This window comes from Lichenostomus cassidix, chromosome 1 (assembly GCF_008360975.1).
Source record: "Lichenostomus cassidix isolate B80296 chromosome 1, HeHo_3.0, whole genome shotgun sequence".
In the NCBI taxonomy this organism is placed as follows: Eukaryota; Metazoa; Chordata; class Aves; order Passeriformes; family Meliphagidae; genus Lichenostomus; species Lichenostomus cassidix.
Genome location: NC_139479.1, coordinates 38,851,567 through 38,982,816, shown reverse-complemented (window position 1 = coordinate 38,982,816; position 131,250 = coordinate 38,851,567). Strand labels below are relative to the sequence as shown.

At 39.7% G+C, this 131,250-nt stretch overlaps 4 protein-coding genes and 1 long non-coding RNA gene across 5 annotated transcripts; 1 reads left to right on the top strand and 4 right to left on the bottom strand.

Moving 5' to 3' along the window:
- Positions 1–26,142: 26,142 nt before the first annotated feature.
- On the bottom strand, positions 26,143–28,699 carry LOC146444569 (uncharacterized). The gene is made up of 3 exons (XR_014851192.1): positions 28,147–28,699; positions 27,501–27,554; positions 26,143–26,866 (listed from the first exon to the last, which is right to left on the bottom strand). It is a non-coding gene; the product is annotated as an uncharacterized LOC146444569 (long non-coding RNA).
- A 101-nt stretch (positions 28,700–28,800) lies between these two features.
- On the top strand, positions 28,801–116,623 carry UBAC2 (UBA domain containing 2). The gene is made up of 9 exons (XM_085057250.1): positions 28,801–28,955; positions 37,482–37,609; positions 40,767–40,886; positions 41,311–41,417; positions 86,096–86,219; positions 88,139–88,186; positions 99,004–99,249; positions 112,300–112,422; positions 115,748–116,623. The coding sequence occupies exons 1-9, from the start codon at positions 28,925–28,927 to the stop codon at positions 115,853–115,855; spliced, it is 1,035 nt and encodes a 344-aa protein (XP_084913376.1). The 5' UTR covers positions 28,801–28,924; the 3' UTR covers positions 115,856–116,623.
- On the bottom strand, positions 42,726–47,516 carry GPR18 (G protein-coupled receptor 18). The gene is made up of 3 exons (XM_085057261.1): positions 47,358–47,516; positions 44,946–45,075; positions 42,726–44,049 (listed from the first exon to the last, which is right to left on the bottom strand). Exon 3 carries the CDS (start codon positions 44,003–44,005, stop codon positions 43,040–43,042), a length of 966 nt encoding a protein of 321 aa, XP_084913387.1. The 5' UTR covers positions 44,006–44,049; positions 44,946–45,075; positions 47,358–47,516; the 3' UTR covers positions 42,726–43,039.
- Positions 68,027–78,377, bottom strand: LOC146444567 (G-protein coupled receptor 183-like). Its single transcript, XM_085057235.1, has 2 exons — positions 78,186–78,377; positions 68,027–70,942 (listed from the first exon to the last, which is right to left on the bottom strand). The coding sequence occupies exons 1-2, from the start codon at positions 78,224–78,226 to the stop codon at positions 69,838–69,840; spliced, it is 1,146 nt and encodes a 381-aa protein (XP_084913361.1). The 5' UTR covers positions 78,227–78,377; the 3' UTR covers positions 68,027–69,837.
- An 8,090-nt stretch (positions 116,624–124,713) lies between the features above and the next one.
- LOC146444565 (G-protein coupled receptor 183-like) lies at positions 124,714–127,725 on the bottom strand. Its single transcript, XM_085057222.1, has 2 exons — positions 127,168–127,725; positions 124,714–126,198 (listed from the first exon to the last, which is right to left on the bottom strand). Exon 2 carries the CDS (start codon positions 126,163–126,165, stop codon positions 125,107–125,109), a length of 1,059 nt encoding a protein of 352 aa, XP_084913348.1. The 5' UTR covers positions 126,166–126,198; positions 127,168–127,725; the 3' UTR covers positions 124,714–125,106.
- Between the last annotated feature and the right edge of the window lie 3,525 nt (positions 127,726–131,250).

Here is a 131,250-nt window from a genome sequence, read left to right as displayed (position 1 = left end):
CACAAACTAGGATTTTTTAGTAGGATGTCTGTCACAACTTGAGTGTTCAGATCACTTTATACCTTCTTAAAGAAAGACATAACGTGCAGAGAGGGTGGCTTACCATGCCCGATAAATATCACTTAGGGTTTCTGTTTTCACAGATCCAAGACCTCTTGTGTTTATGAGTCAGTGTTTAGGCTGATAAATCAAAAAATTGCATAATGGTGAGCCAGATTGTCTGAATACAGAACTGGATGAGCAGCTATGTAAACATTTAGCTAGAATGCACATACAATTTTACGATAATCTTTTTAATTTTTATATCTCAATCTGTAGGATATGTCTAGATCTCAAATCTCCACAAGCAAATATGCCCTAGATTTTACATAAAATCAGATTTTACATAAATAATAGATGATTGTGTTCTAAAATTATATAATTTGATTTTTTTCAGCACTTTCAGGTGCTTTAAATTCTGACCAAAATAAAAATAGTCTAATCTAGAAATTTTAATGGTTGCTTGAATGTAAAATGGCATAATTTAACTATGTTTTCATAATTAAACTATGTTTGCTATCTGTAAATATTTCCCATGTATATTATGTATTTTGCTGGAAAAGAGACAGTGTTCCAAGTCTGAAAAAAACCTCTGAATGACACCTGTATAGGTATAGATATGTAGGAAAAATAGGAAAATGATAGTTTACTTGAGAAAACCATACAGGATGCCCAAAACATGAGGTTATGACAATCATCAAAGTTTCTTTTCAGTTAACAAGTTCAGTTAAAGAAAGAAAAAGAAAGTGGCGATTTTGTGTATAAAACAAAAGGAAAAATATGGAAGCTGATAAACAGAAATGGTAAATTACAGTTGTGAAACAATGGGAATGACTAATAGTAGCTAAATATAGGAAGGAAAAGTCTTGGATCATTGCCTAAAGGACAAGGAGAATAAATTTTTTAAAACATCAAGATCAAGAAAAAAAATTTAGATAGTAGCATGGTTTCTCTGCTACATTGAAATATGCAACTTTTGGCAGCAATGTCAATGCATAAAAACATTTATTTTTTAATAGAAACCTGGATAAAGCAGTAATACTTCATGGATATAATTGCAAATGTTTGATTCAATCAGTTTCTAATAAGGATGATCAATAGCAACCTGTAAAGGTTGAAACATTTAAACTCTGAAGACCAACTAAGTCATGGCACAGAATTTTATGGGATTCTAAATCATTCATGGTAGTTGACCTGTGTTTGTTCCAGAAACAAAGAAAATAAACTAATTTGGTGTCCATTAGAAATGTAGACCAAAGGGTTTTGGAGCTAAAATAACATGACGAGAATCTTTGGCAAAATCATGAAAGTCAAAAGCAAGAATCACATGTGGGAATTAAAGCATTATTGAGTTTCTAATATCAACAGGATTTGCTGAAATTTAGGCCTGTTGTTTAATGGGATTAGTATTTCTACTGACAAGGGTCACTGTATACTTATGAGCTTCTATGAAGACATTATGGTACATTCTATTTAATGCTAATATTCTATTCAAAAATATTTTTATACAAAACTTGCAGCATATCTTTATCTGAAAAAAAAATAGATGCAGCTATAAATATTTATAGGGAGGAAAGGCATCTAAGTACAAAAAGTATTATAAAGTCAAATTATAGAGGTGTTATAGTGTGGTTATGAACAACTCAAAAAGATTCATTCCTATGGTACAAACTTTGGATTTAAAAGTGAAGGAATATTAAGAAGTAGTAATAATGATGTTAGATATGGCATTCATCAAACATTTACTGAAATAGTGGTATTGCATTTTAACACAAATAATCGACAAACTGGAAAAGCCAGGAAAATCTGCCTTGCAGTGAGAGAATGAAGAAGCATCTGTCTAGCTTATACAAAACCTTGATCATGATGTACTAGGATTTGCAAGGGAATTTCAAATATTAAAATCTTTAATCTGTCAGCTAAGATGACAGTGAGAACCAATAAATGACAGGAGAAATTATACTCTTTTAGAATAAGATCTTTCTCTTTTAGCCACAAGTAGAGTTATTTGGTATAATATCCCTAAGGACCCACTAAGCTCTATTTCCCAATTTCTAAATTAAGATTAAAAAGTCCTGTGATCTAAGTCATCCCTCAAGTTATGGACTCAAAGAAAAGCTCACATTATAAAATTTATTGGCTTTTGTTGCAATAGAGGTCATCATCATAGCCTTTCTGGCCAGCAAATCCTTTCCATTAGGGAAAGAGCTGTTGAGCTAAAGGCCACCAAAGTACCAATCTCTTCACTCTTGTGACCAATGACAGGACTCAAGGAAACAGCATGGAGCTGAGTCAGGGGAAATTTAGGTTGGATATCAGGAAAAAGGTTCTTCACCCAGAGGGTGGCTGGGCACTGGAACAGCTCCCCAGGGCAGTGGTCACAGCACCAGCCTGGCAGAGTTCAAGAAGCATTTGGACGATGCTCTCAGGTACATGGTGTGTCTTGGGGTGTCCTGTGCAGGGCCAGCTGTAATACTGGAAAATCCTTGTGGGTCCCTTCCAGCTCAGTTTATTCTATGATATGGCCAGAGTAAGTGCTAAAGGATCAGATGAAGCAAGGGAGTACTCACTAAATATTAGATAAACAGACAGGCTGGAAGTTTTACAAATAATGAACAACTTTAAAATGGGTATTAAAATCCAGAGATGTGGTTTTTGTTGGATTTTTTTTTTTCATGGTCTAAGAGGCAGAAGCATAAAAAGTTACATTTTTATAGCATTTTGTCAGTAATTAAAAATGAGTTACTAGTTCTCTACACTTGTAAAATTTAAAGTAAAACAATATTGCTGAAAGATAGCTTTTTTAGCCTCTTCAAACATACTAACCCATTCAGTGATATGCTGGAGTAGGTTCATTTGAGCTCCTTTTAAAAATTCACTCAAAGCCTGAAAGGAATAATAGAGTGTTTTTTCTGCATCTGGCTAAGACTGACTTTGTCCCAGATACAGCTAATCTACCCTTCCAAATATTATACAAGCAGTCCACACAGATATTTCTGAATAGCAGCATTTAGTTCTTCCCCACTGCCCCCAGTGGAACATAAGAGTGTGCCAAACTTTATGTACAGAAAGGTAGAAGCATTTAAAATTTACTTTGATTGTACAACACTGATCTCATCTCCCCCATGAAATCCATAATATGCCTTCTTAAGATCACACCATTTTTTATCAGATGATGTCCCCAGGTCTACAAAATTCATCCTAAATTCAAATACCTGAAAACAGCTACTTAGTGTAAGGTAGAATAAATATGTATTTCCACTGTGCAGATACACCATAAATTACTTTGAGATTGTTTCCTTTGATTATATTACTAAAAAAGAACACATATGTGTTTCTGCTGCTCATAAATGGAAATGCAAAAATTATTCTTGTTTATTCCTTACCTGGAAATCTGGCTGTATCATGAGGTGGAGGGAAGGAGCATTTAGTGGAAGTTTCTCCATAATTTCCAGCACGTTACTGTTCATAAAACTACATCCATTGCCTGCTTTGCAGAATGATGTAATTAGTTTCAGTGTAACTGTGTTTTAAGCTTAGTTCTTGTAGCCCTGCCAATAGAAACTTGAGGAAGGACCAAGTAAATATTCCATGATCTTTCTACCCATTCATGTGCAATTTTAAAAGCTCATTTTTCCACTTTTATTTCTCATGCTCAGCAAGAGTTATTATAGAATTAATGTAAGCAAACCTAATCTTTCTCTGCATTGATGCAAGGCATAAATGTAACTTCTTTTTTTCTTGAAAGGGGTGGTGATGTTACCTCCCATGACCTGGCTAAACTCCAACCAAGGTAACTATAGTCCTATGTAAATAAATTCCTATGCAAGTTCATGAGGATACAAAATAACTCACTTTCTGTCTTTTCTACTGACTCATAAGACAAGTATGACACTTCTTTCTGTTTATCAGTCAATCAGTTTCATTCAGGCTTCTGGCATAGTATTCCTTCTTAAGCACCAGTTGTAAGAATCCACCCGTGAGTATTGCTAACATCTTTGGAGAGTTAGTCATGTAATATGAACCAAGTTCCACAGAATTTTCTTCTATTTCCAATGGAGTACAACAACTGTGTGATTTTAAACCTGATGATAGAAAATTGGTGCAGGTCTTCTGAGTGGCTGCTCTGATTTTGTTCTAGTTTATTTTGGTTTGTCTAAACTCACTTTAGATAGTTTTTGTTGGACCAAGTTAATAAAGGCTACACTTAACAAAAGTAAAAATAGGTGCATAATGTTTTGTACTAATAAACTCATATGTTAAAATTATTTAGAGTTTAACTTTTATGATTGAAAATGTTTATTTACCTTCACAGCTTTCCCTGAACTGCTGTTTAGGATCACTGTGTACTTTTAAGAGATGTTTCATGTCATGCCGTGACCACCAGCAGCTGCTTAAGAGCATACCATGGGATACATCTTTCTTTTATCATCAGCGTAAGGATTGTTGAAACCTTTAGAAGAGGATTTCTCTGCTCAGTAGGGATGGAGATTTCCAGCTAAGCCAGACCATATGCTGATTCCCGGATTTCTTATCTGTAATCAGTCTTTCTTTGATGTTGTCAAAGATGTTTCCGTTAAAACTGCAGAATGATTCTGGTACTACATCAGTGTTCATGTGCAATATTTATCATTATGAGACTACATTCCTTACTACACAAATGAGTAATACATTTCTTGCAGTGTTAATATTTGTGATCCCCACCCACTTTAAACTAAGATCAGCACTGGGGAGATGGCTGATAACCTCTTAACACACAGAAGTACTGACAAGGTCTCCTGCAGACACTGTAATTCAAAGTAGTCTGTACGACTACAAATCCTCCATTATTGACTTGCCTGCTCATCCCCTTAATTCGACATAGCTCACATTTCTTCCATTCTCAGTAGGTAACTTCTTCATACTCAGAGGATTTGGATAAGTGTTCCTTGCTTCAAGGTCAGTTTAGATGAAGTTCCAAGACATGATCTGAGAAATAAATAATAGGGCATGATCTGTGTTCAGCAAAGCAATTGAGCAATGATTGTTTACACTATAGGTGAGTCCTGAAGCTCATAGCTCTTACCTCCATGGCAGAGGAACTGATGCAGCAGAGATCCTTGCTGGCACCAGGGAACAGTTTTCACCACATGCTGTTCACAAGAAAAGGGAAACAGGATTTTTTGTATATTGCATGCTTGTCCAGTATCTGTTCAAGTAGTATATTTAGGAGCTTGTTTCTCTGGTATAAATATATACTCTAAAATGCTAGGCTTTGGTTCCTGTGCTTTCTTTCTTGCCAATTCATCTGGCTGTCATTTATAATAAACATAGTCACAATAAGAAACACTGTCACAAACAAATACAGTATACTTTAATAAAATTAAAATATTACAGAATATTTTATTGTAAGTTTTTATATTTTAATACAACATACAGCTATTAAAAATAACTGCACAATTGCTAATTTATACTAAGGGTTTGGTTTGGCAGATTTTGAAACTGCTTGTTAACTGCTTGCTGTGGTTGACTTACCTGAAGTAACTCGGTGGAAGCAGTTTTAAACTTTTTAAAGCAACTTTTAAATAGCCGCAGGGCAATCTTAAAACAAAATTAAACAAAACAAAAAAAGCCAAGCAAACCCAAAAAAGAGTGTGTATCCAAAACCAAAAGAAAATATTTAAATGGTTTGAAAATTTCCTGTCCCTTTATAATTTTTGCATATTTGTAGCCTATGATGGTATACCACAACAATAAGCCTTATTCACATGGGGAACCACAATGACACTACTAGAAATAATCACATGAGGAACAGCTGCAAGAATGAATTTCTGGATGCAGCATAAATAAGAAAATTGTAAAATTGAATGCTGGAATTATCATGACTAGTACAGAACAGAAGGGGAAAAGTCAGACATCTTTCTAAGAAATAAAAATACTAAGAAAGTTAAATACTTCATAATCAATCCTGGACAATATGGCAGACTGAATTTATAACCTGGTGCAATACTAACTAGAAACAAAATCTCCTGATCAAGATACTAATTCAAATCATTATTTGAAACCTTTCAAATGTGAATTAGGATAAAACTCAGATTTCTTAGGACAGTTGAAATTTGTTAAGCTGTTTAACCCATTGGTCTTGGAGGAGGATCCCTGTGCATGAATCAATCAGATTCCACTGTCTCCTATTTTCCTGTGAAACATGATGAATGGAAGCTCATGAGCATTTGTCAGCCTTCCTTTACAAGGATAAAGGGAAAAGGTCATTTTTGGTTTGAGTTCCTAGATTTTTCAAATGTACTGTTTCATATGTGTTTATGTTGTTTCAAAGAAAGCAAACAAACAAACAGAAAAAATTTACATGCAGATGTGCTCTTGGTTGCTACAGAGGATTTACATCCCTTAGATGTTACTCCTCTGTCCCCAAAAACTACCAAACAGGCCTTGCATCTAGTCTTAATTCCATATGTGATCAAAATAATTTGTCAACAAAATGATTGGGTTATTGTCTATTTGAAAGCTACAGCTGCCTTGTTATGTGTAGTAGTATCTGTAGCAACCATAAAATCTAAGAGCCTTCCAGAAACCTATTAAGCAATGTGAGTAATACATTTTTGTTTGAGTTTGTTGTTTTGGTTTTTTTTTTCACTCATGGAAAAATGTGCGTCTGCTGGAATGTTTTGGCTGCTTTTTAATAATACATATTCCATCCATTCATCCACCAACATACTAGCTTTTTTCTTCTGTTAGACAAGAGAAATTCACAGAAGGATGCCTTCAAAGCCTGTGGTGTAGAGTGGGGAAGTAATCATAGGAGATCCCTGGAATGCTCTGCCTCCTCCATCAGAAGTCTTTTTCTTTGTAGAAAAGTCTCACGTGTCAGAAGATAGAGTTGCCAAACCCAGATTTATTTTGGAGCCATGCTGTCCTTAAGTTCTCTCCTAAACACTTCACAGCTGTCCTCTAAACTGATAAATCCTTCAGGAGCTAACATGGCTTATATTCCAAATACAAAAGCAGCTGTAAGGAGACACAGGGCCACAGATTTATTGGCACGTTCCAGGAGCTGCAGCAGTGATAAATTGTCTGTGAATCTCACATCTGTGATGCAAGCAACCATATAAACAAATGTGCTATTTTTATATTTTACATATATAACAAGTAAGCAAACATAAAGACTTGTGTTTGTCACTTCTTCTGATACAAATTTTGTTTCCAATTCTCAGCATTGTTGCTCAATCCTATAACAGCGAGTAAAATTCCACTAAATACAAATGCTCCTGCTTCCAACAAGCTTAGCATTTATTTTCAAAAAAAAAAACCCTAATATGTTGGGCAGTGTCTTCAGCCCTTATCATCTTTCAGATCTATGTTCACATAACAGACAGAGAGGATAAAACAAACTGTCCTCTGTCCCTGTGGCTCCTTTAGTCAGCATTCCAGCCCTGTCCTTTCTCACTTTCTCAGGGTCATCTCCTTGCATCTTAATTTAAAGAAAAGGGGTCATGTAAGTTTGCAGAGCACAGATCTGTTTGGGATACCATCTGTCCTGCAGCATCATCCCTAGATTCCTTGTTTGCTGAGACTTATCAAATCATGCCTCACTTTCTTTAGATTTTCTATTCTGGTCTAGTTATCTTCACTTATAACTTTTAATTGTCTAAAATACCATTTAAAGAAAAATCCTTGAGTCTTTCAACTGAATCTGTACATTGTCTTCTTTTCTTCTCTTCCTTTAGTTTGTGAAATATATTTCAGTTTCATTCCTTAGAACAAATGCTGGTTTTATTGTTCTTATCACTGACTTTCCTGCTTACATTCTTTTTTGTGTTACTGACCATGTAATTAGGAAGCCTGGAAAGGAATACAAAATACATTTTTTACCTGTTTCAAGAATTGGACATGTTCATAATAAATGTAAAAGAGAAGGTTCCATAACCTGGAAGGATTGTCAGAAAATGCTGCATTAGGTAGATAATCCGGCGTAAAGTGAAAGAACCAGACCAAAGAACAAACAGAGATTAGGATCAGGTAGAGGGAGGGGGAAAAAAGAAGGAGAGAAAAAAAATTCACAAATATACCAAAACAATGTAACAGAAAAGGAAAAGAAACAAAGTATTTAAGCCAGCCTTAGCCGTAAGCCTAAGAGGAATGGTGTAAAGGAAATTCTGACTTCCAGTTAACAATCCTGCTGCTGCAGTTTTAACTTCTTGTAATTGTAACCTAAGAGTTTCCTGGAAGCTGCTAGCACGGAAGCACATTCAGCCTACTGAAAGGCAAGTTTTGCAAGCCAAACATTTTACTTGCTGTTAAAATGAACTTGAAATCTGAATTTAGTCCATTTTTTAAAGTGCGTCACAATGAGTATTATAAAGCTGCAGTGAATCAAGGTAAATGGTTATAGTGCTACTGCCCTGTGTCACCTCTGCTTTGAAAATTAACTCTTCCCTTGTCCACAAGGCTATATTGGTTTAGACTGGAAAGAGTGAATAAGTCTGATTTAAAGAACAGAATGAGTGTCCCAGAAAACTGAGGCTGTGCCTTTCCACACAGGAGAATATTTCATTCCAGCAGCCAGAGGAGCTAAAGAAATCTGGCCAGCTCCCTGAGCACTGCTCCAGGGCAGCCCTGCAACATCATTCCCCCCAGCAATACATGGCCCCCAGCTGCCTCCACAGCATGTCATTCCCAGACATCTTTCTGGTCCCTATAGTCTTTCCTTAGGCTGAGCTTCCCTTAAGCCATACCTTGTGTCATCTCCAGGTGTGGCAATGGCAGTGTCAACTCTAGTGTGGAAAACTGATCAGGTCTGCAGCACCCCATGGAAGAGGCACTGGGTTGTGCTAGACATGGTGTATTGGTGAAAAATGTTAAGGAAAAATTACTGTGGTTGGATACTGCAAAATCTGAACTTCAGATGCTGGCTTCTACCACAGCCTAGGTCAGTTTTCTTCACACAAATGGGTAATAAAGCCTGTTAAACCCGTGATTTTTATGCTCATAAAACTATTTTTCAGGTGGCAGATAGTTGGCAGAATGCCCCCATCATGCTCCATCAGAGTACCTTGAGAGCAGCACAGTAAGAGAGCAGCTTGTTTGGGTTTATGCTGAATCCTGGAGATACATTTGCAGTCTTGAGGAAGCTGCAAATTTCCAGAACCTTGGGATCCCACCAGAGGCTCCCATGTGGCAAAGGCCTAAGCAGATTAAATAGCTCAGTTCTGTTTCCAAAACAACTTAGAATTGAAGTTGGGGTACACCTTACCGCCTAAACAGTTGCCTAAAACCCACTTTATAGATAAAGAACAGCAACAGGTATCTCCAGAGGGCAGTTCATTGAATCTACTTCAGCTGTCTACCTTAGGGTGAGAAGAACGGCTCCCTGGAGATGTCTCTTTCTGACCATCAGTGCTGAAGGAAGCACAATGCAACTGCTGTAGACATGGACACACATCTCTTAAATACCTAACTTTCCCTCCACCCTCCTGTGTGAGATTCCCTCCCAACCTGTAGCCTGAGGAGGACAAGAGGGTGAAACTGAAACTTTGACAGGGATAGTGATAGGATATACTTGAACTATACAATCAAAATTAATTTTAAAATCACAGGGTAGCTCGTTTTCTTGACACAGTCATGTAAATTAATTCAGAACAGTGCATGTGATCCATGCTCCTTACAAAACAAGCATAGGATTGTGATCTGAACTCCTCCTGACTAGTAATTTCCTTTGGCACTTCAGAAAGTACTTTTCTGTACTTTTCATTTGGAGATGCACAATGGAATAAACTTTCTTCGGTTTAATACTTAGAAATACATGTGAACAACACACCCTTGCTCTGCAGTCTTTGGGAATTGTTAGATCAGGCCTGGGTTTCATACACTTTTGAAAAGGCGGCAGAGGGGGAAAGGAAGGAAAATTACTTATGGTAGTATTTGCATTAATAGAATTCCGGGGATTTTAAACATATTTCGTGCAGTTCAATATCATTAGGCTCTAAAGCATTTTACATGTACTTCAATTATTTGATGGGTAAAATGAAACAGGACTTTATATGAGAGTGTGATAAGCTTTCAACAGATATTTGTTGATAAGCTTTCAACAGAAATGTCAAAGATTGACTTATGTCTAGTCATAACTAGTTCTGATTTTAATAAATACATAAAAGACTTGATGGGACTGCAACTTACAGTTCTTAACATAACATGTAAAAATAAGTGCCTGTATGTTATTACATAAATTAATGAATGATCATAAAATGTTCAATGAAGCCTAGCAAAATCAGTGCCCTGATTAAAGTCTATCTTAAAAGTGTTGCCAGCTTTACTTGCCATAAAAAGCATTGTGCTTCTGAAAAGCCCCCTGGAAATGAAAATATTTGTTGGAAAATATGTTAAGGATCCTTAAAAATGCAAAGTTAGAGTATTAGAATTGCTTGGAGAATCAGACTTGACTTAACATTATATCTACAAATATAAATCAGCTATTCAAATACTCTCTTACCTAGAGATGATGTGCTGTAGGCATCAGTCATCAATAAATATATAAACATATGCAAAATATATGTTCTGTTTAATTTCTCTAGATATCAAAAGTGCAATGATTTTGTTAAAAAAACAGTTTTCCATAGACAGGTTGGTTTGCATACAGTGGATGCTGACACAAAATTTCAGGAGACGTGCTGTGATAAGAACAACTAGTATTCATACTGGAAAACTGTTTAAGTGTAAGCTGGTTTAGAAGTTAAATTAAATATATGCTTAATTCTGTGAAGACAATTTCTTTCAGGCTGACCAAACCTTTGCTTATACCCTTACATCTAGCTTTAATGTAGCTTTTCTAACCTTACCCTTCTCAGTGACATTCTTCCTTTTGAAAGTCCTTGTTACCCTCAATACACTTTTCCCCTACTCATTGATTCAGCTACTCTTAGGGTTGCCATAACTGTGGCAGTTCAGTTACTTTATTTCTGCCTACCATTTCCTTTCCTCATTAAAGCTGAACATGCAGCTTTGAGAAGGAGCTGTTGCAGCACACTCTGTGTAAGATGGTACTCAGAGGTATGAATGAAATAGCTGACAATGATGATAGTCCTTGTGAAAGCTCTGCATTGATGTTAAAAGGCTGCAATGGTTTCCTATTTGTCAGTACTTGTGTATTGGCATGTTGCAATTGGATCTTTAAAGTGCCATGTAGTCTGGGTCCTGTTATTTACAATGCCACTTCCGTCCCAGTGACAGCTGAGACAATCACATCTGCTTTGGTTTGCAGCTCTGATATTAGTAGGTGACTAATATAGTAAAAATAGAAAAGAAAAAAAGCCAGAAAGGCCACCTCCAGTCGAGTGTCAGGTCCTTGACTCTGTCAGCAGTTGATACAACAGAGTTCAAGGGTATGTCAGAGAAATGAAAATATGTGTGTTTTAAAATGTTTGCTATCATACTTGCGATAGCATGAGTTTAGACAGAGCTTCATGGGACAAATAGTTTTGACAGAACCCAGGAGTTTGACAGAACACAGGACTTGTCACATCCACATCCAGATGTGGTCAGAAAAAAAAATCCAGAGGAGTTATTTTCTTTTCTTGCAATAGCTGTGAGTCTTTGAAAAGCTTTCCGCAGATTCCATTCTTGGGGTGCACATGAACTCAAAGGAGGTGTTTACTCTGCCTTGTAGGATGTATGAATTGTCTACACAGTATGAGTGAAGACTGAGCCAGGTCAGGTGGATGCAGTGGGATGGAGAGCCAGCCTGGGTGGCTGGGCAGGAACACGGAACCGTGGTGTCTGCACAGGTCAGACACAGTGCACACATGGTCGGCTGAATGCAGTATTGCAGGTATGACTTGTGCACTTTATCCACTTAGGTGCAGAAGCTGCTTACTGACAGTTCCCAAGAGTTGCCAGCTGCTATGAAATACAGGAAATGCCACATCTTGCACAGAGCAATGCCAGAAATCCTGTAAAGTCCACAGCAATCCTAGTCCTGGCTGATTAATATCACTGAGGGCTTGGGCCCCCCACTGTTTCTGTAGTCTCAAAAACCTTGACAACAGCACCTTTCTCATGGCAGGTTTTTATGCATTTCCCTCTTGCTAGAGGTAATCCTGTGGTTTTACCATTTTTGGATTCAGTCCCTGGATGCCAGCCCTCTTGCCCACCCCCAGCTTTGTAGATGCTTGCAAAGCCACCTGCAGCAAGTAGGTAAATTCCCTCCAGGAATCTGTGGTCAGTCTTACCAAGGTTTCTGAACATTTCTCTTCAGCTAGCCCAGCTCCTAATTCACCTAGAGAGAGAGAGGGAACAGCAAAAATTAATAGACATGCCACTAGTCTCCTGCTTAAAGCCTTTCAGTGTTGCAGTCCTTGTTGCAAGGAGAGGCACCTCAGATTTGCTACAGCTCTTCTATAGTCCTGGCTGAGTCTCTGCCAGGTCACTTCTCCTTAAAGTAGTGCATCCCTCTAATTGATGATCAGCCAGCCAGGGTGGGAACAGATTTTTTCCCTTGCTAGCCTTTTACTGCTGGAGATATTCCCGAGTACCAGTGGCCTTTGGCATCACACTGCCTCACACACCTGAACGCAAATATCCCATTTGTTCTCCAGACAATGCTGCCTTCTTTTCTCCCTTGCTTTGCTCACTCATTCATTCCCCTGGCACTCTGTTCAGCACAAAAGCATTCCTGTGAGCCGGCAGGGCTGCTGTCATCCCTCGGAGCTTGCTGTGAGCAACCTGCTACTGCTGGCAAGCTCTTGCAGAGTGATGTAATCCTGGGCAGATCTTACGCCACCACCCTGATGCCAGATATTGTGTTGGCTCATGTTGTTTGTTACAATGTGTATGGTTCCTCAATTTTTTTTTCCCAAAGGATTTGAAATTTGATCCATGGTTGTCTTTCTGATTCTCAGGTTATCTGTTGGAGAGCTCTGAAATCTCTGTGTCTGGCATCTGTGCAAGGCTCTTGTCCTTCCTCTTGTAAGTTCCAGCTGGGCTAGGTAACTTCCTCTCTTTTACAAATTCTAGTTGTTTTATTAACATTTAACCCAAGTCTCCCAGCTTTTTAGTCAAATGTTCCTGATCCAAATAGCCTTGCTTCATCTGAGTCAACTATTCAAAACAGCCTGAGATCAGTCAGCTGTCTCCTATCTTTTACTCTCTTTACATACCTTCTGATGAAAACAGCTTTTTAAAATGCTTAACTCTTACATTTTCATGTTCTGTAATACCCTTTCATGATTCATCCCCCTGGTTTCATGGAACAGTATCAAAGGTACAAAGTGCTTCAGCTCTTTGCCAGAAACAAAGCTAGGACCTGGCTGGTTTCCATTTTGTTGCCATTGTAGGATTGCTACAGTCATTATCTTTCAAGTCCCAGGGTGAGATAAATTTTGTAACAAGAAAAGCAAGACACCTTTCATTAGCCTGACTTTTTACTGACACCTCTCTGATTTCTCCTCTCAGATGAAGTTCAAAAACGTCCCCACTTATCCTCTACATTTCCTGGCATTTTCAACATTCAGGGACCAATATGCAGCTTCTTTGTCCTGCTCAGGCATTTTTTTTTTTTCTTCACTATAGTGTTTGTTTGCTCAGTGATGAATCAAAACAGAAAACTATGAAAGGGACCCACCTATTTGTTTCCCAGCCTTCTAAAGGTGCAGTTATCCATCCCAACAGGAAATTCAAAACTTTTTTGTGAATGGGTGTTAGAGAGGTATAGTGGCAAGAGAAGCCACAGTGCCATGGTCTGGCACATGTGCAAGATGACTTGGCCTAAATTAGATTAATTGAGTGGAAGTAAAAATCTTCCCTGAACTAAACACACTGGAAAGAGAAAGGATTTACAGAAAGTGCTAAGAACTACCTGAAAAAGTTTTTCTTCTCCTGTGCCCTGAAACCTGTGCACTTCTTCCTGGAAGGAGCTTGCACAGGAATCCTCTCACCAGACCTATACTGAACCCTACTAGGTTAGAAAGGTGATTTATTCAGACTCAAAGTGGTATTAAATGAGACAATATAAACAAGCCAGTATTATAACTTGGCAGTTGCTTTGTAACATGGGAAAACACAGATGTTCCAGCTGTGCTTGTAAGACACCTCACACACAGCAGGGTCTGAATACTGAGGAATGCTGTAGAAATGACTGGAATCTCACTCATCTGTTGAGAAGCATATGGATTGGGATCAGCAAAGCTCATTGAAGCAGATGTGTGCATCTCAGGATTTTACATGTACCCTTTGAGTGCAAGGTTACAGTGTTGACTCAACCTCCAGTTTATTTCCTCTTGGATTTCCCCATCTTCAGATTTTTTTTTCCTTTTTCTATTGTAGGAGTGAGATGTTACAAAACATGATTTGGGATCCTTTTATAAACATTGCTTTTGAGTAAAATTCTGGATTTACGTGGAATTATAAAGTGAGATTTATTGATCATGAATTGGCAATAACTGAGACTTAAAACTTTTTTTTATTTTTTGATTTCTTGTTCATCGTTGAAAGACATATAAAATCTTGATTCTGTGTTGCTGACAGCTCTTTGGCAACACTCTCTTTAGGATCATGCACCTTACCATGAATAATCATTTCTTGCAATCTGCTTCATGACCCATTACTTTAGAGTAACAAAAATCAGAATTGTCCTAACTTTCAAGGAGTAACCACTGGAGAAATTATGAGCTTCTGTCTCCTCACTGCTGGATAAGATACAGAGAATGGTGCAAAAAAACTTGGAGAAGCTCCTTTAATATGGAGCAGGCTCGAGAAGAAGGACTTGGGGGTGCTGATGGATGAGAATCTCAACATGGGGAGTGTGTGCTTGTAGCCCAGAAGGTAAAACGTATCCTGGGCTGCGTACAAAGCAGCGGAGCCAGCAGGTCCAGGGATGCGATTTTGCCCCTCTACTCTGCTCTGGTGAGATCACAGCTGGAATGCTGCATCCAGCCCTGGGGTACCCAAGATAAGAAGGATGTTGAAGAAAGTATAGAGCAGTACCACAAAAGCAATCAGATGGGTGAAGCATCTCTTCCATGAACATAGACTGAGAGAGTTGGGGCTGTTCAGCCTGGGGGACAAAAGGCTCCAGGGAAACCTTGTAGTGGCCTTCCACTACCTAAAAGGGGGTGCAAGAGAGGTGGAGAGGGGCTTTTTACAAGGGCCTGTAGTGACAGGACAAAGGTGCATGGCTTTAAACTGAAGGAGGATAGATTTAAGTCAGATTTAAGAATGAAATTCTCTCTGAGGCTGGTGAGGCACTGGAACAGGGTGCCCAGAGTTGTGGATGCCCCATCCCTGGGAGTATTCAAGGTCAGACTGGATAGGACTCTGAGCAACCTGGTGTAGCAAAAAGTGTCCCTGCTCTTGTCAGGGGCTTGGAGCTTGATGATCATTCAAATCACTTCCAACCCAAACCATTCCATGATTCTAATATTCACAAGTACCAAAATCATACGTTGAGGGTTTCAGCTGCTTTGTCTATTCTATTAATAAATCCTTACGTGACTGTCACTGAGTGACAACCTTTTAGGGAAGGAGAGGCAGGGCAACTTGCCTGTGGCAGCACAAGTCATGGGTGGAATGAGGTTTATGACACATGATTTCCTGCCTTCCAAATCTCTTCTGGTTCTTCCAGATCAGGCTGCCTCCCAAGCAGGTAATTACATGCATATCAGTCATACCTCTTATAATTTTCTTATCTTTATTTATGGGCTGTTATTCTCCTACTTAACTCAGTTATACTTCACTGCATTAATTAGCTGTGCTTAACAAAACAACTCAGAGAAGTATTTAGTTAGTGTATTCATGAAATCAGTTCCAAGAAAGGTAACTAAGCTTTTAACAAGGCTAGAAAAAAAACAACACCCAAAGCCCAATTACAATATATTTAAAAGTGCTTACTTCTCTGCCAATCAAATGTGGCAAAGTCATTTAATCACCCACAACCATGAGAGTGAATTAGTTGCAAGGAAAATTATAGCTGCAAATATTGTTTGTGTTCAGGCAAGAGATTTGCATGCTTAAACAAAATGAACTTTGACACAGTTAAAATAAACTCTCACATTTTGTAAGTGAGATTTTTTTTGTAGAGAGTGATAAGAGGAAGCTGCATCTTTTTGCAGTTTTGGAGGAGGAAGAGGGCAAATCTTCAACTGCAATAAAGTGATTTTCGTTCAAGGGAATGAATGGATAGAGCTAGATTGTTTTAATCCATCTAAGGATCTACATAAAATATATGAGATTTTCAACTCTGAAACTCATTTTGACAGGTGGGGAGAGAATAGCTGTTTTGAAAGCTACCTTGCTTACACATTGAGGAAACTGTTGGCCTATCTTATTAGATTTGTTGTATTATTAATTTTCCATGTCATTGAACAATTCTGCTCTCTGTTCCAGTCATGCAGTATTTTATCCTCTGGGGCTAGTGGGTTTGTTTTAAAAGTACCTCATCCTTTTGACATTTTATCCAAACTGAATTGCTTCACAGAATCACAGAAAGAATTGAAGAATATTCTGAGTTGGAAAGGATCCAGAAGGATCATTGAGTTCGACTCGAAAAGTGAATGGCCCCTGTGGGGATCTTCATTGTTTCTGAAGAGTTCTTGCCTCTCTGTCTCCATTTAAGAAGGGGCACATGGTAAGCAGGATGTCAGCTCTGCACATCAATTCAATGGTTAGATGATATCGCCCAGAATACTTAGAGAAGTGAACATAAAGTCTGAGCAGAGTTTCTGCATACTTTAGGCTATTTTAAATGAACAGAGCCACAATTAATTCCTTAAAATTAATCATTTTCTGATCTGCTGGTTCTGACCTCTTCTGATCTTCCGAAAGAAGAGCTGGGTCGGTTACCTGTGTTTTAACATCACCATCAGTTTGCCCAAGAATTTCAAGAAAACTAAACAGGACCATTGCTCTATCCTTTGCACAGCTGGTCTGAGTGAGAGAGTATTGCTACTTTCACAAAATAAGAGTAATAATGCTTTATAATTATTATTTTGATTCAAATGTTTGCAGAGGTGAAGTGGGATGGAGGTGACCCTACAAAATACTAATTGCATTTCCCAAAACACATAAGTAAGCCTCCACAGATAATAAAGTGCCTTTTATTAATTTTGGTGATTTCTTTCTCAATCTCTGGGGCAAACTTGCATTACATTTTTCAAATCTTTCTTTGCAATGTCAAGGCCTCAAAGCTTTTACTTTGGAAAAATAAAAGCAGGGATTCTCTGAAGATATCTGGATTTCAGTTAAAAGAAGACCACAAAAGATTCTGAATCTCATAATAAAATTACAGGATGCTGTAACACATCTGGGCAGCTTTTATATTTTGCAGCGCCCACAATACTAAGGCAGAATGGCAAAGGCAGGTAGTGAAACACACACTGCTACCAGCTTGTTCATACATGTTCTCCAGACAAATATTTCTATGCTCCAGGGCTGTCAGTTGTGATGAGCAAAATATACGCATGTGCGTATATGTGTATATGTATATATATGTATATATATATATGTATATATATATATGTATATATATATATATATATACACACACATACACATACAAAAACAAAATTTGAAATCACATTAACACGAAAGGAGACTCAAACCTTTACATCTGAGTAATTTTTGAGTACTTATCTACACAAGGGACAGCAAAAACTGAAAAAGAAATAAGTACAGTCAGCACATAACCTAGCCATGGGGTTTACAGACAAGGAGGAATTCTCATATACCCCTTCTGAGTGCTATATTCATGGGTTAGGTGGTGTAAGACAAGAAATAGCTGAGTAGGACAGCACCATAGTGTTTGACTTTTGTGTAAAGTGGTGCTTCTCCTGGAGGTAGTATTGAAGGTCATAGTGGACTGGGTGAATGAGCACTTTAGCCCCACATTTGATTACCAATTACAAACTTGCACTGGAGAGCAGCCCCCTTACCATCACTGCCTTGTTCCCAGCATCTTCTTGGTTGGTGAGTACAAGTTATAAAAAATTCCATCAAATGTATTTACATGAAGGAAAAGCCTGAAACCACAAGTGCTAGAAAGATGCTGCATACCAAGTGATGGTATTAAGTCTCTTGCTGGTGTTTTGTGTGCAAAAATTATTCTGTGTTAGGTTATGCTAAACTTCAAGACAGCTTTTCTTACAAAAATATAAGAGTGCGGGTATTAAATAATCATTAAACTCTAATTATGTCTCATAGATATTGCACAAGAGTTTCCACACAGGAAGCTTTAAAAAAAGTCACTTGACATAGGAGGAGAGTGGATGAGGCATTTGGCCCCTGGCACTTCAGTGATAGAGCATAGAATCATAGAATCACAGAGTCATAGAATCATAGAATCTTAGAATCTTAGAATCACAGAGTCATAGAATCATAGAATCATAGAATGCTTCAATTTGAAGAAAAGCTCTAAGTTCCTTGAGTCTAACCATTAACCCAGCACTGCCAAGTTCACCACTAAACCATGTCCCCAGGTGCCACGTCCACACATGCCACCATCCTCCACGGATGGTGACTCAACCATTTCCCCGGGCAGCCTGTTCCAATGCTTGACAACCCCTTCTGCGGAGAAATTTTTCCAAATAGCCAATCTACATGTTTCTTCTATCAGCTTTGCTGTGGTGCTGGCAGCCATCACCAGAGAGATTTTAACAACCTGCTGCACGGGAGCAAGGGAGAACAGTAAAATTAATTATAGCAATTATATTAATGGCCCATGATGGCACGCAGGATGATCTGTTCCATGGCCTTACCCTGCACCAAGGTCAGGCTAACAGGCCAGTAGTTCCCCAGATCCTCCTTCCAGCCCTTCTTGTAGATGGGTGTTACATTTAATAATTAGGGCATCACATTTGCAGACTTCCAGTCAACCAGGACCTCACCCCTGAGCCAGGGCTGCTGGTGAATTATGGAAATTGGCTTGGTGACAAGTTCTGCAAGATCCCTCAGTGCCCTTGGGTGGATCCCATCCGGCCCCATAAACCTGTGTGTGTCTAAGTGGTATAAGCATCTGAGGTCACACCTCCATTCTCATTCTTTTGAGCCCACACAATTTAATTAGGGTTCCCTATTGCCATAAAGCAGCACAGCTGATTGAAAGACCAGGTATTTCTGCAAAGAAACTGTGACAGAGCCATACTAACAGCCAGCTCCCTCATGCTTTGGCAATGGGAATATACCGAATCAATCAGTCAAATTATGAGCACTGTCACAGCAAGAAAGAGAAGAAATAATCCCTGTTGGGTCTGAAGACAGTCTGATTATGAAAACTGTTGGCAAATATTCCTAGGCCTAGAAGTGATTTATCAGTCAGTTTACCCCATTTTGTTATCATACTGTGAATAAAAACTAAGACATTCACTTGTACACTGTGATTTAAGGGGGCAGGGTTATTGGTCAATAAGCTTTGTAGGAGACAGGAACATCTGTTGTTTAATCATCTTCTCAAATAGGCCAAAATCTAGAGTTCCTTTCAAACATACTTACTTTTTTTTTTGCTTGGCTAAATTATTATTTGTAAATATATTCAAATCTCCTTCATTCCTCGGATCTGTGGGAAAGCCAGCCAGGGTACTGACAGAGGGATCATAATTGCTGCAGTCTAGCCAAGACAATATTAGCGCCTGGATTTTGACAATGTTGTCTGTTTTTTTCTCATGAATTCAGCTTACCTCCTAGAGGTGACAACCCAGGAAAGAGAAAATACTCCACCTTTACCTCTACCCACTGTGAAAGTCTGTATGGTTTTTTTTCCACACTCTAATTAAATCCTTGAAGTTCTTAATTCAGCAGTGACTAATCTACTACCCCTTTGGATCTCAGTTCTGTTCTCAAAGTCTAAAACATTCTTATCTTGAATCCAGGCCAATGTCTTGTTAATTATGGCTATGTCTGAGAAGATCATCTTTGTTGTTACTATATCAGCAAGACAAAATGAAGAAATCCAATATGTGATGAAAGACACACACCTTTTATAATTTTCCACGTCAATAGTGTTTCTCATGACCCACCCTACATTCTTACCTTAGCTGGTTGCACAATGTCATTTGAATTAAGCGATCCACTCACTGATTTTCTTCCTTGAGCTTCTTTCAGAGAAGGGAGAAGCCAGGTTTCATAGTCCCTGGATTTAGAAAGTATTAGGCTCTTATTTGCAAAGAACTTTGAAACTTCCTTTACAGTGCTTGGAGTAATCACCCAAACATTGGTGAGTCATCAAATTTCAGTTCAAAGTCTATGCAATTGAGTTTTGATTTATATTAGGAGTTTTTCTAACATAGCATAATTAGATCTTTTCCCATTTTCTGCTCATATCAGGGAAGGGTTCATTCTCATAGGCTGAAGCTGCTGATAGGGCTTTTTAACATGTGCCATTACTAGGAGATAGCCACTGATCAGCCCGGGTTTTCATTAAGTGCTTTCTATGACAGAAGTACCAATAATAGACAAAATTACTTTTAAACTGTAGGCTTTTTTTGCTGGAGCAATACCCTGATATCTTTAGCAGCCTCCCAGCACCTCCTTAGTTTAGCTTGCAGGTCATGGATTGTGTGTATTGTGGTTCTGTGTGCGCATGTACACGCAATATTTATTGGCAAGTACTCCCCAAGAAAAGTTACCTACCTGCACATTATTTAGAGGGTTTTGCTGTGTGTTGCCTCCACCCACATTCAGAAGGTCCTATAACATTTGCATTTTACACAGGAAAGACACTTTTTGCACTTCTTTTGTACCTTGTGTGGAACATGAATTTACACAGAATAAAGGACACCCCAGTTAGATAGTGCAGCTCATAAAACCCTTTTGTTGCATGAACTCACAGAAAAAAAGAGACTCAGACAAAGCAACTAGAATTCTTCAGGATAATTCAGCAAGGCTTCTTTTAGTATTTTCCTTTATCCCATTTTCCTTTTCATCTTTCTTTCTCTTTTTTTAAGTCATCATGCCACCCTGCCCAGACCACCTGGGCTCCATCCTATTGGTGTTACCTTTCCTGTCAATCCCCCTTACCACTTCCCCTCCTCAGAGCTTTTTATGGATTCCTCCTCCGCCTGTGTCAGGGGTTAAGACCTGCCAAATTGCATAACCCCAAGTGTGCCTCTGTTTTTTTCTCCTGTCTCTTGCTCCACCCTGTGCTAATTCCGCACATTCCACCCGGCCTTCCCCTCAGACCGCTCCCTTCCTCTCTCTTTTTGTTCTCGCCTTAATATCTCCATTCATGCCATCACGGTCCATGTAGAGCAAAGGCAGCCTCCCACTCGATGTCAGCTCTGTGTCCTCCCCGCTCCCCTCTCCAAACAAAGCCAGAGCGCGGCTGAGCCCATCTGCTCCCTGAATCATCCCGGCTGTGACGGCCACTTTCCATCTGTCCCAGCTTGCTGCTGCACTGTCTGCGGTTTGGAAGTTTAAAGTGCACCCATGTGAGCCAAAGCCTGCTGAAAACACAGCAGGCTTCTGGCTGATGAATTCAGGGCACTGTGAATCAGGCCATAAATCACCTGGGGCAGACATGCTCTTTTTTTGTTGCATTTTTTTTTCTTTCCTGTTTTACTGCATAATGTACTGACACATCTCAAATGTTGCATCAAATGCAGATACTTAAGCCCCAAATCGGTCTTTTCCTGGGCATGGTGTCTACCTACACAATGACCTTCAGATGAAAACAGTTTATCTACAAGTAAGCAAAATTTCTGGGGTTTGTATGAGGCGGCCTAGGATACAAATGCTTTGGTTTTGCCCCCAAATGTACATGTACACTAGCAAGACCACTGATGGTGAATTTAGTTTACAAGCTGGCTCTCCTGCATACACAAACATATCAGTTCTTACTCATATAGACTGAACAATAAGTTCAAATAATTTTTTATTAAGACCTCAACCATCCTATTGTGGAAGGACCAACTGCAGTGAAATCTGGAATCAAAGCCACAGGAAAATGGATGAGAAAACTTTCTTTATGATATATATTCACCTACAAAATTTATCAACAGCAGTGTCCAGTACTCATGAAGTAAACCAGTATGTGTACTCATCCTTTCTTGTCACCTGTGCAACATGACTTTTGCTGAAAATATATAGTTACTGGTATATATACTCAGAGAACAAATACATACTTAAGGAACGAATGCCACAGTGAATGCATGTCTAGTACATACAAAGGAGCATATTGACTTTGCTGGTTTATTTTTCTCCCACTTGAAAAGTCTGCTTTGTTTACTGTAGGGACAAAGCAATAAACTTGAGTTTTAGTATGAGCAGATTCAGTATTTCATAACTATTTCTTAAGGGCCAAAAATGGCCTTGACACAACCTTTAGCACAACAGCTCAATATATGAGCCAGGAGGACATCTCTGGGCTCCAACTGCCCAGCATGGCTGGGTGCCTGCGTCCCCAGAGGAGTCTGTGTGGTAAGAGCTCCAGCATGTATGTGTAAAATAGAAAAGATTAACAGTGTGTTTTACACACTTCTTCAAATCGGACCTTCCAATTCCTCTTATTGCAATGAATTCCTGATTGCTGTCTCATTTCCCCTCAGTGCAGCTGCATTTGCTCCAGAGGAGCCACCAAGCCACCCAAGTGAAGGGAGGCTTGGAGTCCTGGCTGGTCTGTCCAGGCTGAAGGTCATGTGGAAAGATCCCCTGGAAGCTTCATCACGCAGGCATCTTGGGGTTTACTTCAAAAACTGTGGTGTACGAAACGTTGGTGCTTGTTTCTCTTGTTTAACACCCCAATCAAGTCTGTCCTGGGAGCTCAGTGGCAAACTGCTCTCACTGTCATGCCAGCTGACCGGAAAGTGACACTGTCCCACCTCCTGGGTGAGGTGAGGAAGAGCCCAAAACGGCAGCTGAGTGAATCATCATGCCAGGAAAGATTTCTTTGCTACAGTTGGTGATTTCTACTACAACTTGCCCTACAAACACAGATTTTTGTAGTACCCCAATTTATAAAGTGCTCTAGGTATTTTAAAAATATATTAAGTATATTAAATTGTGTTCAGCAAGTAAAAAAATAAATACTTCCTATGTGCAGAGAAGGCAGCTAAAGGAACAGTAAGAATGCCAACTGTTGCATTTAATTAGTTTTATGTTTCAGTCTCTGACTAGATCCAATCTTCAGTTTTAGAAATCTACCTAGCATTGCAATGCCTGTAGCAGCAAACAGATAATGGCACATACGGGAAAGAGTATAGCATAGAATCAAGAATAATTGTAACAAAGCTTTTGTTTGTTTGTTTTGTTTTAATAGCCCCACTGTATTTAAACATTGTTTATCAATACACTGATTGTTTTTACAGTAGTTCCTCCTTCTAATAATGAAAAGCAGTTCAGTTTGCTGACGGCAATTTAAAGGACATAGCTGGGCAAAATTTTACACTTTTGTATGCTAAAGACTTTTGACACCTAACTTTACCATTACTAATATTTATGGAGGAAAAAATAAAACCTGGGAATGCCTATTTCCTATAAATGTACATATTTCTACTGCATATATTATGCAAGTACATTTCTGGAGTGAACATCCTTTAAATTTTTGCAAGTTCTTCTGAGAGATCATTCAATAAAATTATATGAACACAAATTTATTCTGATTTGGATAATTAGGTTTTGAAAAAAAGACAGGACTATTCCTTCATGTTCAAATTTAACTCAAATACAAATGAGATAATGAGAACTGCTTAAAGCTTTATCAGTTTTTTCAATCTCTTGGCAGTGTTATGCTACAGGCCTGATAACATCATGATATGGCTCCTCAGGTATTCCCTTAAACACAGATTTGCCTCCAAGTGTAAACACGGGAGATTAATAATCTTTGCACTGTGCAGAGATACACAGATAATATTATAATATAGCTGTGAAGCAAGAGCATGAGGATATCTGAGAAATATGGATAAGTATCAGGGAGAAGGAAGGCCTTTAAACACCACTATAAATATCTTCTAATATCTAATTTTCAGAATAGGCAATTTCAACACAGTCGTACCTGTGTGGAACAATGCAAATAATTTTCTACATATTAAAGGCTCAAGTATTTTTGCCATCACTGATAGTTATCTTGGGTAATTTAGCGTATGCTCCATATCTCAAAGGTACACTTTGACATAAATTCAGTCTGAAATAGATGACTAGTGCTTGATCTCTTGTATGCATTAGAGAACACAGATATGCAAAGTACATTGTGTTATGCAATGCTATACATAATTATTCGCCCTCCTAATGGATTCCCTAATTGGGTCTTCTGAGCACTATGCTTAAATATCATCATTTGGTTAATGCTTACTATGTTTCACAATTTACCTTACAGTAAATTAGTGCCCTTCAAATGAGTGATCTAAAATGTAGTGACAGCTGCTCATCCAAGGGCAGCTGGACGAGAGCATTTTTAATTCTCACAAGAAGTCTCACCTAAGTGAAATGAAATATGAACATAGGCAGATTAATTCTGATGCTTCTTAATTGTTGATTTTAATCTGAGTTTTTAATGCTCTATCTTAAACTTGCTTTCCCAGTGTTTTTGTATTAGGATCCAGTTCCTGGTCATGCCTACCATATGTTCTTGTTTTTCACAGGATCTCAACCTTCACTGAAATGAATTTATTGAAAATAAATGTGGCAGGGAATTTAAATAGTTTTAATGCAGTGTTTTAGAAGCAATGAGAGACCAAGCTGCTGATCAAGTGCTTGGTGCTGCACCTTAAACACAGAGATGCCAACATGTGGGTGCATGTGGTGCCAGTGCTTAGGATGGACAGTTAAAAGGGAAATGAAGGTTAAGACTTGCAGTGTAAAAGTGTATGTGGCTCAGTACCAGATGAGCCAGTACCTTAAACTGGTACTGCACTGTCATTGCCTGCCATTCAGGGGGTCCAGCTGAAAAATGAGTTAGTGGTGTGTTTGAGTCATTGAAGCAATAATTGCCCACATTGCCATGTTACTAGACATTGACATGGAGTTCAGGTTTAACAAAGCATTTTAAGTTTTGAAAAAATATCATGGCTGGAACCTTAACTAATGGAACGTGTCTGAGTATTCTGAATTTTTTACAATAGTGTGACGCGAAATCAATTACAAAAATAACTGACAAAGCCCAATACTCCTTCAGCCACCCCATTGCTCCTGTCTATTAACTGTAAGCCTACCAGCTCTACATGGAAAGAACTAAGCTGGAAAGTGTTCTGTATCTTTTAGCTACAGTAAAAAACCCCAAAACTTTGTAATAAAATGATGACACTACAGTTTAAGAGGACAGCAAGTCTGCTGCATTATGCAGTTTTGCTCACTTCTGAAGAGTGAGAGAAATTCACTAATTTTGGAAAGGTACAGGTCAAATCAGTCCAATTTCAGCCCAGTGAATCTCTGCCTTCTGTCCTTCCCCCTGCTCCCATGCAAGCTGCTATCAGCAAGCTGCACTGCTGCTGAACTCTCCTCTGCAGGGTATGCATGTTGCACAGCTATCTTCCTTAACATCTTCTGTTACTGAACACAAGGGTTAGAAATTATAGGGAGAAGTTACTGAAATCATTAAATTTAGCATTAACCTCTCCATAGGTATCTGTTAATATTCCAGGTAATGGTAATAACTGCAGGTTCTACTATGAATGCCATGGAAATCCTAGATATCAAAGAGATGAAGACCACTTGCAATTAACCTGCAGAATCATTAACCTGCTCTGAGTTTAGTCAGAAAATTCCTGAGTAAGGTGTTACATTTCCACCCTGTTTTACTGTGCTGCTATCCTTCATTCTATATGCCAGGGGACCATCTGACTGTTGGAGATTAATTAGTAATTAAGAGTTGCTTCAAAAACATCACAAGTTCACAGAAGAAAGCACCTTAATCATGTTAGAAAATTGTTAGAAATATAAATTCCAGTCTCCTGGGGTCTTCTTTTGAGCAGGAAATTTAAATAACTTCATTTTGACCATGCCAAATTGACCCCACTGACTAGATGTAATAAACAAATGGGAGATATTCAAGCTGACATTTGAGCAGTGTCAAAGCCTTCTAAGCTTGTTCTGAGTAGATTAGTAGATAAGTGCTAACCTTCCTATTCTGGGATATGTTCCAAGGCAAGCATGAGGACTGATGATTTTATTAACTCCAAAGTAGTCGACACTGTATACTTTAACATTGTAAATAATTTGCTTTATTCTTATGTCATGCTACCAGTTGACAGTGACAGTGTTGGGATAAAAAACACCTCTCTGCCTGGCACTGCATTTGAGGGCAAAAACTACATTTCCTCTACTATTCAATCAGTATGTGAAACTATAACTATTAGCAAGGGGTGTGCAGTTTTCTCAAAAACACATAGTGGATCTCATCTGATCTAATCCCAGAAATAATGACTTAAATTTTTTTTTTAACAAGGGATATCATGAGGTGTTTCACAGACTCTAATATATTTGTAGACATTAATAAGGTAGTGGCAAATAGATTCAGAGCCAGCTCCCTGTATTCCAGCAGTATTGACAAATCTGCAAGTATTTCGGTATCCTATTGGGAGAAGCTTGCCTGCTGTTGCTACTCATTCAGCTTTGCTGCATCTGTCAATGTTAATAAGCCCACAGAGCTGCCTTCAAAATGGGCCTTAAATATTTGCCCAAATGCATCCTCGTTCAGAAGGATACATGCCTAAGTCTCTGGTATGTTCAGTGATTATGACTTGAATCCAATTCCAGTGCTTGACGTTGCAGAGGAGAATCCCTCTAATATGATTACCTTGTAGGACATCAATCTAGGGAAATCTTCAAAACAGAGACTATAAAACAGAAAAACACTAGGTCTTGGCTCTTAGGACTGTAAACTTCTAAATTAATGATTGTTCTGTCACTCAGTTCTGTGAGACTGTGAAAAGAAATAAAAGTGAGCTTTATCTTCAGCACTAAAACTAAGCTTAAGCCTATTACACCAGCAATACTGGAAAAGTTTTCAGTTTTATCCTCACCTATAGTAAAGCCAGAGCCACAAAAAGGCTTAGTTACTTTAAGCGGGGGTTAATCAAAAAAGTTCAAAATGGGAATTAATTAAAACATGAGTACCTCATTAGATCCCTAAGGTTTCAGGAGGCACCCAAGCTTTTCCCAAAGAGGTTTCATGCTGGAACTATTACCAGCTTTGCACCTCCTTATTTACCTTCCCTTTCCTTAGAAATGAGGGTTGCCTGTCACTTATGTGAGGTTGCAGGCATTCAGCAGCACACTAGCAAGACAGACTTTGCATATGTAAAATACAGCAGCCAGAGCCATTTGCATTTGAAAGAAAGAAGGGAAATTTCTGCAGCAAATAATTTCTTCCAGCTGTGCTTTAACAGCAGAGAGTACGCTGGTTGTGTGTAGCCAAAGACACAAAATACACGATGGGTTTCATGCTGTGAATCCAAATTAGATTCTTTTCAGAGGAAAGAACCTCAGTTTGGGATAAGTCAGGATTTCCAATGTGCTATCCCTTTGTCTCTTCCTCCTGGCTGGTTTAGACATACCTCCTGCTCTGTGAGCGGATTGTGAATCCCAATCCTACCTGCCTAAAGCAGGCCCTGTACAGAGAGGACAAATGAGCAACAGAAATCCGAAGTTAGTGCTGGAAATTGGCCATTTTAAAATACATGCTGATATACTGAATTCAGCTGAAGTCATTCTGGACCCAAGCATAAGGTCTTTTTATGTCCCCGTGGCAGTGTTTAAGAGATTATGTTTATAAAGATTCAGGAAATCAACATTTCTGAGTGCTAGTTAATAGCTGCACTTGAATGCAAATATTGAAATGCTTTGTTTATGGTCTATAAGAATTTATGGAATATAAGAAATATATTACTTACCTAAAAAGTTGTTACTATTGGTTGCCTACTTTAAAATTGCTACCTAGCTGACAAGTCACATGTTCCAGAGTGACATTTGTTGTCAGTCTTGTACTGCAGTAATATAAATGTGACTTGGAGGCCCACAGTTCCATCACAAAGTGCACACACCTTCTGCTGCAGAGTATTGTCATCTTTTTAAATGCCTAGCATGACTTATTTTAGTAAAGTCTGATTTCTACAAGGACTCGAAAATGTCAGTGAAATTTGGTGCCCGAATAATTTCAGCCTCATCATACCACATCTCCTGTGAAATTGGAATTTGGCTCACCTCGTTCTGGGTGCTGGTAGAGAGCTGATGCGAGATGTGCCATTAGAGCTCATGGTGATCTGTTCAATGCTGTCCCTAGGTGGAGCCTAAGGAGCAATTAATTTAATCCTAAAGCAGGCACCTTCATTTGACCAGCTGAAAAGCTCTCCAGACTGTCTGTGTTGACTCTGTTTCCATTAGCTGTAATGACATCTTGCCCACGGCTCCTAATGAGACATTCACCTGCTGGACTCCCCAGATTAGGATGAGCCTCCAGGGGCAGAGTTTGCCAAAGTGTGAGGAGCCACGCTTCCTCAAGACACCTACAAATTAAAAATTTAAATCGTGTTGGATCACGGAATCACAGAACAGTTCGGGCTGAAAGAGGATTCTGGAGACCATTTGGCCCAAATGCCAAGGCAAGGTCACCTGGAGCAGGTGAAACAGGAACGTGTGCAGGTGGGTTTCGAATGTGTGCAGAGAGGGAGACCCCACGCCCTCCCTGAGCAGCCTGTTCCAGTGCTCTGGCACCCTCAGGGGAAAGGAGTTCTTCCCGTTAATGAAGGCAGGAGTAATTACCGATAACACACGCAGACTGACGCGCCCCCACCCGCCCGGCGGGCCCCGCAGGCCCGGCAGGGGGCGCCGCCCGGTCGCCTGACGGCGACGTTTGGCCCATCGCGGCCGCCTTAGCCCTCCCCAGCCCCGGCCCCGGCCCCGGCCCGCCGCGGCTCCGCAGGGGCTGCCCGACCTCGGGGGCTCCGCCGGCCGCGCCCGCCGCCCGGGCCGGGCCGCTGCCATGTTCACCAGCACCGGCTCCAACGGGTTCTGTGAGTACCGGCCCCGCGCGGTCCGGGGAGGGCGGCGGCCAGGGGTGGGAGCGCGGGCGGCGCTGCTGCCGCCGGCCCCGGGGGAGCCGCTGGCTTCGGTCCCCTCTGGCTGGACTTTTAAACTACGTGACGGCGGGAGGAGCCGCGGGTGTGTCTGTGTATGTGTCTGTCTGTCTGTCTGTCTGTGTGTGTCTGTCTGTGAGTATGTCTGTCTGTGTATGTGTCTGTATGTCCCTGTGTGTCTCTGTGGGTATTTATGCATCTGCAGACATCGATATAGACTTCCATGCCAAGATACGTCTCAGAAAAAGCAAAAAACCCTCTTTTCTTAATGGGAAATGAAACTTATTTTTTAAAACTGGGTTATTGATAAGGCAAACGTAAGGACTAATGTACCCCCAGCTCTGCTTGGCTTTATTTTTACACACAGCGCATGTAAATAGTTTCATGTTCCGCTGCTACCTGAACTGACTTCCCAGGTACCGGGGCTTGGCTCTGAGCTTGTTTACAGGACAGAATCTGCAGCGTCTGGAAGGAGCAGTGAGGAACTGACCTGCCTGCGGTGTGGACTTGGGCACTACAGTCCTAAGAGCAGGCAAGGACAAGTGACAAGTCAAAGCTTTGCTGACTAACTGCGTGCTTCCTACAAAATGGGTGGGAGAGTGCATCTGCTGGAGGGCAGGCAGGCTCTGCAGAGGTGTCTGAACAGGCTGTATCAGTGGGCCAAGACGCAACAGCATGAGGTTCAAAAAGGTCAAGTGCCAGGTCCTGCACTTGGGTCACAACCACCCCAGGCAGCACTACAGAACTGGAGAAGAGTGTTTGGAAAACTGCCCGGAGGAAAATGACCTGGTGCTGGTTGACAGTCAGCTGAACATGAGTCAACAGTGTGGCCAGGTGGCCGAGAAGGCCAATGGCATCCTGGCCTGTATCAGAAATAGCGTGACCAGCAGGACCAGGGCAGCGATTGTCCCTCGGTACTTGGCACTGATGAGGCCACACCTTGGATACTGTGTACAGTTCTGGGCCAGTCAGTTTGGGAAGGGCATTGGGGTGCTATAGCATGTCCAGAGAAGGGCAGTGGAGCTGATGGAGTATCTGGAATGCACGTCCTATGAGGAGCAGCTGAGGGAGCTGGGGTTGTTTAGCCTGGAGAAAAGGAGGTTGAGGGGTGATCTTCTCACTCTTTAAAAGGACCTGAAAGGAAGCAAAGTGGGGATTGGCCTCTTCTCCCAGGTAACTAGCAACAGGATGAGGGGACTTACCTGGAGCTGTGCCAGGGGAGGTTCAGGTTGGACATTCAGGAGGAATTCACAGAAAAGGTGATTAGATATTGGAAGGGGCTGCCCAGGGAGGTGGTGGAGTCACTATCCCTGGAGGTGTTTAAAGAAAGAGTGGATGTGGCTCTCAGTGCCATGGTCTACTTGACAACATGGTGTTTGGTCACAGGTTAGACTTGATGATCTCAGAGGTCTTTTCCAACTTAATTGATTCTGTGATTCTGTGAAATCCAAGTTCAGGTGCAAAAGCACCCTCTGACTAGGGGGAAATAATTCTGGCATTTAAGAAGGGGTGTTAGTTGTAGCTGTGTTTTGTGTGAGGAATCCAAAGAAGGAAGAGTGTTTTTTCAGATGGATCTGATAATACTGTACCCTGATTTGTGGTTCCTGATTTTTTATCTGTCCCCACACCCCCCAGTAGATACTGTACAGGGACTTTTCAATGTGTCTGTGTATAATTCTATGACAAAGATTGTAGGGGGAAAAGCATCCATGTTTGACTGAACAGGTGGAAACTCACAGTCAGTATTTACAAGTTTTTCCAGTTTAGGTCCATCAGAAGGATGAGTGGGAAATGGTTATCATAAGAAACATATGGTGCTGTGACCACTTTTCTGGGGAAGCCTGTTCCAGTGCCTGATCACTCTCTGGGTAAAGAACTTTTCTAACATAAACCTTCCCTGATACAGCTTCGTACTGCATGTTGTATGTCTTTTTTTTTTTCCTTCTCAAAAACAGGTACAACATAACATTCTTACTGAACTCACCTATTGACCTAAAGTGGGTTTTTACTATAACACTTGGCTGGTACAGGTGCAGTGACAAACTCCAGGAGAGGCATGGAATTAGGTGGCAGTGGCATATGCTTGCCTGGGGCACAACTGTGGCAGTTTAAGATGTCCCAGCCCCTCAGACTTCTGTTTCTGTTTGTGTAGCAGAAGTTTCTGCAGCAGCAGCAGGTGTGTAGGATTCCATCACTGATGTGCAGAATCTGATGGTTTAGGTAGTTAATGAATTGGTGCCTGATGTTGCACCAGGGAGCTGTACATGTGTGTTCTGGCCCTGGGTCTTGGGAGCTGTGACCTCTGGCAGAAGGCAGTGTCGGTGGATAATGGCACCTGTATCAGTGACCCTGGATAAAATAAGTGGACACCTGGTCCAGCAGCAATAAGAATGATCATGCCAGGTCACACTGAAGGCTCCTGCAGCCTACTGTGTCATCTCTGGCAGAGTGATTAACATCTAAAATGTTTGGACGAGGAGATGTAAATATAAAAATAAACATACCTGATACATGGTACAACTATGAGATAGGGAAGCCAGGAAACAAGAAACACCACCTTTTAAGAGGACAAAGACAGTTTGCCCTTGCTGTGGAAACTGTTTCTGTTATCTGGAATATTGGAAGAGCTGGTATGCCCTGGAAAAAAGAGCCAGTGACTCTGGTTACTAATAGGAGCCACAGCACAGACACATGCAAAAATGGCTTATCAGAACACTAACCCGGTTGATCTGACGTGTCAAAGAGCATTGCAGTGTGTTCACAGAGCATCCTGCCAGCACCTGGCTTTAGGGGTGCGTGAGAGGTGAGCTGTGGTGTCAGACCCAGTCTGGTTGCTTGTGTTGCAATCTGCCAATGGCTTCAGTCCCGAGAACAATGCTGCTGAAACACTTCAGCAGTTCTGCAAAGGCTTGCATGAGTGTGGGAATGGCCTGGCTGTTTGCTTTACTGTACTGCTGCTTAGTTTGCCAAGAGGCTGTGTCCCCGGAGCAAAGTATGCTACTCAGGAAGGCCTTACCAAGAGTTTAAACCAGTTAGACAAGCACCAAACCTTTCTGCAGACATTGTAATATATCCTCCCAGTATTCTCCATGCTTTATATGTACTGCACAGGAGTATAGTAGGAAAGCCTGTTAAGAGTTAGTCTTTATTAAGGTAAAATCTGAGTCCATGTTTTAGAGCATATACACTTGTTAGATCTGGAAAATATTTGACTACTTTGACTACTGCACACAAGCTACTTCTTGTAGTAGTAGGGAGTAGAATCCTTTGAACTTGCTAGTGCAACTTAGACTTTTACCTCTCTGTGAACCTTGTAGTGCAGTGCTAGCAATTTGTTAAAAATCCCCAAGGCAAGAAGGGATCTCTGTGTTCCTCTGCTTGCATAACTGGCAGGACTGAGCTATGTTGTGCAGAGGCGTCAGGAAAATAATAAATCTATGTAAATTGATGCTTTGTGGTATGACTGAAGGAAAAATGAAGCATGTATTGAATACATAAGGCTTTTGTGCGTAGCAATATTATGCAGTACAGTATTATATGGGAAAGCAAATTAGCTTGTAACATCAGCATGCTACAGTGCAGCCTGGTTACCTTGAGTCCTGGGAACAGCATAGCATTGAAGGCCTCAAAACTGTGGCTATCCTGCCTCTGCAGAGCTAGCTCGCTTCATTTCAAGCTCGTGTGGGGATCTCCACATGGTCTTGTGGTGTAACCATACCTGATATTTCTGACAGTGTTTACCAAAAGCAGTATGGTAACATGGCTCTCTGGTTGGAAGGAAGAAAAGTCTGCTCAATAGGGTGACTATTTTTGTTACTGTCAACCTGATCCAGTTTGTATTTCAAGTGTTGCTTTTAGAAACAAAGGGGTTTTTTTCCTTTTTCTTTTTGTATTTCCTCCTCTTTTTTTCTTTTTTTTTTTATAGTTTGTTATCTAGGCTGTACCTAGCAGCTTTATAAACAGTAAATGTATAGGTAAGTGGGTACAGTCTTACCTGTGCCTTTAAAAAATAGGTTAAAAGTGTGATCACAGATTTCTTTGTTGACCTTCTTAATAGTAATATGTTATTCACCTCTCAGATTCTGTATTAAATTTAGAAGCATTTGGTAGAAAACTGTTCCTACAGTGATACTGTTTTCACTTTTAATCAAACGTCACTGCTGGTTGGTGAGCCCACTGCAGGTTCTTGGACAGGTCATGGAACACAGTAGATTAATATCTGCATGATGGTTTAATGCAGGAAAAACAATCACCCAAAATGCAGATTCTGTAAGTGCATTTGGGAAGTACTGTGCATTCAGATGTGTATCAGTTATGGTTTAAAAGACTCACAACTCTTGTGTATCGGCATGTAAAAAAATGGTTTGTGGGTATTTCATGCCATTTTAGTAGCCCACAGCAGTTAATTCTCTGTTTGAAAGTGACGTGCCTGCGTTATAGCAGCTGGGTTTGGGAAAGTTGCAGATCATAGTGGAAAAAAAGAGCTGTTACACAGCATGTTTTGTCTGTAGCTGTGGTGTAAGCTCAGTAGGGATCCCCACAGAAATTGCCCTGAGCTAATTTGAGTTTCTGCAGCTGCTGCTCATCAGCTGGCTCATCACTTCACAACAGCTGGCAATGAGGTCCTCCCTCAAGTCAACACTCGAGTTTTGAGCCTGGAAAATCAGTCCAGGGGGTGAAGTTGTTGCCTCAAGAGCTCTTCTGCAGCAGTAGATTGGGTTTGGCTGTCTGTTTTGGTGTGCCCATCTGCTGTCACTTCACCTGCGAGTAGTGAACAGGCAGGGACAGTAAATAATTTCAAAAACTATAGCTGTTGCTGTAGCTTTCTCATTCTTGTCAATAGTGCAACGGTGGCTTCTGTAGCTGCTACTCCAGCAGTTGTGCCATAAGCCTCCCGCTCTGCTCATAACAGATGGACACTTGTATCCTCCACTCTCTGTATTTTAAAAGTGGTACTGGCAGCCAGAAGAGTAGTAGGTTGTGGAAGGATTTGTGGGCTTTGTAATAAAGTGCAGGGGTGGAATGTGGAGACTCAGAGATGGATTTCTCATTTGTGTCACATTTTGGGATCAGCTTCCCATTCCTGCAGTTGGTAGCATGAAGGTTGGGGCACTTGCCCATGAGATTGTGAGGGCAGTTTTGGGGGCGAACTTCTCCTTTGCACCAGGAAGAAGCAAAGATCTGTAGTGGAAGCTAATTCCTTGCTCTTCATCATAGTGTGGGCATATTCTGCTGGTTATTAACAAAATTTCTTTGTGTAGTTAGGTACACTCAGTAGATGTGGTGTAGCACCAGTGCTATTACTGCCTGTTGTTTGAAAGAAATGCCACTTAAGGAATACTTTGAGATTGCAAATTTATTCCAAGGCCTTTGAAGGCAGTATTTGATATATTTTAACTTTCCTGGTCAAAATGAGTGTTTATCCTTTAATGCTACTTTCTGTATGTGGTATAAAGATACTGTGTTTTCTGCTTGTGCACATTTGCATGAGTGCTTGCATGCACCGAGACTCCGGTGCCATGGTAGGTTGGTGGTACATGTTTCCATCTCACACATGGTTGCATACCCACTGGACTGGAATTTTGCTTTCTAAATTTTACCTTTGCATTGTAAGTAAGGAACTGATTGTGCAAAATCTGGGATTGTTAGTAATTTTTGGTCTGACATGGTTGAGGCATCCCACAGCAGTGGGAGAGTTGCTCCTTCCCTGTGACCTCACAGCAGTCCTTGATAAGGATCTATATGCTTTTGAGGGATAAAGCAAACTGCTGCACTGTGCAGTGAAATACTTGGAAAACGAATTTCAGAAGATGTATTATTACATTTTTCAAGTTCACCAGACAGGAATTAACTTCTCAACCATGATGACGTTGTGAGAAACTGGAGAGTAGAAGTTTCCGTTACTCATGTGATGTTCCCTCTGGGTGACTGTCACATTCATGGCTTAGTTGCTTCTGTGGTTTTTCACTTGATCACACGTCTAATAATAAGTACTTTTCCTCTATTAAGGTTTAAGGTGTCTAAGCTGAAAGCTAAAAGGAGACTTTTAATAAAAATGCATAATAAAAATAAAAACTTTTGGAGAAAACAGATGAAGTTCTGTTGGTTGATTATTTTTGAATGCATTCAAATTAGGAATTTACTGAACAGGATACATATATTTCAAGTATGTATTACCTATAATGTAAAAATTAAAAAAATTTTATAAAAAAATTTCAGTAAAACGTACATATTAAACCTGGGTGGAAAAACACAGTCACAGTGGGATATCTAGAGACTTTGTTGTCATGTTTTTCTCTGGTTATGTGATCCTTATGTAAAAGGTTTTATAAGATTAATGATTTATTGTGAAAATTTCTTAAAATTCATGAAATAACATAAATACATTTGAGAGTAAACCAACAATTTTTATCAAACAATTCAGCAATTTTTACTGTTGTGACTAATGCAATTCTTCTGAACTGGGCTGTACTTTCAAGTATAAAAAATCTGTATCCTGATTATAAAATTGACCTTTTCATGTTAAGAAACGTTAATTTAACTAAGTTATCTGGGGGAGTATTGCTTGAGCTTTCAAATGAATATGTGTGTGCATTGTGTGCATAGTGGCTTTCAGGAAGCTCCAGCTTCTTTTTTCCCTCCACAGTGTTCTACAGTACTCTGGCTTCAGATGGTTTTGAAAAGCCCAACTGAATCAGAATAATGAATAATTTAAAAAATGGATGGCTAAAGAATACAGACTTTATTTTAGGAGGGCAAAAATCCCCAAAGAAAGATATTAGATTGAAAGGTGGACAGTTTCCTTGCATTAAAAAAGAGAAGCAGCCAGACTTTCTTCACGAGTGTCTCATGCAATGATAAAAGTAGAGCATACATTTAGTAGAGTAACATCAACCTGTGTCAATCCAAGCCACTGCCCAATTTCTGTAAAAGGATAGTTCTTCAAGGCCTTACTTACTTAGATGGAAACTGCATGTTTAAATAATGAACTCAAAAGGTGTGAGTGTGGACTGAATTAAGAGTTTTAAGTACAAGTTTTCATTATGACACACATAGAGATGTTTTCTTCACATGGTGAACATCAGAACACTGCAGACTTCAAGGTGGTGAACAGCTAACAGTGCCCATCAAAGTTGTTCTTGCCGTCATCAGTTAATACTTGGATGAGGATCATGCCGAAACTATGTAGCAAGAAACATGTTTTCGATAGCAGTGGGATTGTGCCATAATTAAAATCTGGTCTTTAGTGCCTATTACTGTCTTCCTTTTCTAGCACACTGTTCTAGTGTGTAGCAGATGTTGAAAAAAATCATTCATGGTAGTCACTTTAGTCTGGACAGGCAATAAATATTTATTGTATTACGCTGTTTCATGCAGATTTGTTCCTCCTGTGCACCTGCTCTTTACTTCCCATTAATACTTCTAAAGTAATCTCATTGCTACTTTTATTATATTAAGAAGAATGACAACAGAGCTGTGGATTTTGTAATAGCCTGCAAAAACAGTTGTCTGAAAATGAATGGATTCTGTGCCATAGCTGAGGAGTTTGGAAAGGAAGTAAATGTGATTCAGGTTGCATGTGTGAAAAGGAGAAAAGTCATAGAATAAATAATATTTCAGAGTCTCTGTATTGGCTTGAATTATTGGGCAAGAGTTTGTGTTTTATTGTGTCAACTGCACCAACAGGTTAGGGGGAATTGCTGGGTATACTCCTGCTGGATATTCCACTTGGCAATTTTTAGTAAATGTGAAATGTGTATTGCAGATTTCTGTGTTCTTTGCTTGCTTTCTTTTGAGTGTCCTTTCTGAAAGTCATGCTCCTAAAGGGAAAGAAGTTCTGATTTCACAAACATCCTGATTCTAGCAATTTCTTTATGAATAATTGTAATGATTCAATAGAAGGAAGATGAATCTCATGTAAATTGACTTAGATGTGTTTCCTTGAATGCTGGATCTATGGGCAATAGAGAGAAAGTCAGTTTATTCAGGATATTTATTCACGTGGTTCCTGCTTCATAGCCTCTAAGAAAAAAGCTAATCTTAATCCTTAACACAGAGGAAACAGAAGTATTTAACTAGATGTGCCTGTATATTTTACTAGAAGAAAGAGTCATTATTTTATTTCCTGAAGTGTGATTGAGCCTTAGAAAGGCAGCACTGGAGGACATGACCTCTATAGGTGCAGAGAACTTAGATTTATTTATAGCCAAACAATTTCATGAGACAATGTTGAAAACAAAGTGTCTGGTAAGTTTTTAACTGTCATTAATATCTGTAAAGATTTCCTTTGGTTAGTGTGTTCTTCCTATCTATTTGCAAGTTTTTGAGAACTTGGGAAGTTGTTGAGCTAAAAAGTCAAGGTGGTGTCACTGCCATTATGTCTTCCAGTCATCTGTTAAAATATGTCACTTTTTGGATGTGAAAGACTTTTCTGTAAAATGGTTTGTTTGTTTTGTCTTCAAGATAAAGCGCCTTTGTCAAAGAGTTTGTTACTAGTCCCAAGTGCCATCTCGATTCTATTGACTCTGCTCTTCCAACATTATCAGAAGTTCTTTGCATATAACCTACAAGCTGTAAAAGAGGATTTTCAGGTAAGAGCCTGTTCATTTGGTGTGAAAAGAGACTGCAAACTCGGGTCTTCTGTGCAGTTTTTCCCCACAGTCTGTTTGTCCTCTGGTTCTTTGCCTTTGTTCACTGCTGTAGACCAACTTGTTCTTACCGTTTTTTATATCACCCCAGTATGCTACTTTTTGGAAAACATGAGAAAAACTGATCTGAAACAATCAACATGACTTTTCACTTCTTTGTCTTGTCTGGGAAATCATTTGGTTTGTGTAATTTTTCCTTTCAGGCACTGGCATTTGGAAACTTGCTGTGAATGAAGTGTGATTTAACCCATTTAACAATAAAAGTATTTTGATATGAATGTCAGTATCTTATTGTGCTTAATTTTTGAGGCTGAAGAGGGCTATTTTGATTAGGCACTCTGATTATAAATTTTTTTTTTAACAACAGAGGCCATCGCTTTCGTTCTGTAGCTTCTTTGTAGTTAGTTGTGGAAAACTAAACTTTGCCTGTTGAATAGAACTGCTGCTTCTAATCTGAAGATTCCAGGCGACGGGGGAGTTTGTCGTGCTCCTGAGTAATCAGCTGAATTAGTTCATTTCTTACTCATTCCTGTTTCAAACTAAGATATCCTATCTTTTCGTTGTTGTATCTTTTAAGGTTTTATTTTAAGCTTAATTAAGGATCCTGTAGTATCAGCTCTAAATGTTGAAATAATGTACTTAAAAGTGATAATTCCTGTGGGTATTTGGTTTGAGATGTTTTTAATTTTTGGAAGTGGCAAACTAGAGCCACTCTTGTGCTCAATAGAGAAGGGTCAGCAAATGCCTCTGTGTTTATCTTACTCCACAGATTTTGCAGTTGCATCAAAGATAAGGTATGTAGTCAAATTAATGCCTTAGAGGATGCCAGATGTAGCCTGTAAGCTTTAAAAGATTATTAGACCTAGCTAGTGATACTCTGTGCTATTGCACTCTCTGTAATCTTTCTTGTCAAGAACAAGAGCTTTATTGTAATAATAAATTACGAGTCTGCAAGAGCGCTACTCATTTTTTGCCAAGTGTCTTGCTGATGCTGTCCAGTGAAAATGTATAAATGATGTCTGCCTTTTAACAATGTTACAGCTAGGTGTTTGGGGAGGGGAATGAAAAAGTCTGAGAAACTATTCAAGTTTTAAATGGAAATTGTGTGGGTTTGGGATTTGTTTATTTGTTTGTTTTGCAATTTGTCTTTTGAGGAGTCTTCTCTTTCCATATGTTTGATCTGCTGAAAAACAGTAGCAGCTGTGTTTTATTCAAAGAAACCGTCTCTACTGTATCTTAACCATAAACATTTGCAAGTATCTGTAAAAGCTATGACACTTTTATTGTGGTTTTTTGGGGAATTTTTGAGTTTGGATTTTTTGTTTCATGAGATTGTTTCACTTATTGCCATAGCCTTTGGAGTAAGCTGTGTGCTATATCACTGAGCACCTCTGAGATCAGGGAGAACAGATTGTTTAACTCCTGTCTGGTGCTAATATTCAAATGAGGACTCTTAAAATTTGTTTAGAATAAATTCACCTGTAAGGATGTGTTTAATGGAAAAGATTTTTTTCAGGGGCTGAACAAACATTTCGGATGTTAGATTTTAACACTTCTTAAAGCTGGTAGAGAGCACAGGAATTAAAGTGAACTGTTGAAGAAGAGTGCATTTGATTTGGAAGGCAAAATATGTGCTGTCCAAAACTGAAAGGTCTCCATACAGAGGACTCCTGAGAGCAGTGAAGATGCTGTGTGTAAAAGATCTTCATTACATCATATCTATGTATTTTTTAAGCTAGCTAAAGCAAAGAGCAGTTTGTCTAGAAGCATTTCATAGTCTGTGTGAGGGCTGTTCATTTAGTGTGTGTCAGGAAATATTCAGCTGCAAGGTCATAACCCTGCCAGTCTTGACTTCAGGGGGGATGGGATTTAAAATCGGGCATGTTGACATGGGATAGTGAGAATAGTGAGTGAAGTGGATTGGAGCCAATACTGTTTGGTGTCTTCATTCATAACTTGGACAGCAGGACATAGCATTCTCTCAACAAGCCTGTAGGTGATGTAAAACTTGGATTTGTAGTTGTTACACCTGTTGGTTCTGCAGCCATTTAGAGGGGGAGAAAAGGGTCGGTAGGAATCTTATTTCAGCAAAGGCAAATGCAAACTCCTGCATCAGAGAGGAGTAACACCATGCACCAGTACAAGCTGTGGGCTGAGCAGCTGAAAATCACTTTACAGAAGAGGCCCTGATGGTCTTGGTGGAGACTTAAGTTGAACATGAAGCAGCAATGTAGCATTTTGGGCTCAGAAGCCCAACAGCATCCTGGGCTGCATTAGGAAGAGCTTCAAAAGGAGGCCTGGGTGGTGATGATCTCTACTGCGTCTCAGTGAGGCCACATCTGAAGTGTTGTCCATTGTGCTGTGCTCCTGAGTACAAAATTCACCTTGACATGTTGCAGAGAGTCCAGTGAAAAGCCGCCAGGCTGGTCAGGGGCTAGAGCATTTGGTGGATGAGAGGCTGAGAGAGCTGTGATTGTTTAGTATGGAGAAGAGAAGGTTTAGAGGAGAGATCATACCAGTGTGTGTAAATACCTAATATGAGGGAGGAAAAAAGAGGGAGCCTGGTCCGGTGAAAGAACAAGAGGCAATGGGATTGAATTGAAATACAATAAATACACTTAAAGAAAAAGGTTGGTACTGTATGACTGATGGAACACAGGAACAGTTTCCATCCTTAGATGGAAGTTCAAGACTAACTTGACATGGCCCTGGGTAAGCTGATCTGATTAGACCTTCTTACAACTGTTACACTGGACTAGTTTATATCTAGAGGTTGCTTCAAAAATACTTTTTTTAAAAATCTAAATTCACGAGGGTTGTGATTTAAATTTTTATTTGTAAATGTAAGCTGGGAACATAAAAGTTTGAGTTAATTTCAATTGTTTATTTATTTTAACAGTTAGACATCTGCCTTGAAAATATTTTATTTTTAAAGAGACTTCTTGAATTCTCCATAACATTTTACTCTCTGTATTTCTCTCTTTTACTGTGCTGCATTTCTGTTACCTGACTCCAGTACTGTATTCCCTCTAAACACAAATTCTGTAAAGAATTTCCTTGAAGGAAGAAAGACTTAACATGATGATCATTAACCTTCCAGATTTGGAGACTTGTGTGTGGAAGAGCAATATGTCTTGATTTGAAAGACACATTCTGCAGCAGTCTGCTCATTTACAACTTTAGAATATTTGAAAGAAGATATGGCAGCAGAAAATTTTCAGTAAGTTCCAGTTTTGAGGGTTTTTTTAAATAGAAACTTCTTTATACTGTTTAGTCTTACACTCTTGGAGAAATACTGCAGTTTTATTTCTAGCTTGTTGTATAGAAATATATTTAAAGGGTTTAAAGATTGTTTGGTTTTCATAAATTTAAATTTATTTTGATAGTATCTTGCACTCAGCAGATTATTTTAATGACTATTTGCAGCTATATCAGTCCAATAGAATTTAATTTTGGAAACAATCTTACCCTTCATTCTTCAGTATGTAGACAAGTAGACCTGGAATTACATTGTGTTAAAGATTGAATTTGTTGTAATTGAACTAGTATAGAGGTTTTCTTATTTCTTTCTTACATTTAGAGGAGTATTAAAACCTTATTTTTTAAACTGTTGAATTGATTCAAATTAACCTTTTTCTTTCCAGTCTTTTCTACTGGGCGCTTGGATGCTCTCAGCTTTGTTTGATCTTCTCCTTGTAGAAATCACTCAGTATATATTTGGCATCACCATCAACAGCTTGCCTTCTGGGTTGTAAGTAGCTTCTAATGAATTGGTTATTTTAGATAAAGTTTCAAGGGATTGTTTTCTGAAGATTTTAATTTCAAAAAATCTTTCTCCATGTTGCATTTTAAATTAAATTCAATCCTCTTTTGAACTGAAGTGTAAAGGTTCTTGGCACAATTATTATAATTTCAAACATTTATTTCTTAGCTATGATTTGTGTTTAGTTTTTGATTTATCCGTATAATGAATAATTTCCAATCTGTTAATCCTATTTCCTCTGTTAACATGATTGCAACATGGCTTGCAGTGCACAAATTGTTGCTGTATTTGTTCAGTCTAAATTGTTTGGATCCGTTCAATTTGTAAAAACTAAAATCAGGTTGTGCCGAGTTCTTTCTTTAATCAGAAAGGCAACAGAACTGTAAGTCATGTGCTATGTTATGTTCACTTCTAAATGCATATGCATTTCATACTGGTATCTTGTATGTGTTTCAAAAATTGAGTGCTAGAGCTTGTTATTCCATTTAGTGCTTGCAGCTGAAGTTCTTACAGCTTTGTGATGTTAAGGAATTCGGATTTGCATAATCTATATTTGAGATTTCTGCACTTAATAAAAGATGCATGTGTTACAGTAGAACCATAGACCTTGCAATCCTTTGTGGTTAAGCTTCTGACAGGTGAGATCATAAAGATTTGGGTTTCCATGTGTTGCACACTCTGTGAGGTAATAATAAAAGCTCATGGAGTAAGTTTTTTAATGTTAAACACCATATTAGACTTTTTTTATTTCTGCTTTTCCAGAGTGTCTGTTGAAAGTGTCTAAAGACTGATTTATAAGGGACAAAAAGCATGTGTTTGATATTATAAAAATACATTTTTTTATAGTGTGTGAAGATTGAAAAGGAGTTGAAAGCTTGAGTAGCTACTGCAGTTACTCATCATATTTGTTACCAGGAGTTTGTTGCTAGGACATAGGCTGCTAATGTGTCTGGAGAAATTAATATTCTCATACGTGTAAAAAGATACTTTATGCAAAAGTGAAGTGTAATAAATGTGCACATCATACTCACAGGTAGGTAATGAACAGTTTGATCATCATACCCTTTGATGGTATTTTTTGTGACTGTAAAATGTAGTCTTTTACAAAGAAATCTGCATCAAAAAAGTTTTTAATTAAGTGAAATATAAGTTTTACTCACATGTGCCTTCTCTTTAAGTCATGGTGATATTGATCTTGAGAGAATGAAGTTAATTTCAGAAGTGTGGGATATACAGTAGTTTCAGTAGCATTTGATTATTCAGATATAAAAAATTAATGTATACATTGCATCATAATTCTTCAGTGTTGTCTACTTTATTATATTAATAGTCACTTTCACATCTGACAATATTCAGAGTCTTTTGAGGTGACAAAAGCATTGGAGAGTTTAACACCGATGCTAGGTTTTAGTTCATTTCAGGTGAAACAACAGAAGATGTTGAGCAAATAAAAAGTGCAATTATTATTCTGCTTCTGTCATATTTACAGTGCAACAAACATACCTGTTACTTTTGGTTATAGAACATACTTCTGTGTAGTCAAGTGCTAGAATTTGTAAAAAGAATCACTTGTTTGCATTGTGGAAGTCCCCCAACATTTTTTTCTGTCTTTATATCATTTCACTGTTCATATTATTGAGCGATCTTACACTTCCAGTTCGAAAACTTTTCCTGCGCACACTTCGAAGGTAATTGCGATAAAGGATTACACTGATGACTCTTGCCTGGAATTGTTTGGAAACAATGTAGTACAGTATAACATCCAAGCATGTACTGAGATTCATGAGAAAGGTTGTAAAGGCTGCCCAGGGATTGTAAATTGTGTTTTCATCTTGCAGCATCAGGAAGGCGAAGCAGATGTGAAAGGGCACAAAGCAGATGAGTACTTGAGCAATCAGAGTAACTATAATTCTTATGGATCTCTCCTTGGCCTTGGGCTTCAGTTTGGAAGTCTTGCCATGAATAAAATTGTGAATAATGACTAGGTAACACCCCATCATGATAAACAAGGGGATCAAAAAGAAAAAAATCAAGCGACAAAAGTTCAGTGTATTTACTTCCTTTAAATGAATGATATCAAGCATTTTCATGCAGGTGGTGAAATTTGAGGCTTGGTCTGGATCAGATCGTAAAAACAGCAGTGGGGACGTTGTTGAGAGGGTCATTATCCAGATTCCAGTGCAAGCCAGCACAGCTTTTTTTGTATTTTTTAGTTCTTTGACATGTTTGGGCTGGACAATGGCCATAAATCTGTCTACACTGATAAAAGCAAGCAGCCACAGAGCAATGGCTGGATAAAACACAGTGAAAGCACCAATGATCCGACAGAATGTATCTCCCAAAGGCCATGTTTCTGTCCCGTGGTAGATTATCCGAAAAGGCAAGGAAAATATAAAAATGAGGTCAAGTAAAGCGACATTCATCATATATACAGTTATAGTTGTTCTCTTCTTGGTAGTGCAGCTGAACACCCATAGTGCAATGGCATTCACCAACAAACCCACTGTGAACACAAAACTGTAGAAGACGAGTGATGCAATCCTGTATTCTTCTGGGTGGAGATTTTCAGGCATCATAGTTTAAGTGAACTTAGGAATAGTTTTTGCCCTCCATTAATACCCTAAAATTAGATAAAATATGGGAAGTTATTCTCAGTCAAGTCTATCTTTAAAAACAAACAGGAATATTGTTTTAGGATGGTGTTTAGTGATGAGATTGTATTGTTTAGCTCTTAAAATGTGCTAAGTTTGTTGCTTTTTCTGACTGCAAATACGTTATCATCCTTTGAGGGAAATATATGTATTGTCAGGCTTGTGAAATATAGTATTTATAAGCATGTTTTAGTAAAATATTTTAATCACTTAAGGGATTTTTTATATAAGGAATAAAAAAGTTGCGATTGACACTACAAGTGTGCATCAGTAGCTGATAATTAGATTGAAACAGTTGTATTTGAGCTATGAGAGCTATTTTCTATAGAAAATATTTCTTGAAGTAGTTGAAAAATTCTTAACTAAACTAATTATGGAAAGAAACAAGTGAGCATGGAATGTAGTGACATTTGGATATCCAAAGAGAAGTACTGACTTTGCTTTTTATCTGTGTATGAGCTAGTAAACTCCCAAAATAACAGGTGCTTGCTGTTGTTCATAAAAGACACTAAAAAGCTATTTTAGTAGCTACATAGCTTCTGATACTTATTTAATCCCAGGGCATCAGAAACACCCACCCAACACATGAATGAGATGAATAGATCAATAGACTTCCTATTTAAAAAAAGTAAAAAGATGGGAAGCAGCACTGTCTCTGACCAAGCCATATGGGAACAGTATGTTTTTGGAGGGACAGAAGTTGCTGGCCGGTAGCCAGCTGCCCCAGAGCACAGTGTTCCTTCTTCCAGCTTCTTGGTCATAGGAGTTGGACATCTGAGATGTCATTGTGCATGCCCAGGTCATGAGAGCTGAAGGAGAGGATGCCTGGTTTACTCTGAAGCCCCATGAGGATGGCAGACCTTACCTGGCGTTTGCATGAGTGCTTTCTTTAACCCTCACCCCCAGCACCTTCCTGGCTCTTGCTGTGGTCACAGTTTCATGACTTCGTGTGGGAAGGTTCCTCTTGTCTGGCCTTTTACCCAGTCCTGTGGCAGCTTTGTGAAGAGGAGGAGGAGGAAAGAGTTAGTTGTTTATCTGATCTTCCCACTGGTGACAAACAGCCAAAGAAGTTCCACAGTGCCGGCTAGGCACCAGAACTGTTCTCAAAAGCAGAAAAGAGCACAGTTCCTCTCTGTTTTATCTCCAGAAGTGAAGAATGCATTAAAAAGTTTTATTGTTACTGTTCATCTGGTTAATGTTACCAAATACTTCATCAGTGCTACAGGCATGCATAAGGAATTGAACCAGTGTTTATTAATCTAGCACCTGGTTTGATACTGGCAAATACCAGCTGCTTTTGAGAAGTGTACCCATGGAGTAGCTAACTTAAATATGACCTGTTAAATCTTTATATAGGTTCGTTTTCTTGAAATACGAAGTTTGGGCTACTAATTTTCTTACAGTTCTCTCTTTTACAGATACATTAAAAAGTTATGCATAGAAATATTTAATCATCAAAGTCTTTTTTTCAGCTATACAAAACAAAGGTATGTTTTTTGCTCAGATGAGGTCATTAGAACATACAACAGAATTTGTTTTGTTTAGGAAAAGCTATGCATGTAATGGAAAAAAGAGGTTTGGAGGCCATCTGTATGAAGGCCTCTAAAGTTCCTCATTTTGTGAAGAACTCTAAAAATAAGAAAAAGAATTAAAGAATGATAGCAGACCTTATTGAAAGGTAGATGGCATATGCTTAAAAATTTTGTGCACATTTAAAGCATAGTTAAAATATTATCTGGCACACTGTTCCCGTTTCATTACTGTTGCATAAAATTGTCCAAATGTTGCTTAATACACGCCTCCCCCCTACCCTTGCACATTGTGAGTTTTTTCTCTTTAGTTCTGACTTTTTTTTCTCTCTTGCTAGTGATTGTGCGTGACATAGTGCATGACTACCAAGCTCAATATCCTGACTGATTTAGGAGGTGAATTGAGTAGTAATGTATAGGATAGGTAGAAGAATTCATTTGAATATTAATAAACATCATGGATTTTAGTTTTGATTTCACTCTTCTCTCCTTTGGACTTGCAGTGACTGTAATTGTTTCTGGTCAGGTCATGTTTCTGAAATAACCAGTAGGCTGATGTTGATGGGAAGAGAGGAAGCTTAATCTGGTGTTACCTTCTGTCAGGAAAACCAGGAGTTCCATGCCTTGTTTGCTGGTTATTTCAAGTTTGTGACAGTTTTGAGATATATGAAAGAAAGGACCCACTGTAACTAAAATGGTTTGTTGGGTTTTTGGTTTTTTGGTTAGTTGTTGGAGACACTGTTTCCAAACTTTGTGAGTTTAAGTGGATGCCAGTTAATTTTTAAGAGTCTAAAATGTAACATTTATGTAGGTAGGAAATATTGAGATTTTTTAAAAGCATGAGTTACCTGTCTGCATTTGTACGCAAATTGAGATATTCTGCTTTTTTCATCAGTACTTGTTTGCATGGAGTTCAGGTTGAAATCTCCCAGGTCAGCCCAAGAATGTCTTTGGGAGCCTCTGGGTGGATGGTTTTGCCCTAGTTGCCATTTTTCATAAGGGGAACATTTACTTACTGGTATTGATCAAAGTGCTTGCTGAAGAGCCCCTGGAGTCACTGGTTTCTGGAAGTCCTGTCTGTTTTAATTCTGAACAATTCCTCTGTTGTTTGTCTGTATGTTTTATCAATCTTTGAAATTTTTTAATGATAACTGACATTCTGAATGTCTAACATGAATTGTGACACATCTGGGTGCCATGTACAAGAACAAAGACTTTCACAGCAAAATCACAATTAATTCTTTTTCTTCAGGCTCTTACTACAAGTTAGGTAAAAGCAGTTCCATTTAAAGCACCATGCGTGTACCTCTCTTCCCAATATCCCTTTTTTTCCCTTGTTGGCTCCTCATATTTGCTTCTGTTTCCCTGAGGAGGCCATGACTTGCAGTGAAGCACAGAGAGACCAAGCAACACGATCTTCTCCCGGTTTTAGTTTCATGAAAACAAACATTTTTCCTTTAGTGATAAGTATACTTACTAATGTTTTAATTTATTGCATATTTTAAAAATGTCTATTAAAATCCTAAATGACAATATGGCACTATGCTTTTACAAATGTAACCATTTTTCTTTAAAAGTTATTTATAGAATGCTGCTGTTATTTTGAAAGTGCACTAAAAATTAAATATCTTTTCATTAGTTCTGGAAGTAATGCCCATGTTTGGCTTCTGCACAAAGAAGTCTATCTTAACAAGAAGCATAAACATCCAAGTTACTTTGTTAGCACAGCATATGGGATTGTTACTCACCTTTTGTGTGCTACAAAGTTTCTTCAGAGATGCTTCTTTCTTGGCCCCAAATCTGTAAAAGGATTAGACTTCCTCCTCTTTGCTCAATTTCACTTAGCTAAAATAGCTCCTCTTCACAGGCAGGAAACAATGACGTAATCTCGCTAGTTCTGAGCTCTGTTGTTGGTCATACTTAAAAGTTGCTATTTCACATATGTGTGGTATCTGTGAACTGATATTTCTATTACCTTTCAACAGTCAAACTTTTATAATATTTCCAGTATGGCTAGATTGGGCTATTGTACTACATTTCTTTTCAAAACACACTTTTAAATGTTAGTGGTATAGTGAAAGCAAATTTTAGGCTAAGATTTACGTGAGAGGGTATCTGCAAAAATACACATATTGGTTATGCAGAAGTTTCTAATAATCACAATGTAAATGTATTTTCAGTAGAGCATGGTGTCATGGATTTTTTGTGGAAATCCCCATTTTATTTATATTGCCTTGGATAGTAGTCAGTCTGAAAGTGACAGAAACTCACTGCATTTGAAATGAGAAGTTTGATTCACTTGAATACACAATTTTATTTATGCCTGTACTTACAACATTGTGTTAACAAAAGAGCAATGTTTCTACATTTTATTTGCTGTCTATAACAATAAAATGCCTATTCCAGAGCTTTGTCGAAAAATGTTCTATGGCAAGAGCTTTTAACCTTTGTAAAGATGGAGTAAAATCTCTCAGCTCTGTCACTGTAAAAGACATCTTTGTAAAAATGGAGTAAAATCTCTCAGCTGTGTCACTGCAAAAGACATCTTTGGTTGGATGGGAGCATTCATAAAGGATTGTAGGTAAAGGAGACTAAATACCTATGTTTCCTCTTTGTCACCTTGAAAAAACATCCACCCATTAGAAAAGCCATTCAGAGAAAGAGCTCATTCCATGTTCTCTGTAGAGTGCTTGCTGCTTCACATCTCTGCCTGGCAGTCCTTGGGACATGGTAGCAGAGAGCTCTGTAATGAGCAGGAGAGCAGTAACATTAGAGTCTCCACCTGACATGACATCAAGAATTTGCCAGGATGTGCACTTGGTGCCAGAAGCAACAAAGTCCTGCAGTTTATAAATAGGCAGAATCAGGTTTATTTGTGAGAACATCTTTCTTCACTGACTGTAAAACTAACATAGGTAGATGATCCTCACTCAGTGCTCAAGATAACTTCTGTGAAAAAAAGCCTCTACTGCTTTGCAGGAGTCATGTTATTTATCTCAGCTGAATGGGTTTGTGTTAGCGTGTAGGTGTCTGCATAGGTCAGTATGATGGTTAAAGTAATCATGGGGAGGGACCTACACATTTTTGGTGTGTAGATTACCTTTAAATATTTGAGGTTTTCCTGTTTAGGTGAACTAATGCAAAACTTGGGTTTCTGTGATCATTTCAATGGTGTCTTAAATGCATCAGTCTGCAAATCCTATCCAGACTACCCCATAGAAATATAAATCTATTTAAAAGTGCTTAATATTTTAGAATTAAGGAGTATCTTAGAAGGACTAACAAGTGTTGAAAACTCTTCAGTGGCTTCATCATTAGTAAAGCAACTCCAGAGCATGCTTCTGCAGGACAAGGCACTGTTTTCAACTGTCCAGTGATAGCTCAGAGAAATTCAGTGACATATATGTCTCCTGGAAGAGAGGGACTGGTCTTTTGAACTCTCCAAGGCAGGAGTATTTTATTTGGGGAAAAAACACAGAAGTGTGCAGGCACCTTCCAAGCTGAACTGCACTGTGAATGTACCAAAACAAGCAAGTGGACAGTCAGTGCCTCCTTTAGCTAAAGAGGAAGTACAAAAGCGATTCTGGGTTTGAATGGAGAGCAGGCAGATGTTGCATTTGGAATCAGAGAAGCCATATGCTGTGAGTTGCCTCTTGGCTTGCTGTCTTCTTGGGGGAGGGTCGAAAGTGTGACCTTTTATAGCTGTGTCTCATTTTGTCTGGAGGGTGGCTGATGTTCTGACCCTGCAGTGGAGGTCATGCCTTGTGCAGGCATCTGGAATCAAGTCCTACAGTTTACACAGCTGGATAGCAGCAGCCCGGTTGCGTTTGCTGTGAGGTTAGCCATCCCTCTGGTTTGCTGCAGCATAGACATGTCACTCTGTTCTGCTTTCACTTGGGCTTTTCACAGCCTTCCTGGTGGAGAAGAGGCAGCCAAACCTCTCTGCTTGTAGGCTGGCAGGCCTTCTCCCAAAGCGTGGAGGGGTAGCTCTGTCTGGCAACAGTAGGCTGAGAATAGGTGTTTGCAATACCAGCAAGTGCATATTCCTTGTCTGGGTGCTCAGGCTGGCTGCAGCTGCAGGGTTATAAGCATTTGGAGGTAAACACCCAAGTAAAAAGTTGCACTGCCTGTGGTTTGCAAGAGGCAGTGGGCTGCTCTGCTGTGCCACATTCCCCTATTGCTTTGGTTTCTGCTGTAGGAAGCACCTGGCTTTGTTTTTGTCTCCTTTGCTATTTTATCAGCTAGAAATTAGTGCCTTGCATTGGTTTCCTTTAGATGGGTGAGTACTTTCTCTGCTCCAGCTTTTACTTAATTAAATACTCAGTTCTATCTGGAGTCTTCTTTTGCTATTCTGAAGTTGTAGCAGTAGAAAAAGTAATTTTAGTTGCATTATGTTGTGTTAAAGCTGGTTTTAAGTAGTTAAAAGCTAAGGCAGTGTACTTCCTGTCTGAGGGTAAGGCAGGGTGCATGTGGTCTATTATGGTGCCTTCACTAACTGGCAGTAAGGCTCAGAAGAAATGAGTTTGATCACTTGTTCAAAGTGCAGCACTGAAGAGATCGCCTTCATGCTGTTGCTTTTGTAGAATTAATGTACTGCTGGGTCTTTCAGTGGTTTAGTCATGGTGCAGTAAAGTATGCTTTGCCTGTTCACTTACTGTGTAATGTAAGCTTTGTCCAGCTGATACAGAGAATTTCTGCACACAGAGGGACAGAAGGATTACCCTCTGTATCAGTTTGGTAAGGAGCAGGCTTGAGCTCATGTTCTCCTTCTTTCAAACTTTCCACCTTTTGATCTATTGAAAAGAAAGAACTGAAGCTTCTTGCATGGTTCACTGCACCAGTGGTGCAGGAAGCAACTCTCCCATGTCAGTTTGTTAGCATACTGGCTTGCTGTTGTGGGTGAGTTCACTTGAAATTTTGGGTTACTGTTCTCAACTTTGATAGAAACTGGATTAATTTTTTATTCCCATACTGTGTTCACTGTAGTGAATGTTTAAGAATAAACTACTGGTTAAAAGTTGTCATGACACTGAATGCATAAAGTTATTGCAGTTGTTCCCAGTTTTGCCATGTGTGTGTTACTCAGAGTCTGTGTCATGGCACAGCTGTTCCTCCTCTACCACTCCTCTGTCTGAGTGAGTATAAATGCAGCGAGCAGCAGAACTGAAGGGATGGGAAAGGGAGCAGCTTAAAGAGAGCTGCAGCTTAGTTAGCTGCACCTGACATGTTATTTACTGTCACATTTTGCTTTCTCTTCCCTGTTTTACTAGAACATGGTATGGTTTGAGAAAGGAGCTCCTGGTTTTCCCCTTTAAAAAAATTCAACATTCCATGTTTCTCCTGGGTTTGTTTGTTTGGTTTTTTGCCACCCCTCCTCCCTTCCCCCCACTGCCACACCTTCTCTTGTACAGCCAGGACACACCCTGTGCCACTAAATACCCTAAAAATATACAGTGCATCTGGCCTGTGGTTCATGTGTTTATCACTGTCAGTCAGCCTTTGAAAGAAACAATACTTCAGGAATTAATTAAAATTAAAATTGCATTTGTGAGATGTCTGTGATAGTGGGGTAGTGGACTAGAGACAGTGGTCTTTTACTCATCAGCAATCTCAGAGTGTCCACAGTATTATTAGCTCATGGCAAATACCAACACAGCTCCATGCTTGCTGATAAACCCACAGTACCTTTGGCAGGTTTCGTAAACTCTTGGGTTTGTCCTGCTTTTCTGTGTTCCATTTTGTTGGGAAGCAGCTCTTTTAATTCAGAAAGTACATGTTTTTCATGACAGATATTTCATAGTTTTTTAAAAACCTGCATGAATACTCAACTTTTTTCTTTTATTTATTTATTTTTAATCTTCGTGGTCAGGAACTATGAAATGAGTTATTTGTTCCAGTTTGGAAGTGTCTAGGAGAGCTTTCTCTGCTCTTTGCTTACTAAGTATGTGGTATGTGATCTTTTTAGTATTAAACTGCTCTTAAAGGTTTCAGGTGCAGAGACATATTGTTCTGAAACTTGATATGCCTCCCAGGAATAGAGTTAGTGTTTCAAAAGAAATGTCTTTATTTGGAGCTGCATATACTCAGATTCTTTTGATGAAGTCAAGTGCAGGAGTAGGGAGAGTTGTTTTGACTCCTCCAGAGATCAGGAGTTTGGACAAGCTCTCTCAGTTACTAGCCCAAGTATATGTTATCAGAAATTAAACAATTAAAAATTACTACATAAGCTTTAGCAGACCAGTGAAGTGTTTAATCAAAAGTACCTGAAGTGAGAGTGGGCTGTGTGGAATAGAAAAAGCACTTCAAATTCAAGGATGCCTTACTGCGTGTTGCCCAGCCCTGGCAGGTAGCTTGCTTTGTGGAAGTGGCAATCTTCTAATGCTGTTCTGCCTGTGCCACCTGTCCCTGGCACAGATGAACAAGCAGCAGTGTGCTGGGGTTGTGAAGCTTGCTGTGCTGTGCTGGAGTTGAGCTGACAAAAGAAGGAGCATCAAGATGAGAAAGGGGCTGGCATAATCCAGACCGGGACAAAGCTGCCCAGTGCTGCCACACAGCAGTGAATCTGGTTGTTTTCCTCTGCTGGGCAGCTTTGCTTGGTGTGGAGGCTCAGTGCTTTCCTTGGAGGGAGGTGAAAGAGCAGCTGAGTGTGAGTATGCTCAGCGCACTGGAGCACTGGGACAAGGCCAGCTGGTGCTCTGAGCTCGCTGAGATGGACAGCAGAGCTGGCTGCAGGCAGGTGGTTTCAGAGTCACTGTTTTCTCAGGTATGGAGCCAGGTCAAGGCAGAGGACTCTGTATTTCCCAGCTAACTGTTCACCTACAAAAATTATATCTATTTTATACACACACATGCACTTTAAAGGGAAGGAGCTGAAAATCGTGATCTTTATCATTATAAGAGGCCTAAGAAAGTGAGGCAGGGCATAAATCTGAAGTTCAGTAATTTAAGCAGCTGTTTTCCTTGTGTTGACATTGTATTGGTAAAGGTGGCTTTAAGATAGGATGGACTAGTGAAACTGAACCGGGACTTGTGTATTTGGTATTCTCTGCTACTTTCATCCTTTGCCTCCAGATCATGGGGCCTGTAAATTATTTTTTATTTTTGTCCTAGAACATCTGGGACATTGCCTTTGTTTGTAAGTGAGCCCTGTGATGTGTGATGATCTGGGCTGCCAAATTCATATCACTTACCCAAACAGCAGAAATGAGAGGGAGTGCAAAGCTTGTTTTGAGCAAGGAGCAGTAAGAGAATAAAGGGCAGTAAAGGTGGCAGGATGTTGGACATCTCTCTATTCCTCCTTCTTTCAAATTTGTCAGTATATGGAGGTAACCGTAAGAACTGTAGCAGCAGCCCATGGCTCAGTGCTCATTACTGTCTAGATGATGTAGTTTATTTCCAAGGTGGTGTGGCCTAACCTGTCACAGTTATTGGGCAAGTGATTGGCGCAGTGTCTTTTAGCAGTGATCCCGGATCTGACTTCTCTTTGCTGCTAGGTAGTTCCTGGCCCAGTGCTTGTACTGCCTGGTGCAAAGATCTCTGACAGTGGAAAATGGGGCTTAGCCTCCAATAAGAATCAGTTTGGTGAAATGGATTTGACCTCTGCTGTGGTGAGGTTTAATTACTGTGTCAATGCTGCCATCTGCGGATCTTTAGAAAGCATAGCAACAGATCTTTAGAACAGCAGAAAACAGGTGGGACGGGTTCATTCCTTTATGCACCTGCACTACTTAGCCAGTTGTTCAGGAAAGCTGATTATAAAGAGTGAAAACCACTTTGTCTTTCCTGTGGAAGGGACATACCACATGGCATGGAAGCTGTGATTGTTCCTGTAGCTATGCAACTGCAAATTTTGTTATTGCTCTAATAGATGCATTTCTTACAGGTCTCCTCTTTGCATTTCTGTTTGTACATTAAAATACAATTCTGAGAATGAGTTGTAAGCAAAGACTTTTGTACTGTTCATAGTCTGAATTTACCCTGAAAAATTGAAGAATTGGAAGACACCTAGTGGAGGAAGAGAAGAAAGACTAGAAACAGCATTTACCATTCTTCTTTTGGCTTTATTACGTAGCTTGAGGATAAAAACTAATATTAGAAACTAAGCAACTCTGTGTTTTTTAAGTCATCCACTTTCTGATTTTGTTGTTTTACTTTTCTGATATGTCTTTATCAAAATAAGACACGAAAGCAACAACTTTCTTTGCATAACATTCTGTTCTTCAGAAGGAGTGTTCTAAAAGTTTTACGATTAAATTATTTCATGAGAATAAACAATGCCTTCTTTCCTATGTGGGAATAGGGGCCTCCTTTTTAGCTTAGTAGTTGATCCTTGAAGGTTATTTTCAGTCCACATGGGCATGATCAAGTTTTCTTTCTGTCTTTACTGGCAGCTTGGGGTTTCTTTTTCACCCCCCTTTTCTCTTCTCTTCCTCTTTCCGGAGTTAGGAACACCTTGTTTGTTCCTCATGTTCAACCGTACTACAGAAAGACAGGGATGTGGAAGTCCCTTTGGAATTTGAAAGGAAATCCTGCATCTAATTGTAGATGTCTGTGCCAAACAATTCTGTACAAGTTATCATTTCAGCTATTGTTTGCAAATTGGCTTACGGCAGTGCCCTATGTCATTTGATCTGAAGGGAAACAAGCTTAAAGGAGTCATTGCATCCTAGAAACAGCAGTTGTCTTGTATCTGTAGAAGTTCTGCTATGAGCACAGATTGCTACATTTTTGTATTAAGGATCTGATATCCTTTCATACAAGTGATATAATAAGGGATAAAATATCCCAGTCTGTCACAGAATGAACTGCTTTCATTCCAATGATGTTCTATGTATCTCTTCCCTCTCCCTAAATTTGTAGGGCAATTAATTACTTGATTGCAGTGGAGGAAGAAGGAAGAAAAATGAATGAATAATTCTTCAGAGCAGCTGGAGACATCATTAGTATGAGGAGATACTCTACCTGTCGTAGCCTTTTGCAAAATAGAGTGGTGGTATGATTGCTCTCTTAGGACAGACAAGGAGGGTAATGAAATAACTTCACAAAGGGAGTCTTGCAGTGACTGATGTTTTAAAGGAACCCCTCTTGATTTGCCAAAGTAATGAACAGAAATTTATAAGGTTCAGTGGTATCTGCGAAGGTACAGTTATATGACTGAGACTTGAAAAAACAAATGTGCATGAAACAGAAGATAGTGTGTTCAGCTAGTAAAAAAGTAATGTAGTTGTTACACTAAAGAATTAAGAAATTAAAATGTCTATTTTTCAGAGTTAAATGACCTTGAAGACTTTCTGTATAAGTAACACAAGACCTTTTAAATTTTCCTCTCTGCATTTATTTTATGCTTACTGAATACTCTCCTTTTGTTTAGTCATCACTTTGCTTCATATACTTTGGTCTGTAGTTGAGAAAAAGTCTTATATGGAGGTCTTAATGGGGAAGTATGTTTTGCATTGCTACAGCTTTTTTATTTTGTTTCTGTTTTATCATGCACAAGCTAAAGAGTTTCCTGCTGGCAATTTGTGCCTTACAATACTTACTCATTGGAAAAGCTGAACTACAGCCATGAATCACAAGGAGGTGTGAATGGCATCTTGAACAAAAAGCACCAGAATGATGGGAAGTGTTTCAATGTTCAAGTATTTTGTTGTAAACCAAACTGTGTGAATAAGATGAACATTAAACTGGTCTTTTTACTAGTCTTTTTACTACCCTTTACTAGTCTTCAGCCTTTGAAGATATGTTATGATGTCTGTTACAATATCCTCCTCATAATGTGGTTAGAAGAAATTTGATTTTTTTGCCAAGAATACAAAAGTAGTTAAAAACATGTCTCAGCCAAAAAATAAGACAATATTTACTAATAATATTTACTGTAGAAGAGGACTGAGGAGTAGCCAATAACTGTTCTACAGAATTACGCTCGAAATCTTGAACAGGGGATATATGTATGAGTCACACTGGTATTACGTAGCTCCAACTCATTGTTTCTACCATGAAAATAGGTATAATAAATGAGGCAAAAATAGCTTGTGTGCTTTGCCACGTACATGAACATTAATGGCCGTCCTTTGGCTGCACTCTACCCAAGCATTATGCTAAATACAGACCCTGATAAGATCAATTAATGCTTGTATCAACTGGGAGCTGGGAGTGAAGATGCTCTTTGGCCCATCACATATTGAGGTGTGCCCTTGAATTGCTGAAGTGTGGACTGGGTGATGTGGGCCATTTGTGGGATCAGTAAGGTGGAGAGAAGCAGGGTTTCTGTGCTGAAATGTTGGAGCTTGTAGTGCAGTGGAGGATCAGATATCAGGAGCTGGTAGGAAAGGCTGAAGCTCTCATTCACATGTGACGCCCACCTTTCCCTCCCCAGCACAGGCAACTGTCATGTAGCCAGACTTGTAGTCATGTAGCCAGACATGCAAACGATTCTGGGAGACTCTCTGCACTTCCTTTACTGCAGAAACATTAAACAGGCGAATGTATGGGAGCCATAAGTTCAGGTAGGATCTGCATGTTTTGAAAATATTTCTCAGATGGAGTAAGAATGGCCATGAAACTAATAATATTGAAAAGCAAATCAGTGAAATCGTAACACTTGGAATTCAGGTGTGTAGCATGCCAGGGTCTTGGATTGCTACTTATCAAATGTATTTTCTCTAAAGCGAGAAGTTTGCAGAATAAAAAAATATATATTAGATCCAGAGTTAAAAGTTAATCTCCACTACAAGTTGAACCATTCCCGGTGTGAGGTTCCACTTTTGAGGTTATATGTGTCTTGAAGTGGGTGCTTACGTGAAATGAAGTTGCACACTCTTCATGATTCAGTGGAGTGCCTCACAAATGGCAGCTTACCAGAGTAAGCGTCAAGATCTTTAAGATCTGCTGAACAGCTCTCTTTCGATTCAGAAAGATTGTAAAAGACTCAGCTGTCCCTTGTGGAAGTATGAGTTGGCTTCCAAGCTATGCCTGTCCAGGCCTGGAGGGCAGGCATTTCACTCAGGCTGGGTGTGTATCCTCACATCTCTCTGTATATGAATACCTTCAGTGAGCGCCTTGGCAGCATTTCCATATGTGATGCTTTGTTCATTGCCTGCCTTGCACATGGGCATAGTTTGAGAGAGTGGTGGTAAAACCAGTGCCTGTGGGATTATAGCCTGTTGTCATCATTACCACGGATGTAGTCACAGATTTCTATTGTCTGAATCAGGAACCTCCTCCGACATTGTTTGAGGGACAGAGACCTTTCCTCTTTAGTTTCCTTATCTGTATATCAGGTAGGCAGCAGCTTTGGGCTAAGTGGTCCTTTTGTCCATCCAGGTTCAGCCTACTCAAAGCTGACAGTACCATGGTGTATTCCACAGACTGTGAAGGGTTACACATCACCCTCCTGCTTTAGTTAGGGATGTTGATCGTTTGGTGGAACTGACTTTATGTATTGACAAGTTATTGAGTGAGATTTTGAGTGCTTAAGTCGGGTGTGTCAAGACCAGGAAATCTGAGATGATTTCTTGGAGCTATTTTTAAAAGTGTTTTCCTCTGTTCTGGAGCCAGAAATGTGGACACCTTTTCCAGTTTTCTGACAATACAGAGAGATTGGTCCGGATGTAGATGAGTTAATTGTGATGACAGCATTCCATCTGAGAGGGAGCTTTTGTTCAGAACTATCTCAGCTAACAATGCAGTCTCACCACATCTACTTATTCGATTTTAGTCATTTATTTCTGGCCTGGGGATAGCTTTTGAGCTTGGTAAAGCATGCCCACTAAAACTTTAAGTGTGAAATAGTCACTCAAGAAGAAGCACTTACTCTCTTGCAGTTCTTAGATGAGCTGATTTTCCCATTGGTATGAGAAAAAATACCCTTTTCAGTTTTAAAACTTCTGTTCATTTTTTTAAACTTTTACTTGTGTGTCATGTACACTTAAGAAACTAAAATCAGTTCCATAAAAGGATATTCAGCAATCTCTGTGCTTTTCTGTCTCTTGTCACCATGAGTTTTAGCAAGGGCTTAATGAGAGGTTTGTTTTTGTTTTTTTTTTATTTTGCCTTCACTTAATGATCCTTTTCCATAATGGGATGTTTGTTTGATACAGTCTTTCCTCATGCTACAGCACTTTGAGCCTGTGGTCACCACCTTTTGATGAAGATAGTGTTTTGGTAGCTGTGTGCTCTGCCACAAAGGTGAAAGACTGAAACCTGAAAAAGTAGAACATCCTGTGCTTTTCCTTTAAAAAGAAAAATCTTTTCTTTTTAAGATTGTCCTCAGAATTCATCCCACATTCTTGTATCACTTGTCAGAAAATCAACCTGCTGGTGTTTGATTTAAACCCATCTGTTTTTAGAACTGGGGCATTTCTTTACCTCCTGGCCATCAAGCACTTTTTTCTTTTTGTATTTCTAAAGGTTTTTCATGAGTGTTTCTTGCTTCTTTAATGCAGTAACTGTCTCCATGCAGACTGTCGTAGTGAACAGCAGACTGTGAGACAACAAGGGAGCTCAGGGCAAACACAAGGCAGGGGCCCCACAGTGGAATCACTGCATTCCTTCTTCAAGAAACTCTTTTGGGCTGTGGTTAAGAGAAGTGAGTGTTTGCAACAGTCCTGGTGAATGTTCCTGCAAATATTCATTCAAAGGAAAAAAAAGGACTTTTGCTTAAAACTGGAGATTGGGATGTACTATCTATATGCATATCTCCATCTTCACATCTACTTCTGAATCCCTTCTTTGTGTAATAAGTTTGAGATAAGCAAATGGGAAAGATAGGGTGTGTCGCTCCTTCCACGATATGTTGAACCAACAAGGGGAGTAGACACTCAGGAGTCCACCTTTCTGGCATTAAGCTAAAATGTCTTTGCCCTTAAGTGCTTAAGTAATGTATTTCCAGACTGTGACTAATTTACCTCATAAAAAAAAAAAATCTTGCACCAAATATGTGTAGTAGGGACTCATTTACAGTAATTTCTGCTTAATTGTGAAAAGAGGTGACAAAGTAAGGGGACAGGATCAGAAAATGAGATCTAGGATATTAGGCTCTTGAGGGGTATATGAAGATCTCAATATGTAAGGCAGAAGAGACAGAGTAACGGTAGACAAAAATTACCCATATCAAATGCAAAGTGACTCTTTATCAGTGTAAGGGAATGTGAGGCACATGAACTGAGGAGGGCTCTAGCTCACATTCAGCTAACGGAAAGAGTACTCGTTCAAAGCATAAACAGGGTTCCCAGCTGTGTTCTCCACTCCTCTGCCAATGCCTTGCACAGGAGGCAGCAGGAGCAAGCATGTGCGGCTTGGTTTCACCTGCTGAAGGTGCAGTTTTGTAGTGGGGCTGAGCTGGTTGAAGTGTAGGCTGCTGCTTAAAAGCAACCAGTTGGCTTTTGCCTGTACTTTCCTATCTACCACTTGCAGCACGAGTCATCTGACTTCTTACAGGTAGTGGAGATAAAATAATGTTTAAAAATAAAACATATATACATCTATATTTTTTCAGGGATCATTTCTCACCAGCTCAAGTTTTTGAATCTGCTCACTTCTGGGTGGATGAATACCAGCAACAGGGCAAGGAAAGTGATGGAAATGTGTAGCTGGAAGGTAGAATGGGACTTTCTCTTTCCACTGTTCTGTACCACAAGATTCACTGTTGATTACATCAGCCCAGCTTCAGGTGCCTGAGGTTAAGGCTGGCATTGCTGTAGAGTCAGTAACCCCTGACAGAGGATGAGGGTAGATGGGCAGGAGACCATAACCTCTGAACTGAGGCTCTCTGTGGTGTATCACACCAAGCCCTGTTTTTAATAATAAGAGGAGTCATTATCACCCAAAAGCTCTGCCCTATACAAAGTTGTACCATTCAAGATATCAAATCTAATAACAAATGGATAATCAGGTGGTTTTTAAGTGGTGCCAAGATTTGCTGGGGATTTTGAGGGTGTTCTTGAAATGTGGCAATGCTCCATTTTCACATTAATTAGGATACTTATCTCTGCCTTGCAACTGGGATGTGAAGTCTATCTGCCTCTGTGCTTCTCAGGCACACACATGTTCAGTAACAGTATTTGGAGGATGAAAGCAGTAGGAGGCAATTTGACAAAAAGACAAGAAATTTTATCAATGATTGAATGTGGCTGGAAGCTAGATGGTATATCGTTGAAAGGCTTCCGTGAAATGAGCTGTGCTTTTCAAATTCAGAGTACTGAATGACATTTGTAATTGCAGGCAGTCACCACTTTCACACTTGCCATTTAGTTGCTTTTGTTAGGTGGAAAGTACCAAGCATGGTTAGAGATCTGTGAACTAAGTGTAATATTCCGATTAGAAACTGGTCTGCTCTGCAGCAGGATTAATCTCTGTAGTCAGTAAGCAGTTTATGGAGGTAAGCATTACATGTGTCTCTGCCAACCTGGCTAAATAATGCCAGCTGTCTTAACTCTTTTTGAAGATAAATGGGCTGTAATTGGATTTCTGCACTGGATAATTTTAAAGAAGGGCTATTAGAAGCAGTAGTTGTTATGAAGAAACTCCACCTTAGGCATATTATGAAGAGACATTGTATCTCTCTGAGTGATTTAGTGTTTGTCTATCAAAATGAGGTTAGCAGATTAGAGAGAAACATGCTTTGGTGAGGCAGTTTCCATTTTTTCTCATTATGTGTGAGCAAACAGAAATGGTAATGAAGTTAGAGTTGAGTTGGCCAGAGGGGGGAAGTGATGGTACTGAGAGTTGCACAATGTCCCGACATTGTGAACTTATTAAAAAGAAATTGAAAAAGGGAAAAGATAGAAATTTATCTTTTGTATTTCAACAAAACTAAAAAAAAAATAAAAGCAGGCATTGTTTTTTTCTGCAATAATATACTTAAAAGAGAAACCTGAAATATTAGTCAGAAATTGTTTCTCCATACAGCCAGTTTTTGTAAGAGGGAAGTAGATATTAAGAGTGGAGAACATTAATTTCAATAAAATTTGACCCACTCTGCTGGTAATCTTTGCTTATTGAAAAGTGTTAAAAAGTTAAAATTGAAACCAAATGGGGAGAGCAAATTGTGATGTTGCCCACAGTATTTCATTTGCCTGGTGTTGTTACCAAAGACCAACAAGTGGAGTTTTTTTGGGAAGCACAGTTAAGAGTTCTCCAGTAGTAAAATCAAATTTTTTTTAATTTAGGGGGATTTTTTGTTTCACCAGTTTGTTTTGAACAAATAAAACGCAAGTTTATTTAGCTTCTGAGGTGTTTGTGAATTTTTGACACAAGTATTTAAGCTTTTATGTATGAAGCGCAGGAATCACTAAAAATTTTAGCCATTTTTTCCCATGTTCATGTAGCATTAATTGGTGGTTTCATTTTTGTGTGTTTTTTACCATCCTTACACCATAAAAGGTGGGAGGTTTTTCAAATTCGTATTATACTTCCTTGTTTTCTTGCAACCACTGCTTGAATACAGTTTTTCTCAGAGGGAGCACTGTTTAATTCTCTTTCACAGATTTTAGGATAGCTCACTGTTTGGTTTTCCATGACTAGTAATTTGCTTGTGGTTTTATTCCTTTTTTATTCTCCACAAAGCCTTATCATTAGTTTTTTTCATTTTTCTCCTAACAAAAATTCATTTATTTAAGTTTTAGCTTAGTCGCTCTGGTCTTTTTGATTTGATACAATACTTCTTGGAGAAAAAGAATTACAACTCATCCCTTATCCTACTGGTATTCACAGTTGAAAAAGTGATAAATAAAATACCAAGGAGGCATTTTGCACCAAGGAGAGGACTGGATCCCAGTAAGAAAGGCACAAACACTTGCAAGGCAGATAACTGTTCATTAACAGCCTAGAAAAGCCCATCACATGTTACGAAATATGACATCTTTTCCGATGCTGGGAACAATGCGATGTTGCAGCATTAGCTGGACCTTGGGTCAGGGGCAGCACATGGTGCAGATCCCATCTGTGGTGAGGTTCACCAGCTCTGACATCACTACTATTCCTCCAGGGTCTTCTCACAGTACAGATTGATCAGTCACTGACAGAATCCAGCTGGGAGTGATGACAGAGCTTTCAAGACCCCCTTGAGCAATATACACTCATTTCATTAATGAAGCTGTAGTCCCAAAACTCTTGCATACGAACAAGACATCACATTATATAGATGTAGTTAAAATTAAATGTGCATTGATTACACATTGGGTAATTATGTATTGACTTTGCATGGAGTGATTAATTATACTATTGATTAGGTGCATCTTGATTAAGTAGTGGTCTTCTAGTATGCATGATACGGGAGGTCTGCACCTCAACTAGTTATGTGGGTCACTGCCTCATCACAGAATTCATGGTGTGTCTTACTGGTGCACCCTGACATTCTTCCCAGGCCACTGCTGTCATCATCCTGCGTATGGAGAAATCCTGCTGTGAGCAGCTGTGTTGTATCACCAGATGAGATGGAGTGAATCATGGTTCTTACTTGCTTAGACCGTTTTTAGAGATGTTTACAAAGTTGAGTAACACTGTGAAAAGAGAGTAGCAAAACCTTTTTCTACTCGTGGGTCTGCGGCCACTGAGGCACACTTGTTTCCTGTTTTTGTTTGGGACTAGAAAGTGACACCTTGTGAAAGAGCATTAGAATCAGATTTCTGAGAATTTTTTTTTCCCTGTGTTGTGAAGACCTTATCGGGACCATATAAAAATGAGACTTCATCTGTAGTTAAAATGTTATGGTATTAACTCATTATTGATCTCTGTTCTAAAAATCCTTTTTGTGGGCATTTTCAAATTACAAATCTGATCATTAATCACTTAATTTCAGCAGGAATTTATAAATTGCAGCGCAAGAAGGGGATTGTGATGGCAGTGGTGCTCAACTGCTGGAAAAGAGGTGGTGAGCTGTGTAGTAAGTGCCTCCACACCACCAGCAGTCACACTATTAGGAAGGCAGGGTGTAGCCAGAGGAATTAATTTTTCCAAGCTCAGCTTCCTCATGCAGTGGAAGAAATGTAGAGACACCTTTTATGGAAGCAGTAAAAACAAGTTCAGACATGAGGGGGTATTTCCCTGACCCTGGGCTCTCCATCTGCAGTGTTACTCAGCTCGTTGCTCTCAGCCATGAGCTTGGCCTTTGTGAGTTAGCCTGCTGTGGGCAGCTCTCCCTGTGCTCTTGGGTATGGCCAAGGGCCTGGGATCTGGGAGCCACCTGAACAGCTGAAAGGATGCAGGAAAACAGCAAGGAGGGGCAGACATGGCCTGGCTGTACCTGGAATTGTAAGCTGCTCATCTCACAGTCATCCCTGGTGTTGGTAGTCATTAGTTCTGGTGCTGGCATCTGAGTATGCTAGTTTTACAGCTTCTCTTCTAGATTGTGGGTTAAAAGGAGTTAAAGTGCAAAATCCCTTTGTTTTATGAAATTAATACAGTGTAATCTGTATATCAGTAATCTCAGATGACGTGATTATCCTAGTAGCTACCCCTGGCACATTTAAAATAGTTGGTTTGCTCCCTTCTGAATGAATGAAGAAGTAAGGTTCTTCTTCTGTTTGGACTGTTTTGAATAGCTGACATTGGAAATAACACTGTGTTTATTTTTTAAAAGACAAAGTAATTGACCCAGAGTTGTCCTTATAGTCTGATAACTTATCAGGAATCTTCAGGTGTCCCTTTTTGTCAGAAATGCCTCATACATGCAGCTGGCCAGGGAGCTTCATCTCTTCCGGGGATGAAGAGGCTAGGGAGCTTCATCTCAGCTGGAGACAATGATCTGTCACTGTTACTTCTAGACAGAATTGCTGTAACTTTCCATACTTCAGAACTGTGATACTAAGCCATCAAGTCGTTAGTCCCTTAGTATCAGTAGCTGCTAATAAAACACTATCTGGCTGCTCTTCAGACTGGTAAGTTGAAAATAATCGGTCTTCAGCATCTCTATATTTAAAGTAGGCTGCCTTAGAGTTAAACTAACCACAACTTCCCTCGAAAGTTACATGCCACAGGAAGGATGAAACTGCTAAGCTTAGCTGATTAGAGGGAGGAACATAGCTCTCCTTTTGCATGGTATAAGACAATGTATACTTTTCTGGACGGGATAGGATAACCACAACTGTTGCTGCATTCCAACAGGTGCAAAACTTGCTTTTTTTAGTTTGGCCCTTTGCACAACATCTGTCACAACTGAGGAAAAAAAAGAGGAAGAGGAGAAACTCCTACTTTTGCAGTGAGGAAAAATGAATGCAGTTTTGTGGAAAGAAATCTATGCCATATCTTGACCTTTCTTTTATTTTAGGGGGATGCTAATGACAGCATTTTGATGAGGGCTTAAGTAGAGGACAAGAGTAGAATATTTTAAAGTTATGTAATTTTCTAGTTTTACTGCAAGGCCATTGAGTTTCATGTTGCTTTCTTGCCTAACTTGGACCAATTTGCTAGCCGTAAAAGAATGCAGGTTGAAAGAAACCACTGGGGATTATGTTGCCAAGCCCTGGAAGTGCCAGTTTCATCAGGGCTGTGTCAAATCAAGTTTGGAGTGTCTCTAAGGACAGATATTTCAAAGTCTCTCTGTGCAACCTTTCTGAATGTCTGACTAACCTCATGATGAAAAAATGTTTCTTAATGTTGAATTGTTCCTTGATGCAACTTGTGCCTGTTACTGGGTGTTGTCATCTTTTGGTATCCCTCCCCATTCCACATTAGGCAGTCGAAGACAGCAGTAACATCTTAGTCTTCCCTCTCCAGGCTGAACCATCTCAGTTCCCTCAGCCTCTCCTCTTGTAACATGTTCTTCAAGCCCCTTCAGTATTTTTGGTGGCGTTCTGCTGAGCTTCTTCCAGTATGCCAAGTATCTTTCTTGTACTGGGAAGTCCAAAACTCAATTCCAGGCATGTTCTCACAAATACTGAATGGAAGGGAAAGATTGCTTCTGTTTAAACACAGTCCCATACGTGTTTGGCTATGGGTCACACTGTTAACTCCCCTCTAACTTGTCCACCAGGAGCCCAGACTTTTTTGCCACTCTGCCTTCTAACTAGGTCATGCCCAGCCTGCACTACTGTGTGGGGTTATTCTAGCTCAGATAAAGGGTACTGCATTTGGCTTGCTGTACTTCATGAGGTTCATGTGAGACCATTTTTCCAGCCCATTGAGGTCCAGTTCTTCCTTATTTAGTGCATCGGAGCAAGGTTATCCAAATTTGTCAGTCATGTGGCAAGATCCTAGTTTAGAGAACCGTTATGCTAATGTGGTAGAAAAAGTAGATCAGTATGATGTTGATCTCATGTGTATGGAGATATCCCATTCTCTTCTGTCACACAGGTTGAGCACAGTTATATTCCCATTCTTTATTTACAATTGCCTTCTATCTTTCCTTTAGAATGAAGTGGTGAATAGCTTTTATCTGACTGTTCACAGAAGAGACAAGATGTCTTAAAGGAAGGGGATTTGATGCATGTCTGTAAAATCACGAGTAATGTCGTCAGGGCTAATAAGGAGTCGCTGTGTTTACTTGTTTCTGGTACAAGAGGCAAGGGACTTCAGATGAAACTAGCAGGTGTCACAAGTGAACGAAAATGGCTCCAGACACCATGGGTAGTTATTCTACCATTCTTATTTGCTACTAGTTATTCTACTATTCTTATTTGCAACTTCTTGCTGCAAAACGCTGTCGTCACAGACATTTTATTTGAGTTCAAAACGGGACCAGACAGGCTGATGGAAGAAAACATTGATTGAGGGCTGTCATGTGCAAAGATGAGACATCTGCCTCAGGAAGTCCAAAGTTAGACATTGCAGGAAGCCAAGGAAGTATTCTGAGGGGAAAAAAATTTGAGGAAATATGTCTTAGCATTAACTACACGAACAGTAATTCCCATTTTTCTTCGGAGAAGAGTTGTAGCTTGGCAAAATTTTTTGTATTTATTTTGCGCTGCAGTCTTAGTTTACAGGCTGCAGATTAGCCAAGATTGTATTAGGAAATATTGCACTCAGATGAATTTGTTGTTTTTCAAGTAGTTCTTGTGTCTGTTGACACACTGTGTCTGTATTGAGCCAGCACAGTGGGATACTGCTGAATACAAACCTTAGTTTATCTTCAGTTGTTCCCCTGCTCTGCCCCGCAGATGTGGTGATAGAAGAGAACAGAGTATGTCACTGCTTTTCAGTTCCTCCAAAACTGGTCATATAAGGCAAAGCTTTTCTTCTCTTTCTCTTTGGCTACATGCTATTTATTTTTCCAATGCTGCAAGCTGTCTCCTTGTTTACTTAGAGTCTCCTCATTCCTTGCTTACCTAAAAGCTTCTAAGTTTCAGAACAATGATAGTCTTAAATGGAATATCTATTTAAAAGAACCAAAACCTTTCTTTTTTTTTATTTTTTTAAACTAATGAGTGTGCTGATTTCAGAGGCGTCACTAACCACTTTCAAGAACCATGTTATTTGTGGTAGGACGTTTACCACTTCAGACAGTTGCTGTTACTGTCTTTTGCTAGATGACCATGTTGCTGACAGGTTCCTCATCTACATAGCTTTCAGAGCCACAGACAAGAGTCAGGCAGCAATGCCCTGGGGAATACCTGTCCTCTTCTGCTGGGACTGTAAGCCACAGGAGTCTGCCTTCTTTATCTCTGCAGTTTCAGTTAGTCTTCGATACCTTTGAGCCCAAGGAAGCTGAAGGTACTTGCAATATTACTCTTTAGTTTTGTGCTCTCAATGGAAGAAAAGATGGAGGTAGTAGACGCTCTTCGGCTGGAAGTGTGTGTGTCTTGGGATTTTTCACATGGTGCACCTTTACTTCATGTTTGACAGTAGGTGTCTATCCAGCTTTCTTCTCTGGACTTGGGCAGAGACAGGGAAAATGTACCATTTGGCCTCCATCATAATTTTTACTTCCTGTATGCTCTGTCACATTCCCTACCAGATAAAATTTGAGAGAGATGTCAGCAGAGGACATGCAGTGTTAGTACATGTAGTTGGAGTCCTCCCAGCAACTGCCTAGCCTGACACTACAAAGCAGAGAGATAAAAGATATTTTGTTGTTTTCTCATGAACATGGGTTCCAAGATCCTGACTAGACTTCACCGTCCAAAGAAAGACCCAGTTTTTCTGAAAAGCTCCAGTCAGATCCTCACAGTGACCAAGCCGTTTGAACCTAGTGCTACTTGTCAGCTGCTTTATTTGTATGTGAAAAGCATGAAAGGGCCCCAGGTTTGTGTGACATTTACCAGCCTATCACACAGAGAGGAGCATTGCTTAGAATGTATGAAAAGCTTTTCCCAGAGAAAAAGCTTCTTTTGCAAAGCTTGTACTGCTTCAAGCCACAAGTTGTATGGCATGGCATCCTTGTACCTTTTAAGACAAACACATCCATTGCATACTCAGTGCTGGAGAGGGAAAGAGATACCAGGTATGGATTTTCCCCTTTCATTCATGTCTCTGTGGTATTTGGGAGAGACCTGAGGGTGTGCCACTATATATAAACAGTACTGGGGGAAGAGCACCAGCAGGGTAAATAGATAAGGGCACTGCGAAGGAAACCAGTTGTTTGAGAACAGCTGTAATTTGCATTACTACTGTTCTCCTTTGGTCCCGTGCAGCAGGTTGTTACCATCATTCTGGTTATGGCTGCCAGCCCCGTGGCACAGCTAGTACAAGGAACAGGACAGATGCTCTCTAAACATTTTACTTCAGTGCTGTGTCCCAGGTCAAGTGAATCCCCCACTGCTACTTTTGGCATATGACAGAAAAGAGTCTCCTCATTGACACAAATGTCCTTGAGCTGTGAGTACATCCTGACAAGTAGTGAGGAGCAGAAGTGGCATCAGCTGCCACAGATAAGAATTGTCACTGTCTATATGTCTATGCTTGTAGGACTTTTGTCAGGAAACTGAGCTTATCTTAGCTTTTAAAGATTCTTATTTTATTGGTTTCATTGGCATTTGAGAAGTATTAAAATCAGAAGAAAAAAATAGCCTTTCGCAAACCCATATCTAACTGGACCCATGCAAGAGCAAAAGCTCTTCGATGTAAAGTTAACTGTGTGTGAATGTTGATGTGATTTAGAAATAAAGTATAATATTGAAAATAACAGAATTGCTAATGTGACAAAATGGGGATAGTAAAAGATTTTCAATAGAGAGCTTCACTTTGTTTCCACTTTGAAGGGTGTAGTTATCTGCAGTATGTGGTGTTTTAACAGACGTTTAAGTTACATTTTACAGACAAATATAAAAAGGACTTCTGGTCTTGAAGGTTTTATAATTGCGGTTAAATGAAATGCATACTAAAAACACAAGAAGGCTTAGACATTAGTGGACTAAAATAAGCTTGTATTACTGTGATGTTAATAATACATATATTTTATTTCTACAACTTCTAGGTACTCTTGCGTGGTCTGTGATTTTATCCGGGTACGAGTTGCTTATTCCAATAGGAACACATTCTTAAATAATATTTTAAAATAGTTTATTAAAAAAGCTGACAAGAACAGAACCACTAGAACACACAGAATTAAGTAGAACTTCTCCTGATAAAAATTATTCCTCTTACACTGTTTTTCTGAAGCTGCATAGTGTCTTTTAGAATTAGAAAATACAGAATTAGAATTTTAGAATTAGAAACTCAATTTTGGCAGTCTAAGTGGTGTGAAGTACAGGTGGGTTTGTGGGTTTTTTCCATAAAAAAGTAATTTTTAATTTTATGTTTCCGTACTGCTCTTCAGATATGACCCTTCCATGTTTGCAGGTAGGCAGAAGTCAACACGTGAGAAAGGAAGGATTGCAAAGATGACAAATCTAACTATATTTGTTTGACTTCCAGTACAACCTCAATTTCAGAGATATACAGCTGCAATAAATAACATTTTTTCTGACATCTGGCACAGCTTTTACTAATAATTATCAGGCACTCTTCAATTTTCCATCACAACCTCCTGGTCGAGTTACCAAGTTGTGTTGGCAAGTGAAGGCATATTAATAAGATAGAACACTAAAGAAAAGACAGAGGGGCCAGAAATAAAGTAGGGAAGGAAACTGAAATGTGACGGAAGGGCACATCAGCAGGAACTCAGGGCTTACATCCTGGATTCTCAGTTGGTATTGAGCTGATTCCAGCAGGATGTGTTTAAGTCATTTGGTCTCTTTCCTGAGCCAATTTCAGTGTGCCTAAAGGGATCCCAGATATGCTGTATGAAGGTATGATGGGAAAGTTTGTTCTTTCCCAGCCAATTCTGCTGTTCTCATTTATTGATCTTTCAGGTATATATATACACTATAAACAGTACTTAAAGAGAGGTAGCCATCTCACACCAACAGAATTAACCTATTAATTTACTTTTTGGTGGTCTCAACTATGAACTTTTATTCAGGTATCAAAAACATTTGTCTTGTGTTCATGTCTGACTTCATCAGAAGTTCTGAAGAACCCTGTATCACTGTTCTTTTAACTGCAATGGTGCAGTTTTCATGTTACAGTCTCTTGCTTCAATTTGTGTTTATAAATAATCTATATACAACAGGAGTAGAGAGAGACTTTTTACAATAAACACTAGAAAAGGAAGTTTTCCTTTAGGAAAAGGAGTAAAGCGGTAATATACCTTGTGAAGATGAGTGATTTAACATACAGGAGATGTTCAGTGTTGAGGAGAACAAAACAGTTCGTTAGCTTTTCATGTGTTATATTTGACAATATTTTCTATGTGAATTGTCCAGTAAGGCATTTGTGCTCCAAATACTGTAAAATGCAGTTTCACCTCCAAGGGGCTATAAACTAAGTATTCGCCATAGTCAAATGAGCACAGAAGTTGTCCATTTTATCTCAAAATTTGATTTCCTTTGTTTTTGTGACTGGGCCAACAAAACGGTTGCTGTAATTGGAGCTCAGCTAAGAGGTCTTCAAATTTTCAGATGTTCTGGTTGTAGTTGGTCTGAAGTGTGAGCTTTATTTGTGTTCAGTTCAAACTGTGAATTGACTCTGCTTGAGTTAGTAACATGCAGGCATGTGTATATGCAGCTTGGAATCTGAACATTCACAATGGTGCATATTTCCTGGAAAAAACAAGTGGTCAGTCAAAAGGATTCAACAAGATTGTAATGGTGAGTTTTCCTGCTGTCCTGTGACAATTATTTTTCAGTCCATCACTCCTTGATTCCCTGACATCCTGAGAAACAGAATTTTACTTAATCTGCTGTACAGGGAGCACTGAGTTTTTGCTATGGACCCTGATTTTTAGTCTTGGTCCACCATGGTGTACTACAGACTTTATTTTTCAGGTAGTTTTCCATTGGAAGATTTAGCAAGTACCGTCATTTGCGTTTCTCCCACATCACGTGAACTTTCTTCATGGTGTGATCTGGCAGCACTTGAAATTGATACACTCACTTGTCGTCTCAGTATTTTCAGTACAGTTCTCTTGTATCCTTTGCATGCAAAGAAATAGATGAAAGGATCTAAGCAGCAGTTAAAATTCATCAGAAATACAGTATAATGGAGAGACTTCTGGAAAATTTTCTTTTCAGTGCACAAGGGTTCTTGCTGAAGTTTCTTTATCATGTGTTGTATGATTGCAACATGATAAGGGGTAAAGCAGATGATGAACACTATAATTACAAATATGATTGTATTGATGGCTTTTTTGTTTATCCCTGATTTTTCAGTCAGTGGATTTTCCTTGGCTGTTTGAAAAAGTTTGCAGCTGATTTGAGAGTAGCAAAATAGTATAATCCCCAAGGGAATGAGGTACCCTATTAAACAGGCAGCAAGAAGTATAAATGGTAGATGTTCTATTTTTTCAAAGTTTGGATATTCCATACATGTAGTCCTTTCTTCTTCTTCCTGTGACATGGATTGTATAAGTAATGGGAAAGTTTGACTGAATACAAGAAACCAGACGAAGACACAAATGCCTTTGGCATATTTAATCCTTCTGATCTTGTATCGGAAGGGGTGGACAACAGCGAAAAACCTGTCAATGCTCAAGCACGTCATGAAGTTCACTCCTGCATAGGTATTGATGTAAAACAAGAGCGCGGTTATTCGACATAAAGCCTCTCCAAATGGCCAGTGAAATCCCAGTGCATAGTAGGCTATCCTGGTTGGCAAGGCAATGCAGAACAGCAGATCAGAGAAGACGAGGTTTGTTGAATAGAGGGTAGTGGAGTTGATCTTCTTTCTGTTTTTAAAAATGACGGTGAGGGCAATGGTGTTTCCAAGCACCCCAAGAATCAAGATGGAGCCGTAGAAGACAGACAGTAATATCCGTGCCGTGTCTTTGTGCTCATATAAGTCACAGGTAGAACTGTTGGTCTCAGAGGCTGTGAAAGTGTCCATTTCTGCAACCACTGTTGTTGCAGGAAGCTCAGTAGACCTAACATGAAAACCAAAAACAACAAAAGGGAACATTTTGTAATGAATGTAGATAAACTTATTTTGCATAATGATGGACAGCCTCTGTTGCAAAATAAGGCTAAAAAACTGAAATGAAACTTCACTGCTGTGAAATACTTCTCAAGACTCAATCTGAAAACAAGCAAATAAACAGGTGCCTCTTTTTGACTTTTCTGTTTTGATCCCAATTCCTTCTCTAATGAATAAAATCAGACAGGGGCAATGTAATAAACCAGGTTCAAAATATATTTGGAACATGAAGTCTATAGTTGTTCAGGAGGTGGGAGACTGTTTAGAGCAATCTGAGGGGAAAAAGTCTGAAGAAAACACATGATAAAGGATCATATGAAATCCCCAAGGGTCAGACAAGCAGACAAAATATTTTAAATGTCTTTCAGTTATTTTTTAGGGAGTTTTTTTGTTTCTAAAAATTCACATTGTGATGCTTTAACTTGTTTATAGGAATTTTTTTCCTTAACATTCTTGTCATATTGACATTATAATAGAATTATAGATTCATTTTGGTTGGAAACTACCTTTATGACCACATATTTCAACCATAATAACTCAACTAGTTTCATTCTAGTTTTAAGAATTGGCTTTTGGAATCTTAGTCAAATATTGTTACATATATAAATTCTTTAGACTACTACTTTAATCACACTTTAGTGACACTGCTAAAGAGAGAGAATGCAGGTGAAATATTTTACACTTTGTCAATTTAATAGATTTTTGAAATTGTTTCATCTGGACAGTCACAAGTAGCAGAGAGTTACAAAGTGGCAGTGATTTGGTGGACTTAGAAAATATTAAACAGTGATCCAGCAGAATTTCAGAAATGGAAAAAACCCCATCCTGTTGATACAGCTCTCAGTGCAAACATTTCTCAGGTCTGCTGTTACCTGATAGTTGTATAGTGTAAGCATAAATGTTAGAAAGGATGGGGCATCTCATGTTACTCCTTGAGCAGCTGTTATGCAAAAGGGTGGGTCTTAGAGGCATCATTTATGGATTTAAACAGCAGTCAAAACAAGATTGTTCTGCTTTAATGCAGAATACTATCTGAAGATAAAAGCTGTTGCAACTGGAATTTTAAGTCTGTCTTGTTCCTTTTGTTAACATGTCTGTGTTATTTCTGAGGATCTGTCTTTCAATACACAATATTTACAAGCAACTGTAGCCTGTTGCCCTTCAAAAAAGTCTTTTTGGGAAATACCTCTCAGTTTTAAGGGGTTTAAACTACACATTTTAGAATGCATTCATTATCCTTTTATTAACTTGTGAAAGCATTAAAAGGTTAGTATCTTCTTTCATGATTTGAGGAGATTATCCTTATGTCAGGCTGTTCACATCTGATGTACCTGCATCACATACTGTATTATAAACTTGTCTGAACAGACTTCTGGCCGGGTTAGCAGAGGAACATAAGGTATTCTGTAAACAATAAATCTGCAGATTGTGGATGATGTGTATTAAAATATGTAAATTAGTTCTATTACATGTTTAAGGAAGAAATTTAACTTCCAGGTAGTACATTAAGTCTGTGTTTGCTGTGTTCCATAGACAGGAGGGAAGACAGGTGAGTGATTTCTGACTGATTGATGTACAGTGTTCTTAGATATTTGTGAATACTGTCTGTCAAGAGGGAGGTATACTGCATTCAGGGCTGTATGTCAAATCCGAAGTGGGAGTTCTTTGGCTTGAATAAAGGAACTAATCTGGTAAATAACAACTCCAGCTGTAGTGCAGATTTAAGAATGTCAGTAATTTTGTATTAGTTAATTCTGCATTGTTCACACTGTCTTGGTGTTAGCGTGCTTGGTGATTGATTAATCCAGTAGTTATTACCCTAAGGATAGTTCTGGTATGATTTGCTTCTGTCTTTTCCCTTGTAGAAGTGTTTAGGATGGCTTTTGTTTTACCTAAGTGTAATAGGCTGCTTTTTGCCTAAAATGGTGTGGGTTTGTGTAGGCACCTGGATGTGACTCAGTGAGGTATTTTGTTCTGCTTCTCATACTTAAATGCTTCTGATCCTTGTTCACGCTTCCAGCATCACATCTATCTTCTATTAATCACTTTCTTGAAATTTAGGTAAAATCATTTTGTCTACATATTTGGGGAAGAATAATCTAAGATCTTTGTTAAACAGTTCAATTGCAGGAACTAGATACAACATATTAAGTACATAATTTTATTTTTGCTTTAAAGTTGTAATAGTTTTGGTTCAAATATAATGCACATAACTGTCACATCCATTTATTTCTTTCTACAAACATTTGTAAAACGTAGAATATCTATTATACAAACACATTGAACTATGGTTTAGGAAAAAACCTGTAATTTCAGTGAAATACTTTTTTTTTTTTTTTTTTTACATCAGGAGCAGAATTTCATAAATTGCATGTTACCTAATTTTGTGCTATGAAGTTGGATCTTCAGTGTAATAAATTAGAACTTGTTGTTCAAAATAGGATATTCATCCTCATGTATAACAGTGGCTATATTGAGAAGGAGTCCTAGCTGTGATAGTATTTGTGTCTATTCATGGTGCTAGCATGGATATCCATTGGGAGCAGTTCCATGGCAGGATAAAATGACCACAAACAGATGAGGAGAAAGCTGGAGGAACAGAGCTCGTGGACCTTCCAGGGCAGTGTGCACATCAGCTAAGCTGTACTCCTTTGCTGTCTCTTCTACCTGCTGTGGGAGTCAGCCCTGGGGGCAGAGAGTATTCTTTTTGATCCTCTGTTATCCCCAAAATATTTTGACTGTTAATGCAGGGAACACATTTTACAATGCTCTAGATGAGTATTACTGTTTTTTCTATCTGTAGGTATGTATGGGCATTTTTGAGAGTGTTTAGGTGCTGCATTACCTGAATAGATTTATTTTTAAAAATTGCATCTGGTTTGTGGCCTAAACAGATGATGAAGTTGATACCATCCACCATAATGTGCATCACCTGAGCTGTGGTAATGTCTTTGTACATCTAAACTCCATTCACCTCAGCAGGTATTTCACCTTTTCTTGCCAATCTTGGAGAAGGCTGCATTAAAAAAAGTATTTTCTTCCTGAAAGGTGTCTAGACTATTAAGTAAGAAAAGATTTTTTTTTTTAAATTCTATCCCTTGTGATAGGTTGCTGTTTATTTCTTTGCAGCAATCCTGAGTGATCCACTTATACGTACAGCATATGACAGCCTCCGTAGAATGCATCTAAGAAAAGAACATTTTGAATACTTTCTGTGAGTTTTGTGTTATTGGAGAAAAAATGTGGAATGGTACATCCTTACTGCTGCAAACCTCAGACTAGCTGGACTTGACTCTGTTTTAATGAGCTGTGTGCCTGAATAACTTATGAGAACATGGCCATTAGTGTCCCAAATCCAGATGCACCGTTGAACTTACCCTCTAGAATCACTGCTAAAACCTTTGCTCTTCTAGACTGTTGGATTCAATACCCCTCCAGTGGTTTTCCAGGTTTACTAATGATACTACTCTGAAGTATATATTTGAAAAAAGATCATATTAATTTCCCTTTCAATGTAATAATTGTAGAAAACAATATGAGAGGTTTTTGGCTTAGAGTTACATGCAGAATTTTAAGTTACAAAGTGTTGAAAATTCCTGTATGTATATCTTTATTGTAAAGAAGGTTGTTCAGGTTTTCACATTTTCTGAGTCTGTAAACACTTGGTGACACAGACCACTTACGTACTGTAATGGCCATTGCTCTCTGCTTCTACCTGGGAGGACCTTATGCCTGAGAGAGTTTAAAAGTAGTTTTACTGTTAAATACTATGCCCAGGCTTGCAACCAGTTCAGGTTGTTCCTTATTGTTCTTTCACTTGCCATTTTCAAGTCATAACACTGTGTTTGCTTTCTGACCACCAAATTTCTTTAGCCAATTACCTTATGAGATTTGTTAGACAGGCAGCTGCTCCTGTATTCTCTGTGTTTCTTGATATTTCTCAGCAATAGCATCCATCTGGGGAAAAAATTGCAGCCCATGGCAAGCTCTTACAAAATCTAGCATGTCTGAAATCTGTGCAGGTGCCTTTCTAAACCAGTATTGTGATCTCATCAAAGAAAAAAAATAACTGGTGTAGGAGATCTGTGTTGTGTGAAAACATTTGATTGGCATTAGTCATTTGTTTTATGTGTATATGTTTGTTTTGTGTTTAATCCCCACAGCAAAAGGTGTTTGATGAGCAGGCTGGTGGCTCCAATCTGGAAGTACTACATAGTCCAAAGCTCTGGTTCATAGACATGTTCATGTCTGATGAGCTTTATATGGGGTATCATAATATTACAGACATTTAACTGTTAACAAGCATAGACTTAAGCTGTGAGTTAGCAATTGCATGGGTTACATGGGTTACCTTAGATTACATGGGTTGGAATTGTGTGCAAGCAGTGGTACAAACCTCTCTCTGTATGATAAATGAAATTTCTTGTTTTCATCTCTTGCTTTTGCTGAGGAGCACCATCCATCTTTTCAGCAGAACAGGGAACATGTAGAAGGCTTTCACTGGGTGTTGTAATCTAATGTGTGATTTCTCTGTGTCTCTTTGTAATTTTCATTCTTTGAAGATGAATCCCTGGTGCATCTGTCCAGTAGCTAATGTAAGAGGGATACTAATTCAATTCTTGGAAAGGCATAGCAGGTCATTACAAAGATCTCTCCTGGCTCTATACACAGTAGGGTTTAGTCACTCTGAGGCAGACAATATTTCTTTAACGAATAGTATTGTGGGATAATGGTGTCTATCTATGCATAAAGAGTATAAATTATTTTAAAGGAATGATCAGGAAAGAGACTTCTCTTCCCGCCAAGATTCATTGATCGTACAGTCCTCTATAGGTGTAACCTGTGTAGGTCTTACAGAGTTCTAAAACAGTAGAAGGTGGGAAATATGCAGTGCTGTGTTTGTGTTGGTTTAATTTTTTCTTTAATCTCAATTTTTTTTTTTTTGTTGACCAGTCATATTTACTGTTTGGGTTTCTATTTTAGCATGCAGGTGATCTTTATTGTAGAGTCTTTCCTCTGTTTGAGAAAAGGCTTGATTCAACTAAGTCATGTATGTTAAAAAAGTGTTCATGCTAAGTTGCCAAGTGGAACACTTCGTTAATATAGAAAGAACATATACCTAAGGCACATAATATCTTGGTGTACAGACTGGCAGCTGGGAACTGCACATGGTTTAATAAAAGCTGAGGTGAGAGACAGGCATGTCTTAAAGTTTCCTCTTTCTTTCTAACACTTTAACACTCATATGCTTCTAGTGCATTATGTTAATTCACCTGTTTTTCAAAAGCCAGTGAATTTTGTGTTCTAAGGGCCAGTGAATAGGCCTAATGACCTGAAGATTGAGTCCTCTGGTCACAACCCACAGCTAATTTTGATGAGTTTCAGGCTGGTGCTTTTATCACTCTTTGATATAGACCCAATTTGCTGGAATAGTAAACCCAAATTTGAAGTGCACACATCAGAGAATCCCAAGTACATATTTCATTAATTAAATTGTCTTAATAATGGCTATAAAGAATTACAATGTTCTTTCAAGTTCTAAACAGAATATGCAAGTGCACAACACTGTGGGATCTTCATGGTCCTGGCTTTCGTCTATTACTGTAGATTTTGTATAACAGTTGTTGTATGACAGTTACATTTGGTGCTCAAAAATAATAGGAACTTCAGTAAGTGAGATGGAAATAAAAGGAGTTGAGTTGAAATGCTGCATAACTAGTTAAAGAAAAAGTGGAAGTCATTTGAAGTGTACATGTCTTGCTCTTATCTGTTGGACTTCTTTCCAAGTGTTATCTGTTCTACAAAAAGTGTGAGAATTATCTAACATAAATAATCTCTGCCAAAAACACATACTAATGTGAAGAGCTGTGCTGATGCTGAAATGATTAACTTCCCTTCAGTTTATACTTGCTTAAGTATACTACATGTGAAAAGGAGAGAGCCTAAAAATAGAGCAAATAAGCAAAATAGAAGTGTGAGCCACTAACAATTACATTCTTGCAAGCAGAAGAAAAATGGGGTCAAATGATAATTTGTATTTTAGTACTAGAAAGCATGAACATCTTTAAGAGTTTTGGAGTTTCTTCTGAGTTACATGAAACCTGTAGAGGTATAGTCTTTAATTCTAGTGATTATGGCTTCAGTTTGCATCTTCTATATCAAGTTTACTATTCTTTACATGTATACATACTTCTGAGTCTGTTGACCAGAAAGGAAAGAGATTTGAGTTCTTAAAGACTAATTGCCAGGTAAATTTTCAATCCCCTTGTCTTTTCAGGAGCAGTCATGAAAATGTTAGATGAATCTCTTGTATTTTGTGCTCAAAGGCGTGTACTCTGTCTTATTTTTTAAGATAAATGATAGTTGATTTATTGTCTGTTGAACAGTCTGTCTTGTTTTGCTAGTATAATAGGAAAACTTGATCCTTTTCAATTGGGGAGGTATATAAAAATCATATCACTGGTAATATTTCTTCAGCTTTGTGACACAAAGATCAGTAAAAGGAGAAAGATGTTAGGTCATGACAATGAAGAAGAAGAATGCCTTCTAAAAACGTTGAAAGAAATGTATGCTAGAAGTTAAAAGAGGAATCAGCTCATAAAACTTCAAATTCCTGAAATGCTCTGTCACAATATTTAGACATGAGAAGAGTGACTGAGGATTTTTCAAGCTGGTAATAAAGGCTGTTTTCACAGACAAGGAGCACATGCGATAAGAGCAAGCTATGCATTCACAACCACAGTATGGATTTGTTTTAAGGCTCTCTCCTACTATTAAAGTATTCTATGAGGTTCAGTGAATGACTTAAGCACTGCACTGCTTCCCTTACTATTTCTACAGTACTTATTTCTGCATTAGTATACTTGAAATCAGTGTTGCAAAAAAACTGTCTGAGTTAAGGCAGTATGAAATATTTCCCTGTGATTGTCAGAAGGCTGTATTATAAGAAAGGACTTGAAATAACTTGCTGATGCTGTGGATCAGCATATCCTTTAAATGGAAACTAACTGGCAGCATATTAATACGGGAACATAAAATATCAAAGAATTTCTTCCATGGACCTTTTCCATACAAAAATAATTTATCCTTACCACCACTTGAAAATATCCAGTATAATGCAAAAAAGGAAATAATATTTCTGTTGCTCAGTGCCAAAGAAAAAATATAAAAAGTTAGTTCTTTTCTGTACTTACATCTCTGTAGCTTCTTGGATCCTCTGAGCAGTTAAGGGCATTAACAGGATGGCTTGACTGCGAAGGTTTACCCTTGCACATTGTTCTCTAGAGTGATTACGTGAGTCTTTTGTGGGAGGGGTAGGGTTTTTTTCAAGTGCTTAAGAAAACCCAACCCTGTTTGTGTGCTGGTCTTGATTTGCTGCCTACTGTTATATGGGATGTGAAAGCATCTATTTTTGATCCTTTTACAATTAGTCTGCTCTAAGAGAGTAATTAGAAACACTTCCGCCTCCCCCCTGAAGTTATGCATTACTGACTTTCACAGAAGGGACTTTACCCAGAGGTTTACTTGACTAATTGTTGACCAACTAAAATCCTTGTCATATGTGAAAAACTTCGCTTGTAAATCATCTGCATTTTAAAAAACTTAATTTACAGCAAAGAGCTGTGTGATCATTACATACTTTAAAACTTCTTCTTACTGATGAGATCTCAGGCAGCATGAGGAAACCTCAAAACTGAGACATACCGAGATGTTAAAGCAGATGTCTCAAATGCCTCTGGACATTCCCAGCACAGTTTTAGTATTGTAATGATGAAGATTTACAGAAATGTCTTTGAAAATATATGCGGGAGTTGAACTCTGGGGGTTTGAGAGATGAATGAGGATGTCTGCCTTTGTAAGCTATTTCATTCTAAGCAGTGATAATAATAATAATAATAATAATAATAATTATAATAAACATAAGGAAAATACATGAAAGATAAAAAGCTTTTAAAACACAAATCTGATTCCCCTAACATAATATTGATAAGAATGAGTGGCTAGGGAGTAGGAAAGGAATGGGATGTCAAATTGTGTTAGCCCATTTTTACCTGAAATATCCTTGTTTCTGTGTGAAGAACTTTGATGTAAGAGTTAAATTGTGTGTTTGTTAAGAGGATTTTGGAGATCAGAGATAGGTGGAAAATCCTTTCGTTTGCTGTTAGAGGCTGTGGTTGAGAGTTACCTGGGATTTTCCCCAAAACTGATACTGATCATTCATAACTGCAAAGGACTATTTATCTTTAAAATGACCTCATTTAGTGGCCTGATTTTAAAGAACTAATAAGTAGGCATGATGAGGCTATTTTTAACAGGTCCAACCCATGCAGAGTGTAGGATGCCTCTTTGGAAATGTTAGGGCTATGTTCACAGCACACATTTTGGCTGCCATTGTAGTGTTGAAGGCATGTAGAGACAGGATCTCTACTAACACGTCCATCTCATCAGAAAGCCTAAAGTAAATGCAGATCTAATGACAAAGTTGGGCTTTATTAAATGTACTTTGTATTATGGGAAATATTTTGCTATAGCAGAATGTAGAACCTTGCGAGCCACTTTTGTACCCACTTGGAGCATTTGGTTGACACTGTACACTGATTTTTCTGGTGTTGAATTCCCAGAGTACACGTGGCTTGATTATGCTTAGCTGCCTGGAAGATGAAGGGCTCTCTCTAGGGCTTTCAGCTCCTCAGTCTTTATGGAGCATTCATCTTCTAACAACATATCCAGAAAGTGTTTGGCAGAACTTACCAGTCTTATTCAGGATTTTTTCCTTTCTCCTTTTTGAATAATTTTTTAATTATTCAGCTTCATTAGAGAGTAAAATCTCTTTAAATGAAGTAATGAGAATTAAGGACTGTTTAAAGGGAAATTGCACAGGGAACTTGCTTCATATATACGCAAAGTAATACCACAGTGTGGTTCCCTGTTCAGCCTCTAAAGTATGCTGTAGAAATGGGAAATTTTCAGATACGCAGACACGTCTTTGCTCAAGGGCTGACATTAGTACCAGAGCTTCTTATTATAGGAAATGTTTGCTTCAAAATAGCGTTACCATTATAAAATAATACCAGTATGTGTTTCCTGCTCTGATCTGATAAAATATTGCCTTCCTTTGATCAAGATACAATCTAAGTACTAGATTGTACCCTTTGAGTCACACTGGTGCAGTAGCTACCAATCCAGCCTAGCATGATGTGATGTTAATTGCTTGAACTAAATGGTACAGGTTGCATTCTTTCACTCACTGTTTATCCTTCTTGCTGTTTGTTTTCTGTTCTTATGCAGCTGCCGTTGCTCCAATATCCATTTGACTGTTCCAGGATTTGAATATTTAAATGAAAAAATGTTGTGTGTCAGAAAGCGTGGTACACATTTGGGTTTGCCATGTATTTGCAAACATTTACTGTTTTGCTTTTGGCAGGCAAGGCAAGTAACATGGAACCGAGCTGTTTACAGAATATATTGTCGGGTAGTTTTGGCATTAAAAACTAAAGCTTGTTTTAGAATAGGTGTCTGACATATGCCTTCATGAGGGGATTGTAAAGTGCTGGTTTGTTTGTGGTCTCATATTTTAATGAACTCCAAGTTGCAATGATTCTGTGGAGATATCCATGGACAGGAGGGACCTTTCTTTTCACCTTCAGATGCACAACCTCAAGTTTTATCTTGGGTTTTTACTTTTTCTCTGTATTCTTGCTGCTTTCCTGTGAAATACTGGCAGTTAGATAGTGAGTATTGGGTAACAAAGCCTAATGCTTTTGCTGCTATTGAGAGACCTCAGGCAGTGGGGTGTCCTGCTCAAGTGTAGTGAAAGTGTTGGGTGCAATAGGTGGGTCCTTTAAGTCCTGGGCTTCAGCAGGGAGAGGAACACAACCATCAAGGGTGGTCACATTCCACAGAGTTACTTAATTTTAAGGAATGTTATTGTGAATATTTAGCATGTTCAAAATAAAGGCTGGCACCTTAAATCTAATATGGCAGTGTTTGGACAGACTGTAGGAATGCAGATCACTGAAGTAATATCGTAACTTGAATTGCAAGCTCACTGTTTACATGTCTGTATTATCTGCAGCTGTTTTTATAACCGATATTTTTAATCCCAAAAAAAAACCGTGGTTGTGAATTTGTCAGTTTAATAGTTTTTTGAAGAACTTGAATGCAGAAAAACACAGCACCGCAGTTACTAAGTACAGTGAGTCACTCTGTATAAAATAGCAAGTTATTTCTGCAAACTTAATCCCACAGAACTTCTATTGACAACAGCAAATATTTTTGCAGAAGCTACTTTTATTTAGCTTTTTAACCCTTTGTTCATGCATTTTAGAACCATTTTTTACTCTTTTTTGTGCATATATTTGCTAGTGCTAATGTTTTATTTTAATTTACATTTAATAGTTACCATTTTAGACTTTAAGTAGTGCATTTCTCTTATAAGAAGTACTTGCCTCTGATTTTTTCTTCTCTGGCAGTAATTTTTACATCTCTGATTTATTTTTTTCAAGGATATTGTTCTACATATCATGAGCTCTTTTCTCTATACAAAACCAATCTCATCAGTTCATGTAATGTGGAATCTCCCCATCTAGTCCCTGTGTTTCTGTGTCACTACAAATGTTGAAATTTAACATGCTCTTCAAAATGAGGATATAATTATTTTGGAGACTGCTACTACAGTACATCTTTGGGATGGCCATGGTATCCATGTAGAGTATTCAAATTCTAGAATTCAGTTTTCAGGTTTTAAAGTTTCTGGTTTGTTTGAAAGTTTTATTTTCTAACCCACATGACTGAATTTAACTTCCTAAATATGAAGTGGGCAAAAACTCAGTTTAGAGTCAGCATGTGCTTGTGTCTATAGCCCTTCTTCTGCACACAGACATCTCAGATTTCTAGTAAAAGTTAATCATGGTGCTTGAAAGGATGTTCCTGATATTCTCATAGTAAAATGAACAAAGGGCTGGGGCAAAGGTCTCTGCAAAAAAGAGAGAAAGTAGATTACGGGAAAGGAGATTAAAAGAGATAAGAGGGAAAGCAAAAACAAGAGGCTAAGAGAGAAGTGAAGGAAAATATTTAAGTAGTGCTTCAATAAGAAGGTTTTCCACTTGTAGGTGTTGAATCTGATACATACTACAAAACACCTGATTAGCATCACTAAAAGAGTTAAGAACCAGTCCCTTAATTTACAGTATGTGGATGTACCTCTCTAGTGAAATACAGGAGCAGAAATTCCTCCAGTGTTTATGACCTGCAGGAACAAGGCTTTAATTACAGTAGAGTAGCTTAGGTTTGACAGGACCTCTGGCAGTCATCTAGTTCAACCCTGGGTTCAAAATGTATCTAACAAGAATGGGCTATTTTGGGCTGTGTGTCCAGCCTTGTGTCTCTGAGGATGAAGATTGTAGCTCTGGGCAGCCTGGTACAATAGCTAGACCATCATTACCCCCATCTGGACTTTCTCCAGTGTATTAATACCTTTCTTGAAGCATGAAGCCCAAAAGTGGACACAATGATTCAGGTTTAGGCTCAGAAGTGCTGAGCAATCACTTCTCTTGGCCTGATGATAACACATTGATAATACTGCCCTGTTTGGATTGGCATTTCCTGCAAGGATAAACTGCTGACTAACATTCAAAGGATTCTCCAGCTCCATGTTTGTAGAACTGTTTTCTAGCCAGTCTGTGCCATTGCATGAGGTTATTCCAACCCAGATGGAACGCTCCATCTCCAGTTACTTCTGTTGAACCTCTTAAGGTTCCTGTCAGCCCATTTCTCCAGCCCATCAAGGAATAACTCAATGCAGTCCTGCTCTTCAAAGTATTGACTGCTCCCTCCAGTTTGATTTCACACTCTAGCTTGTTAGGAGTGCACTGTCCCATCATCCAGGTTGTTACATAAAGACAATAAATAGCATTCATGCCAGTGTGGAACCCTGAGGGAGGCTGCCAGTTACTGGTTGCCAGTAAAGATGGTGCTGCTGATCAGAACCCTTAGAGTCCAGCAGTGCAGCCAGATTCCCTCAAGTCTACTTTTGCAGTACATAAGTACTGTTTTTCTTTAAGGGCTGAAGAGGAAACCAAGTCAAAGGCCATCCTAAAGTCAGAGTGTAAAACATTTGCCATCTTCCCCTTCCTTATTCACAACACCAGAGTCACTCTTAGTAAATCCATATGGGATATTAGAAGCTGCCTTGTCCATCATGTAGCTGGCAATGGCTTCTAGGAGATTTGCTCTGTAACTTTCCCAGGGATAGAGATGAAGCTTGTAGCTACCTGAATCCTCTTCTTGCCCTCCTTGAAGATGGGTGTGACATTTGCATTTATCCAGTAATCAGGAACCTGCCCTAATCCCCATGATGTTTCAGTGATGTAGCATTGGCAACCTCCCTCAGAGCCCTGAAGTACATCCTGTCTGGTCCTTTTGGCTCCTCTATGATCAGTTGGGCTCAAGAGCCTCAGAAATATCTTCCTTTACATCGGGTGTTGCTCCAGTCCCACAGGAAGCTGCAAGGCCTGAGGACAACACTAACCAGTGAAAACTGATCCAAAAAAAGACATTGAGTGCCCTGGCTTTTTTCTTGTCCATTGTCACTGGGTCCCTTTTTTCATTAATGGGTCCACATTTTCCTTAACCATCCTTTAATGTTGTCCTTTAATATGTCAGCTACATTCTAGTATTATTATGTGGATAACTTCTCTGACAGACCTGCTGTAGATAAGCAGCATTCCAATATAGATATTCTAACATAAGGCTTAAGTAAACTACTGAAAATTCTGAAGGCAACAGAAAATATTAAGGAAAATTTTCAAAGTACAAAATTATATGAAGTTGAGGATCAACGTTTAAAATTAATCACAATAAATTTTCACTCAGTGGAGTTGCCTATTTCACACAGTATTTTGAAGGGCACTAGTTTTCACGTACTAAATAAAGATACCTGAACGGTATCTAATATTTATATTATGTGTGAACTTAGTCTAAAAAACTAACACAGATGCCTTTAGAGGCATATCTCCTTGGTGCCTATGAACTTAGTGTTTTAGGAGAAAAGGCCCATCACTAGGTTTCCTCTACCTCCTCAAGGTTGTTGGGTACTGAGCAGTGTCAGACACTGGACTTGAATTACATTGATTACTTCTCTGGACTGGGATGATGCTTTTTGTGGTCTCTGTTGACATAAATGATGAATACTAACATTTAGGGAACCTTTCAGCATTCTCTCTTTTTTAATGCACTTGTAGTCTTGGGAAATTCCTTTTTGTACTTTCCCATCTTACGATTGAGTGCACTCTTCCATATTAAATCTCTGTGTCTGAGTCACTGTTTATCACAGGATCAGTAAAACCTGAAAAGCATGGCATAGCTGTAGTGTTCTCTCAGTTAATTTTGTCAGAGTAGACAGAAATAATTTAAAAATACTTCTCTTAGAAGAGAAAAGATATTTTTTCTTTTTCTTCTCTCTTCACTTCTAAAACCTGATTTATTCAGTGAATGTTGTCTACAATGGAATAACTTCAGATGAAGAATGATTTTTATATGTTGCTTTCTTACAGCCTTTTGACTCTTACAATTTAAATAATTTCAATTTATTTCAAGAACATGTTGTCTGTGTTTCTACAGGTGTGTTTTGTTTGTGCAAGAAGGACTATATGCAAAATCAAAAAATTTTCATTAGTTTCTGAGTTAGCATTCTGTGTGCATTCAGGTGCAACTGACTATGTGTCAAATGGATGGCACTAAAAATGTTTCTGTAATTAAACTGTATTTAAGTCTTTGGAAGCTTTTCAGTAAGCTGAACTTCAAATATAACAAACAAAATGATAGCAAAATGCTCTTTAGCTCATTAAATAAATAAAAATAATATTTTGAAGGCTTTTTTTTTTTCTTTCATGGCTGTGGGTGTTGCATTTGGCAGTTATTCAGGAAATGTAAGTTTTAATATTCAGTCCATCATTCACATAGATTACTGCTATCAGTAGTTTCTTGAGAAGGGAAGTGTATTTTTGTGTGAACAGTTCAAGTTATTTAGGTCCTGGTCTGGGCTGTTTGCAGAATTCCCACTGGCTACAGAAAGATCCCTTTCATGTAAAGGCCTGTGGTAACTGCAACTCTTGAAAGTTTTGATAATCAGTGAAAAATCACCCCGTGCAGCATCCCATGCTGCTGTTGGCTTCCTCTGCCTGCAGCCTCCACAGCTCCTCCAGTGCAGCAAATTGTGTCTATCTGAAGTGACCTTTTTAAATTCACCTTCTCCATCCTAGGAAGTATTTTTCTCCTAGAATCTCCCATATCCATGCCTTTAGCCTTGGCTCTTCTATGGCCTCTCCCATGTTCTTTAAGACATGGTTTAGTTTTCTGGATGTTTTATGGTGAGCAAAATGGGCTTTGTTTCTGGGTGTCTGAATGAAATGCACTAGCTTATGTTCACAAGATCAGTCTAGTGATCTGGTTATTGTAAAAAGTGCTTGAAGTATTAAATTCTGTGAAACTCCTCCCAATGGTGGTTTAAAAATTTAATAGACATCTTGTGTTGTGATTAAGATAAGGACCCTAAAGGAAGTTTTATTTGTAGGGCCATGGAAGTCACTGGCAAAGGGAAGTTAAATCAAACTCTGAGTATACCCATCTTAGATATTGCACTCTATTGGCAATCGTCTAACACCTTAAGTCTGGGTAAATAACAAGATCTTAGCTTCATAAGTGAAGTGGTTCCCTTAACCTTTTTGGAAAGGGAAAATACTTACCATTTGTCCATTTGAATCAAAGAAGTTTTGTTCTGATGCAGGAGATTACTGCTGTTCATGTTGTGTGCTGTATTTTGTAGAAAGAGTCTGCTCTTAGATGAAGTATGCTGCCTTCTCTTCTGTCTGCAGTCCTAAACATTTAGAAATAAAATACTTTTTGTCACTTGTTCTTATTTGCTGATGATTCTATTACCTTGAATGCCACAAGTTATCTAGTTGTTTCTTCCCAAGGAAGACCTTTATTTGCAAGGTGGTGTAACATTTTGTTTATTATGTACTTAGAATTAACTTCTTTTGATAGTTTGACACTACTCTTGCTTGTATCATTCTTACAACCATCTATATCTTTCTTTTTGCAGCTTGGCTCCTGTGTTTGCGCTGTTTGTTCCATTTTATTCCTCCATTCCAAGAGTGCAGGTGACACAAGTGTTGGGCCACTTTTCTATCACAAACAAGTCTCTGGTCTACATACTGGGTTTACAGGTATGGTATGTACTTGCTTGTTCATCTTTTAATAAACTAATAATGTAGTAGTTAGTGTTTCTGTATGTTTGTCTAGGAATTTTGGTGCTTTCACATGCATGATTCAACGTACATTTTGCTAATAACTATCCCATTAGCTAAAACATAGAGAAACATGTGTTTCTAATATGCTGAAGTGGTGAGCAAGTGATCTGTTCTTAACGTTGTCTTACATGGGAAAATATAATAGACAATTCTTCAGGGTTTTTTTGGTCAGTAAAATGAATTAGATGAAAAGAGATTAAAATGGAACCTGATGTAAGGCATATAGGTCTTTCAACTCTCTAGTTTACTTATTTTCCTGAATTTGTTTATTATTCCCTTGTCTATTAGAGTTCAAGCAAAGCTGTAGAATACAGTATTTTTTTTTTATGGTAAGACTGTTAGTAAATAAACAAGGTTTTAGCTGAATTTCACTTTTATATAAATTAATCTTACTTGTATATCATGCATTACCATGTGACAGGTAATTTAAAATAGTGTAACATAGAACACAGCAATATCATGTAGTGTTCTGTGAAATATGACAGGAAAAATGTAGCTACTTGGTATGGAAAGCCAGTAATTGTTAAAAAAAAAAATTAACCCCCCCCCCCCGCCAAACCTAGCAACCTAGAAATGAATGGGCACTTGTGTCACAACCTGAATTATGAAATAGGAGACATGCAAAATTATGAGAAATTAGGCTCACTTTTATACATTCCAGGGAATCAACAGTAGCTCCGGCACTAGCAATGGGGAAAACACCATAGTTATGTGAATGAAATGTGATAGAGAGTATTTTAGAATAAATGATCAGTTTCAGAATATTGACTTGTGCTCCACATGAACATTTCATCCATCCCCTTTCCTGTTCACCCTTTGGTTTCCTTCACTTTCTGCTCCAACACCTTATTTTCTTGATCTTTCAGAAATCTTGTTTCCTCTATTCTGAACCCATCAATTCCACTTACAGTTACTACAGTCTTTGGGAAAGCCATGATTTTTTGTGGCCTCTTTTCCATTGTGTCTTTCACCTTTTGCTTTCATACACACAGCACCTCCAGTGCAGATCAGTGCTGTCACTAACCCCGTATCTCTGTGGGATCTCTCCCTGCTGTGCACAGAATGGCTGCTGCCATCACTTAGGCTGTGGGAAGACTCATTTGCCTCCTCCTCATTTGTAAACTCTGCCCTTATCTCAAGTCATTCTTTCCATAATCAGGGCTCTGGAGGGAAGGTGTTCTCATGATTCAGTCAGCATCATGCAGAAACATTTCAGTAAACAGTATCATCTAATTTTCAGTCCATTTTTCCAGTTGGTAATAACCTTCTCCAGGTGATTAGTCACATACTTTGCTAGAAACAATGGGCTGCCATGTTGGCTTATCAGGATTTTTTTAAAAGTTCACTCCGGTTTATTTCTGTGATTTCATGTCAGCAAATATGTCACTGGGTGAGAACTTTATTTCTTTAATTTTGATGCTTGTGCTTAATCTGTCTGTGGCTGTGTGTCTGAGAGCTTCACTTGCAGTGCCTGCCTGCTTGGAACTCTTCTCCTGCTGCTGCTGAGTCATTTCCTTTGCTTCAGTCTGTCTTTCAGACTTGTTTTTCTGTGCAGCCTATAACTGACATCCTGTTATACTTAGTAAGCTATATGAAAATAAAATGTATTGTTCTGCAGAAGGAGAACAATTGTTGGATCCCTGTGTTTTTTCCACTTTGTTGCTTCTGGAATACGTTTTTTGGTTTTTATGTTAAACTGAATTTTAACAGAGGTAAATGTCTGACGTCTCCCATTGTCATGATGAATTCATAGCCTATATCAAATTGCAGCTTAGTAGTTCATATGGCAACAGCTTTGTAAAATAAAAAATTAAATCCCTGCTCTTGTCTTCTAGCTCTTAACCTCTGGTTCCTACATCTGGATTTTAGCCTTAAGTGGATTGGTAAGTCTTACTCTTATAAAAATCATGTGTTGCTTAAAACACTCCATTATATTGTGATCAGTACAGTATAATTGGACTCAAAAGGAATAAAAATTACTAAGTAGCATTTTGTGTTGGTAAGTAGAAAGTATTCCTCTTCAACTTTTAAATGTCTAAAGCACTTACTAGCTGGTGATAAACAGACAGATGACAAAATTGGTGGTTAATATTTTCAGGGTGCCACTGCTCTCTGCTTGAAGTTAATTTTGTTGCCATGGTTATAGCTGTACACCCACAACTATAAATGAGATTATTAAAGAAATGGTAGAAATGTGTACCATGGGTTGGTTTGGGGTTTTTTTTTACATTTTCAGCAAGCCTCAAGCTTTGATTCCAAAACTCAGGTTTTAATAACTTTGCTGTGAGGATTTTTCATGTTTTGCTGTTCTCCTAGGAGATCTGTAGTATAGCTGTTTCTCACAATGACAACGGCAGCAAGGGTACAAAACCATGTTTCTCACATCAGTTAGATAAAGGAGGTGTGATCAGTCCTCTTCCTTTCTGATTCTCTTCTGAGTACTACGGCACTTAGTGCTGAAACAGATTGTGCTAAATCTTTCAGATCTGTATCTTTTAGATACTGGTAAGCTTCTTTTAAAATTTTACAGACTTAAAAATTAGAAGCTCAGACTGTGATTTCTTGGCCCAAAAGGCTGTAACCCTTTCAAACATTGAAAGTTCCACCACTTCCAAGGGAGCTCATTATTAAATTGATGGAGTCTTAGGAACTCAAATTATGCCATTGCTGTATAGAACCTACTAATTTGAATTTGAGTGGAGCTCAGAGTGAAATGCTGCTACAACTCAATTCTTTGGTCTCTTACCATTTGCATTGGCTGCTGCAAAATACTCTGTGAGTTTGCAGGGTAATTGCAACTGCTATTAGCAGGAGTGCCAGACCAGCAAATAGTGACGTCTGTTCATTATTTGATCTTGCTGTAAATACTAATGAGAGCAGTGCAACTGACAAACCAGAATCTATCTCTCCTGGAAATCAGCCCAAGCCTCTGTGCCCACCTAAGGATCTGTGACTTCCTCCAAACGCACTACCCTTCCTGTTACTCCGCTGGCTCTTTTAATAGCCCTTCCTTTCAAACAGGTGTTCATTAGAGAGGGAAGGAAAGGAAAGAAATGGAAAGGCATTTTAACTCCCTCTTCCCTGATGACAGAAGCTCTGTGTATACTTGATTATACAGACAGCTCATTTTTTTGTAATATATTATGCAGTTCTTATTTTAATTCCCTTTTAATGTAAAGTTTTATTCTTCTATATAATGAAACTTTCTCAACTTTCATAGTAATATTTTTTATAAATTAGTGGGGTTTTTTAATTTCAGGTTGACAGTATGTTTTGCTTAGGTGTAAATCTATAGAATTAAATTGAGCTAGCTCTGTATCACAGGAAGGCTAAAAAAATAATTTCAAGTTTTCATATTGCTTCAGTCAGCATAAATTAAGTCATCATCAATGATGGTGTGTTTTCAGTCTCAATTTTTTTCTGCAGCAAGCAGAGAGCTGCACTCCACTGCTTTGTAATAAGCGCTGCAATTTGAAAAGAAATTCATGTTAGGAATTTCAGCTATTTTTTGCCATAGCATATCTGCCGCACTTCTGTGATTAAGAACTCTCTTTTTCTCCTCTGTTAGAAATGATAATCTGGCACCTTTTGAGAAAACTTGATAAAGGAATAAAGTTTCACAGTATATGAAATAATCTGAAGAAGGATATGGAACACTATAAAGGTGCCTTTTAGCACTGCAAGAGTAGTTGGTTGATAACATATGTATATGTACAATTACACATACATGGATAGATTGAAATAAATAGGCTGTCAAATTAATGTTGAGTCATTCTGGCAACCTATGTTATGTAATTCGTACTACTCTTGACATTTTTCTAGCTTACTAGCTTAGTCTTTGTGGACTCAAATTTTCATGTGTTTATACATAAAGGATGAATAAATTCGCTTAACACCAAGTCAGATAGGTGTGATATTTAGTCACTAGTTCATTGCCTGTTAGACACTTCACTGTATTTTTAGCACTGGAGATCACTTAGGCACTCCTATGAGTGTATTATAATGCTGCTCTGCAATTTAGCTTTTGTTGCAGTTCTGCTTATGTGGAACATTAAAATGGATGGTGCCAGCACAATTTCTGAATTGTTGTTAGTTTCCACTTTGTCTTCACTGTGTTCCTGGTTTAGGTTTATTTAAATTCTCAGAATATTTGAACATGACCAAATGGGATCTGACTTTCCAGTGACACCCTTGCAAATATCAGTTGACTTTCTTGTGAATTCCAGGCAGGGTGTAGAGCTACTTGGAATTTTACTGCCTTGAGTTCTTGTTTTCAGTGGTTTTGAGTGATGCCATCATTGCAGAAATGCCTGTATGAGTCTATGTGTGCAGATAGGCATTGATATAATGTGCCTGGTGATAGGGAGTTTTAGATTATTTGTAGTTTTGGAGGTGAATTGTACTCAGTTGAAGAAATTGTGGCTTGTGTTTTATTATTGGAATACAAAAGGTCTGCTGTGCCTGTCTTTGTGATAAGGTATATCTTGCTAGATCTAAGTTTGATCACAGCACAGCAATACCCTAATAAAAGCAGTTTCTTTACTCTCCACATGAAACTGGACAATGTTATTGTTCTTTTTTTATGTTACTTGCTGGTATGTTGTGTAAAACATGCTGTTTAAATAAGTTATTCTTATTTATAAGGAAGACAGAATTTAAGAAGTAATTCTGTGAAGAAATTCACAAATCTAATGCAATCAGTAGTCTGTAATGTTATTCTTATGATTGATAAGGCTAATCTAGTTTCTTGTGATTTCTTTTGCCAGGAATATATGATGCCTGGTGCATACAGATCAGATAAGTTTCTTAGGATAAAAGTTTTTGGGGCTTATGTCATAAAATTAGGAAACATATTAGAGATGCCCAAAATTCTTTCAGTAGCTGATTACAGAAGTTCTTCCATGTAGTGCATATCACTCAGTTTAGTGAAGGCCTGAAACAGTTTCTTCACTTCTTTTTTCCTTTAAAATAATTAAAACACCTTAGGAACTGGTATTCATATTTCATTGGACATGTGCATCTTCTCTCCCTTTTTGTTCAGCCTTTAAAATTTCTTGGATTCCCACTTTTCATTTATCCTTGCTATACTCTCCTGTAGGATTGAAATTTGAGAGGCATGTCAAGGCTCACTCAGTCATAGCTACAGCAGACCTGCCTAAAGAAGTAAGCTCAGGTTGGTAACCAGCAGAAGACATGTCCCACTGAGACTTTCTAAAATAATGTTGTCATCAGACAGATCACATGCCATGGGTTTTGCTAACTGGGTAGATTAGAGCTGTATTTTATAGGGGGAAGGTATCTTTCAGGCTCTTTCTGTGGTTTTAGTGTTGTAGCTTTTCTTCTTATCTAGTGTTGTTTCTTTTATTTGTTTGCAAGATGACCTGCACTGCATGAAGTTTGAAATTTGGAACACACCAAGTGACCTGTGAATTGCCTTGGATTTGTGTAGAGTTCAGTTCAAACCTTAAGAAATTGAAATTGAAAAGTTTCTAAAACCCTGCTTGACTTGCAGATTTTGCTAAGCTGAATGCAACAATTTTCTGCATTGCTATTGTGCTACACTGGAATTTACTTTTCTCAGATTGTATGAAAAGTTGTGCTTTTTATACATAGATATTGGAAAATACAGAGAATTTGTAATTTAGGACTTGTACTTTAACAGCTTAAGGTTAAGAAAGAAGGTTCAGACAGTGTTGAGTATGTGGTTTTCATTTCAGTTCTGCTTTTTTGAGTGCATTAGTTATTATTCATAATTTTGAAGTGGCTAACTTATTTTTACATAAACAACAGATGTCTGTTATTGAATGCTCCCGAGTGTACTTGCATTGCACTTTTGAGTTTTATGTGTTAAGAACTTTATCCATTCTTTCTGTTTGTTATTCACTCAGGTGAGGTGTTTTTGTGTAGTGAATTCATGTCCTTTAGGATTGGTATTTATAGTATAAAATGGGATTCAGCTGGGGAGCAAAATAATTTAGCCGGCCTTTCATTGTTTTAGTTCTTGTCTTAAAAATAGCATTATGTAGTCAATACGTGATCAGACCTAGGAATCATTGATTTTCTTCTTTTTGCTCTTCCTCTTTCACATCTTTCTTAAGGGATTTTGAATAATTCATGCTGAATTCTTTGTTGTTTTAAAAAATGTTTTGAAGGGAATGCAGAAACAATTATTTTGCCCCAGAGTATTCACATTTGAAATATCATCCCTTCTACATGCTTAAAATTAGTATTAAATATATGCTTTCTCAAAGAGAATCTTTGGTCAGAGCCTGTTAATGTATGTAGTTACTTCCACATTCATGTCCTGCTGTGCATGATATCCATGAAGGACATCATGTCCTTCAGTCATCCATCTTTAGTCTCATGTAGGTCTTTAGACAAAGTATGATACTTCTTGAACTCTTTAACTGTGATTATAAGTGGATTCAGGTAAATGTTAGTTAAATGTTGGATCTAGTTAATTTCTGAATATCTGACATTGGTGCTACAGTACAAATATCTGTAGGAGTGCTAATATCAGTGAGACTACTCACTTATTAAAAATTCTGCCTGTGCTGAAGTACTTACCTAAGTAAAGCCATGTATTTTGTATGTAACTGGTGTGATTCCCCTTTCCTGATAGGATTACCTACCAAAGAGCAAGTATTCAGAAAGAATCACTGAGGGTAGCAGCTGGTCCAGCCTCCCTGCTCAGGCAGGGCCACTCAGAGCAGCTTGCCCCAGGATCATGTTCTGGTGACTTTTGAGTATTTCCAAGGACAGAGACTCTACCACACCCTGGACAACCTGTGCTAGTGTTCAATGAGCCTTGCAGTGAAAAAGTGTTTCCTGATCTTCAGAGGGAGCTTCCCAGTTTTGGTTGGTGCCCATTGCCTCTGCACCTTTCACTGGGCACCCCTGAGAAAAGCCTGGTTTTGTCCTCTTCGTTTCCGTTCAGGTATTTCTTTACTTTGATAAAATCCTTCTGGGCCTTCTCTTCTCCAGGCTAAACAGTCCCATTTTTTTCAGCCTCTTCTCATGTGAAAGATGCTCCAGTCCTTTGATCATCTTTGTGGCCCTGCCCTGAACTTGCTCCAGCAAATCCCTGGCGCCTCTGCCAGGGTGTGCCAAACTGAGTTCAGTAATTCAGATGCAACCTCAGCAATGCATAGCTTGTGAAATGCATAGCCTGAAATAAGAGATGGAAAAGCAATAGAAGAACAAAGGTTAGAAAATGAAAAAGAAACATTATCTGTCTGTCTGCTAACTTCAGGACAGATGCAGATATCCACATGTACATTAACACACCTTGAATCCTGCCCAAAACTAACGTGAAATATGGGCGTGTGGACAATGCTCAGTGTTCAGCTGAGTGACTGACTTAGTCTGAGATGGTGTCACTACAGTCTACTGATTTTTTTGACTTTATGCCCCCTGTGGCAGGAGCACCTTGTATACATCAAGATCTAAACACATGACAACTGACTAAGCTACCAGTACTTATTCCTACATCAGTTAAAACATCTGAGAAAACAGTGGCTGATTCGTCTGGAATGCAGGGGATGTTGGTGTGTAAGCGGGGTTGTAATTGTCTGGGGAGGAGGGAGATGCAGGTATTGCCAGCTCTGGAAGAAGGAGAAAGTAGTGAGAAAGGATGGGAAAAGGTAATAACATGTCATAAGATAGTTTCTCTTTCATATCTATGTTTTCTAAGATCCTGTAGAAAAACAGATATTAGTTTTCAGTTTGCATTTCACTTCTAAATTTCTCTTGTAGATCTGAGGAGGAGTTTCCGTGTCCAAAATATAGTCTATTTGGTTAACTATACCAACTGGTTCATTAGGAATTAGATTGTTCTATCAACGTTTGCTTTTTTGGCAGCAATGTTCTCATTTTTCAGAGAGGGAATCCATGAGAGTAGTTCAGCTGTGTGAGTACTTTGCTGACATCTGCCATAGGATAAGTTACATCCTAAGAGTGCCCATTGCTCTCTGTTTACTATGAAACCAGCTTTAAACTATCAGCTCATAAGTAGGCTTTTAAATTACACATATCTATGCTGCGTCAGATTAATCAAATCCTGGTATTTTAATTAAAGAGATTTAGTTAACAATATGATAATGATCATCTACAGAATGCAGGCAGAGACCAAGGGAACCTATGCTTAGGACACAAGTACAAGTTAAGAATAGCTATGCTGTGCTGAAATGGCAGTACAGTCATGCTTGCACATACACAATGTTTTTTAGCTGATAAGATTCCATCTGACCAATTGAAGCATTGATGAGCTCTGAAGAAAAACGTTTCAAGGTGTCTGGAAAATTTATGAGACCAATCAACTGGAAACAAAATTGAAGATAAATATTTCAGTATCATTATAATCTTATTTTTCTCTCAAGGTATCTATTGCAAAGGGCTGCTTATAGTATTTGTAACAATTTCCAAAAAGGAAACTCAAACAGAACAATCTGTTACAAATGTAACAGAAGTTGAAAATACTTCTGTTGGGTAGGTTTCACACAATCCTTCTTGGTTTGATAAATGCTTTCTCTAATGAAGATAAATACAGAATCTTGACACAAACATCAGCCCATGGTTTGACTCTAGTTCTACCGAATTCACAACATACTAAGGATTAAGCAGGTAAAATAGGTTAAAATAATGTCATTTCACCTTATGAAAACTGTTTGCTTTTCATTTGTTGGTATATGAAAATAGCCAGGTCTTGAGTACAATTGATGAATATATTTAAATTTTTTAGAACAAAATAATTTAATATTTGCTATCAAGTCCTGTTAGGCAAAGTAATTTTTAACATCATTTTCTATGCCAATCTGCCTACTTTTTTCTGTTTGAATTCCTTTTTTGGTGTTAATCAAGTACAGTGAATTTAAATAGTTAAATTTTCTATACTACTCCAGCTAGTAGTGGAGCATATGTGTCTTGGCCACATAAAGCTGAAGAGTTTCCATGTTTGGTTTACCTAATGTAACAGAGAAACTACAGCTACTTCCTTTTTCTTAAAAATGTACAACTTTGGAAAGACATGAGGGAAGGGGAGGGGAAGTTGGGCTTTTTACACGGGCAGGAGGAGGTTAGGGAGCTTCATGCGAAGAACTGGTAGTAAGCCAAGGTGTTAAGAAACTGAAAATATATAAGCACACTTCTCTTCTGCAGTGTTCCAGAGAGCTTCCAGCATGCTCCATTTCTTCTGGAGGAAGGAAGCTCCTTAGCACTGTGCCACATACAATATGGTGGATGATGCTGTGACTAACAGAAAACATCTATGATGCACCTTATGTTGCCAGCCAAAAACTGCATTCTAACGGTGCGAACATAACCACAACGTCTTTTTGTGGTGACTTTTGGAGGCTAAAATACAGTGGAGGCTCCTCTGTTTGGGGGAAGTAGCCCTTTTATCTGAGGTACAGTGCTCAGGTTGGGATATAATAAGATCATCTTCTGTTCATTGAATAAGCAGTGTTGCTTTGCTTTCTTAAACACTAGAAATTTACTCAATGTCAGTAACAAAAATGGTGTAAAAAGTTGCTTTATACTTTCTCAAAGCTTGTGTATTTTAAAATGATATCTATCAAGTTCTGCATATGAACCAGCTAAAGAGGAAGCTCTTTGGAAATACTTGACATTAAGATGAGAGTATGACACTGAGCCAGACTGAATCACAAGACCTATTTTAACTGCAAAAGTCTCCATTCTGGCTCTATTTGAAATACGCAAATAGCTATTTTGTCCATACTAGGTGAAACTTATTGAAAATTTGTTATAACTGACCACAGCATTTTAAAGTTTCTTATACTTCCATATAATAGCTCTTCATTTTAGCAGTGTCCATAAACTTTAAGCCTTATAAAGCCTTTTATTCTGATTAAATGCTCTGGAATGACTTGCTCTCTACAACTACCTAAAAGGAGGTTGTAATGAGGTGAGGAGGTCAATCTTTTTTTCCGAGTAAGACAAATGGAAATGTCCTTTAAGTTGTGCCAGGAAGGGTTTAGATTGAATATTAGGAAAAATTACTCACCAAAAGGTTTGTCAAGCACTGGAACAGGCTGCCCAGGGCAGAAAGGGGTTGAGTCACCATCCCTATAGGTGTTTATAAGATATGTAGATGTGGGACTTAAGGACATGGTGGACTTGGCAGTACTGGATTAACGATTGGTCTCGATGCTCTTAAAGGTCTTTTCCAACCTAAATGATTCTATGACTAGCCATCTCTACTAAGAAAAATACAAGAATGCTTTTACTGATGCAGCTACTAGTTGGTGCTTGCAGTATGCCTTCCCTTCTGAGACAAACAAGTTTCAAAGTACTGATACCAAAGACATGCTGCTGTTATCTCATTGCTCTGTTTTCTATCTTGAGTTAATAAAAGAATGATTCTGTTTGTGGTTAATATGTTCAGACACGTGTCAAGGTTTGTCATACATTCAGGGAACTGTAGATTTTCCTATCACCACTTGCTTTGTTTAGTTCTTGTGACTTTTTGAACTCGTTCAAGAATTTTTAAAACATTAGACATTTTCAAAAGTGGTAAGAGAGAGCAGAGATCAATATCTAGGAGGGACATCTGAAAGAAGTGAGGGAGTGCTGGTGTGATATTGGACAAAGGATTTTGAGTGGAACTTCGTTTCCTGCCTAGTTAACACCTGTACAATAACGTGTGCAGAATCCCTGGAACAAAAGAGGGGGCCTGGGCTCCATAGCCTAATGATACCTACACCTACACCTAACAAGGTGAAAAAAAGATAATTTGTAGGTTCTGATTCTGCTTGTGAATTTTGCATGAAAGAAATCATCAGATTTCTATGTATTTCTATTTCTAATCATCAAATGTATATGTAATATTTGCAACCTGGTTCAGTAATGCTCGCTCCCCAAAAAACTGCTTTCTCGGTTACTGTACAATCTAGTACTGTTTTCTTGAGTGAGGAGCCTATCTACATAACTCCCTCAGGACCATTAGCTTATGAGTGACCTTCAGGGCATTACAGGGCTTCTGAGTGACCTACAGGGCATTAGCCTCTGAGCGACCTTCTTGCTAGGCAAATACCTCATGTACTGCATACCAAAAGCAGGGGAATTGCAGAAGTGGTATGAATTTTCCTCCTCTTATTCTTTGGCAATTATAGCTATATCTTAGTTTCCAGTTGATGTGTGCAGGTTTTACTCATGAGTTTACAGTCATCTGGAACAGTTTCACTAGAGCTGAGGACAGACTATATGAGGTCATGAAGAAGCTTCTGTTTCCATGGCCTGTCCAGTTAGGACCTTCCTTTGAATACAGAAATTTTTTGTTAAAGGCAGCCTTCACTCTGATGTGATTATGGCCTTTGTACCATTTATCTCTTTACTCGTAGCACGATTGAAAGACTGAAGAGGTTAAGAGTCGTTTAGAACTGTTCTTTCTTATTTTGGAATGGCAGCCTGTGTGTGGTGTTAGATCCAACTCTGAGAGCAGTCATAAGAGAAAAGTAGAATAAAACAAAAATCAGTGTTCCCCAAAGCAGAATGTGTTTTTGCTAAAAGTCTCACTACCTCACTGGATATTTAACAATAACCTTATTAATAATCTGAAAAATATTCCTCCTCCCAAAGAATGTTGCTTTTTCCTATACTGTCTCCCTTTGTATACTCAGCAGTACATTTAGTTTGTTTCTACAAATGTCAGTGAGACACAACAAATAGCTCCAAATAAATAAATGCAGATGCAGAGTTCCTACATTGCTTCTAGCATAATTGAATTTTTGGGGTATGTTTACAGATTTTTTGAGATTCAGATCTCTTCCTGTTCATTTCACTGTGCTGTCACAGCATAATTCTTGTGGCATAACAGACAATAAAGTCACGAATGCTGAAATGTGGCATAAAGCACAATGCAGAAAGGACCGCTTTGGGGTCAAGTGCTGCAGCTTCACAATGGCATTCAAAATAATGGCTGAGTGATGACTGTAAATCCATTTATGGGGCACATGGATTTCTGTTTCTCCTGCTGAATCTGAAATGAAATCAAGCCCTAAGGCAAACACAGGGAATGTTTTTTTTTACTAATAGATGGGGGAAAAGACCTCACAAAAACTGGCTTTTTCAGTATCACAGTTTTTAATAAATTGTTTTTTAAATTTTTTTTCCTCCTCTAAGGCAGATGGGCTTCTTTTGGAATAAGTCTGTGCATAGTCTAAGCTTTAACTTCAATTCCACTGGTTTCCTTTTATTTTTACTTAAGGAGAGACTTGGGTGGTGGGGACAAAAGCCGTAAGTGGGTTTGGGTTTTTTTGAAGGAGTGTTTACAGTGCTTCAGCATCCTCAAGAGCAGTCTTAATCTTCTCAGGTCAGCATGCAGCATACCCTGACCAGCTCTTTTACTAGAAATTAAAATTTTATTTGAATTTTGACCAGTTTTGGAAAAGGTCACTTGGCTTGGGCTCAAATTCTGAAATAAGTAAAAAACCCCAAGCAACTTTATGAGTCACAGGCAATGCACTACACAGATTTAAAAAAGCAATAGTTTGTAGTTGTGGGGAAGTAAAGAAATCCCCTGTTCATTCTCTGGTTCTTGACTGAGAACTGTGAGTAAATACAGTAAAAGTGCTTTAAAACCCAGTAAGACCAACTGTTACCTGCAGCCAAATTCAAAGTAAATTTGGTGTATTTGAGTTTTTTGATTTTGAGGGGTTTTTACCATTTCATTTTTTTATTTTAGATTTCTGGGATTTGCTACAATAGCAGTATCTTAAAAGTTCATAGAATTCTTTGTGTACCCAGATGGGTAGCAAAGCTATTTTCTTGGACTCTTGAACCAGTCTTCTCATCTGCGGAACCAACGAATGAAGTTCGAGTGGGAATGGGAGCAACAGTTGACATCCAGAGGCAGCAGAGAATGGAGTTACTGGACCGTCAAATCATGATGTCTCAGGTTGCCCAACTGAGGCGGCAAAGACAGCAACAGGTATTGCTCTACATTCTTTAAGAATTGTATTGTTATAAGAAATATGCATTTTTGATTCATAGATCTTGTATGGTTCCTGTTTCTTAAAAATAATGTATTTTTAAAAATTTTTCTCCATAAATCTTTTATACACTGTTGTACTGCTGATAGCCATTTAAGTGGTTTACATAGCTTTGTGTGTAAGCTGTGTAAACCACTTCACAAGATGTAAGCAGAATGTGAGGCAATCCTGTGGGGATATCAGTACTCCTGGCATTCTGTCACCAAAAATGAGGCTGAAAAGTAACGTGATTGCCACTTGGTGGTCCTTAATGAAGGCCATTGTGTAAAGTTAGGAAGTCAAAATGCTCCTGATTCTTCCAAGTATTGGTATGGTTAGCATCCTTGTCAGAGAGGTTGAAAATTGTCTGTGGAATTCCTTTGTTCGTAGGTGTATTGGTTGTTTCTTAAGGGCAGAAATTAAATTCTCTAACTTCCATATGTAAACCACAAGGGACTTTCTGTTGTCAGGTTTATTGCTCTTAGTTTATTTCCGTATTGAACAGATGAGTCTTTTTATTTTCTCTGTTTTGTACAAACCAACAAATGCAGATATTCTCAGACTTCATGTTGTAGGGCAGTAAAACAAGGCAGGTGGTGTCTCAATTTCTGTATCTTAGATGTGCTACTTAGGTGTATGTTTCACTAGTGGACAACATCAGCCTTGCATTACTCTCTGAGAGCCTGTATTGCACATAATTTACTTACAGCCTAGCAATTTCAAGTCTTTGCTGAGTTTTCTTTGCCCGAAACACAGCTCTGTCCTGATACATGAGTTCTTGTGTTTGGGATAGTGTAGTGCAAACAGGTATAGTTGTGTTACCCTTAATGCATTCCCAGAATTAGAGGTGTGGTGGCATAAAGCTTTGGCCTGCAACTGGAGTATATAACATCATTCTGTTTTTCTTGTTTCTTAAACATTTCAGTATGATAAAATTGTTCCTCAATCAGAAACTTCTTATCTACTTTTCTCTATTCCCATTAAAACGCTGATCAGTTTTAACATAAGAACTGAACTAGAAATTACTCAATTCCTGAATGTTGCCGTTGTGAGAGAAAAGGAATTGAAAGGGTATGTTGGGCTACAAGCAGCTGGAAGAGTGCAGTGAGGTTTGTTCAGATGTCAGAAATAAGCCATTTCCAGTTATGACGGACAGTCTTTCTAATATATCTTTAATTGCAAAAAGTGGTAAATAAGTTCAGAACTGTAAATGATAAAAGACCAGATGATAACATTTTCTTCTGATCTTGTCCTTTCCTCAGGCTATGAACAATGAAAGTGGAAAAATGTCTTTTCATGTTTGACTTCAAATAGAATTCTTTAAAAAGGTGGAGGGGTTTGACTAAAATGCAGGAACACTGTTTGAACATCAGTAAGATGCTTCCCTTTACAAGTTGCTGAAACACTTTCAAGTTACCTTCATGTTTAGCCTTTAACTCAAGCACAGCATTTAGCTAACTGGTAGTGCTAATCTGTGAAACCAACGATCAGAAGGCAATGGGATCAATGTGTGAATGTTATATAGAGAGGCTGTTCACAAAAGGTGTGTCATAAAAGCTTTTGACCCACATGGTGTTTTTTAGTGACTCACTCACAGAATTTACTGGTAATCAACTAAATTACGAAAAACATCACTCACAAATGTTGCTGTGTCGTGGTAAAAATGAAAAACAGAGTAATTTCAACCTCAAAACAATATTTGAAAAGTTGAATACCATTTTCTGGATTGCTGTACTTGGGCAATTCTTTTGCCTTTAGAGATTTGGCAAGGTGTAATTTGAAGACGGTGGAGTGGAACAGATCATACTACAGATGAAAGGAATTTAAGATCATACTACAGATCAAAGGAATTTAGAGATAATTTCACCTGTGGGAGTGAAGCTGATAAAGAATGCAAATCAGATTCTTAGACCTTTTTTTTGTTAAATGGAAAATAATAAAAGCTATGAAGTACATATCAGTCATAAGATAGGGCTTTGCATTCTATTCTGGGTGAATGTTGTGTGGATTTCTGAAGTCCCAGTATGCTGTCTGTAGGTAGTGTGCCGTAGGTGAGATAAATTAGCATTTTCTCTCATGCTTTCCACTTTACTTGGTGGGGAAAGTGAACTTTACTTTCCTCTGTATGCCATAGTGCAACAATTTTGTTCAGCTGCCCCTTGAGAAGGTGCTCTGCTCATTCCTCCCACTTCTTTACTCTTCAGTTCGTCTGTTTGGGAAATGAGACAATGCAGTTTCCCTGCATGTAAGTAGTGTTACGGAAGGAGAAGATTGGTGCTTTTAATGAGGCTCCATTTTCTGTGCAATGGTGGCAAACTCTCATAAGGGAGGCCCCTCTCTTAAATAGATGCTTTTTGTAGTAATTTTATTCTTCTAGTCTTCACAAGAAATTCTGAAGAATGTGAGCTTGACAAGTTATGCAAGTAAACACAAAAAAGTTAAAGTTAAAAAAAATATATATTGAAAAAGGGTAAAGAAACTGGGGGAAAAGCCTTTCTCAAACATTGTTAATGGTGTACCTCTATGATAATGAGGTGCAAATAATTTTTTTGGGTTTTTTTCCCTGCTGTTCACTGAGCCCTTTTATCCAAAGCAGAATTCAGTTTGGATGCTTTCTACAATAAAGAAAAAGCAAAGAACAATCACCCCAGAATTTCTTTGCTGGCAATTTTTTGAGCTTTACCTTTCTTTGAGTCTTTCTCTAGCTGAAGTGTTCTGGTCTGGAGGAGCCTGAAGTATGGAACTGTGCATGAGTGCTGGGTTGTCAAACACCTATGACTTCAATAAGTAGATTGAATGTGTGGTAGAATTTCAAAATAAACCCACCAAGTTCATTGCTTGATGTACCTCATTTGAGCTCTTAAGCATTAAGTGGCACTGTGTCTGAATATGTTGCTAGAAACTGTTATGTTGATAGTTTCTCAGGGGAGTGTGGTTAAATAGTGGCTGATTTTTGCGTTGGTTTCTAGTTGCTATGGATACAACCCTTAAACATGTGGTGGTAGTGTTCATCTAGAAAACTTTCTAGACCTTACTGATGTTCTTTATTTCCTCCTGTGGATATTGATGAGAAATGATGATCTTGTCCCAGATGAATTACTTAGCATCACCAGCAGGCACCTTTAAAGGCAATAGAATAAAATGTATGCCATACGTATTCGTTCCCTAAAAAAATACCAGCTTGCTATTTGTTACTGCTTTTAAAACTTCACTTTCTTAGTTCTTTTCTTTCACACTCTTTTGTCTATCCTATTTTGTAAATAGTTTGCCTTGTTTTTCTTTTTTTCCCATTATTTCCATGATCTCCAGTTCCCCTTCATATCACTGTCACATTTTCATTCCCCACTGTGCCGTTTTCCTCCCACATTTTCATTACGTCTTTAGCTTTATCTGTTTTGTTTCTCATACTTTGTATTTGCTCCCATACAAAATGTTTCTTGACTTTGGGGGATTTCTGTCCCATCATGCCTCACCACCAGTAATCATTTGCTATTTTATCCTTTTCATAATGTAATATTGATAAAATATTTGGTCTTCCTCTCCTGATCTATTTCTAGATCTCTTTCATTTCCCAGCATTTTTCTAAAGTTTATCTTTCTGTAACCCAAATAAAACTGCGATGGGAAAAGGGAAGCAACTGCTGCATCTGTGCACCAGTGTGGGTATCAGGGAGTCAACTTGACTTTCACTTCCCATTGAGAATCTTGGAGGGAAGCTGGCAGATAACCAGATTGTGAATAGATAGGAGAAGATTCCGTGCCGAGGGTGGTATTGGCTACACTGATGTCACTACAGATGGTTATGTGGAAGGTGGTGGAAGGTTGCATAAAGTGGGCAGTGCCTTTTGTTGGCACTAGATACAACTTCTTTGAGCACTCATCCCTGTGACCTTTAGGGAGGGACAGTGTATCAACCTCAGTCCCTTCATCTTGAAAAAATGGGGTTTGTATCCTCAAAGCATTTATTCCTTCCTTCCTACTGAGCGTGTTAAAGACACCATTATTGCCTTCTTCTTGGCATCTCTTAGGTGTCTTGGATCAGGGAAGAGCTTCACCAGGTTGCTCCAGACTGCAGCAAGCCTATAGACATATATGAAAATCTTCATTTCACTAGCTCTCTTTCTACCCTGTTGTCCATTTTAAGTTTATGCTGTCTTTTCCCTCCTTTTTCTCCTCTTCCAGCTGCCATTAATTTTCACTGAGGCCAGACTCTCCTTAGATTCATACCACATGGTAGTATCTCATGTGTATATCTCATCTTCATTATATATGAGATTCTACTGCTTGCAAAGACCAGACTTCTTCTTCTGTAACAAAGGCACTTCCTCTAATTGTTCATTCATTAGATGTCTTTCTCCTGGGACACTGGAGAGATGTTCTGTGGGTAGGCACACTGAGTATCTTTATTGTTATGGGGAGCCTCATATCCTGAGCAATTTGCAAGTTTCATGTTTTCAGTCAGCTAAGGACTGAGATTAGATTGGTAATTTACCTGTTGGTTATATCTAAGCAATAAATTCCTGACCTTGAGAAAAAAATAGATTAGTGGAGCAAAGGTTTTCCTGGCTCAAGAATTCTTCCTCAGGAATGTTATCCTCATTCATGCTGGTAGAAAAAAAAAAAAAAAATCCCCCGGTGAATATACTCCCAGACAGTCCAATTCTGCTTTCTCAAATTGTAAGAACTATACATGAGCATATTCTTTAGCTTTCCTACTGCCACTGAGGTGGGACTTCATTGAAGTCTTCTTGAATAACTTCACAAGTTTGAGTACCAACAAGATACCAACACTATCTTCAGACAGATATTGTGAACCATGAAGACCTTCTGCAACCTTTATACATTGATAAGTCCACAAAAACCCTTGCTCTCACAGCCAGGACTTTGAATGGAAGCAGCTTTTCCATTTTGTTCCACAAATGTATGTATCATTGTCAGGAAGGAAACTACCAGACTGCTTTACCTGAATAAATGTGTGAGATTTCCAGCCAAGTGTCACACAAGGTTTTTTTTTTTCCCTAATTAGGTTTCCATTCCAATCAGTCTGTGTTACCTAAGGCTTCTTTGGGGTTTTGTGACATATTTGAATAGAAAGTGCCTTTAGCAACCCTTCCATAAACTTCAAAGACAATGATATATAGGGTATCAATAGCATAAAAAAGCTTTTGTTCCCAGACTCCTGGGATGTGTGTGCACAGGATTTGACATCATATTTTTAAAGAATTGTGTTAACCAGTGAGTGATTTACAAATTCATTTCAGCCTATGAATGAAGCTTGTATGCTGCAGCAATAATCACTCTGGCTAAATTTAGACTCAGTATTCCATCACTCTTCCCTTCCTCTGCATGCCAATGTACATATGTGGATATACCCCACCCCTTTTTTTGAAATAACAGACAGCTTCCATTTTTGTAGAGAAAACAGGATCTTTTCCTTCAGACCTGTGTGCCTTGAAATCATCCTTTGGTTTTTTTGCGCTCTACTGGCATTTTCAAGCCTTGGTTATTCTCTGTAATTGTTTATTAATAATTTTCTTTGTGTTGAGAATAAACTTGGATTTATTTCAAGATTGAGTGTAAAAACTGCATATGTTACTGATGTTGGCATACCTAAACTCTGATTTTTAACTCTTTCATTTCAATAATGTATTTGCAGCAACTGCTAACCCACTGCTATTTAGACATTGCTGGATTATTTTGCTGCATAACGTCTTTCATGGATCCTAGGTGTGAAATTAAAAATGTTTTATTGCCAGAGTCCTGATCCAGTTAATTAACAACTTATGACTATTTCCTCTACAGACTACCAGAGAAACTTCAGGTTTCTGTCTTTTTTATGGAAGTTGGCAATTCCACAGGCTGACAGACACTAGGGCCAGCAGACACTAGTACAACGAGAATAAGCTGAGTCTGTCTCATTAAGAGCCAGCTGTCACAATCACAAGATTGACTTTCTCTAACTCCTACTCATTGGTAGCACCCTGCTCACACATTGAACAATCCAGTTTCTCTTGGACTGGATTTATTAAAGTGTCTTTCTGTCTGACTTAGCTTCTGCCTTTGGATTTCATTTAATATTTGTAATCAGCTTCCCTAGAGAAGCAACGGTTGGACAACTTTCTAAAGCAAAATACTGTTTTATTTCAAAGCAAATAAATAGTTTGAGAAATAGAAGATGTTTATTCTCCTGTGTGATTGGTCTATATTCCCCTTCCTCTGGCAGTTTAACTTGAGGTAATTTCTTATAAAAAAGCTTATGGCATATAAATCTCCCCAGGCATTTCCAGAGAATTTAATTCACTGTTGTCTAATCAAGTCCTGTTTACAAAAGGCAGGATTTTTTTAGCTATACCTGTCCCTTCATTTCTTGTGAATGTGGGGCAAACAAGGCATCCATTTGGGGGGCAGTTGGTTATTGGATTCTAAGGCTGCTTCTTTTGTCCTTCCAATCTGCACTGAGAGAGTCTTCATGAATCATTTTTTCCTTTTGAGTGCCATTTTCTGTAGTATGTAGTAAAAAAGAAGCCTGTGGTTCAGATAGTAAGTGGTCCTCCTTAATATTCACGTTTTCTGGTTTGAACTCTGATACTCGCACGTAAGGACTGTGAGTTGGTTCCCCCTCTTGTTCCTTACCGTGCTGCTGTGGTTGCGTAAGCACCACACAGCCACTGTCACCTCCCCCTGCCGCCCTGCTGGAGTGGCAAGGAGAATCAAAACTAGATTGAGATAAGGACATACTGGGCATGTTGTTCTCTGGTATACAATGTCCTTTTGTCCAGTTCAGGTAGGTCACCTGTGCCAGCTATGCAACCTCCCAGCTTTTTTTTTTTTTTTTTTTTTTTTTTTTTTTTTTTTTTTTTTTTTTTTTGTACTTCCTCGCTGGCAGAGTGTGAGACACACACAAAACATAGTCCTTGACTTAAAATAAATACAGCTTAGCAAACCCCAAAATATCAATATGTTACCAACATTACATTGAATCCAAACCACAGCACTGTACCAGCTACTGAGAAGAAATGAGCTCTATCCCAGCTGAAATCAGGACAGATACCTTAAGTGCTCTAGCTGCAGAAGTTTCACCAGTGTTGCGTATTACACCTTGTATATTGACTTTCAGATATCAACAAATGGAAGCTACTCATATTTGCAGCCTAAGACAGAACTTGAACCTTCACATCCCAGAATGGGATGCTGATCTGTTTTTCTCCCTGCGTCATCACAGAATAGCCTTTTATATACTATATATGTGTTTATGTAGTATTTTGGAGAATTTGGGTTTGAGTTTCCTTTGTGCCCAGAGTTTGTTAGCTTGTCAAATCAAAACAATTTTAGAACTCTGATGTCTCACTTTGGTTCCAGTCTCTACTTATTTCTTATTACTGTTTGAAAAGGTTTTTGCATAAGAGGTGAGTGAAGAATTACCTGTCTAATCATCGTGCTTTAACACCCATTCAGTATCACCAGTCCACATCCAAAGAGCCATATGGTAAGGATTAGAACTGACCCTGTTTTGTGCAAAATGTCTTAAACAGAGCTAAAGTTATTTCCTCAAGCACAGACTCAGTGTTCATGCTGGTGGACCTGCCTTCAGCATTTGGAGCACTGGACACCCCCAGTGTCATGCCAGTGCTGAAATCTCTTCCATTGTCTCTCAGGCAGCTTCAGAAGCCAGATTAAGATGTTCCTTCTAGATTTCAAAGGAAATAGCTGATCAGGCTTCAGAAAAGGCCACATGTGGATTTCTGAACTTCTGTGACACATGAGCTCCTCAGGGACAACGCAGGCATCAAAGTTCAGGATACAGAAACTAAGAGCTGGAGACAGAGCCTTTTGGCTGAATAGACTTGTCTGTAGGGTAAGTTTCCAGAGAAATTAGAATATAATTAGAAATTGCTGGAATGCTTTACTTGGTGAAAAATTCTTTCCATTGTTAAGAACATTGCTTAGAACACTAATACTGTTACATTTCTAACCACTTTCAAAAGAGGGAAGTTATTAAAGTAAGATGAAAACAAAACAAAAAAAAATTCTCTCCAAACAACCAAAAAAACAGAAGATATTTTTCATCACAAGAAGAAGCAGGCTAGACATTTGAGTAAGAGTACTGGAAATTTCACCATTTTTGTCTCTTATGTAATGTTTAGGGCAGCAGATACCATGTCATCCAAGGTTATGCTTTTTTTTTTTTTAATGTCATCAGTATGTGGACTTTGGAGTCAATACATTGTTGAAAAATCTATGTCAGAAAAGCAAGTCAATGTTTCTTGCTTTCAATATATTTTTAATGAAGCTTTACATTAAAAAAGTAAGACAATATTTATGTCTTTATCAAGTAAAGGCTCCAATACAGAGTGGAATATTTTACAAATGTTACTTTAAAAGGTGAAATGCAAAGCAATTTCCTTTTTCTTTTCTTTCATTGTGGTTGTTTTGTTAAGAAAAGGTGAACAGGACAGATATCAGATATCAGGAGGTGCTTCCTGTTTGTGCAAACAGATGACAAGTTGGCATTAACCATCTACAGGAGATAACACTGTCAAAATATCTTAACGACATACATTGCTTTCAAGAGGATTTTTTCAAAGCCTTTTCTTTCATTTCTTTTGAAATTAATATAATTAAAATATATACATATCTGAAAGCTACACAACTGGATATTTGTTAATTGTCCATAGTACGACACTTTTGTTTGTCAATCTTTGGATAAGAAGTGCTTTTACAAAATATGTCACAGCAGGTATGTACATGGGAAACAGGTTGATCTGCTTTTCAAAACCAAAAGAAAGAAGATTATCTAAAAAGAAATGGCATAACTAGGGTTTAGCAGGCTGTACAGAGATAGTTGCTAGTTCTAGCTATTTCTTCCTTGTTCTGTAGGAAAGGAGGATACTTCTTTCTTGTAAACAGAATTGTCCCATGCACCATTAAAAGAAAAAAAACAACCCAAATAAAAAAAAAAATCAAGGATGTGACCTCAGAAGGCACAGCTTCTGTACGTAAAGCCTTGGCAGCTATCCAAGAGTAGATCATCAATATGGCATTTCCTTACAACCTTTTCTGCGATGAAGAGCTGCTATTTTCCCATTCCCTTAGTCTAGTCCGTTCTTAAATCTCATTCTTTGGTCATCTCAACTTGTGACGAGTTTGTTGTCTTCCTGTAACGGAAATTCCAACATCACCAGCATTCTAATCCACTTCCAATAGTGATTTATTAGAGACCAGTAAAATTATTTCCTTGGTATGTTTGTCTCCTATCAGGCAGTAACAAAGAACTTACAATCAACTGATTCACTCAGTCTGTGCTGCTAAACCAAAGGAAACTTCCAAATTTTTTTATAGTTAAAATATTACAGCATAGGTTTAAAGTAGGGAGAAAGGTTTATAGGCCTTTCTTAGGTGTGCCTTGTCACCCTTCTAGTCAAATAATTAATGAAGCAGTGCTTTTATATTTTTCCTAATGACATGTTGAAGACTAAGTCGTGAACAGAAATAGGAGCCCAGGCACCAAATTGTGCACAGTATTTTTGTGAATTGTAGTGTGTAGAATTTTTCAGTGCTTCTCATTCTCTAGCAGTACACCTGCACTAGCTGCTCCCTGACACCAAAGATCAGGACCGAGAAAAATGTTGCCTGAGATAATCTCAGTGCTAGATATCCCAAGTCTGTCAGTTGTGGAATCTGGCTCTTGATGTAAGAGGTTTAATGCATCCTCCTTACCTATTCCCAGGTCATGTTAAGTCCCCAATCTATGTAGTGTTAAATTTCATTCTTTTTATAACAAACTGCAAACCAGAATCACAGAAGAGCTGCCTGGATTTCACTAAATGGATTAGACTGACACACTCTTGTCACTGAAAGTGCTGCATGGGGTAAGGAGCTTACATACCGGATCCTCAAGCATTCCCAGTGCTTGATTGTTTCAGACCACTCCAGAGAGCTCTGCTAGCTGAGACAAGGCTCCTGTGGAGTCAGGAGATTGGTGTGAGCTCCTCTGTGATGTTGGGTGCTGGTGCTGAGGGTCAAGTATACTGTGAAATGATTAAATATGGTTTGCTAATTCCCCAGTTGGGACGCTCGGATGGTTTAGAAGCATCACTTACATAAATTAATCAGACTGGGTATCTTCATGAAATCGTCCTGACTTCTCACAAATAAGTCTGTTAGCACAGTGTAAAAGCACTGCTGTACAGAAATGTTCATAAAATTACAAAGGGAAGGTCTGCAAAATAATTTCTCGGAGGCAAGAAGGAACGTCAGTCTGGAAATCTCCTTCTGTGCATTTTTTAACTGGAATTTGCGATATTTACTTAACGTAAGACATTATTTGGTGTTTGATTTGGCTGAATTTAAAACAGATCTTCATGTATTTCTGCTGTGATAGTTAAGGTTGTCTGAAGGTCTTTGCTGTAAATCCATAGCATTGATCTCCCTCTTCTGTGCATTTAAGACATTAGCTACACTTCCCAGTTTATGCTTACCTTTATGAGATTTGCCACATTACCAGTCCCATAATTCCTGCTGCAGTTCCTTGAATCCCTGCTCTTTTGAGCCTCACCTTGTGTATGTGTGTCTAATCTTAACCATCAGTGTTCACATGCCATTAAACATTAGATATTTTTCCCTCATTAATATAGTTAAGAACTGGTAGATTATCACAGTTTCCAAAGGTAATTGAAATACTCTATTTTGATCTAATTTGTCTTTTTCTGGGAAGGGGTTAGTGGTCTTCATGTGAAACTCTTCTGAATGCTTCAGTCAACATCTGTAGTTTATCAAGGTATCTGCTGTAAACCTTCAAAACTACATAGTTAGATTTGTAAGGAAACTGCAGTTCTTACTGAAAGCAATCCATTCTGTATATGTTAATGCAAACTGTATTGTAAGCTTAAGGTAAGGAAGTGGACAAGTCTCTCTGTAGTGTCAGGTGACAGAGCACAGGATAGGGAGGATACAGAATCAGACTGGAATAGGCAGCTCAGTATTGAAGCTCAGGGTGCTGCTGGAAAGGTGCATTTATTTTGGTTTTCAGATACACTGGAATAAAAGTAAATTAATGTTTATTGGAGATTTTATACTTGATATACATTTTTCTGTATTACTTACGGCATTTCAAAGGAATATGTCACAGTCCTTTTAGTATTTTTACCAGTTCAGTATGAGTGACTAATATGGCAGCATTTCTTTCTTCTCTTCAAGTCATCTCTAAATAATAAAAACAGATAAAGCAGCATTGGTGTAGTGTTCTTGCTGAATTGTAGAGCTTAGTAGACTGTGAGAAATTCAGTTCATGAATTAAAACTCAACGTAATTCTGAATTATGGGAAATTATAAGTGGGGAAGTACAGGACGTGATTTCCCAAGACCACAAGGTAGTGCAGAGAAGATCTGAGATCCCTCTTTCTCCTTAGGCTTACACTCCAAACCAGTTCTCCTTTTTACTGTGCTATGCTGTTTGACCAACACAGGATGTACACAGAATCTTTTGGTGAAAACATCATGAATGTTAAGCAAATGTTATATGGAAATGTAGACACATGATGTTTTCTATTCAAATCCACCAACAGTGGAAGCTATGTCTTGAGAACGGGTGATGGCTTCTGGCTGTTTCACGTCTTCACAGGGGAAAATGTGTAGTATAGAAGGGACTAAGAACATTTCTCAAGCTGATGTTTCAAATCTCATGACTCTTCAAATGCCTTTTTAAGTGTGCAATTGTACTGCCCCCTGTGGTGTCTGGGCTAATTGGGTCTCCTCAGGAGAGCAAGGAAGGAAACAAAAGAAAAGGCAGGAATGCTAAATAATTTTTTTTCTGTGGTCTAGGAGCACGTTTAGCTGTTGCTGATCTGATTGAGCAGAAGGGATTTAATGCTCTAAGGGTACATAAAGGCAGGAAGAGCACTCTGTGAGAGAAGAAAAGAAAAAACTCTCGTAAGAGGAAGGCCTTCTGAGAAACAATGTTGTAGAACTAAAATAGAGCAACTAGAGGAAGGAAGGTCATGTCCTATATTTACAGAAATGGAAGGGGATCTTCTCCATTACTTCTCCATAGTAACAGAGACAGCAGGGGAGGAGGAAAAGGACAACATAAACTGCAAAAGATGTTTCAACAAACTGTATAGAAAAAGGAGATTTGGAGGTTGCTCTTACCTGCTCAATGGATCTTTGGTTTTTGTATTATACAAAATCCCTTAAAAAATGTTTGTTTAAGCTAATGAAATGAGGATTCATTATATTTGACAGTTACAAATCCTGTACTTTAGTATTTCTGCTTTATATTCCAAATGTCTTAATATTACAAGAGTTGAAGCTTGGTTGTTAAGAGAAAGTTTCAGTTCTGTGATTTGCACCGTATCTGTGTCACTGGTGTGTATTTGCATTATTACTATGTAGTTCCAAGATGTTTTGGCGCTGGAACATGGCCAGGTTTTGCAACAATATTTAATACATGGAAGTTAGGTAGATGTGGTGGGTCTGGAGGTCACACTGGTGTCACAGAAGTAGTCACTTGCATGGCTGTCACAGGTGTCCTGAAGGCTGGGTTTGTTCTGAATTTCCTGATGTGATTTTGCTGATGCACTGAGAAGCCACTTATGGTTTTTTCCCTCACTTATTTCTTGCACTCTTTTTCCCTGGTTAACTCCAGCAGTGGTCTTGCAAAGCACTTGCAGGACCTGCTGTTGCACCTCTGGCCAGGCAAATGCCTGTTAATAAAGACAGCTGCCTTCCAACCCCAGAAACCTAGCACTGTACTAAACCAGATCTATCCCAATGGATGTGAAACATCCTTTCCTCCTTCTGTTAGCACTTTTCCTTAGTTTGCAGAGATTACTTCAATTACCTGGTAAAGCACTAACCAGTCAAATTTTTGCTTCATAAGAGACTACAGCAGTTTTAGTTGTCTAAAATGAAGTACTTAAACATTTGCTTTCATATGATGTGATATGGATGATCTTTTTGTTTATATCATTTGTCGTTCTTTTTGCAAAGACTGACAGCAGTGTCTGCTTTCAGGGTGGGATGATTAACTGGAACAGACTGTTTCCTCCTTTACGTCACAGACATAATGCGAATTATCAAGATCATCGCCCATCTGAGCAAGGCATACCTCCACCTACTGAGGTTTCTGAAGAGCAGGTAAACATTCTCTATTTTAAAATGTCATTAGAAATGGCTAGGAATTAACTCTACTAATTTTTTTATCATCTATTTACACAGTTTCTCTAGCGTTCTCTATAGCAGCACAAATTAGAATATAAGGTAATGATCACAATAAAGAGACAGCATATTGTCATTATCATCCAAACCAGAGTTACAGAGCTACTCAGGAGTTTCTGCTTTTATGTGTTACTGCTTGTATTTTGTATTTAAAGATGTGATGGTTTCAGTAGTGGAAACTATTCAAATCTGATAAAAATAAATATTTCAAAGAAGGAAAAATGATAAATAGATTTCATTATTTGTCTTGTAGACATCATCTTCGCTGAAGTCCCCAGCTTAAGTTTCCAATTCAGTCATTAGGGTTTTTTGAAATAAGAATGTTAGGCCAGCTGTGGACTGCAAAACACACTTGGGCTAAAACATGGATGTTTCCCTTAATAATGTGGTCAACTGATTCCTTATAATGATGCCACAGAGAAGTTTATGTCCTTTCTATCAAGTATAGATTCAGACTTCTAGACTTTTGTTGATAGTTTTATTCTCAAAAGGGATGATTATTTACTCAGAAGTTTAAGAATTTAAGATTAGTCTTATTCCTGCATTCAGAATTTATTGATTGCAATCAAGTTGTCCAGGTTATAGCCTACCTGCAGTTAGCTGTATTGGCCTTTTTATGGTTTAAAGTTTCTGATACCCTTGAACAAGAGTAGGTTTCTTTCCCTTTTTCCATTTTTATAAGGCAGTAAGTCAATACTTGGTAGCACCACTGTCATTTTTAGTGCAAACTGAGCTTGTCCCAAACAGAAATCTTTTCTATGGTGTGATTTCTAGCTTTGACTCAATGTTAGATTATGTCCAAAATGTTCAAAACTTTAAACTGCGCTTTTGACTGCAAACCTGCTGGGCTACATCCAGAAAGAAAAGAAAAACAACAAACCAAAAAACAGCAAACCCCCAACTAACAAACAAAAAGGAAATAAAAATAAAAACCTCACACTAAAAGGCGCCTTCTGAGACAAAACCCAGAAACTTTATTTTGGCTGGCCTGAAAGCCTACTTAGTGCCAGTGTGGGATGGACCAAGAGGTTTCCCTGCTGAGCTGACTTACTTAATTGTTTTATTGACAAATTCTGCTTATGGGGACTTTTATTTTTGGGCTGAAACTAATGAAATACTTACTAGCCTTGACTTATGCTGGATTCTTATGCAAGGCCTTTAGGCCCAGATTTATGAAAGCAATATACACTTATATTTTCTAATGCATTGAGGATGTAGGGCTCACCTGATTGTTGTCATTTGCAATGCTTTCTGGTTACCCTGCAAAGAAAAACTCATTGAAGCACCTTTGATTTTTCAGGACTGTACTAATAACAGTACAACTCATCTTAAAATGCAAGGCAAAAATGCAAGGGTTTCATCTGTTCTTCACATTAAAGTTTGTGAGCATTTTCAATGCTTTTGGTACAAAATCTCTGCATTTCTTGTAGAGTATTAGCACTTTAAGTTACTGTTGCCTGTTACACATCTTTGTTTCCGGGAGCTGGATTCAGTTCCTGTGGTTAAGATACACTCAGGTGAAAAGAGATATTTGTTGTTACTATTCCCTGTGATGCTCGATGGATATTTCTGTAAATAGGAACGTTGCAATTCCATCCATCTAACTTGTTAAGGTTAGAATTCATGGCAACGGCAGTAAAAACCTTACTTCTGAAATGTGTTTCTGTGGTTAGCTTTTATTCCACTGCCTGGCCTTTTTCTCATAAAAAACACAATCTTAGATGAAAAATAAGAGTTACAGGTTACGAAATCGCATTTGGAGTTAAACTATTGGTGCAGAAGTGTTGAAAGTAACAATTCATTTCTCTCCCTACAAGAAGGTGAGAAAGTGGCACTGGCTTGTAAGCTTGATGTTTTGACAACCAAGGTAGCTGCTCTCAAACGTGTTGTGATGTTGTATTTATATTAAGAAAAGGAGGACCTGTGCCTCTGGGCAAACTTGGCAGTTGTATACTTCCCAGTAAGTCACCAAAGCAGAGATGATTAAAATACTGAAAGTTCTGGAGGTGTCTTAGGGGAAAGAAAAACTGCCTTTGGTGGCAATTTTCTTTTAAAAATACTTTCAGTGCTAATACTGCACATTGGTCTTGCATCCTGGGAAGATTCCTCTCAAGAGATAAACAGCCTCTGCTGGGTTCTTGCTCAACTTCACTCTGCAGCTGCAGGCTCACTACAGGCAGAGGAGGTGCAGCAGTAGGTCTCTGACAGCTCCTGTAGTCCAGGACTTCCAGGCTCAGGAGCTGTGGTGTTTGGTCACAAGGTCCTTTGAAGCAGGATGAGGAATGCTTTACGCTGCCAGTACCCACAGTTAATTTTATAGGCCGTTCCCTGCATCCCTCCTCCCTTGCTTTTCCACTTCTGGAAAATTAATTATACAAGTGAATGAGTTATATTGTGACTTTCTGTCATGCCAAAGTGAGACTTGTAAATTTTAAACATCCTTTAAATTGGTATTTAACCATAAATTAAATTTAGTTATGCATGCTTTGCCTTTTTACATGTAGTGCTTTGAATATCTGTTAACACAGAGCACAAAGGTTAGGTGTCAATGTGTGATATTATAAAGAGGACTGGTCAAGTGGTTATTGATTTAACAAAATCACTGTCTTAATGTGCCCTTTTCTATGTAATTCTTTCATCAGATGTCATTGACTTTTGCTTTGCAGAAGTTTTTTGCAAAAAAGTGCTTTTTTGAGTATATGTAGAAGCTGTCCAAGGATTTTATTAAAACACTGTTAAGTATTATACTGCCTCTATTTTAGGACTAACTTTAAAGTTTATTAGAAAACCCCCAACACCTAGAATTAATAGTTTTGAGGTTTTTAAATGCCCTCTGGAGAAGCAGGTCTTTTCAAGGAAAAGAACTGAAGATGTCTAGATAGGTTCTCACATCTGCTCTGTAATTCCCTATTTTGTTTAATGTGGTTTGTTTCTTGAGATCCTGTTCTTGTCAAGGGCAGCAAGCTCCCAGGACAGACTGTAGTTGTCATGTGTGGTACCACATTTTGGATTTTACTCTTCTTTCAAAACTGTACCAGCCATGAAAATACAGGTGTGGGGTTTTCTGCAATCAGCTTTGAATTAATAGTGGAAAATGGTCATCTCTGTGGCAATGTTTTGAAGCATCCTGTCCCAGAGAGGTCTTTGATCTGTGGAAAAGTGATTTCTGACACTATTGATTAATATGCACACAGTGTGAATAAAACTCTGGCTTTAAAGTGGTGTTACTTTATTTCTTTTCCAGGTCGCACGACTTATGGAAATGGGATTTTCCAGAGGAGATGCTCTAGAAGCTCTGAGGGCTTCAAATAATGACTTAAATGTAGCCACTAATTTTCTACTGCAGCACTGATGGTTTTCTGTGTGAAGGAACTTCACTCGATGGGTTTGTACATGCCTGGGAGAGGATCAAAGCCACCTGCTGGGCAGACTCACCAAGGTCAGCCCCGCAAGAGCGTCGGAAGAGAGAAATGGCTCCGTGTGACTGGTGACTCAAAGTGATGTTAAGAAATGACGTGAACTGTTCCCAAGCCTTCGGATCACATGGTGGTTTCTAGTCTGGCTATCCTTTTCAAAGTAACTTTAGTTTCTACTTGTTACTGGATATCACCTAAATTTATTTTTAAAATAAAATAGGTGGGTTTTTTCTTGTAAATCCTTGTTAGACATGTTATCAGACTTAACAACTAGGAAAAGAAGCTCCAACAAATACAACAACTAGATTTACCTGTCAAGAAAAATCGTATTTTCTTCATTTATAAGTCTAATTTCTCTAGCTTACATGTTATTTTACAGTACTTGATTTTTTATTACAGTAATAAGAGGTTTGAAGATCATTTTATTTTCAACTCAGTAAACGGTTATGGGACTATTATGTCATTCTTTGCAAAGTTTTATTAATGCCTGTAATATTTTATTTCTCAAATTTCTTTTTGAATAAAAGTTGTCATTCAGCACATAATAGACAGATAGGATGAGAGAAAATTCATGTGTGTATGGCAAGCTATGGCAAGTGACCACTGTAAATTTGAATTTTTACAAACTGCGTGAATTGCTGTTCAAATACGGGTCATGAAGATACTCACTGGAAGCAATAAAGGTGAATCGAATGATGCAATAAGATCAGAATTTGGTATGACTTGAATGACTTCCATGGCTGATTCAGAGAGGACTTCTGTAACAGTGGGTGTATGCAGTGTTTTATGTGCTGCTTTCATTTTTTTTCAGCTGGCTGCATACTGTCTTAAAGGGAATTATAAAAAAAGCTAACTTTTCTATATATATTTCTAGTTTTCTAGTGTCAGAGATGACGATGACCCTGCATTTGCTGAATCCTCAGTGTCTGAAGAAACTTAGTGTTGACCACAGATTAGAACATTAACAGAAGTGATTCAGGCTGGCGCAGGAGGCAACAGGATGGAAGTGCCAAACTTGTGCAATGCTGGCTTTGAAGCTGAGATTGATTCCTAAATCAGCTTGCTTGGCTTGACTCTCAGAAGTGCTCAGTATTAGCACCTTAAAGTTGCAGGGGATGGGGTGGAAAGAGGGGAACATCTCTATAAAATCAACCTGAAGGAATACAAGATTCCAAAGGGCAACTCTGTGAAACCAATCTACACATGTATCTTACACATTTCATGTATGTTTCTGGGTGTACTTGTGTTTGTACAGCGTGTGCATATGTGTCTATTTATACACATGCAGGCATATTTAATACATACATACATACATTTAGAGTAGAATATAGGTCATAAGCATAACAAAGGTAGTAACAGGTGCATAGGGGAGGAGGTGAAAGAATACAGGAGACAGAAGGATGTTTTGGAAATCCAGATGAACTCTGTGTACCACAGTACAGATCTTTGCAGTCTCACTTGGCCTGGAAAACATACCAGGAAATTACACGACAAGATTTAGGGAGAGAGAAAGAGATACCTTTCTTTTCCTTTTTTAATTGACTGATAAAACGGAATAATGTCCTTCAGGCATACAAGTCCTTATCTACCAATTGCATCAAATTTGTGCAGCTTTCAGCACATTACATAATTTTTAATTAAATCGGTGTTCTGTATTTATTTGTTTGGTATTTTCTAGTGGGTGAAGTAAGGGGTTTTTGGAACAGCAGTGTGTTTTCTTGGGCTTTGATCAATCTCCTTCAGGGTTTGGCTTGTTTCTATGATTATATTACTTAGGCAGGGCCTGCTTTTTAATTGAAAGGTTTTGCTTGTGTGAAGCTGAGGCTCTGTGTGTATGTAGGCCACAGACTTCTGTACCCAGGGAACCCTGGACACCTGTCTTAGAAAGCAAAGAATACATGTGGGAAAAATAAGTTGTACCATAATTTGTATATGCAGATTAGTTAAATGTTTTGAAACAAGTACGGCTTTTAATTTTTAAACATACTGATTCTCCCTTCACAAATATTTTATCCGAAAGTATCAATAAAGACTGGTGAGTTACTTCAAAAATCAAATTTTGTCTGTAGGAAATTAAAGTCCACCTATCCCAGGGTAAATAAACATGTGCCCTTTTCAGACATTGCCCTGCTCTAGGGACAAGCACAAAGAGCATTTATTCCTTGGAATTTTAAAACATATTGAGTGGTATATGGGGTTTGTAAGTGGATATTCTCCAAGTCTAAATCCTCACTGTTGCCTGTACAGAGGGTATTCAAATGTCACAGTTGTGTGGAAAATCCCATTTTGCTGGGCATTCTGCAAAACTTGGTCAAACATAAGGGGTAAAATTCAGGTCTGGGTGATGTCAGTTGAAAACTCCCATTGACAACTGTGAGAAAAGTTTGTGCTCAAAATGTTTCCAGGGTTGTGATTTCCAAGTTTAAAAAAAAAAAAAAGAAAAAAAGAAAAAAAAGTGGTCAAAGAAGGGGTCTCAGATGCTGTTGCAAGAACCATAGAAGAAAGATTCACACGGTAGAGCTGGAAAACAACTCAGTTTCCACTTAATGGTGAAATTTTCATGAACTGTTTCTGGGAATGTGAGGAGCATGTTCTTCACAGCCTACACAGGGTTTGTCTGATACAGTTCTGAATGTCTCATCACACAGTTTCTAATCTGTGTGACACAAGCTGTATTTTTGGGCAGCATGAGAAGGCCAAATCCTTTTCTGTGTATTGAATTTTAAGTCCCTAGAAAATTCACTCTAGTTCTAGTAAAGCCAAGATTTGATATTTTGAAATAAAAGTAGCTGCTGCTGTTAAAATTTCCCTACTAGGCTGGGAATGTCATCTCATGAGACTGCACTGGAGTAACCTACTGGGGACTTTCCTAGACGGTTATGTGACACTTTGAAATACACCCACAGTGAGGTTGATATTGTGGAAATCTACCTGATAAGGCACCAGGTTCAGGTTCTCGAGCCTTAGCTTTTTGCCAACATGGAAACTGATGGTGCTCAGTACCTACCAAAACCATTTTCCTCCCTCAAAACAAGCATTAAAGGCTGCCTGTTACTGAGCAAGCACAGGGACTGTCACAGCTGGTTCATGCACCAGCCTGTACTGTCTAGCACTTGGCAGTGCCTTTTGGAACATGTGATGGAGAACAGGTCTTGTTATTTTTGTCTGGAACTGAAGAATGAGCCAGAAAAACTTATTGCAAGGTACTGGGCAAAGGGCAATGTTTCTGGCTCTCCAGTTTATATGTATATGTATATGTATATATATTATTATATATATGCATATATGCGTGTATGCATATGTATATATACAGAGAGTGAATGACAATATTTATGTATTGATTTGATGAATTTAAGTGGAGCTAAGACTTTGTTAAAGAAAATTAAAAGTATTCAAAGACCCCTCCTCTCTCTAATGTGTGTATTTGGAGTATCTGTGCAGTTGCGAAGGCACCCAGCTTTGGAAACACTCCAAACAGCTCCCATACTGTGGGGGAAACTGCATCTGTTTGAGGATCAGTAAATGCACAGTAAATTCATTTGAACTCATAGAGGGATTTGATACAAAAGTGCAATTTCTTGTGTGTTCTTCCACAAGAAAAACGTAAATGAGATCAGCTCTCTTTAACTGGGTGGCCAAAGTAATCAGTATTTTATGTAAATGAGTGTAAGTACTATTTTACTAGCAGAGTCACATGAACACAGAAACTCTATATGTGTTTATATTATATGAATGCATATATATATGTCTGTAAGGGGGGATGCTTACTTAAAAATAGAGGTTTAATTTTTAATGGGATTATGTTCCTCCTGTTTCCATGTATAAAGGGATTCTTTGACCACAGAAAATCCACTCTGAAGTTCAAGGAGGGTGTGTGCTTCCAACAGTGTTCAGTGCAAATATGAAGTGAGACAGTGATTGTGATTGGGAGCAGAGGAATGGTACGACCAGACAAATGGGTGTGACTGGTGAGAATCTCAACACATTGGTAGTTCAGCTGTTGTCATTTGTTTTCCAGAGAAGTTTTAAGAGGAAGGAGAAGATAGTCTGACTCACACATGTTTGTAGGGGACTGCTTCTAAACCTGAATGGTTGCAATGGAGAATGCAGGAATATCCATACTTTAAAATCTCCAGATGAAAAATTCCAAGATCGTGGCTGAACTCAAAGCAGGATCTGGCCTTTTGATTGAGGATGGGTAGGGACCGTAGGTGTTACGTAAGATTAACAAAGGAAAGTACTCAGGGAGATGAGGCAGGTGGAACTGAGCAGAAACAGAGAGTTTAGCAAAGAGGAGCAAAGTAGAACTGAGGACAGAAAGAAAAGACCAGCTGAGAAAAAGGGGAAAGAGTGCCGCATTGCACTCAGTTCAGTTTTAAAAGAATACACAGGATTCCATGTGGAAAATGAAAATATGCAAGGTTGTGGCTAATCTTGTTCTGAAAATCCACCTCTTTTTGCTTTTTTTCAGGGGTGTCTGCTAGGGGAATCCTCACATTTTATTTGGTCAGTTTTACAAGAGGTGGTGCATACAGCAAGAGAGAAAGCAGTGTAATCCTAGCAACTGGGCAGTGAAGCAAACCCTTGGGCCACTTGTATGTGAGAATGCAGATGCTTCTGGCTTTCAAAGCACAGTTAGTCCTGCCAACCTGACTTTTCCTGGCACCCCATCCCAGCTGTGGGGAGACCTCCTCCAGAAAGGACATAGTTCCTCCCAGGTCCTGCTGCTTTTCCCACCAAATTTGATTTATAACTCCCCGTTCCATGAGAGCACACCACCTGTGTAGGGGAAGTGGATTGGGAACTTGTGCTTGCCTCTCACTGCTTCTGGTCATCTGCTTGTGGGGGGCAGAGGCACACATGCACCTCTGAGGAGAAAACACTTGCCCACATTGCTTGGCCTGATCAGTCACTCCAGGGCTTGTTACTTGGCCATGAGAAGCTTTTATTTGTAGTAAATATGTGTGTTTTTACATTACAGTATTTTACTGCCTTACAAAGATGGCTTACAAATATTACGTATGACATGCAATAGTTTCATTTCAGGACAATTTAAAGCACAACTCAAAGAGGTGTGTTGCACAGCACAGGGAGTTTGCTAACAGGTAATGTGTGGCTGCAACCAGGAGCTGTTGTCCTCCAGTGCTCTCCTGGAAATTTTTGCTTTCAGCTGAAAGCATAAGTTGGGAGCAACCACTAAGGAAAAAACAAGCAATGCTGTCTGGGCTCTGTCCAGCCCCCTTGCCGTGGGCAGGGACACCTTCCACTGGACCAGGTTGCTCAAAGCTCCATCCAGTCTGGCCTTGAACACTTCCAGGGATGGGTCATCCACAGCTTCTCTGGGCCATCTGTTTGAGTGTCTCACCATCTTCACGGTAAAGAACTTTGTCCTAATACCTCTTAATCTGCCCTCTTTTAATTTGAAGCCATTCCCTCTTGTCCTGTCACTACAGGCTCCTGTCAAAACAGGCCCTTATCAAAATTCCCTTTCCAGCTACCTTGTAGGCTTTAGGTACTTAGCTTTCCAGTGCTCTAAGGTCTCCCTGGATCCTTCTCCAGGCTGAACAACCCCAAGTCTCTCATCCTGTCTTCAAAGGAGAGATGCTCCAGAACCTGGATCATCTTGGTGGCCCTCTTCTGGACTTTCCAACAGGTCCTGTTGTTCCTGTGTTGGGGACCTCAGATGCAATATTCCAGGTGGGATCTCACCAAAGTTGAATAGAAGGACAAAATCATCTCCCTTTACCTGCTGGTCATGCTGCTTTTGATGCAGCCCAAGGTATTCTTTTGATGCAGCCAGATATATCAGATATCTATGCTTACATTATCTATTGCTCTGTGTCCACAAAGTGCACTCTCTGCCCTTAGATAAAAGTGCAATCTTCTCTTCTTATAAGACAGTACAGCAGCAGAAGGCTGCAGAAAAGCGAGAAATACCTGAGTACTGTGCAGTAATGACTCGGCATGGAATGCCTCCAGATCCCAGTGTGCTGTGGTGTGCCTCCCGTACACGCCACAGCCAGATGGCTTACAAAAGGCTCCACGTTCCGACAGAGCAGCAGACGCGTGGGGGAAGCACCAGCCGCACCAGTCATTGTCTTCTCAGATTCGTGGGCGTGTTTTTAACATCGAGCAAAGGTTTCGACTCCCTCTTTCGGCGGGAACCAGCGTTGTCCCTCTCACCTGGAGGCACCATCGGGGCAGGGACTGCACACTGCGGGCTCCCTCCGTCACGGGAATCCCCAGCCAGGGTCCCTAGGGGGTCTGCACCCCGGGAGAGCCGGGGAAAAGGCAGGAGCAGCAGCCGAGCAGAGCCAGAGGAGAGGTTTTTGAAAGACATGCAGCTGCTGCACCTGGGGACATGGTTTAGTGGTGGCTTTGGCAGTGCTGGATTAGTGGTTGGTCTCGATGATGTCAGAGGTCTTTTCCAACCTAAACGATTCTGTGCTTCTATGATTCCAAGGTGTGGCCGGCCGGTCAAAGCGTGGCAGCAGCAGTAGCTGTTGGACCAGCAGTGCCCAGCGAGCATCATGCGAGGAGCTTGGACCAAGCAGGTGAATGGTGAAGTGTAGGCAGATGTTACTGTGCCTCTAGACAAAATGCTGTGTGTGGTTTCTCTTCAATTTTAGTGCAATGCTGCATTTTCAAGCAGCCAGGGGGCACCTGCAGGTGGGCTAGCTAGTCTGGGCAATACAGGATTCCTTAGAGTTCTCCTTTGCTCAGACTCCTCTTGGCCCATTCTGCTCAAATCGCTTCCCTCTCCATCCCATGGATGATCCCTCAGCTCCAGATAATTGCCTGCTGTCTCCAGAAGGGTATTTTCAAAAGTAAAGGAGCCCAGGCTGGCATTCATCCAGAGGAGGAACGCCAGATCCCTCCCATGTTTTGCAGCACTGCATCCAACTCTTCAGCCTATTTCCTACTCCAAAGGTTCCTACTGGTGGCAAGAGATGGAGGTACCTTTCTTAATAAAGAACTTCCAGGAAAAACAGAGTCCAACAAGGAGCAAACTAGATTATATTTATACTCCACCTTTTCCTGAGAAGGCCTGGTCATAGATTGGCTTTTTCTCAGCTGTGGGCTGCAGCCTGGCAAAACATCTCTATGCCTTGGTCTTGAGAAGGAGGGTTGGCCACTGCTGCAGACCTGTGCTCTGGTGTTCGCAGGGACAATGACAGCTACAAACCACTTCTCCTGGCAGCCCCTAACACACTCCTGTGGGAATCTGAGTTACAAAGACAGCAGAGCAAAGCTCTTCATAGCACGAGTAGGTGATGTTAGGGGCAACAGTCACCAGCTGTGGATGGGGAGGTTCAGACACAGAAGTGGGAAAAATGTTTTTATCCAGAGGGCAATGCAGCATGGAAACTGCCACCTCAGCAAGGGCTTTTCCTCCTTGCCTGGCATTTCCAAGCCTTGTCTGGATGAAGCTATGTCCAGCCTGACACTGTGCCAACCACAGTCCTGTTTTGGGTAGGTTATTGGATGAGGTGATGCAGAGATTCCCTTCCAGCCATCACTTCCTGGACATGTTAATAGGGCAACGTAACTGTACAGCAACTACCAGCCTAGCCAGACTCCTTCAAGGGTGTTCAGACCACTGAGATCCTTATATTATTGCATCCCAGGTCTTTCTTGTCAATTGTAATATGCTTTTCAGGACAAAGGCTCTCTGCAGGTAAGCGCTGAGATTAGACCTGCTTTGAGGAGGGCTCAGATAGCCTCCAGAAAGGACCTACTGGAGTCCCTTTCCCCCCTGAGTGATTTTAGGCATCCCTCTTGGTCAGCCTCCAGGCTGCTCCAGTGACCCATACCATAAGTGAAACCATGGCCATCCCAGAGCTCATTCATGTGCATTTAAAACAATAAAGGGCTGCACGTGACTATTATTAACTTTCTAGGCATAAAAAAAGGTTATTACCTTAAAGAATGATTTGTATTAATCAAAAGCATCTGTTCACGAGTTTCAGGTATACTTTTCAGCAAAATAAGCAGCTTTTTTTTCCTTTTCATATCTCTGTGCATGTCTGTCCCAGCTTCAAACAAAAGGCCAGACATGCCAGGAACTGTGAAGTCCTATGTGTGGGTTTTTTAGCATAGTCTAGTGATTTCAGAAGAGAGCTAGAGAGGCTCCTGCCAACTCATTCTTTGTCTGAGAGGCCCAAACCTCACCAGGAAACTGATGCTCCAGGGCTCCTCCTCTCGCTCTGGCAATAGTCACAATTAACCTCCCTTAGCAAGGCTCTCAGACTCCTCAGGGCATCAGCTTCAAGGTCAGTCAAGGTCACACAAGGGCACCCTCTCAGCCTTTGTCCCTATTCCCCCACTGCCTTCAAATTAAGGACTAATGGGAAGGTTTTCCCCATGAGTACATCCAGAGCAGGTTTGCAGCCTTAGAGCTGGGCTGGGATGCAGGCCATGCTCCCCAGTGGGTCCCAGGGTGACTGCAGTGCCATCAGCTGTGAGAAAGGGCACCCTGGGGAAAGAAGAGTCACCCGAGTGGTGAATGTAGGCAGCAGCACACCCAGGAACTCTACAAATTCACATCTTCACCCCTCTCCTTTGCAGGAGGGCTTTTCCAGCATCTCCCACATGCCCCACACTTACTGCTTGCCCCATGCAGAGCCCAGGTGCAGGAGTGGGATGCTGGCTGGGGAGAGAGTGGAGCTGCTTGTTTTTGGTATGGGGAAGGAACAGTAGGCCATCTTCTGCATGGAAATAACATCCCAGCCTTCTCTTGAAATGCCCTGAGTTTGTCTGCTCCTTGCTGTCTGCCCTGAGGCCTGCCGGGCAGCACAGGGGAATGGGGCAGAGGGACATCCATGGTGGTTACCAGCGTGCCCCAGCCCCACAAGGGATGTGGACAGGCACGAAAGAGAGGAGCAGTGCAGTGCTGGGAAACCTCCAGCTGGATTTGCCAGCCAGAGCAGCTGCACAAGCATCCTCTGGGGTGGGGATGAAAAGGTGCCTCTCTGTGCTCTAGGCTGGCAGGTGCAGCAGCGCTGAGCACAGAGCCAGGCATGCAGAGCCAGCCAGAGCTGTTCCCAGCCCGGCTGGCTTTGCAAGAGCCCCGGGCAGGGGAGCGATGGAGCCTGTTGGAGGTGCTGGTCCTGCAGCTCAACTCCACCTCCTGCTGTCAGGGATGGTCCATAGTCACAGGCCAGGGCAAAAGGGAGGGGTTGTGCTGCTAGACAGAGACAGAGCCGGGCGGCTGGCTGTTGCTGTTGCTCTCCGAGGGGGTCTTGGCAGTGGAGGAGGTGGCCAGTGAGCCGCTGTTCCTGAAGATGCGCAGCAGCCTCCGCTTGTAGCCCCGGAAGGCAAAGAAGTAGATGATGGGGTCGATGCAGCAGTTGAGGTTCATGAATGCCACAGTGACCTGCAGGGACATCTTGAAAGCTTGCTGCTCACGGCAGGATGGCTGGTAGAGGATCTTCCTGACCATGAACTGGACGATGTTGAGATGGTAGGGACTGAAGCAGAGCAGGACAGCCAGCAGCACCACGAGGATGACAGTGAAGGCCCGGTGGTGGTGCCCATTCTTCACTGTCAGCGGGTTCTCCTTGGCTGTCTGGCAGAGCTTGAGGTTGATCCTCACATAGCACACCAAGATGATGCCCACAGGTAGGAAGAAGCCAAGCATGCAGGCCACCAGGAGCAGGTAGGGCAGATTGGGAATCTCCTCGAAGTTGAAGTACTCCATGCACGTCAGCTTGTCTCCCATCCTTCGTGTCATGGGCCGCAGGAGCAGCGGGGCTGTCTGCAGGAACACCAAGGACCAGATGAGGACACAGATGCCCCTGGCACGGCTCATCTTCCGAATCCTGCCGGGGTGCCTGGTGCGCACCACGGCGATGTAGCGGTCCACGCTCACACAGGTCATGAAGTAGATGCTCACATAGGTGTTCATGTAGAAAATGAAAGCTGTGACCCGGCAGAACCAGTCCCCAAAGGGCCAGTCAGACTCCAGGATGTAGTAGGCGATCCTGCCCGGCAGTGCCAGGGTGAAGAGGGCATCGGAGAGGGCCAGGTTCACCAGGTAGAGGTCGGTGGAGTTAAGTTTCTTCTTCCTGCGCTGGAAGGTGATACAGAGGGCCAGGACATTCCCACAGGCACCCAACAGCAGCAGGGTGATGTAGAAAAGGGAGAAGGTGACTTTGGTGGAGAAGTGGTGGTTGTGCACATTGCAGCTACTCTGGTTGCTGGAGGTGAGGTTGGTGAGCAGGAACACGTCCTCCACAAGAGCCATTTCTGCGGTGCCTCACAAGCTCTTGCTCCCTCCCTTGGAATCAGAACAGACATGAAACTTGCAGCTTACTGATAACAGGAGTGGCACCCTTAGAGCTAACCTCTATCACAAAGCAAAAGCCCTATCCCCTGCTCCAGCTATCCCCCTGGCAGCACATAGTTCGAGTCATTTGGAAAAATGCTTCTCTTGTGATTTTGGTGAGAGCATTTCAACAGTGGCTGTGACTCATTCTCATTTTCTTATCACCAGCTCCTCTTAATTTTGTTTATTCGCAAGTCCGATCAATATGAGAAAGGACTGAGGTGCTGGGAAGGGGAATTGCCTGTCATACAAGGAAGGTCCCAAATTTATCTGGTGGCAATGATGTCATTAACTCATTACTGTGAGGGGAATGGGGAGTTTCATTGAGAAAATGCCCAAAACCTGGAGGGGCCAGGGGCCGGGAGGGCTGGGGGACGGCAGGCAGAAATGCTGAGGAGCACCTTCGCAACCCTTGAGCGGCACCAAAGCAAGAACAAAACTAAAGAATTTCAGAGAGGAAAAAACCTAGCCTTCCCCAAGAAAAAACCCCAACCTTCCCCAAAAATCCCGTGCCTCGTGCTCGTCCGATCAGGGAGCTGGGAATACCCCGGCACCAAACCGCAGTTCTCCGCACGCCCTGCCGCCGCTCGCCCCGCTTTGGGCCCGGGGACAGCGGTGTCCCCTCCGCCGCGGGGCTGCAGCAGCGCCCGGGACGCGACCCCCGCCCGCCACTCACCGCCCGCTGCCGCCGCCCGCCGCCGCGCTCCGCTCCGAGCACTGCCGCACCGCGAGGGACGGGACCCGCCGGGGAGGGACGGAGAGGGATGGGGAGGGATGGGGAGAGATGAGGAGAGATGGGGAGGGACGGAGAGGGATGGGAAGGGAAGGGCGCGGCGCTGCCTCTCCCCTCAGGCGGCGCGGACCCCGAGGGGCTGAGATGCTCAAACCCGCACGCACGAAAGGGAAATCGGGGACTCCAACCTGAGAGCTGCGGTGCTGCCGCCTTCTCCTCCTCGTCGTCGTCCTTCTCCCCCTCCTCCCGCCCGATTTTTGGGGGGCGGCGGGAGCGGAGCGTCCTGCCCTCTCCGGGCACTCGGGCTCCCCGGCCGTGTGAGAGCCTCCCGGGATTCGCTCACACTATAAAAGCACCGTGAGGTTTGGGGTTTTTTGGTTTTGTTTTGGTTTGGTTTTTTCTTTTCTTAGGGTTTGTAAAGCCGTGTGTTTTTTCTGGGTGGGGTTTTTTTCCTTTCGGTGTGAGAGAGGCATGCTGCTGCCGCGGGGGATATTCTCAGCAGTAGCTGCGCTGGAGAGGATAAATGACTATACCTGCGCGGCAATCGCTCCCGACATCTGAGCCGACTTCGGGTTTTACTCTGAAAACTTCTGCAAGGATGCAAAATGCAACTGAACGATGAAAACGACTTCAGCTCAGGTTCACGTGCGGTCCAGAGTGCTCACCCCGGGCACACACACACACACGGCCACGGCAGCACCATCGCACCAAAGCAGCTTTTCCAATAAAGTTTTGGCAATCCTTCAAAGGAGCTTAGTCGTGCCTGTGGCCAGAGCAAGCCACGCTTGTGCCTGTGGTGAAACCCAGACCTGCCTTTCATTCACACATGGAGACATCACCAGGCGCGTCTCGTTAGGACACAGATTGAGTAGAACGAAGCAATTTGCCCTTAGTGGAAAAGTATTTTTGTTGTTAAGACGATATATTGTGTGGTGAAAGGAGGGCAAAGCCCCTTGTCCCAGCTGGAACTCTCACGGCAGGCTGTGTTCCCACAGGGTGCCGAGCAGCGGAGAGCTGTGATTTATCCCACAGCCCTATATGTATGTGTCTTACAGCACAGAGAGGGTAGTTTCCTTCCCAGCACTTCCCAAAACGTTTGCAGAAGCACAGCCTGCCCTGTGATGACCAGCAGGATGGCCTCGCCCATGGTGGCTTTTTTACTGGACACCACTGGGGTTTCCAAATCCCAAGAGGAATTTTTATGCTCTTTTTAGTGGCTCTAGGGTTTGGGGGGTTTTTTGTGCTGGTGCTGATGATCTTGCTAGTTTCTGGTTTTATCTCTCAAAAAAATTCCTAATAAACCAGGAAATTCCCATCACGGGGCATTCGGGATGCTACTGCAAAATACTGAAGCCAAGAAATACCAAAGTTAAGATTACAGTTAAACTAAACTTAAATATTTCCCTCTGAGTCAGTAAAGTTCAACTAATTACTTAATTGCATATAACTAGTGTTTCAAAACAGCGGCATTAAACTCAGTACTAATCTGTGTACTCATGTACTGTGAGTCATCTGTATAGAAATTACATATTATTGTCATGAATTTACTAGAAGTTGAAGGTACTTAGCAAGAGTAATAGTGAAAATTGGCTAACAAGCATCTGTTAATGGAGATACTTTTGTTGCTCGAGGGTTTATATTATATGGAGTGAAAGGTCTGCTAATAATAGGAAAACTGCTGAGTAAATTATTAAAAATATTCCTTAGTAAAATGGGGATTTTCTACTTGCACATCTGTCAAGAGTTAAGCTAATCAGACTTGTGTGGGGCTCAAATGTTCTCGAGCTGTTTCATCATGATGGTGAAAACAGCCAGTGGATTTAACATTAGAGAAGTGTTACCTCTACAGAAATCCTGAGCCCACACCGGCGAGTGGATCCAGGGCTGTCCTTTTATCCACCTAAAGCACTGCACGGCAAACATCTGCAGCTGAAATAAATACTGGTCACACCAGTTCAGGGCTCACTGTGGCACTGATGGTGCAAAGCTCCTGTCCACCCTTTCTTAAGTCTCTCACAAGACTTTTGTCTCCACAGATTAACACTGTTGAAGAAATAAATCTGGATAAAGCTCAGCAAAATGCCATTGGCTTTCAGCCAGGTGCCCACAATGCCCCGGACCAGTCGGAACCACCAGTGTTTGGCAGGGATGGACGGGGAGGTTTGTGATGCAAATTTATGCCCGGGGCTTTTCCGAGCAGTCATACAGCCCCTTTATACAGCCTCTTCCATCCCCTGGGCTTACACAGGCACTGAAAAGAGCCAACAGATCCTAGAAGGGCAATCACATGCTGATGACCCAGCACCTGCCACCTGCCTGGGAATGCAAGACTTCTCATGAGAGCCCAAAATCCCAGAAAGGGAATCACATACTCAGCACCTACCACCTGCCTGGGAACAGAGGACTTCTCGTGGGAGCCCATGGGACTGGGAAGTGCCTTCGCTGTGTCAAAGGGGGACCTGGATAAAGGAGGGTTGGAAGGGTCTCTCAGCCCCAGCACAGAGGAGGAAGATAACCCAAGAGGCATCACCAGCCTCGAAAACAGATGGAGGAGACCAAAGTTCTGGGTGACAGCCATGTCCAGGGCCACAGCTGTGCCCAGGGCCTTGGGAATAAGACAGAGGGAAAGCAGTGCTCTCTGCCTGATTTTATTTTTCTTTTGGCAATGCAGAAGAAAGGAAGTGGGTTCTTCTTTTGTGCAAAACACGCTCCTGCCCTGCGTGCAGCAGGTGCTGTGCTACAGGAGTGCAGCCCAGCTCCACCCGTTTGCACGGCTGCAGCAAGCCCAGCGGGGCTGCACTGCTCTGTGCTGCACAGCAGGCAAGGCCCCTTTCAGGTGGGGAAGGGACTGAGAGGATCCCCTTCCCAGCTGTGGGGACACACGCCCTGCCTCTGCGACACTGTATGAGCTGAAAAGGATCCCCCTCAGACAGGGTAGAGAAGCCCTGTCCACCCCAGTGTGCAGCCATCTCATTTAAGAGATACTGCCCTTTCCTGAACCCAGAGGAATGTAGAGTGGGATTTGAGGAGTGAGGTTCAGCTCCAAAGCTGAGTCTAGGCTTTCTTCTGTTGTCCATGTTTGTATGAAGACACTTCCTTGGGCCTGGCAGGGAGCACCAGAGTCCCACAGCCCAGGTATCCATCCCAGGGTGAGCAGGACCTGCTGTCCTGGGGTGTCACTGCTGCCAGGGACCCAGCACTTCTGGGGAAGTGCTGTGAAACACTGAACATGGAGGGCCTCTCTCCTGACATGTGCATCATGGTCATGAACCATGACATAACTCCAGGTCCCTGCCAGGCAGCCACCCCATGCTATTTCCCAGAGCCAGATGTTGGGTATTTCAGGATAGATGTACACGTCAGTCACTGTGGTTCTTCTCACATCCTCCTCAGACAGCACATTGCTCTCTGCCATCCCATGAAGGCCCGCTGCAGCCTCCTGTCCCTGCTGGAGACCTTGCCATGGATGTTGCTTCTCAGCCCAGCAGAAAAGCCAGGCCACAGATCCTTTGGGATCAAGTCCTTGAGGCCATCAACTGAGCCCAGCCATGGCAGTGGCTGTGGCTGGCAAGGAAAGCTCACAAATTGCTGTAACCACAGACACATGCCTGAGCACATGCTGGGAGATCCATCACTGAGCTTCCTCCAGGGCTTCTTCCAGTGCAAAGCCACCCTCAGGTAGTTGTTTACATCTGGTGGGATTTCCCAAAGTTGAGAGATGATTTGGAGCTGGACTTTCTGAGGGCAGCATAACAAGTGAGGTAATAGCCCCTTCACAGAGAGACAGCAGGAAGTTTGCGCCTCCTCTTTCCATTGTATCATCACCTCTCCCTTTTTGCTTTCCCCATCGACTTTGGTTACCTTTTCTCTCTTCTAGTGCAAAACATTCTCAGGAAGCTTTGGGTGTAGACACAAAAATCTCCAGGTGCTTTCAGTTTCGATGAAAGAGGCAGGGATTTTTGACAGCTCAGTGCCTGTATCCCAGGTCACCATTACTCAGCTGGTGGTAGAGCAGAAATTAGGAGAATCCCTGATTTTGACATTCATCTGTCCATTCAATAACAGCAGCTATATGGGGAGGACAATGTTTAAGAGGCTTTAACTTGATATGATGGGAACTGTAGAGGAAGAAAAATCTGAAGATTCCTACCAATTTGTGATAAAAATCTGAAGAAAACAATTACTGGAGTTTTGATACATTTGAAACCTAATCTGGCCCTAAATCTAAATGGGAAATACCAAATAACAAAGTAGCTGAAATCTGCTTCTGC

Bases quoted from the DNA above. Each gene is read 5' to 3' on its own strand.
- UBAC2 (XM_085057250.1), top strand. From the start codon at position 28,925: ATGTTCACCAGCACCGGCTCCAACGGGTTCT. The intron at 28,956-37,481 runs GTGAGTACCGGC...TTTGTCTTCAAG, and splicing joins CACCGGCTCCAACGGGTTCT to ATAAAGCGCCTTTGTCAAAG. The intron at 99,250-112,299 runs GTATTGCTCTAC...GTCTGCTTTCAG, and splicing joins GGCGGCAAAGACAGCAACAG to GGTGGGATGATTAACTGGAA.
- GPR18 (XM_085057261.1), bottom strand. From the start codon at position 44,005: ATGATGCCTGAAAATCTCCACCCAGAAGAATACAGGATTGCATCACTC.
- LOC146444567 (XM_085057235.1), bottom strand. From the start codon at position 78,226: ATGCCCTTAACTGCTCAGAGGATCCAAGAAGCTACAGAGAT. The intron at 70,943-78,185 runs GTAAGTACAGAA...TTTTCATGTTAG, and splicing joins ATCCAAGAAGCTACAGAGAT to GTCTACTGAGCTTCCTGCAA.
- LOC146444565 (XM_085057222.1), bottom strand. From the start codon at position 126,165: ATGGCTCTTGTGGAGGACGTGTTCCTGCTCACCAACCTCACCTCCAGC.